The 109,570-nt window shown below is 56.0% G+C and overlaps 3 protein-coding genes and 3 long non-coding RNA genes across 6 annotated transcripts; 3 read left to right on the top strand and 3 right to left on the bottom strand.

Annotated features, from left to right (window-relative positions):
* Window positions 1-8,569: 8,569 nt before the first annotated feature.
* Window positions 8,570-13,369, bottom strand: LOC124516319 (uncharacterized). Its single transcript, XR_006963021.1, has 2 exons — window positions 13,250-13,369; window positions 8,570-10,728 (listed from the first exon to the last, which is right to left on the bottom strand). It is a non-coding gene; the product is annotated as an uncharacterized LOC124516319 (long non-coding RNA).
* LOC124516318 (uncharacterized) lies at window positions 9,496-12,527 on the top strand. The gene is made up of 3 exons (XR_006963020.1): window positions 9,496-9,579; window positions 10,712-11,135; window positions 12,241-12,527. It is a non-coding gene; the product is annotated as an uncharacterized LOC124516318 (long non-coding RNA).
* Window positions 13,370-13,593: 224 nt separating the features above from the next.
* PADI4 (peptidyl arginine deiminase 4) lies at window positions 13,594-46,544 on the top strand. The gene is made up of 16 exons (XM_047082772.1): window positions 13,594-13,704; window positions 24,475-24,655; window positions 27,271-27,337; window positions 28,899-28,966; window positions 30,456-30,573; window positions 31,738-31,863; window positions 33,322-33,500; window positions 33,651-33,754; window positions 34,700-34,811; window positions 36,167-36,274; window positions 41,424-41,578; window positions 42,318-42,456; window positions 42,677-42,779; window positions 43,575-43,642; window positions 44,243-44,383; window positions 46,220-46,544. Exons 1-16 carry the CDS (start codon window positions 13,613-13,615, stop codon window positions 46,451-46,453), a joined length of 1,995 nt encoding a protein of 664 aa, XP_046938728.1. The 5' UTR covers window positions 13,594-13,612; the 3' UTR covers window positions 46,454-46,544.
* LOC124514650 (uncharacterized) lies at window positions 33,378-36,172 on the bottom strand. The gene is made up of 2 exons (XR_006962646.1): window positions 34,230-36,172; window positions 33,378-34,072 (listed from the first exon to the last, which is right to left on the bottom strand). It is a non-coding gene; the product is annotated as an uncharacterized LOC124514650 (long non-coding RNA).
* Window positions 46,545-50,666: 4,122 nt separating the features above from the next.
* PADI6 (peptidyl arginine deiminase 6) lies at window positions 50,667-72,458 on the top strand. The gene is made up of 16 exons (XM_047084909.1): window positions 50,667-50,835; window positions 51,488-51,671; window positions 53,472-53,544; window positions 56,115-56,182; window positions 56,644-56,758; window positions 58,045-58,170; window positions 62,370-62,548; window positions 62,810-62,913; window positions 66,106-66,217; window positions 67,313-67,420; window positions 67,635-67,789; window positions 68,421-68,577; window positions 68,690-68,813; window positions 69,861-69,931; window positions 71,003-71,164; window positions 72,007-72,458. The coding sequence occupies exons 1-16, from the start codon at window positions 50,744-50,746 to the stop codon at window positions 72,250-72,252; spliced, it is 2,076 nt and encodes a 691-aa protein (XP_046940865.1). The 5' UTR covers window positions 50,667-50,743; the 3' UTR covers window positions 72,253-72,458.
* Window positions 72,459-73,551: 1,093 nt separating this feature from the next.
* On the bottom strand, window positions 73,552-98,713 carry RCC2 (regulator of chromosome condensation 2). The gene is made up of 13 exons (XM_047083045.1): window positions 98,609-98,713; window positions 97,272-97,563; window positions 91,643-91,736; window positions 88,235-88,378; window positions 85,406-85,537; window positions 84,945-85,033; window positions 83,595-83,709; window positions 81,271-81,437; window positions 79,638-79,818; window positions 79,275-79,380; window positions 78,303-78,375; window positions 76,614-76,691; window positions 73,552-75,955 (listed from the first exon to the last, which is right to left on the bottom strand). Exons 2-13 carry the CDS (start codon window positions 97,554-97,556, stop codon window positions 75,851-75,853), a joined length of 1,569 nt encoding a protein of 522 aa, XP_046939001.1. The 5' UTR covers window positions 97,557-97,563; window positions 98,609-98,713; the 3' UTR covers window positions 73,552-75,850.
* Window positions 98,714-109,570: the final 10,857 nt, after the last annotated feature.

Raw genomic sequence — 109,570 nt, 5'->3', positions numbered from 1 at the left:
AGGAGAAACGACATCAGGCCGGAGGGGACACACATCACCGTGGGAACTCAGTGCCCGCGTGTGGGTGCAAGGGACTCTGGGAACGTGGTCCTCGCCAGGGCAGGCGGCCTGCCGAGTCACATCCACATTACAGATGAGGGAAGAAGCTGCTCACTAGCCTTCCCGAGCGCAGAGGAGAAAGAGAGTGGTCCGGGAGAAAGATCCCTCACGGAAGGGACATCCCAGGTCCCAGTGCTGAGCTTTCAACCTGTTCCCTTCCTACACCTCCCTCCCTCCCCCCGCCTTGGGACACCGGGCCCTCCTGATAGCTTCCTGGACAGAGATGAAGGGGTCAAGGGTGCCTTCAGTGCAAGCAGGCCAAAGTCCCGCGTTGAGGACCCGGTGACCGATGGAGGCGTGCAGTGCCTCCGTGTTTCCTGCCTCCCTGTTTGTGGCGCTGGAGCGACTGGTGTGCCAACACGGGAGCGGACTGAGGCTCATCCGCCCACCTGTACCTGCCCGTTGCTCCTGGGCGAGAGCTCCGCCGACGGAGAGAGAGAGACACTTCCGTCTCGCCTGTTAGATGTTTCCTGAGCAGTGCTATGTGCCCAGGCAATACGCGGCAATGGCCGTAGCCCGGCGAGGAGCCCATCGGGAGCCAGGCCGCCAGGGTGGGCTTCCTGGCTTGGCCGTCGCCAGCTCTGTGACCTTGGGCAGGTCGCTTAACCTCTCTGCGCCTGACTTTCCTCATTGGTAAGGCGGGGATGGTAACAGTCCCCATCTCGGGCTGGTGCTGTGAGCAGAGTAAGAGATGGTCTAAGGTGCTTGGCATGGCGCCCGGTGCTCGGTAAACGGGAGCGGTAACTTGAGGTCATCGGAAAGACAGGTGTGGTTTGGCTCAGAAGCCCCGATTTGTCTGCACTGCCACCCAAGGAGTCCCTTACCCGCTTTCTCCTGATAATAAGCTTTTTTTTTTTTTTTTTTTTTTTTTTTAACGCTTAAGAAGTCTGGCTACGGCCAACGCTTTGATGAGCAGAGTGGATGCAAACACCCTCCGCCCACCGGGGGGCGGGCTGTGGAGGGTCTCCTGTCCCCTGACGATGTGCCCGCGGCCACTCCCCTCTGACTTGAAGCTGAAGTCAGTAAGTAGTGGGCAAGTTGTCACAAGGCCAGGGTCCCGAGGGGCTGGCGCCCCGTTCCTCCGTCGGGGCACCAAGACTGGGGCCTCCTGGTTCCGAGCGTTTTCTCGTTACGTCGGTGGCGAGGATTTGAGACGGCTTTTGGTGGGATGCCGGGGCGGGGGAGGGGGGGCAGGAGTCCCCCTCGGAGTTCCTAGAAAGGACCGCGTGCTCAAAAACACAGGGTGCGCGGTGCTGGTGTGAGCGCCCCGCAGACGTGTGGGTGTCCTCACCCAGCAGATGAAAAGAAGCGGCCGTTAAGCCGACTCCTGAAGCAATGCTGTCTTTGAAGAGTTCGAGGCCAGCATTAAAGTTCATTCCGCACTTGCTTCTTTGAACTCTCCCTGGGTCTTTAAGTGCCTTGGCATCCTGCGAAGCTGCATCTCAGCGGTAATTATCTTAATCGGAAACATCTCAATCACAGAAATGACAGCCGCCCCGGGTAATTCCCAGGGCTCCGGCAAGCAGGGGCCTGAGCAGGGCTGGGCAGGGCATGACTCAGAGATGAGTTTTTATGTGAGTAACACTACCCAGGAAGGTACGGGGCCACTCAGCCCTTATAGTTACATATTTTGTTTTTGTTTTTTTTTAATTCCCTTGACGGGAATGATTTTTCAAGGGATTTGAGACCATTTATCGTAAGGAAACAGTCAGCAAATCGATGATTAAAAAATAGAGGAAGGGAAGGACACCAAAGCAGGAAAATTTTAAGAAATAGAGGCCACAGGAAGAAAGGACAAACAAAGATATGAAAGTGTGGTTAAGCTCAGATTTGGGATCTGAGCTTCCCGGCAGACCGTGCAAAAACAGGAAGCAGAATCAGCCATCTTGTTCCCATTATCGGAAGGAAGGCAACGCGCCAGGTGATCCCCGCCACACGTGGGCCCTTATAAAAGGACGTGGAGAGGTCGCTGCCTTCAACCCTCTGTGGCGGCAAATGTGACGAGAGATCTCCTACGTCTGAGCCTCCGTTTCTCATCTGTAAAGTGTGGACGATGCTTGTCTTCCCGGATCGTTCGAGGAGGACTAGACCCAGGCCTGGCAGACTGGGAGCAGCCCGCAAACGTTCGTTTCTTGACTTTCCGTTCTCCAACCCTGCAGGACCAGTGCCTCATTCATCCTCTCCGTAGCAGCCGCTTGATCCTCACCCCTGTTTTATACGGGCGCAATCATCCCTGCGGCGTGTCCAGCCTCGTGGTAGATTCCGGGGAAGCGAATGCGCAGATGTGGACCCCGCCTTTACGAAGCTCACAGGTGAGGAGCGAAGCAAGGCCACTGGGCAACGGCGGCATGGCAGGATATATACAACGATCAGGGCGTAATGGGAACGTCCGTTTGTTAGCACTGAATCTGAGCTAGGTCCCGGCTTCGACGAGAGCAGCGTGGAAAAGGAAGCCTGTAGGCACAGCAGTGAATTCATAAATACAAAAATTGTAAGCAAAACTTCGGCAAACTAAATGCAAAGAGGATACAATATCGGATCAAATTAGGCCGATCCCAGATCGCCTTAGAAAATCAGTCCGATGGCCTCATAAATCAAAGACAATTTACACAGTGATCTCAATAAATCAGAAAAAGACAGTTGATAAAACTTCCATTAAAATGGAAAGTTTTATTTTAATATTTATTTTAGCTTAAAATAAAACTTAAGCTAAGCATAGAAAGGAGCTGCTTTTTTAAAAAAAATGTTTATTTTTTGAGAGAGAGGGAGGGAGAGAGAGACAGAGCATGAGTGGGGGAGGGGCAGAGAGAGAGGGAGACACAGAATCCGAAGCAGGCTCCGGGCTCCCAGCCAACAGCACAGAGCCCGACGTGGGGCTCGAACTCACGAACCGTGAGATCATGACCCGAGCCAAAGTCGGACGCTTATCTGACTGAGCCACCCAGGGTCCCCAGGAAGGAGCTGCTTTAACCTGATGAGGAATATCGACAGCAGATGTTCTCACGGCGTGGTCCCCAGACCAGCAGCAGCAGCACTGAGAGGGAACTCCTCCCAAACGAAGCCCTCGGGCCTCCCCGGACCTACTGAGTCAGAAACTCTGGGGTCAGGGTGTGGACAGGGGCAGTGGGCTGTGTCTGCATGGGCCCTTCGGGTAACTCTAGTGTGGCTGGACTTCAAGAACCACCGGTCTACAAGAAACCCACGTCAACAATTACACTTAATGAGGGAATGTTGAAACCACCCTCCTAGGATCAGAGGATCAGGGCGAGACCAGAGCACTATGGTCATCACGTCTATTCAGCATTGAGCAGAAAGTTCATGCAGTACAGGTGCAGGTTTTAAGGACCAGAAAGGAATGATTACAGACATAGAAAAATCCAAAAGAATCTGCACGCTATAAGAATAAGAAGGTTTAGGGGCACCTGGGTGGCTCCGTCGGTTGAGCGTACGACTTCGGCTCAGGTCACGATCTCACGGTTCGTGGGTTCAAGCCCCATGTCCGGCTCTGTGCTGACAGCTCGGAGCCTGGAGCCTGCTTCCGATCCTGTGTCTCCTTCTCTCTCTGCCCCTCCCTGACTCATGCTCTGTCTCTCTCTCTCTCTCTCTCTCTCTCTCTCTCAAAAATAAACATTAAAAAAAACTAAAATGTATCTAGAACTGCAAAGAGCCGAGAATAGCTAAGTGACTGTTAAGATGACAGGATGGGAGAATGGGCCCTACCAGGTATTAAGACTTATTATAAAGCTGTAATGATGAAGGCAACATGGAATTCATGCAGAGGTAGACAAACAGTCCGATTACCCAGATCGGAGGGTCAGACGTTTTATTATTACCTAGTAGGAGTTGCTGATCAACCCTACCTGTCACCCTTGGCATGTATCACAGACAGATTTTCTCCGGGTTTGTGGTTTATTTTTTATTCACTTAATCTTTTAATAAGTGGAAGTTCCTCCTTTTATTTAAAAAAAAAATTTTAATGTTTATTTATTTTTGAGAGAGAGACAGAGTGTGAGGGGGGAGGGGCAGAGAGAGAGGGAGACACAGGATGTGAAGCAGGCTCCAGGCTCTGAGCTGCCAGTACAGAGCCCGATGTGGGGCTCGATCCCACGAACTGCGGGATCATGACTTGAACCGAAGTCAGATGCTCAACTGACTGAGCCACCCAGGCTTCCGGAAGTTCCTCATTTTAATACAGTTAATCATTCCTTTATCATTGTGTTCTTTGTGGACCACTATCAATAAAAATAAGAAAAAGAGAAACAATCCCATGGGGGGGAGAAAGGATAAAACTATAAATAGGCCCGTCACAAAACAGAAAACACAGATCTCCAATAAAGGGATGGAAAGATACTCAGCCTCGTTTGTAACGAGGGAAACTCAGAGGCAAACCACAATGATACGTTATTTCCAGGCTTGGCGGAGAGGCGAAAATAAATGCATAAGGGAGAACTCTCAGCCAGGATGTGGAACAAAGGGAAGGCTCAGAAATCGCTGATGGGGATGAGACTGGTGCAACCACTATGAAAAATAGTTTGCTACGACCCAGTGAATTAAAAATGCCCCACCCTGTGCCAGGAATTCGACTCCTAGGTATATACCTGCGGGAACGCTTGCACGGTGCCCCGAGAGACGTGACTATTCATGACAGTGGTACTTCTATCATCCCCGGACTGGAAACGATGCCCATCGCCCGCGGGACGGATCGCTAAATTGTTGGATGTCCATGTGACGGGATATTGGGAGGCAACGGAGATGCACCGTATACGACTCCCCCGGCAACCGGGGCGCATTTCAAAAATACAACCTTGAGCGAAGGAGGCAAGTCACAAAGGACTGAAGTGTGCTTCCATTTACGTCGATTCCAAAACCGGACAAAACTAACCAATACGGTAAAAGCTGTAAAGAAAAGCAAAGGAATGATGACGGAAAAATTTGCCGAATTGTTGGTTCAGGGCTGGGACGGGGATGTAGTGAGAGAGGTGTCCCTAAATTGCTTCAAAGATACTGAAGACTTTCTAATTTTTTTTTTAATTTTATTTTAGAGAGAGAGAGAGAGAGCCTGAGTGAGGGAGAGGGGGAAAGGGAGAGAGAGAAAATATCTTAAGCAGTCTCCATGCTCAGCACGACCTAGGACTTGATCCCACGACCCTGGGATCAGGACCCGAGCTGAAATCAAGAGTTGCACGCTCACCCGACGGAGCCACCCAGGCGCCCCCTTTCTGTTTTTTAGCCTAAGTGGTGTTTGCGCGCTGTGTCCACTTTATTACTGTCCCTTAAAACGAGCGCGAGTTCTCGCGCTCCTCCGTATGCCTGAGGTGTTACACACGATTTGGGCTCACGCGTGCAGACAGAAAGGCGGCCGTGGAACGTGCGTGTGAGCAGATCTCGTTCATCAACGCGGCTCACGCTGGCTGGAACGAGATCCCCGCCTCCAGCAGGCAGACAGCAGGGGATCTGCCAGCCCCGGAGGGCGGCCCCTGGCCGTGGCTGCCAGTGCCCCGCCTGCCGTCCCCTCTGTCTTCAGGTCACGGACACCTGGCCTCCAAGTACCAGCACGAGCGCTCTTTGTCTACGAGAGCCTGCTCACCAGATGCCAGGGACGCGAGGCCCTCAGGAGCAGCCCTCGACCTACTACAGCTGAGGGGGATGGGCTGTAAATGGCCCGGCTCCCCTGCCTCTGGGGTGGGCTGGCCGTGGGGTAGGGGCTCCACACTTTCCAGCGCCCCCGGGGGGTGGCCCTGAAGCCCTCAAGTAGTCACCACGGTGACCAGCTGACTCACACACCTTCACCGGCCCCCTTCCCTGTCTCACTTTCCCACCTCGTCCTGGCCTCCTGCACCTCCCAGATAAACCGCTTGCACTCAAGTTCCTGTCCCAGAACGTACAGAGAGAGCGAGAGCGAGACAGAGACAGACAGAGACAGAGAGATATCTTCTTAGTCCTGTTTCTTGGACTTTTTTTTTTTAATGCTTATTTTTTTTTTATTTAAAAAAATTTTTTTAACGTTTATTTATTTTTGAGACAGAGAGAGACAGAGCATGAACAGGGGAAGGGGCCGAGAGAGAGGGAGACACAGAATCGGAAACAGGCTCCAGGCTCTGAGCCGTCAGCCCAGAGCCTGACGCGGGGCTCGAACTCACGGACCGCGAGATTGTGACCTGAGCTGAAGTCAAGATGCTTAACCTACTGAGCCACCCAGGCGCCCAGTGCTTTTTTTGAGAGAGAGACAGAGTGTGAGCAGGGGAGGGGCAGAGAGAGAGGGAGACACAGAATCTGAAGCAGGCTCCACAATCTGAGCTGTCAGCACAGAGCCTGACGTGGGGCTCGAACCCACGAACCGCGGGATCGTGACCTGAGCCGAAGTCGGATGCTTGACCAACCGAGCCACCCAGGCGCCCCTGTTTCTTGGACTTTTGTTTTGTGTTCCTTGAGGGCAGGGACCCTTCGAGCTTCTGTGTCACTAATACCTGGCACACGGCCCTAGTGCAGAGGGGGGCTCAGCAGATGTCTGTTGAATAAACATAAATCAGAGGGCGCCTGGGTGGCTCTGTTAAGCGTCCGACTTCGGCTCGGGTCACGATCTCGCGGTTCGTGGGTTCGAGCCCCGCGTCGGGCTCCGTGCGGACAGCTCAGAGCCTGGAGCCTGCTTTCGATTCTGTGTCTCTCTCTCTCTGTTCCTCCCCCGCTCTCACTCTGTCTCTCTCTCTCTCTCTCTCTGTCTCAAAAATAAATAAAGATTAAAAGAAACATTTTTTTAAGAAAAATAAACAGAAATCAGAAGACCCAAGAGTCTGGGGGCTTTTTTCTCCCCCCAAGTGGCCAGTGAAGCCTTGTGCTTACGGCTTTGCCATCCGCTCGACCTGGATTCAAATCCTAACTTCTTTTACCACCAGGTGCTCTTGTGCCGGTCGGTCAAGTTCTTTGAGCCTCAACTTCCTTGCCTGCAAAATGCCTTCCCGGTGGAGTCATCCTGGACTCCATTACGGCTCCGTTTATAGGACCGAGAGGCACGTTCAGGCTAAACCCACAAGGCCCCCGAGTGGCAGCTGAAGATGCCTGGACGGTCCTTAGTGAGGAGGGACGCATAAGGGGTCTAGAGCACCAGGAGGAAGAGGTCTTGGCTGGCCTGGCCAAGACCTCTGTGACAGAGTCACCCGGCCCCGCCTTTTGGCTGCCCCGTTGGGTGTGAGTCCACTGAGCAAACAAATTCCGCAGAAGATCATCACCCAAGCCTGGCTGAGAAGAATGTGAGGTGTCAGTGTTATTTTAAACCAGCGCTTGGGTTCAAGTTTTTACGGCCGTGTTATTTTGACGTAGCTCCAGGTGCAACCTCCAAGTCGCTGCTGGAGAGAAGCAATCGCGGTCTAACCAGAAAGCGCAAGGTGAGGGGTTTGTGAGGACACAAGGCGCCTGCGGGGCTCCAGCCCCTGGCTCCTAAGGTCTCTCCTGAACGGTATCGCTCATCGACAACGTCGGCACCTGGATGGCAGACATCTGGCACGTGTAGCCACCTCATTAGGCACGAAAGAAACACGAAATACCACCGTCAAAATAGCAGAAGTGCCCCCCACCCCGCCGCCCGGCCCGAAAGTGTGGGGCAGGCGAGCAAGGTCAGCCGTCTTGGGCAGAAGCGTTTGGACTTGTATTCGCGGAGACTGGCGTTGCGATGATCTTGCTGTCCTCCGTCTAGTGGGTGTCCTCCCCCGGCGTTGGTTATCGGTGCCTGGTGTTCTGGACAAAACCCAACGGAATCCACCATGTAACAGGCTAAAGAAGAAAACTCATACCGTCGTATTCAATGGGTGGCAAAAGAGCATTTGAAAAAAATCCAATAGACATTCATGATTCAAACTCTCCACAAATTAGAGAGAGGCACTGGGGTGCCTGGAGGGCTCAGTCGGTTGAGCCTCCGACTTCGGCTCAGGTCGTGATCTCATGGTTTGTGGGTTCGAGCCCCGCGTCGAGATCTGGGCTCACAGCTCGGAGCCCGGAGCCTGCTTCGGATTCTGGGTCTCCCTCTCTCTCTGCCCCGCCCCACTCTTACTCTGTCTCTCTCTCCCTCTCTCTCAAAAATAAATAAACATTAAAAAAAAAAAAGGAAGTAGAGAGGCACTTCCTCAACTAGAAAGAGCATGTACAAAAAAAACACAAAACCACATCTACAGTTATCAACATACTTCATGGTGAAAGACTGAACGCTTCCCCCCACAAGATTGAGAGAAAGATAAGGATGACCAGTCTCACCACTGTTATCCAACCTAGCACTGAAAGTTCTAGCCAGTGGGTGACAAAGCAAGAAAAGAAAGATGTACAAACAAGGAAGGAAAAAATAAAACTACCTCCTACCTCTGTTCGCAAATGCCATAATTATCTATGTAGAAAATGCCGGAATCTACCAAAAAAAAAAAAAAAAGCCCTCCTAGAACTAATAAGTGAGTTCAGTGAGGTCACAGAATACGAGAGCAACACATAAAACTCACTTGTGTTTTAATATACTAGCAATGAACACGTGGATACTGGAATTAAAAGTACAAGACCATCTATCTACGACCGCCCCACCAAAATGAAATCCCTAGATAGAAGTCTAACAAACGTGCGCAAGACTTGTATTCTAGAAGCTCCGAAAGGCTGGCGAAAGAAGCTCTAAATAAGTGGAGAAATGCTGTGTTCGTGGGTCGGAAAGCTTGGCATAGTGAAGTGTTAGTCCTCAGCAAACTGATGCCCGGGTTTTAATGTAGTGCAAGATTGTCTGTAGAGATAAGCAAGGTTCTTCTAAAATTACATGGAAAGACAAAGAAACTGGAATAACTAAAACATTTTTGGAAAAGAATCGAGCGGGAGCCTTTAGTCTACCCAATTTCAAGATACGGCTGTAGTAATCAAGACTGTGCTTGGGGGTTGGGGGATAGCCGCGTCGATCGACCGAACAGAACAGAGAACCCAGAAACAGCCCACACAAGGATGGCCAACTGATTTTGGGGCAACATTGCAAAGGTGATTCGACGGAGGAAGGATCGTCATTTCAACAAACGGTTGATGGAGCAAGGATGTATCTTAAACAGTTTTCAGTTCAACAAAATACAGAATTTCTTGTGCACCTGCTCGGTACCAGCACTAAGGGTACAGCAGTGATCACAAAGGCAAGCCCCTGCTTTGGGGGTGTTGACATTCTCGTGGTCACGGTCCCCAAGAGAAATTCTGGGTGTTGGAGAAGGGATGTGGGCACCTGGGGTCGAAGACAGGATAGAAGGCGGCTCCAGAAAAGACTTGCACCTGGCTGCATCCCCCTCTTTCTTCAAAGATGGAATAGTGGAAGGTCACAGGCTTTCGATGCAGGTGGACCTGTGTCCCATCTCCCAGCTCTGCCCAGACGTAATGCTCACCCATCAGTGACTAGTAGGGGTCTTCCCTTCGTCAGGCCAATCTGGAAGATCTGGACACACACCTGGGCTTCAGAGCAGAGTGGGACAAGGGGCGAAGGTAAGCCCAAGTGTCCCCACTTGCTGTCTGCATAACCTTGGGTGAGTTACCTAAGCCTTCCAAGACTCAGTTTCCTCATCTGGAAAGTGGGGAGAGCATAACTCAGACATTAAGGTTGATGTGGGGATCTAAGATGAGGTCATGTCAGTGGCCTGGCCCGGGCAGGGGCCGTACCAGGGAGCAGAGCATGTTGGGCAAAGTGGGGTTTGAAACCCATGCAGGGGCCCAGTGACCTTGAGCATGGGGCTTCACTCCTCTGTAGAAACGAGATCCTAAGTCCTGCCCGCTGGGTTAGGGTGAAAGTTGGAAATAATACAGCCAAGGACCTGGAGGCAAGTGTGGAACATAGTGCACGTGTAATAGACTGCGGTCTCTGTTATCACCCTGGGTCCTTGTAAATCTATTTTCAATAAAGCCTAACAGCCTCTAAGAGAGTGCCAGGCACTTAGGAAGCATCTGATAAGTATTTATTGAGTCAAGAGCCAAGTAAGTGAATCTGAACTCTATCTGTGAACGAACGACCCTGGAGAAATGGCTCGGCCGTCCACCCCGAACATAACGTTGCCCTACACCCGTCCCTGCGTCTCGGAGAGTCCCTGACGCCAGGGCCTCTTCCCCAAACAACATCGTCACAACTACCTGGAGAAAGGGCATATATCCAGGCCAGTTGCTGGGGCATCAGCTCAGGTGCCGGGGGGCGTCGGGCAACTCTGAACGTCGCCTTACTTCCTGTAAGCTGTGAGCAGCCCCGCTGGTGATTCTGCCTTTCAGTGGGGAGAGGGGCCCCTTCCTGTAGCGGTTCTGGTCTGGGCTTTGAGTCAGCTGCTCTCTTGTGCCAGACCGTTTGCTTCCCAAACTTCCCAAGGTCAATGCCATTTTGGAGATAACAGGCCGGGTTCTGAAGGATCCTCATAGGAAGCTGTCCTCAGCAGCCCCACCCCAGGGTCCAGTGCCGGGCTGGGTGCTGGAGAACACTGCAGTCTTCAGCCACAGGGTTTAGTGAGCACCTACGATGAATCGGAAGCTATTCTAGGTGCTGGTGGTGCAGCCAAGACCTATAGAGGCCTCGTGGCTGATTGGGGGATAGGCATTTGAACACACACACCTAATAATAAGCTGTAACAAATTTCAGGAAAAAACCAAAATGCCCTGTAGGAGAATGAAGAGAAGGAAAGATCAATCCACAAAATCCCTGCAAGTAGCCACAGACCTGGATGCAATTGTGTATCATAACATGGTTTTTATGCCAGAAATCCGCAAACAGCCTTCACGTCCTGCATGGCTGTCGACTAAATCGTGGCTCCCCCCAAATCCGTAAGTTGAAGGCCTCACCCCCAGTGTGGTATTTGCACAGGCGGCTTTTGGTAGGTAATCGGGGTTAGATGAATCATGAGGGTAGAGACATCAGAGAACTAACGGTCTGGGTCTCTCTCTGTCTCTCCCTCCTTCTCTCTCTCTGAGCCACATGCACAGCAAGAAGACGGCTGTGTGCGAGCCAGGAGGAGGGTCCACACCTGAACTGATGCCATGATCCAGGACTTACAGTCTCCAGAACTGTGAGAAAATAAATCTCTGTTGTTTAAGGCCCTCGGCCCAGGGTATTTTTGTTACGGCAGCCAAGCTAAGACAGGGAGCGGCCGGGCAATGGCGCAGCTGGGGCGGGTGGTGCCCCAATGACCCCCAGGTCTGTCTGCCCTCGGGCCACCTGCCCACCGCAGAGCCTTTCATCCCTACTCTGCCACACGAGGGCACGGGAGCCTGCAAAAGGGCATCACGCCCAAGTACGGCTGCTTTCCCCGTGTGAGCGTGTGGAAACGCGTGTGTGTGTGTCACAAGGCTGGTTGCTCACCGCAACCCTGTGAAATAGCAAAACACACCCTCTTTTGTTTCCCGTCCTGCTGGTAGCCCCTCTCAGTCTCTGGTGCAGGGTCCTGAGGCTTCTCCCTTCTCCGTCCACACTCATTCCCTAGGGACGCTCTAGACGTTGGCAGACTTGTCATTTCTAAGCCCGATCCTCTCAAACTCCGGGATCATGTGTCCCACGGCCCACGGGACGTCCCCACACAGACTCGGATAGACAGCTCCCGCTCGGCATGGCCGGGACCAAACTCCCAACGGCCACGCCGCCTGCAGCTGCCCCTCCCCAGCCCTCCCCCCGCAGTGGGTGCCAGGTCTATCCCTCCAGGGGCTCATCCCCACCCCCCCACCTCCCGGACCTTGGATTTCTAGACTCCTCACTTTTCTTGCTGCCCCCCTTCTGGCCCATCTGCAAATCCTATTGGCTGTACTCTCAGGCTATGTCCAGAATCTGACTGCTTCTCACCTCCTCCACTGCCAGCACCCATCATCCACCACCTCCCGGACAGCAGCAGCCTCCTCGCTGCTCTCCCTGTGGTTGACTCCCCCCAGAGATGAGACCATGGGCCTGCCCTGCTCAAAATGTCCCCCTGTCTCCCCAAGTCACTTGGGGTAGAAGCCAAAGTCCTCACAACGCCCGCAAGGCTCTCTTATCACTGCCCTCCAGCCCCCCTCCCATTTTGCTGCCTTCCAGCCGCATGCGTCTCCTTGCCCTTTCTTGAACCCTCCAGGCACGTCCCTGCCTCAGGGCCTTTGCACTAGTTGCACTGGCCGGTCCCTCAACCTGGAATGTTCTCCCCCCAGGTATTCTCATTGTCACCTTCCTCCAGTCGGCTGAGATGTCACCTCCTCCGATCACCCTTTTGGAAACTGCAATCTCCCCCTTGCCCTGCCCTATTGTTTCATTTCTCCATAACACTCACATGTTATATAATTCACTTATTATATTTATTGCCTACTGGCTCTCTCTTTCTATTACAAGAAAGTTCCATGAAACCAAGACTTTTGTCTGTTTTGTTCTCTTTGTATCCTCAGTGCCCAGACCAGGGCCTGGCAAACAGGAAGCAATCAATAAATGTTTGTTGAATTAACACAAGTGCTCTGGGCTTGTTCTCTCTGTAGCTTATTCATAGGAAATGTAAACCCTAAAATCCTGAAGCAAAAAAGGGGAGAAGGATAAAGAAGAAAACTACGCCAGGAGACCTAAGGCTCGGGGGTAGAGCCCAACCCTGCCACCGACTTGCTGTGTGAGAGTGGGCATGTCATAGCCCTCTCCGTGCCTAGTCTCCCGTCCACAGGATGACCGGGTCTGGTGACGAGGGTCTTCTCGAGTCTGACAGTTGACAGCCCCCTCCCTCGGCTTCCCTCCAAAACTCAAACTAGTCCTAACCCTATGACCAGCCAGGGAAATTGGGTTTATTAAGACCTGCTGTGTGCAAGTAGCAGTGTGGATGGGTCAGAGCATCAGGTCCGGCCGCATCGGCTTTTGGCTCAGGAAATGGGCTTTGAGCCCCAAGAAGTCTCCTCCTTATGGCTGGCGGAGCCCCGGGAGTATTATTTAGCTTCCCTGTGCCTCAGTTTCTTCTGTAAAATGGGAATAATAACGACACTGACCTCCGAGAGGTGCCTCACGATTGTGTTTCCCCCCACGGGCCTGCCTCAGCGGGTCATTCCATGCGAGGGGCAGAGACGGCTGCCAGACGCACGGAACATAGCAAGTGGGCCATCACGTGGGTGACCAGCCCGGGGAGACCCGTCCCGAGTCAGCCGTGACCTCCTGGCGACGATCTCCTGAGCCCCCTGCGTTTCTCACCTCTTCCTGATACAGGTGTTGGGCACGGCGAGGCAAGGTGGGAGGGCCCCAGGTGCGCACGGGGCTGTTATGTGAAGATTCAGACCTACGCTCCCCACCCCCGGGCTTCCTGAGCCCCTGGCCCTTCCCAGGAGACCGCGGGCGTCAGTGCCCTGATTCTGGCATCGTCACTCATACAGGCCCGAGGGGCAGCTCCTGGGCTGGGGAGGGTGGGGAGGACACGCCCCGGGGCCTGCGTGGGGAGGGCTAAGCCGCCGGCCGCAAACCACAGGTGCTGACTCATGGCTCGGCCCGGCCGGGCCTTATAAAGGAACCAGCCGAGGGGCTCCCTGCAGCTGGAGGGACGGGCTGGCGGGAGGGACTATGGCCCAGGGCACGGTGATCCATGTGGCCCCGGAGGAGCCCACCTATGCCGTGTGTGTCCTGGGCACCGAAAGTCAGCTGGATGTCTACAGGTGAGCGGGGACATTCGGGGCCGGGGGCGGGGATGGGCCCAGTGATGCTGGATGAGCAGGTTCTGCCGACACAGGATGTGTAGTTGGCTGGGGCTTCCGGCCGCAGCCTCCGTAGCTGCCGCCAAGGGAGAAGCCAGAGGGGAAAGGCTGCGTGGCCCCGGGATGTGCCTGGACTCGAGGCGAGGGTTCCCTAGGGCCTCACCGCAAATGAATGACCACAGGGCCAACAGGACCCTCTCCTTTCGCCGTTGAGGCAACGGAGCTCAGAGAGGGTCTGTGACTTGCCTCACGGCACACAGCAGGCCCACGGCCCCGGAAGGAAGGCTAGGCCCTGGACTTCATGACCCACACCTGGTTCAAGGGGCCGTTTGGCAGCCCCCACCTCTCAGCCGAGCCTCCCTCCAGGTGTGCGTAATAACGCATCCGCGATGGGACAGGCTGTGGCGTGGGAGAGGCTGAGGCCAAGGCCAACTGAGCCTCAGGTTCCTCATCTGTGAAATGGGGATGATATCCACTTCACATGGCGGGTAGAGGGATTAAAGATGAAAGTGTGTAAGAACTCAGCATAGAGCTGGACATACTGTTAGTGGTTTTCATCCATCCATCCATCCAACAAATACCAACTGAACACCTACTATGTGCCAAGCCGGCCCCAGGCTCTGGTTAAACAAGATACGGTCTAGGGACGCTCAGCGAGTGTGCGTGGTCGGTGTCGTTGTCGTCAGTAGAGGTAGCGGCCTCCCCCGGCTTCCTCCCTCCCGGGCCGGACATCTGTGGTCCTCGATGGTGCCCACACCACTGCCTCAACCTGGACCGCGGTAGAGCAGCACCAAAGGGGGAGCCTCCCAGAGACGTGGAGGGGAGGCGGGAGACCGAGAGGCCGAGGGATAAAGGGAAAAGAGAGGCTGGTGTCACCTGAGGCCACCTGCCCCCTCTGAGAGTGAGCTCCTTCTGAGACACAGAGCCCTGTCATTCACCAACCCCCCCCCCCACCGGACGTCTCACACAGTGATGCCCCAGATTTCCCTCCCACTGCCCACACACAACTCACTCAACGGCCTTAGGAAGGCAGGCGGTGCTGCTATTCCCATTTTACAGAAGAGGAAGCTGAGGCTCTGAGGGGTTAAGTAACCCCCCTGAAGCCACACAGCCCAGAGGTGAGGGAGTTGGGATTCAGACCCAGGCAGCCTGGCTTGGGGACTCCTCCCTCTCCCTTCTTACCTGCCCTTGACCGCAGCCCCCCCACCCCCGCCTAGCCCCGCCTCACGAGGACCTTCTTCTCATCTCCTGTGCAGCCGCCCCACCGACTGCAGTCTGAATTCTCTTCATAGGTGTATAAATAGATATATAATTTATTGTCAAATTGGTTTCCATACAACACCCAGGGCTCATTCCAACAGGTGCGCCCTCCTCGATGCCCACCCCCCGCCTCCCCCTGAGAACAAACTGGGGGTTGATGGGGGTTGGGGGGGAGGGGAAAGAGGAGGTGAATTCTCTTCTTGAGACACGCCCTCCTCCCCAGCCCAGCCCCCTGGTCCTCCCCCTGCCGCGTGCATGCCTCCACCCCTTAGCTCAAGCCGAGCCCTCTGCCACTGGGCTCAGAGCCCCCGGGGTGAGAAAAACAGGGCTGGGGGGGGGGCGCCTGGGTGGCTCAGCGGGCTAAGCATCCGACTCTTGGTTTCGGCTCAGGTCATGATCTCACGGCTCATGAGTTCGAGCCCCACGGTGGGCTCTGTGCCGACAGTGGGGAGCCTGCTTGGGGTTCTCTCCATCCCTCTCTCTCTCTCTGCCCCTCCCTGGCTTGTTCTGTCCATCTCTCTCAAAATAAATACTTACAAAAATTAAAAAAAAAAAGACAGGGTTGTAGAGGCAGGAGCAGACCCGGGGCCGTAGGCCCCATATTCCAGAGCGGCTCTTAACAAACGCTGTTTGCGATTTCCGCTCTGCATTTGGAAAAGCTCTTTTCCTGTCATGGGAAATACACTGATGGTATTCCAACAAAATTCCACTGTCCCCCCAGCGTCTCCTTCTCAACAGGTGACCACTCAGTGTGACAGCGGGGAACACGGGCGAGTCTCTGTCTGAGCCTCGGTGTACCCGTCTGTCAAATGGGAACGTTAACATCCACCCTGCCGGCGCGTGGCGAGGATTACAAATGACACAAGTAATTTGGTCCCCCTTCCCGCAAAGACTGCGTGATCTCCCGAATTCAAGACTTGCAGACACTGGGTGCTGTGCGGCCGGGGGTCGTTGGGAGGCAAATGCCGGATGTCTGCGCTGTCTCCACAGAGGCTGGTAGAAAGCGCACGGAGATCAGCTCTGGGTTGTCTTAAAGCAACACACACGGCGGCTCTCCCCCCCCCCCCCCCCCACTCACAGTGAAAACCCCTCTGTGCTTATGGAAGCCCCTTGGTCAGGGACCCGAGAGGGTCTGAAACACAGCCGAAGGAAAGGACGTACATCCCAGGTCCAATCCCAGTGGTGCCACTTCCCAGCTGGGCCTCACTGCCCTGAGCCTCCGTTTCCCCACCTGGCACAGAGCGTAGCTGTGAGGCCACAGACCTGCCTGTCTGCGCCCGTCTTCCTGCCCCTGGCGAGGAAGCCACGTGGGGCAGAGCGAGCCGAGGGGAACCCGCCGCGGGCCGGGGGCTGCGTGCGCCCCCCGCTTGGCCCCCCGGCTCGGCCTGCCCGTTGTCGTTTGAGTCCCTTGTTCGTGTTCCTGCTGTTCCGAACGCCCAGCGTGCCCCTCTCCTGTCCTGCGGCTGAGATGACCAGCTCGCCGTCCTTGGAGGCTAAGAACTTGAGGTTGACTTTGCGGGGGTGGCATAAGGGCCCGTGCAGGGTGAACAGCCCACAGAAGGAAACTGGGGAACAGAGACCAGGGGAACGTTGGGAGAAAGATGAGTTTCTTTTTCATCTGCTGCTTCTCGGTCCTGCAAAACTTACTTCAAAAATTGATCTCCTCCTGGGGCGCCTGGGTGGCTCAGTCAGTTAGGGGTCCGACTCTTGGTTTCGGCTCAGGTCGTGATCTCACTGTTTGTGGGATCCAGCCCTGTGTTGGGCTCTGTGCTGACAGCGTGGAGCCTGCTTGGGATTCTCTCTCCCTCCCTGTCTCGCGGCCCTTCCCCTGCTTGCGTGCACGTGCACTGTCTCTCAAACTACATGCACACATAAACAAACATTAAAAAAAAAAATCTCCTGAAAGAAAATATCAAAATGTCAATGATTGTCTCTAAGTTGGTAAGATTCCATTCTCTTCTAGGCAACTCCTCCCTCCCTCCCTTCCTCCCTCCCTTCCTTCCTTCCTTCTTTCCTTCCTTCCTCCCTTCCTTCCTTCTTTCCTTCCTTCCTCCTTCCCTCCCTTCCTTTCCTTCCTTCCTTCCTTCCTTCCTTCCTTCCTTCCTTCCTTCCTTCCTTTCTCCCTTCCTTCCTTCCTTCCTTCCTTCCTTCCTCCCTTCCTCCTTTCCTTCCTCTGTCTGTCTCTCCCCTACTTTCTTCCTTGTTAGCCTCATATTAATGATTTATCACTGTGGGACAAATTGCCCCAAACCCAGTGGCTTGAAACAATATCGGCTATTCTCTCGCCTTGTCTGTGGGGCAGGACTCCTGTGTGGCTTCCTGGGTCCTCCGCTTTGGGGCACCAGTGGGGGACACGGAGACACTGTCCAGGTGTCAGTGGAGCCATAGTCATGTTAGCAAGCCTGTTCACATAGATGTTGGCAGGACTCGGTTCCCCGTGGGCTGGATGCCTCCCTCGGTTGTTTGCCATCTGGGCCTCTCCATAGCTCACAACCTGGCAGCTGACTTCTCAAGGTGAGGAAGCCAAGGAGAGAGGGGTGAGGGAGAGAGGCAGAGAGAAAGTCTTTTGTAACCTCAACCACAGAAGTGACAACCCATTGCTTTTGCCATTTTCCATTGGTTAGAAGGCCGTCACTAGGCCCTTCCCACCCTCAGGAGGAGGGATTTACAGGAGGGCATGAGCACCAGAGGTGGAATTATTGGGGGCCATGTTCAAAGACTGCCTATCACGTACTTTTCCTAATTCTCTATAAGGAATACATGCAGCTTTTGATACAAAGAAGGAGAATTTTACGACAAAAATAAAAATGGAAAATGCAATCATAACACTCATATTCTTGTGACCTTGTGGAGTCAGCTTTCCATCCCCAGGCTCCCCAGGGAGCCTTCCATAGTTTGAATCTGCTGCCATTACTAGTCCTTCCACGGTCTGTGGGTCACTCACTGGTAGAGAAAGTACACTCTCAGACATATCTCCTGGGGTACATGCTCCAGGGATGCCCTGGGGTGTCTGTCTAGCGGTGGAATCGTTGGGTTTGAGGGGCCAATGTCTGACTTCATAGGAGAACACCCAGTTGTTTTACAGAGTGGTTAACTTCACACCCCCATAAGCAGTGTGTTAGAGTTGACGTTGAACCATATTGTCTATGGCATTATTTTTCGCCAGTCAGGTTGGTGTATACTCCTGTGTTACTATGGCCTGGATATTTTTGTTTCCTTACTTACTAGTGAGATGGAGTGAGTCTTCACATGTTTATCATCCTTTTCTGTTTCAACCTCTGTGAATGCCTGTTTATGTCTTTGGCCATTTTTTTCTATTGCGTTACCTGTCTTTTTCATATTGATTAGCCCGAGTTCTTTACATATTGTGGGTGCTAAGCCTTTTTGGTTTTATGTCATGAATATCTTCTCCTTAGATTATGCTAGTCTTTTCACTTCATGGTGTCTTTTGGTAAACAGAAGACAGTTATTCTCATTTAGTTGAACTTACAATCTTTAATATTTATTAGTTTTGTGTTTTGTTTGAGAAATGGTATAAAAATGCTGCAACATCTTTTTTTAAAAGATCAAACACCTGTTTATGACAAGACTCTCAGTAAACTTAGAGGGGAATTTCCTCAGCTTGATAAAGACTATTTACAAAAAACCTACAGCTAACATCACGCCTAATGGTGAGAAATTTGCAGCTTTCCCACTAAAATCAGGAGCAAGGCGAAGATGTCCCCTCTTACCACCACTTTTCAACATCATACTAAAATTCCTAATAAGTGCAATGAGACTAGAATGGGAAAGAAGAGAGATACAAATTGGAAAGAAAGAAATAAGCCTCTCTTCATTTGCAGGTCACATGATCGTCTTTGTAGAAAATCCAAACACATTAACAATAACAACAAAAAACAAACCTTCTAAAACTATGACAAGGCTGTAGGATACAGTGTTAATGTGGAAAAGTCCATCATGTTCCTACATACTGCCAACAAACAAGTGAAATTTGAAGTTTAAAAACATGATACCATCTATATTTGCACTCCCCCCCAAATTTAATACTTAGCTATAAATCTACTAAAACCTATATGAGGAAACTACAAAACTCTGATGAAAGAAATCAAAGAAGTAAATAAATGGAGAGATAGTCCATGTTCATGGATAGGAAGATTCAATATTGGCAAGATGTGAGTCCTTCCCAACTTGATCTATAGATTCAATGCAATCCCATTTTGTGGGTATCAACAAACTGATTCTAAAGTTGATATGAAGAGGTAAAAAAGATCAGAATAGCCAACAGAGTATTAAAGGAGAAGAATAAAGTTGGAGGACTGACACTATATTATAAAGACTTCTTATAAAGCTACAGTGATCAAGTCAGTGTGGTATTGGCAAAGGAACAGAGAAATAAATAAATGGAACAGAATAGAGAGCCCAGAAATGGACCCACATAAATACATCAACTGACCTTTGGCAAAAAAGCAAAGGCAACACAACAGGGGAAAAAAGGTAGTTTTTTCAACAAATGGTACAACGACTGGACATCCACCTCCAAAAAAGGAATCTAGACACAGACCTTATATCATTCACAAAAATTAACTCAGAACAGGCCATAGACCTAAATGTAAAACAGAGAACTATAAAATTCTCAGAAGGTAACATAAGAGAAAATCTAGATGAATTTGGGTTTGGCAATGGCTTTTTAGATACAACCCCAAGGGCGTAATCCAGGAAAGAAAGAATTGACACGTTGGACTTCATTAAAATGGAAAAGTTCTGCTCTAAAAAAGACTGTCAAGTGGATAGAAAGACAAACCACAGGCTGGGAGAAAATATTTACAAAAGATATATCTGGTAAAGGATTGTTATCCAAAACATACAAAGAACTCTTAATAACAAACAACCTGGTTGAAAATGGGCTGAAGCTCTTAACAGACACCTGGCCAAAAAAAAGATACACAGATGGCAGGTAAGTGTGTGAAAAGATGCTCCACGTGATATGTCATCGGGGAAATGAAAAATAAAGCAATCATGAGATGCCACTCCACTAATGCCATTCCATTAGAATGGCCAAAATCCAGAACACGGAGAACACCAAATGCTGGAGAGGATGTGGAAGGACAGGAACTCTCATTTCATTGCTGGTGATAATGCAAAATGGTACAGCCACTTTGGAAGACAGTTTGGTGGTTTCCTGCAAAACTAAACATACTCTTAACCATACAGACCAGTAACTGCGCTCCTTGGTATTTACCCAAAGGGGTTGAAAACTTACGTCCACACAAAATTTGCACACAGACGTTTATAGGAGATTTATTCATAATTGCCCGAACTCGGAAGCAACCAAGAAGTCTTTCAGTAGGTGAATGGATAAACCAATGGTACATCCAGACAATGGAATATTATCCAGTGCTAAAAAGAGGTGAGCTCTCAAATCATGAAAAGACATGGAGGAAACTTAAATTCATGTTACTAAGAAAGAAGCCAATCTAAAAGAAGCCTACCATACGATCCCGACTATGTAACATTCTGGAAAAGAGAAAACTATGGCAGCAGTAAAAACTCAGTGGTTGCCAGGGGTTGGGAGGAAGGAGGAATGGTCAGAGCACAGAGGATTTTTAGGGCAACGACACTACTCTGTATGATACCATCATGGTGGATACATGTCATTGTGCATACGTTTGTTTAATACCATGGAATGTACAACACCAAGAGTGAAATGTAATGTAAACTGTAGACTTTGGGTGGTTATGATATATCAATGGAGGTCTATCAATTTTAATGAATGTACCACTCCAGTGGATGATGTTGATAACGGGGGAGACTGTATGTAGGGGTAGGGAGCAGGAGCTATATGGGAAATCTCTGTACCTTCCTCTCAATTTTGCTGTGAACCTAAAACTTCTCTAAAAAACAAAATCTATTGAAAAAAAATTCAAATTTTTGCCTTTCATATGTAAGTCTTAAATCCCCCTGCAGCTTGTTTTTGTATATGCTGTGAGGATGGGATCGACTGAATTATTCATCCCATTTAACTATTTTCCATATGGGCATTCAGTTGTCCCAGCACCATTTGCACAACCTTACATAATCTTACAAAATCTTACCTTGCCCACTTGTCTGCAAGACCACTGTGTCACAGGTCAAGTAGAATCTCTCTTAAGTTACAACTGTCATTTGTCCCTGCCTGAGCCGTTATAGTGCCATCCTTGGCTTTCTGGTAAATTCATATCTGGTAGAGAAAGTTCCTCACATTTTGCTTCTTGTCTGTGAGGAATACTTTGATTACCTTAACCCCTGGTTTTCTGCATAAATCTTGGAATCAACTTGTCAAGTTCTATGAAAAGCCCTGCAATTCCATTGAATATATAAATTCATTTGGAGCAAATTCAAATCGTAATGATATTAGGCCTTCCTAACCATGTTTGTGGTACTTCTTTCTATTAATTTTGGTCTTCTCTAAAGCTTTCAATAGGCTTGTTTTTCTCCATAAAATTATTTAAAATTATTTTTTAAAATTATTTTTTTCTAACTATTTATTGCTGGTGTCCAGAAATGCAACTGAATTTTGCCTCTCTGCCTATCTTATTACATTCTTTGTATTTCTTTTGAATTTAAATTTTAAAATGTTTGGGGGAGGCTTCAGATAATCATGCCGTGAAGTTTTTGTTACCTTTTATTAACTATCTACAAAATAATCTGTTTTTCCTGTCGTGATGTTTCTTTCTTAGTTTTCAAAATTTTTTTTCTCCTTGATCAATCTTGCCAGAGGTTTATCAGTTGTTTTAGTCTATTTTGGCTTTGTTGATTTACTTGTTTCATATTTCAGATTTCCACCATCTTTATTTTCTTTATTTTGGGAAATTACATTCTACTTTATTTGTCTATTTTTTTTCTAAATACTTACTTATTAGCTTTTCTCTTCTTTTTGGAGATATAGGCCTGTAAGGCACAAAGCAACACCTTCAGTTCCCCCAAAAGTTTTCAAATATAGTATGTTAACTGTTGCTGTAAGTATTATTATTGAATTTCTGTTAATTGTCCTTTGACTTGTAAGTTATCTAGAAGTCTGGTTTTTAAGTTTTCATATGTATGGGACTTTTTTGGTAAGTTTTTAAATATTTTATTTATTTTTGAGAGCGAGAGAGACAGAGTATGAGCAGGGGCGGGGCAGAGAGAGAGGGAGACACAGAATCTGAAGCAGGCTGCAGGCTCTGAGCTGCCAGTACAGAGCCCGATGTGGGGCTCGATCCCACAAACTGTGAGATCATGACCTGAGTCGGAGTAGGAAGCTTAACTGAGTGAGCCACCCAGGCACCCCTCAAATGTGTGGGACTCTTAGCAATGGACTTTATGTTAGTGACTCCTAACCTAGTTACGTTCTGATCAAAGAATATGCTACCTACCCTGTATGTGACCTATCCTTTAACATTTGTTGCCCTTATTTTGATGGCCAATGATGTGATTAATGTTTTTTTGGTGTTCCATGTGTGCTTTGTTTGAGAAAATGTATATTCACTAGTTGTGGAGCAAAGAATTCTAGGTATGTCTACCAAATCAAGCTTGTTAATCATGTTACTAATTTTTTGTCTGCTTAATCTATTGTTAACTGAGAAAGACTTGAAGTTTTTAACTATGATGATGGGTTTGTCAGCTTCTCCCTGTATTTCTATCAAATTTTGCCTTATATGTATATTGGGGCTATGTTGTTAGGTGCATATAACTTTAGAATATGTTCTAAGTGAATTGAACCTTAAATTAATAGGCTGTGATCCTCTCTATTGCTAATAGTGTGTTTTTCATCTAGGGGTGCCTGGGTGGCTCACTGGGTTGAGCATTTGACTCTTGATTTCAGCTCAGGTACGATCCCAAGGTTGTGGGATCAAACCCTGCCTCAGGCTCTGTACTGAGCCTGGAGCCTGCTTGAGATTCTCTCCCCCCCCCCCGCCCCTCTCCCCTGCTCATGCTTTCTCTCTCTCTCTCTCTCAAATAAACAAATAGGGATGCTTGGGCGGCTCAGTCAGTTAACTTCGGCTCAGGTCACGATCTCAAGGTTCATGGGTTTGAGCCCCATATCAGGCTCTGTGCTGACAGCTCGGAGCCTGGAGCCTGCTTCGGATTCTGTGTCTCCCTCTCTCTCTGCCCCTTCTCCGCTCACACTCTGTCTCTCTCTCTCAAAAATAAATAAACATTAAAAAAGCAAGTAAATATATAAATAAAAATAAAAACCATAAAATAAACAAATAAATAAATAAAAATTAATTTAGCCTGATACTAATATACTCACCCCAGGTTCCCTTTTGGTCAGTATTGGCTTAATGTATGTTTTTTCCTTTTCTTTAAATTTCATCTTTTCCGGATCCTTATATTTTAGGTGTATCTCTTACAAATATAACATAACTGAGTTTTGTTTCTTTCACTCAACTCTCTTTTAACTAGTAGCATTGACACCTTGACATTTCTTTTGATTATTTATATATCTGGATTTATTTTTGCCTTTTTTTGCATTTTTATTTGTACGATTTTTTTCTGTTGCCTTTTTGCTCTTTCGTTTCCTTTTTGAATGGAATTTTTCTGTTCATTTTTTAGTAACGCTTTTTCTGCACGTGTAGAAATTTATGAACTCCATTTCTCTTACTTTGGTGAATACATTTACATTTTAATCACAAAGTTTTAACTCTATAAAATCTAGAATTGAACACTCTCTTAATTCCATCTTTAATCAAGTACCTCAGAATGCTTAAACTCCCATCAACCCTCCCAATTTACATCCTGCTTTTTTTTAATCCCACAACTTGTATGTTTTCATAACCTTTTTAATTTTTTTTTTAATTTTTTTTTTCAACGTTTATTTATTTTTGGGACAGAGAGAGACAGAGCATGAACGGGGGAGGGGCAGAGAGAGAGGGAGACACAGAGTCGGAAACAGGCTCCAGGCTCTGAGTGGTCAGCACAGAGCCCGATGTGGGGCTCGAACTCACGGACCGCGAGATCATGACCTGAGCCGAAGACGGGCGCTTAACCGACTGAGCCACCCAGGCGCCCCTCTACAAAGCATATCTCAATCGTGATCCAGTTGTTTCGTAAGAGGAAGGTCCTTCAGAGTACCGGTCGGCCGTATTCCAGAAGCAGGAGTCCGTGTGATCGTTTATCTACGCACAAGCGCACGTGTGCGCGCTTGCGTGGTGTAAACCCCTGTGCGCACACATCCGTGTGTGTGCCTTTGGTGGGCACGTCCCTCTGCGATTCTCCTAGTTCAAGCGTAAGCCCTTCGGCTCAGGGGCTTTTCTGTTTCTCACCACCTCCCGGCAAGCTCACGGTGCCCACCCCACGCCCCCCGCCACCGCCCTGCCCCGTGGTCAGGGCCGACTGGCTGCCACCTGGCGTTTACGCCTGTTGGGGGAAAGGGAGAACGCTGGGGCATCAGTGGTGACCCAGGCCCGCCTCACTGTACCCCCCTGTCCTCCCCAACGGTCTCTTCCACAGCTCTGCCCCCATGGGCTGCACGTCCTTCAGCATCAGTGCCTCCCCAGGAGTGATCGTGGACGTTGCCCATGGCCCTCCAGCCAAGAAGAAATCCAAGGGCTCCTCCAAGTGGTCCCTGGACCCGAGGCTGGAGGTGAGCCTGAGGGTGAGAGATGCCAGCAGCAGCACAGGAGACCAAAAGGTGAGTGTGGCAGGGGCGGGGGTGGGACGTGTGGGAGGAGGCCAGCCAGTGGCATCAGGTCTGCTACTCACAGGCTGTCCCGCATTGACCCCCAGCCCCCGCCCCGGCAGGGGTGTCTATCCTCCTCCTCCCCGGGTATCTATGACGACCGTCGCGGCCACGGCAGCCTCACAACGTATGGGTGCCAGGGGGTTGCGGAGGCCAGGGTTTTTATTCGATCCGTCCGTTCAGCAAATGTTTACTGTTCACCTACTACATGCCAGGCACTGCCGGGCACCGGAGACACAGAAGGGATTAAGATAGGCGAGGCTGCAGGCCGCATGGGGCTTACAAGCCAGATAAAACACAGGTAAGCAATTGGGAACGGTAGCGTGTGCTGGGAGGCCACGGCCAGGCAGCCCTAGGAAGCTCTGATCCGTTTCCTGTGGCTGCTGAACCAATGACCGCGCACTATATCAGCTCAAGTCAACGGAAATCTATTCCCTCTGGAGGACAGAAGTCCAAAATCAAGGTGTCCGTACAGCTGCCCTCCCGCTGGAGGCTCTAGGGGAGACCCCGTTCTTTGCTTCCTCCGGCTTCCTAGACCTGTGGCCCTGTCACTCCAGTGCCTGCCTCCGTGGTCTCGTCCCCCCCCTCCTCAGGCTGTCAAATCTCCCTCTTCCTCACTCTTAAGAAGGACGCTTGTCACTGGATTTAAGAGCTCCCCGGATAATCCACGTGGATCTCCTTTCAAGACCCTTCACTTAATTACCTCTGCAAAGACCTTTTCTCCAAATAAGGTCACGTTCGCAAGTTCCAAGACGTATCTTTGTGGGGACGGCTGTTCAACCCATTGCACGCCCCTTTAACCGTAGATGAGCTCAGAGGAGGAGCCTCCGGGGTTCCCCAAGAGATCTGGGCCAATGAGCACTTGTTTCCAGAAGGACAGGCCAAGCGGTCGTCCCCTTGGGATGGAGCGTTGTTGCCTGCCGTCGCAGTAGAGAGTCTGGGCCCTAAAGTAGGTCGGTGAGGGTGCAATCAGGGAAAACTTCCTGGAAGAAGTGGCAAGCTGACGGATGGTAGAAATGACCCGCCTAAGAGAGGGAAAGCGGAGTGGGAACTCTACACGGGATACGCGGCCTGTGTGCACCCTCTAGATGAGGAGATGGTCAGGCGTGTGTTGGGGAAACTGAGGAAGATATGCATGGCAAGAAAAGAGGGTGAGGAGGAGAGCGGGGGAGAGAGGGAGCCAGCGTCAGAGGGCTTGGCATCAGGCACCTCATTTTCTGAGGGCAACAGGAAGCCAGTGACAACCTGTCATCCAGGGAGTAACAAGTCTGCATTTGTCTTAGAAAGTCCCCACTGGCTGCCGCGTCCAGAGTAGATTGGATCCAGGCAGTAGACTGGAGGCTGATGCCCCGGTCTAGACGCGAGGTGATGGCGCTGTGACCCCTCCGTGGATCCCCACTATCTATAGGACAGACCCAAACACCTCAGTCCATCCCCTCAGAGCATCGCTTCTTTTTTTTTTTTTTTTTTTTTTAAATTTTTTTTTCAACGTTTATTTATTTTTGGGACAGAGAGAGACAGAGCATGAACGGGCGAGGGGCAGAGAGAGAGGGAGACACAGAATCGGAAAGAGGCTCCAGGCTCTGAGCCATCAGCCCAGAGCTCGACGCGGGGCTCGAACTCCCGGACCGCGAGATCGTGACCTGGCTGAAGTCGGACGCTTAACCGACTGCGCCACCCAGGCGCCCCAGAGCATCGCTTCTTGGGGTCACAGCTCTGCGCGTTTGCTTTGGGGAGCAAACCCTCTGCCATTTTGCTCAAAAGTGTCAATCTTGACGCTCCGCCCCGCCCCCCCCATGACCAGGGTGAGCCAATCAGATCCACTCTTCCTGGATTTTTGAACCCTGGGCACGTTGTGGGGTGGGGGGGCGGGGTGGATGGAAGAGACCGGCTCCCATCCAAAACTCCTCCCTCTCAGATCCTCCGAGGGTCGGGCTCCAGCCTTTCCGAGGTCTGGCTCTTTGTGTCCCTGAGTGGCTTACAGCCAGCGCTCTCTCTCCAATGCTGTCTCCACCACGTCTCCAGCTGCGGAGCCCCTACTCCTCTTCCAGGGTCCACCTTACAGGGTACCCCCCCCCATATGGCCTCCGCAGGCTCAGCCCTTCCATTTCTGGGATCCCATAGGTCCCACTTCTTTTAAAAACAATTTTTTTTTAAGGTTTATCCATTTTTCAGAGTGGAGAGCGAGAGCAGGGGAGGGGCAGAGAGAGAGGGAGACACCGAATCTGAAGCAGGCTCCGGCTCTGAGCCATTACCACAGAGCCCAACGCCCGGGCTGGAAGCCACCAACTGCAAAATCATGACCTGCGCTGAAGTCGGTCGCTTGACCGACTGAGCCCCCCAGGCGCCACCCCCCCCATAGGGCCCACTTCTAAGCATTGTGGTCATCTGAGTACTTTGCTGCCCCCTCTGCTCCCATCAGTTGGGGTGCTCCTTACAGGCTGGGATCCCTTCTTGTTCATCCTGGTCTCTGCAGCATCCCACCCTGAGCTGGCACAGAGCAGGGGTCTAGTTAGTGTTTGTTGAATGACTAAGAGAAGACATTCATGGTTTGCTCTGCCTTTTAGGTCCAGATTTCATACTATGGATCGAAGACCAGCCCGATCCAAGCCCTGCTCTATGTCACTGGTGTCGGTAAGTGAACACCAGGATCTTGGGGTCCCACTGCCCCCCTCCACACACACACACACACACACACACACACACACCACCCTTGCAAGGCATCTCTCCGGGAGAAACTACACACTGGATCTTACTTTAGGCTGAGCAGAAAAAAGGGACAATTTCTGGCTAGTCGTGCATCTGGTGGTTCATAAATATCCCCTCCCCCATCAGTGAACCATAAAGAAATTCACCGAGGGGTAGGGGAGGGAAGGCATTTACAGAGTGTGCAATGACACGTTAATATTTTCTCAACTTAGGAAGTGCTACATATACTTTCCATATATGAGCCTCTATACCTTTTGATACTTCAAATATTTATAAGAAAAGCAGATGATGACAGTCTTATACAATAATAGATAGACCAATGTTCCCCAAATGCCACGACTTAACCTCCCGTCTTTGCCATTCTGCCGTACCGATGATCTGCCTAGACTCATATTTATTTAACATTCTTCTTTAAATAAAGTATATTTTCTAACTTGACCTCATCATAGACGATAATTTTATAAGATTGTTGTTGCCATTTAAACGCGCATTAAATATATGAACGGCATGTGAAAACGTCACGTTTCATTTCATTCATGGGTTTCATTCATTAACAAATCAATTTCATGCATTGATATACGCTTATTTCATGAGTATGCATTTTAATAATATGAACGATATAGCACTGATTCTATACCGGGCGCTGTGCTGAGACTTTACATTTAAACCATATAACAACCCAGTGAAATTGGTACTGTTACAGCCCATTTGACAGATGAGGAAACTGAGGCACAAGAGGCCGACAGAGCTGCCTAAGTTCCTGCAGCCGGTTAGTGAAGGAGCCGGGAAATGCAGAGCATTCAACTCTATGCTGCTCTGACCCGACTACCACATGGCCGTGGATGTGTTTAAAAGCTCATCCAGGTCAACTTCACACTGTGAGCTCACAAGGTCATTACATATACCCTATGGAACACCTTGCAGATGTGACCACACGTGCTGATGAGAGGGTGGGAGGGATTTAGAAACAGGTGTATGCTTTCTCGGACTTGGCATTTGCATAGAGAGGGGTATGTCTGGGGCCATGATTTGTCCCCAGCACGGTCATAATGCACATAAAGAAGAGCCTGGTGAGGCTGGGTCCCCCACCCCAAGGTCACTGGGGACTGGAGTTGAGGCCAGAGGTCTCTGGGAGCCCGGCGAGGTGTCTTTGCACCAAGCATCCCATTGGGGGTGGCTGGGAATTCTTTCTGAACCCCTGAAGGTGGCTAGACGTGTAGGGTCTGGGTAGCATCGCAGCTGTGACAAGTTCCCCTGCAAAGGAAAGTGCCTGCGGTCAGAAGCTCCAGCTTTGCTGTCTGAATTGCAGTCACACGTCTTCCTGGGGGACATGGGGGCATCTTTGAACTTGTGTCTCCTCTGAAGCTGTGCAGTGCAGACAATCTCCCGGGGAAAGGATTATCCCCCCTCCCCCCCCCCCCCCGGGCCAGGCTGAGTGCCTTGACCTTGTCCCTTCACCAACCCTCTCCTCTTGGTGGGATTGCAGAAATCTCGTTGAGCGCGGACATCACCCGCACTGGCAAAGTGAAGCCTGCCGGAGCCCAGAAAGGCCAGGTAGGCTCAAGCCTCTGGACGCTCCAGCTGCGCCCTGACTCCGTTGGGTTCTCCTCTGGCGCCCCCTGCTGGTGATGGCACGAATGGCCGCCTGTCCCTTTAGCAAGAACCAGGGAGAGAAGAAAACGACAATCCCCATGTCCATTTTGATGCATATGTTCCCCGTCTCTTTTGCAAAGCTAGATGTTCACCCGTTGTGCGTTCAGAGCATGTGTTGTCCTACAAATTGGAAACGACAGAGTCATCCAGTTAATTCAGGCAGTTCTTAACTCTGGCAAAAACAAAACAAAACAAAACAAAACAAAACAAAAAAACCCTCCCACTGGGGGCTTTCTGGGCTGGTGGGAGAGATTCCCATGGTGCTGCTGGTGGGGAGTGATGAATAGAGAAAGGAAGGACTGGCAGGGGGGAGGAGAGGGAAGGAGCCAAGTGGGGGTGGGGAAAGTGTGATGCTGAAAGCCCGAGCGAGGCACACAGGCTGTCCTAACTGGGGTCTGCAGAGGATAAACCTCAGGGAGCAACTGAAATCCCAAAGCTGCCTGCCCGATTTAATGCTGGTGGGCCCTTTAGAAGGATAGGACCTGTCCAAAGGTGAAGATCCCTCTGTGGGGTCAGCCAAAGGCAGAGGGAAAAATTACCATCTGAGCAGTGGACTCGTGCTTCTGTCCCATCTCAACCCAGTCACTCCCTGGGGGTGGGACCTGCAAACAGAAGACGTCATCGCCAATAGATCCCTCCCGGGAGGGGCTGCTTAATTGGCTTTCATCTTCGGACAGGCAGCAACGAGCTGCTAAGAATAGTACCCACACTTTGGTGAAGGAGTTGACCATGGGAGTTCACGATGGGCATCGAGGAGGGCACCTGTTGGGGTGAGCACTGGGTGTTGTATGGAAAGCAATTGGACAACACATTTCATATTTAAAAAAAAAAGAGTTCACATAAGAGTAACCATTTACATTCGAATCTTGACACAAATATTTAGCTCAGTTTGGTTTGCCAATCAGACAGTTTCTTAGAGCCATTGAAATCAATTTTACTGTCTTGGGCTCCTTTTTTAAAGTTTATTTATTTTGAGAGAGAGAGAGAGAGCAGGGGAGGGGCAGAGAGAGAGAGGGAGAGAGAGAATCCCAAGCAGGCTTCCACGCTGTCAGCGCAGAGCCCCATGCAGGGCTTGAACCCACGAACCGTGAGATCATGACCTGAGCCAAAGTCAAGAGTCAGACGCTTAACCGACTGAGCCACCCAGGCGCCCCTCTTGGGCTCCTTTCCATAGGTGGATGCATTGCATTTGGGGGAAATTTGTTTAGGATTTTTGGAGCAGGAAAAATCCCCTCTTGGGACTAAAGAATTGACCTGATGTGGGAGCGAGATGTGGAAACTGCACAAGCCTATCGGGGTGCTGGGGAAAGGTGGCTCTGCTTCCCCCCAAGAGGTGGAGGGACACACACAGGTTTTCTAAACGTGCCCCGTCTCTGCTGGGCGTCCACAGAGGGCCTGGACCTGGGGCCCCCGCGGGCAAGGCGCCATCCTGCTGGTGAACTGCGACAAGGACAACCCCAAATCTTCCACCATAGACTGCAGGGATGATAGGGTGTTTGACAGCCAAGGTAAGGACCCCCACCCCCCAGCCTCCCCCCTGCCCAGAGAGCTAATGGAAATAGAGCTTTGTCTGTGTGTCAAGCCCTTCTGTCTACGCAGCCTAAGCTTTGGAACGGCCCTCAGAAATGGGTTATTGGAAGCACGTTCTTGTTAGCTTGTCCATTGTATAAAAGGAGCGGACAGGGGTCCTGAGAGGGCAGGCCACGCACCCACGGTCACACAGCAGCCAGATAACACCTGGGACCAGTGCTGCGTCTCCCCGTGCCTCCTCCGGGCCCCATGCTCGGGTCCGCTGCCCAACCCAAATTTCTGCTCTTGGGTCAAACCTGGGACCTGAAATTATTCGGAATGAAAGCCTACCGCCCCCAAACTCACGTCAGAGCAGCCCCGAGCCCCTGCCGCCCGCTGGACACCACTGTGACCACTTCAGAATCATTAACTCGTTTCATCCTTCAGTTTGAGGCTTGGAGGTATATGCAGTCCTCACCCCATTTTACAGATGGGGAAGTTAAGCAGTTTGCTTAAGGTCACACAGCCAGTGAGTCACAGGTTCAGGATCTGAACCCAGACATCCCAGCACCAGGGCACAAGCTTGGAGGTGGGCACGGGGTCTCTGCTGGCACCCCTCTGAGGTGGCTGGGGTGGGAGGAGGGCGCTAAGGGGGTGGCCTTCCGAGGGAGCGGCTAGGAGAGCACAGAAACAGACGCATCTTCACGTTTCTTTATTATTGAGAGACAGAGAGACACAGAGCATGAGCAGGGGAGGGGCAGAGACAGGAGGAGACCCAGAATCCGAAGCAGGCTCCAGGCTCCGAGCTGTCGGCACAGAGCCCGACACGGGGCTCGAACTCACAGACCGTGAGATCATGACCTGAGCCGAAGTCGGACGCTTAACCGACTGAGCCACCCAGGCGCCCCAACATTAAAAAAAATTTTTTAAACAAGATAGCTGTGGCCCCTGCTTCACAGAGCTTATACGCTAAGCTTACTGTCATGGGAGAAGACCAAAAACTTAATTAGCTTTCATTCCAAAATGAAATCATCTTTTAAATTCTGGAAAGAGTGTAAGGAAAAGGAAACCAGGCGACCAGGTAGAGGGGGGCCTGAGGGGAGCAGCGGGGGAGGAGAGGGTCTCAGGGGCCTGCGTCTCAGGCCCCTCCCTTCTCGGTCCAGACCTACAGGACATGTCCCTGGTGACCCTGAACACGAACACCCCCAGGGACTTCTTCGCCAGGCACCAGCTGCTGCTTCATGTGGCCAAGTCGGAGATGGACAAAGTCAGGGTGTTCCAAGCCAGCCGTGAGTCACCCTTGGCTGTCACCTTGGTGTCCCCTCCCCGCCCCGGGACAGCCCCTTCACACCCCCCTTTGACGACTAATTCCTGAGCCCCTATTAGGTAGCACGTTCTTAGGGCCAAGGATGCAGCAGTGAGCAAGGTGGACGTCCATGCCGCTACCTTCTAGAAAGGACACACAGATGATGTGCAGACAAACACTAACATGATGTCTGGTGCTGGCGAGCCCTGAGGAAATACCCCCCCCCCGCCCGAGGCCTGCTGTGTTTGTGTCTGTCTCCTCCCCTCCGCCGCGTGCACACACGCGTGCACACACGCACGCACACAGAGGACTCTGGTTTACGGGGACTGTCGAGCCCAAGCTGACGGCATCAAACTTTGTCCTCCAGCATCCTCCTGACCAAAGACAGCATTAGCTTCGCAGCAGCTCGCACCTGCTCCTGAGCGCCGGGCTTGTTTGAGGCACGGGGCCCGGAGCAAAGCACATAAAAACGCCTCTGCCCCCAGGTCGCTTTCCTCTTGGTGGGTTGAGAGACAACGTATAAAATAAGTAAGTGAAGCGGCTAGTGTCTGAGGGCTGTGCAGAAGAACGCCACCAGGAAGGGGGTGTAGATGAGGGGTAGGGTCTGGGGGTGTGAGGAGTGGAGGTTAGGGAACGCTTCCTCCGTAAGGTGTCACTCGAGCGGCAGGGGCGGGAACAGCCACACAGACACTCAGGGGAAGGGCACTCCAGGCAGAGGGAACCGCAGGAGCAAAGGCCCCGGGTGAGGCCGGATGGTGCCTGTGGGCTTGAGGAAGGCAGGGAGGCCGGTGAGGCTGGAGTGCAGGACTCGGGGTTAACGTGGCAGAGGAGGGTGGAGAAGGAAGGGGAAGGGCCGGCTCAGGCAGGCGGGGAATGACTCTGCCTTCTAGTCTGAGGGAGGCGGCCGAGGCCAGCCTGATCTGACTTGCTTCCATTCTAGATCAAGGTGATCAGACCGACGTTGACTTGGTGACAAACCAATTCTTTGCCTCTGCTGAGGCGTCACCTCCTCCAGGAAGCCTTCCCTGGCCCTCTGGGTTTCCCCCCCCGCCCCCCCCCCCCCGTCACAGCACTTACTACCATCTGTGATTTTGACCGTCTCTGCTCCTCCTCACTCACCCGGGAGACTGTGACCACCTCCCTGGTCTCCCCCAGTGTCAGCCGAGAGCTGGGGCTCAGGAATGAATGAACGAATGAATGAATGAATGAATGAACGAACCATAATGTATAGTGGACCTGTATGTATATGTTCGGGAATGGCTCAGGGACCCCCGCCCCGGTCACTGCATCCCTGGAGCCCCGGCCAGGGGGCGATGTCCCAGCTGACACTTTAGGTTGCTTTCTCTGAGTGGCTGTGACATGTCTTCATGGCAGCGGCGGCCCCGAGAAGGCATCGCAGCACCGGGGAGAAGCAGACCCGGGCCTCCCTTCTCTCTTCTAGGAGGCAATCAGATCTCCAGGTACAGGGAGGTCCTGGGGCCAAAGCAGCCCTGTCACCCCCTGGAACTCCCGGGGGGCCAGCACAGCACAGACTTCTATGTGGAGGGCCTCGCTTTCCCAGACGCCAACTTCCCGGGGCTCATTTCCCTCGCCGTCTCCCTACTGGACACATCCAACCCGGTAGGCCAAGATGGCAGCCCAAGGGGGAAGCTGAGTCACCAGGCGGGGGGTGGGGGTGCGGAGCCCAGCCGGGGAGGAGGCTCACACAGCCTCTGGGAGGAAGGAGGCACTAGCTGCTGCAACAGCCCTTCCCCCACCCACACCTCGCAGGAGCTCCCCAAGACCCTGGTTTTCCAAGACAGTGTGGTCTTCCGTGTGGCCCCCTGGATCATGACCCCCAACACTCAGCCCCCTGAGGAGGTGTACGTGTGCAGGTGAGGGCTCTGGGGTGCCAGCGGGCGGGGCACAGGTACGCCAGGAGGGGCCCTGGGTTCTGGCCGCAGGCCCCCCCGCCCCCCCGCATCTCTGCTGTGCCAATGGGGGGAAATGACCCTTATCGCAGCGTGCTGAGGGCTCCCGGCCGGTTGGGGATTACCGTGGCTACTGTTTTGTCCTCGCTGTCCTGCCCTGATGCACGCCGAGGGCGGCTTTCTCTCCTGAAGGACTGTAGAATTCGCTAGGCCCGGCAGATGAAAACCCTCAGTCGGTGAGCCAGGCTTCCCGGGCTGCTGAGAGTGCGGCCTGCGGACCTTCTGCCGAACCAGAAACCGTTTCAAATGCATGTTCCGGGCCAACCCCAGAACCGCGGGGTCTTGGGTCTGGGGATGGGGCCCATCTGCCTTTTAACAAGCTGCTCTGGGTGTCCCCCCCCCCCCCCGCCCCAGCATCCACCCTGCCATCTGAGCGCACCTGTTAAGCATCCTGGGGTCTCAGGGGACCCTCCCCTCTCCTCTTCCAGTCGTTTCCAGGCAGAAGGGGTGAGGGAGTAACCTCGTGGGCAGGACGCGGGCTGGAAGCCAGCGAGGCCTGGGTTCAGATTGGGTGCTCGCCCCCGGATGGCATGACCTTGGGCCTTGACCTCCTCATTCTGGCGTCTCCTCAAGGGAAGGGGGTACCTGTTGGCTCCTCTCAGGGATTGTTGCAAGAGTTCAGTGAGATGTTTGCTAGGAGCAGGGAGACCCGGCGAGCCGGGCATGTCCGTCCAGGCCCCAGGCATCTCCCCAGCAGCCACTGTGCCCGTCCCCAACTCCATCCGGGCCCGAGCTCCTGCTCCAGCCCTGGGGACCCTCCGGGGGCCCAGCTTGCCCCCTCAGAGCCTGGCCAAGGCCACCGGCTGCTGAATCCAGAGCCCTGAGGGGCTTCTTTTCTGCTCCTTCTAGGATGCTTGAAAATGAGGACTTCCTGAAGTCCGTGACGGCGCTGACCCAGGAAGCCAAGTGCCAGCTGACCGTGTGCACCAGGGAGCAGAGTGTGGGGGACCGGTGGATGCAGGTGTGCAGCCCTGTGGGCCAGGGGGGCTGGGACACGCGGGGTGGGTGCTCCTGAGGGTCAAGCGACACTGGGGGACCCAGGCTCCTGGGGCTGGGCCCGGCGGCTCACTGGCCACCGTCCCTCGGAGGGGCAGGAAGTGAGGAGCCCCTGAGGGTCCCCGCGTATGGGGGCCCAGGCCAGCGATTAAACTGCCGTGCTCACCAAGATGAAAACCACCTGCCTGCCCGAAAACTCAGATGGCGTCTGGAAATGACGCGAAGCTCAGGGGGCTGGAGCTCAGCGGGTCCCTCCAGTGGCCCTCCCTCCAAGCCAGGTTTCTGGACGCAGTCGCCAGCCTGGCCTCCCAGCCTGGCCGCCCCTTACCTGGTGCCAGCCTGCCGGCCGCACCGTATCTCCATTCCGCTTCTGTGCCAGGCTCCCCGCTCATGCCGTGAGCTCCCCGAGCTCAGGGACTGAGTCTCACTCAGCTCAGCACCCAGCGCGTGGCACGGGGCAGTGGCTGTGGGCAGCCGGCGGGCTGGACCGAACCTCCTTGCCCCTCCCTTGCTTTCTCAGGCTCCTTGCCCTGCCATGCCGGTCGGTCGCCCTGCTCTGGCCTCAGTGCCTTTGCTCTTGCCGCGGCCCCTCACCACTGTCCTCCCCGTCCCCATCGCCCGCGTCCGGGTCACGCTCACACCATCCCGGCTTGAAAGCTTCCCCTCCCCCAATTTCCCCATCCCTCTCCCAACCCCACGCATAAACCCTCCCTTCCTCTCGCGTCGTTCCGTGTCGAGTCGGATCGAACGGCACGAAATTGCTGACGGCACATTTTTGACCTACAGGAGTGGTAATTCCGGGGGGTTCAGCCTAAAAGTAGTCTCATCCGTCCGCCAGAACGCGGGCAGGACTTGGGTTCATTGCCAAGCCCTTTCTGCTTCTGCCCCACGGGCGGGGCTGGGTCCGACCTGCCCCCTTTTGGGGGGCGGGATCTCGTGCTCCCACCTCAGGCCTCAGCATCAGGAGCCCCTCCTGGGTGTCCCCACAGACCCTCACCGCCCCGCCCAGCACCTCACACTGGGTGCGAGGTGCCCGGCTTCCTGAGGGCAGGGTCTGAGGCTCGCTCACCGGGTCCCCGGCACCTGCAGCACTCGGTCCCAGCACTCACCAGGAGTGGGGGTGAGCTTGTTGGGGCAAACACAGGATAATAAACTCCGCTTCCTCAGAGCCCCTTCTCTGGGGTGGAATTTGCCCTTGACCACGGCGTGGGAGGGGGACGGATGGTTCTGCGCCCACCCCCCACCCCCCGATCCCTGCACTGGGTGTCACAACCCAGAGAGCAGGCGTTTCAGCCTTCCTTCCACTCGCTCCACACACAGGACGAGATAGAGATCGGCTACATCCAAGCCCCGCACAAGACACTGCCCGTGGTCTTTGACTCTCCAAGGAACAGAGGCTTGAAGGAGTTCCCCATCAAGTGCATGCTGGTACGTGCTGGGGGGCCGGCAGTGCTGAGACCCCCTTGCCCCAGGTCTCCCTCGTCACTGCCCGTCCCCCCTCCCCTCCCCCGCCAGCCCCCGTGGCTGAGCACACCCGCTCCGTAGATGCAGCTCCTGCTTGAGCCGCCATCACGCAGGTGGACCGTGTTATTTTTGTCATTGCCGAGACGAGATCTGGCCCTTCCTTTCCCAAAGCTCTTTCCAGCCGTGAGCTCAGCCTGTCCTCAGAATAACCCTGCCAAGGACGTAGGTCAGGCTTGGGCATCCTTGCTCCTCTGAAGATGCTCTTGTGGCAAGGTTGGGGGGGGGGGGTGGAGCCAGGACTGGAACCTTCCCCGGTGTCCGGCTGGAGGATCTGTCTTTTGGGTGGGGTCTGGCCTTGGGGGGTGTTCCATCTGGGGTGTGGGGTGGGTTTGGGGATCAGGGTGGTCATTTCCTAGATGTGACCGTGTGTGTGTTTGGGGGTGGGGGTGGGGGTGACATATTGGTGAATCATGCCGGACTAGCCTGGCAGGTTTGTGTAAACTCAGCAGAGACTTATAATGATAATAATAGTTACATTTATCAAGCCCATATTCTGTGTCGGTCAAGGTGCCAGATTCTTTACGTGCGCTGACTCATTTCATTTGTCCGACAACCTTTAATCTAGATGCTGTCACTAGGCCCATTATATAGATGGAGAAATTGAGGCTCAGGTGAAGCAGCTTTTCCAAGGTCACACAAGGAGAGAGGAGAGGCTGGTGGGTCCGGCTCCGGGAGCTCTGTGGCCACCAGGCCCGCATTCCAGGCTGATTCCAGGTGTCCAGGGATGGAGGAAGGAGTGTGGGGTGTAAGGTTCGCTCTGATGAATGGCTTTCCGGGGAGCACCCTGAGCCCCAGGGAAGGGGAAGCGGCTCTGCCCACACAGGAAGCTTTGAAAGGGAATCTGAGTTCAACTCAGCACCTTGTCTGAGTCCCTCTCGCTCTCCTGGGCTGAGTGGGGCTGATGCAGAGATTTTGTGGGTCCACGGTGTCTGTCTGTGTGGCATCAGGCTAATCCTGTTTCAGGAGCCTGGGGACAGACGAGCCAGGTGCCACTGGGACCTTCGTCCCTCCGTCTGTTTTCAGCCCTGCTCTGCTCTGCTCAGGGGCCTCTCACTTTGGTAATCTGAGTGTGACAAAGGTCAGATTCTCTGATGCCACAAGCGAAATCTCCAGAGTCCTGTTGGGCAGACAGACGCCTCAGCACGGGTGACCTCATCCTTTCCCACACCCGGCCTTGGACGAGGGGCTGCGATGTTTTCTTAGGCAAGCACATCTGCGGTATTCCGACTCCCATCACTCAGGAAAAGAATTGGGATAAAAGTCAAACTTGTCACCAGGCAACAACCCCATCTGCTTTTCCAGACGCATCACGAGCCACTCTCCCTGTCCCCCAGCCAGCTCCAACCTCACCGGCCTCCTTCCTGTTCTTCCAATGCACCCAACTTGTACTCACCTCGTTTGCATATGCTGTTCCCTCTGCCTATAATGCTCTTCCCGCTTCACAGGTCTGGCTGGGTCTGCTTCAGTGCCCTCCTCAGTGAGGCCATCCCTGACCCTGCAGGACTCCCGCCCCAGCCCCTCGCATTCTTGTTGGTTTCACCTTGTTGGTTTCTTCCGGAGTGTTTTGTTACAAATCACTGACTCGTTACTTCCGTTTTATTGTCTGTTACTTCCGTTTTATTGTCTGTTTCCCTGCTAGACCGGCAGCAGCAGGGGGGCGGAGCCTGAGGCCGGGGTGCCCATCACTGTGCACAGGCCAGTTAGCACACATCTCCACATGTGGTGGGTGTTCCTCCCAAAAGACAACGCCAGTAAATTTTGGACACCCATCCGTGGGAAACCAGCAGCACTTACTGTAAATAGAAAGGCAACCGTGAAAGTAAATAGGATTAAAGCAAATAATGTTACTAAAGCCAGCTCGGTATGAACCAGTGCAAGCGGGAAGCCCAGATGGGCTCTCTGGCTGTTGAAGGGGGAGATCGGCTGGTTTTGAGGATAGATTTGCACAGTCCGGGTCTTTGATGAACCAGAAAGACTAGAGGAGAGTTAAGCGGGCGACATGTTTCTAAGTCTGTGCTAGAAGCTGGATCAGCTGGGGTCACACGTGTGAGCTTCCCCTGCCCATCCCACTCCCTGGGGGTGGGGGTGGGGGGGTACTTCTGCAGACCTTGGGCACGCCTTCACTGGCCTTCAGAAATCCAAGCCTTGACCCACGGGGCACCGGGGCGGCTCAGTCTGTTAAGCGTCAGACTCTGATTTCAGCTCGGGTCATGATCTTGTGATTCATGAGTTCGAGTCCCACGTCAATCAGGCTGCGTGCTGGCAGTGGGAGCCTGCTTGGGATTCTCTCTCGCGCCCTCTCTCTCTGCCTCTCCCCCGCTTACCCTTGCTCTCTCTCTAAAATCAATAAAGAAGAAAGGAATCCAAACCTGCAGCCTGTGACACTGAGCCCCTCTCATGGCAACGGCCAAGGCAATGACTTGTATGAATTTATCATTCGTTCATCAGACATTCTTTGAGCCCATTCTCCATGCCCAGCCTTGTTCTGGGCTCTTGGAGTATATCAGTGAGCGCTGCAGAGGCCCCCACCCTCATGGAGGTGACATTCTAGCCCGGAAAGACAGACGATAAGCTAAGCACAACAATAAATAAATTATGTTGTATGTTGGGAGGTGGGACCTAGTGCTATAGGTGAAAAAAAAAAACAAAAAAACAAAAAAACAGAATCGAGAGGCTCCCAGGCACCAGAGTAGTGGGAAGATTACACTGCAATTTTAAACAGGATGGTCAGGTAGGGCCTCTGAGAAGCAGACACACGCACAAAAACTCAAAAGAGGTAAAAGAATCGGCTATGTGGGTGTCTGGGTGAAGAGTGTTCTAGGCAGAAGAAACAGCCAGTGCAAAGGTCCTGAGGCACGAGCATGCCTGGCATGTTCAGGGAAGAGTGAAGAGGCCAGAAGGGGTGAAGCAGAGTGGGCAAGAGGAAGGGTGGGAGCTCTTGGCCCCATCTGGCGGGAGAACGAAGGCCTTTCTCAGCAATGAGACCGTCCACATTCCGGAAGATGTCGCCATCACTCTGAAGAGAGGCACTGTTATTTGCGAAGGGCCCCAGAGGAACCCTGCGGAGGGACTTCAACCACATCAGTGTAGAGCTCAGTCTCCCTGGAAGGAAAACGAAGAGCCCTGAGTTGACGCATGGTGGAAAACCGGAGAGCTGGCTACCGTTCGCACCATCTGTAGTTGTGTGCAGAACATGGTCAAGGGCGTCACGCTGGGCTTCCGTTACAAGATGAGGCCCGTGCCCGCTCGCTCCTCCACCGACGTCATCGTTCGGGAGAATGGCGCTCTCGTCGAGATCCAAAATCTCTCGGGTGAAAAAACACACACCCCGCAGGGTTCGGATGAGGCCAGGCGTTTGCTTGTTCGGTATCTCAGGCCCAGAAAGATGAGTTCATTCTTGAAGGAAATGACATTGAACTTGTATCGAAACTCAGCTGCTTTTGATTCAGCAGGCCACAAGCGTTAAAAATAAGGACGTCAGGAAATCTGGGGATGGTGGCGAGGTTTCTGAAAAAAGGAACGGTTCGGCAGGCTGATGAATAAGGACTAAGTTGTCCAGCTACAGAAACTGCAAGATGCCAGATAATTTTTCAGACCTACTTGGCATATTTTAAAGATGCAATAAAAGGCGTATTGATTTGGGCGGGTGGGGGCGTGGGGAAGAAGTGAGCGAGGAAGGAGAGGCTGGCTGTCAGGGAGGTGATGGGGATGACTCGGGGGCTGTTTGTTTAAACTCTGGGAAACTGGGGAGTTGTTGCGGGCTCCTTTTTTTATGTTTGTTTATTTTTGGGAGAGAGGGGGAGAGAGAGGGAGAGGGTGCATGTGCGCGGGGGAGGAGCAGAAAGAGAGGGAAAGAGAGAATGTCAAGCAGGCTCCGTGCTGTCAGTGCAGAGCCTGACATGGGGCTCGAGCTCCCGAACCAGGAGATTGTGACCTGAGCTAGAAATTAAGAGTCAGGCACTTAACCAACTGAGCCACCCAGACGCCCCAGGAATGACGGCTTTTAAACTGGGAGCGTCATAGACCTCCTTGAGAGGACTCCTCTTCCCAGAGAAATGCACGGAAGCTCACAATTTGGAATCTACCTGCAGGGAGTCGGTGGCCCCCGTGAATGTGTAAAAAGCTAGGGCTAGTGCAGTAGACAGAATGGCAGCCCTCGAACACGGCCCCGTGTGAATCCCCAGGACCTGATGCTATCTTGTGGCAAAAGGCACTTTGCAGATGTGATGAAGTTAGGGACTCTGGGATGGGGGAGGTGCCCCTGAGTTATCTGGCGGGCTCTGTGCCATCGTGGTGCTCCTTGGAACAGGGAGGACGGAGTGGGAGAAGGCCCTTGATGATGGAGCGGAGGATGTAGCAATGCGCCTTGAAGCTGGGGGGAGAGCCCACCAGCCACGGCGGCTACTGGAGGCCGAAAGGGGCAAGGAGACAGGTTCTCCCCTCAGAGCCTCTGGAAGGAACTGGCCCTGCCACACCTTGATATTAGCCTGGTGAGACCGGTTTCAGACCTCTGACCCCCAGAGCCGACAGAGGATAAACGCGTGTTGTTTTAAGCCACTAGATATGTTACAGCAGCCACAGCGAACTCGCACAGGGCAGGAGATTGTTCCCGCAGAGACCCACGTGGGGACGTCGCGGCCATTCGGCGAGGCCCGCTCCAGCCCGAGGTCAGGATGCAGTGTGGCAAGAGGGCTTGCTGTAGAGACAGCTCGAATCTGCGTCCCTCCACCGACGGGCCGTGGCACCTGATGAAGCCACACGTTGCGTTTCTTCTCTGCAGAATGAGGGCAAAAATGATACTTTGCAGATCCGTTGTTACGGCCGAGTTAAGGTTTGCAAAAGCAGCGGGCGCGTATGAGGCACTCGACAAACGCCGGTCCCTTTTCTTAACCAGCTGGTTTGAACCCCTTCCGCATCTCCTACAAGCGACAGCGGTGCCTGGGCTGTACCGGCCGCTGACCGTCCCCGAATCCTTCCCGTGACTCGGCTCCCGCCCTCTCCTCACGCGGGGACCGTGTTCTCTAACGCTTGGTACATGCTTCTCCCATCCCAGGGTCCGGATTTTGGCTACGTGACTCGAGGGCCCCAAACAGGAGAGGTTTCTGACCTCGACTCCTTTGGAAATCTGGAAGTGAGCCCCCCAGTCAAGGTTGGGAGGAAGAAATACCCTCTGGGCAGGATCCTCATTGGGAGCAGCTGCTACCCCAGGTGAGGAGAGGAGGGGCGGCGAGGGGTGGCCCCAGGGCCACAGTGGAAGCCCTCCCTACTTGCTTCCGACCCCAGGACCTCGACAGACTCCAGGGACTTGGGAACTGTGGGGGTGGTCGGGGAAGGCCTCGCTGAGAAGGCAGCTCTTGAGCGAAGGCCTGACGACAGTAAGGACATGGCTGCGGGGAGATCTGGGACAGAGGGCTCCTGGCAGCCGAAAGAGCATGTGCCAAGGCCCTGAGGCAGGACTGAACTGGGTGTGTTCAAGAAGGCCAGAGGGGCTAGAGCAGATTGAGAGAGAGCAAAGGGCTACATCAGGAAGGACCATGGAGGCCAGAGCGAGGAGGAAACTGAAGCCCAGAGAGGTGAAGGAATGTCCCCAAGGCCACACCGCTAATCCGAGATCATCCGCTCAGACGGGACCGGCTCTCCACGGAGCTGTGAGCCATGTTTACCCACAACGCCAGCATCTGGGCTGAGCCAGTGGGTTTTGCTTCCCGAGGCTAAGCTCTAGTCTTACTGCCGTACTGACTCGGTGCCTCAGTTTCCCCCAACACAACCGGGATAGCGATTTGTAAAGTCCCCCAGTGTTTGAGGAGACAATTAAAGGCGTCCAGGCTTCTGAATCCCTTCCCTAGCTGAAGAAGACCCCTGACCCCTTTGCCCAGCCTCCAGGCCCTCGGAGATCTCTCTGTTGCCCCCCGCCCCCCATAACGCCCCCTTCATCCTGTGTCGGCAGCAACGAGAGCCAGGAGATGCACCAGGCCTTGCAGGACTTCCTCAGTGCCCAGCAGGTGCAGGCGCCCGTGAAGCTCTACTCCGACTGGCTGTTTGTGGGCCACGTGGACGAGTTCCTGAGCTTCGTCCCGGTGCACAAGGTGCAATGTGGGGGGCTGCCTGGAGGAAGGCGCACACCTCCGCCCTGGGCTCCCAGGTTTTGCTCCGCGCTCTGCCTGGGATGGGGCGGGGGGGCCTGGCCTCACGTGCCGGACTAGCTTTCCCTCAACCCCAGGAGGGGGCCAGCCTGGGTCCAAGCCCGCCCTTCTGGGAGCCCCAGGGGCAAAGCTGACCTCTGACCCCAGCGTTTCATGCCTCCAGGGCTTCCGGCTACTCCTCGCCAGCCCCAGGTCCTGCTACCGGCTGTTCCAGGAGCAGCTGAAGGAGGGCCACGGCGACGCTCTGCTATTTGAAGGGGTCAAGAGTAAGTTGGCTGGGCCTTGCGTTTCCACCCGGGGTCCTTCCTCTGCCTTCGCGTGGCCTCCTGTTGCCAGGTGGGGGCACCTAGAACACCTGTCCTCTGAGCACCCGCTGTGCGCCAGACATTGTGCTCCGGGCCAGGGGTGCTGTGTGAACAGGGCAGACGAGCTCCCTGCTGCTGCTGCAACGGCCCGCAGTCCTGAGGAAGCGAGTCAGGAAAACAGCCGCAGCACGGGGGCTGGAGGGTATCTGGGAGGAGTCCGAGGGAGGCTTCCTGGAGGAGGCAAAGAGCAGGCAGGAGCACGACGAATGAGCAGGAGTTCGCCCAGTGGGGCGGCGGGATGAGAGGAAGAGAGGTAGCTCAGACAGAGGGAACCGTCAATGCGAAGGCTCAGAGGCAGGAGAAAGTGAAGTGTGTTTGAGGACCCGCATGAAAGTCCACAGTTAGGGGCTGGTGTCAGAGGTCAGTAAGTCACGGCTGAGAGTTTTTACGTCGTGGCCGTAGTATGTCGTGTTGCATCAGGCAACGGTTAGACCTCTGTTTGCCGTTCGCTGGATGGGAATTTTTTGGAGATAATTTAAGGGGGTGAGAGCCACACCTTTAAGGAGAACTCGCGCTGAGAAAATAGGTTCGTTAAGGCGCGTGCCTTCCGGCTGGGCACAACAAACCTACCTGTTAGGAATTCTAGCCGCCCCCATTTTCTAGATGGGAAAACCGAGTCCCCACCGTGCCCACCAGGAGGACGGAAATTGACCTCCGAGTTCACCTGCTTTTGTTTTTTCTTTTTCTCCATGCCAGAAAAAAAACAGAAAATAAAGGACGTTCTGTGCAACGAGAAATTGAGAGAAGATAATTCGTACGTGCAGGTACCAGCCTGGGTGCCGGAGACGCCACAGTCCGGGCAGACCTAACCACCCGCCCCCACCACCTTCCCTACCCTCAGAGGCACAAGGGCGGAGCCTTCCACCAGCTGCCCGTAGGCTTGGTGGCAGGTGGCTCCGGGATTCGGGTAAATGTGTGGGGGACAGAGAGAGAGACTTCAGTCACCACTGCAGGAACACACACGAGTGATGCATGGAAAAGAGGGGAAGCGAAATCGGGAAAGCTGGAACCAGAGAAAGACGGGGGGTGGGGGGGAGCTCTCAGAAACAGGGACAGAGGCAGGAGAGAGGCCAAGTGCTAGAGTGACCGGAAAGACAGGGACGCACCAGCAGAAGCAGGAGGCAGAGGGACTGAGCAGAGCAGAGCAGGAACGGAGGGAAGAAAAGGAGGGGCCCGTCACTGCCTCCCCGACCTCGTCCCTAGTCCTTCCCTTGGCCGGGCCTCAGCCCCAGACTGTCCTCCTCCGCGGCGGTCCCCACCCCTCCTTCGCTCCCCACCCCACCGTGCCCACCGCCCCCTCACCACCCCCCACCCCCTCGTTGCCCGCCCCACCCCTGCCTGAGTCGGCCCCCCCGCCCCCCTAGAAATGCATCGACTGGAACCGGGAGGTGTTAAAGCGGGAGCTGGGCCTGACCGAGCGGGACATCGTGGACATCCCCCAGCTCTTCAAGCTCCAGGATGACCTCCAAGGGAGACTCAAGGCCGAAGCCTATTTCCCAAACATGGTGAGGAGGCGGGCTTTGGTTGGGCTCGCCTTTGCCAGTGGCCTCAAGTCAGGACCCCCGGGTGTGGGTCCAGGGGGCTTGGCTGTCTGCTCGGGGCTGGCGTGGCCGTGTGCCGCTCCCAGGGCGGCTCTGGGCGTCTCGCAGCCATGACGGTGTGGGGCTCCCGCCTCACAGATGAGGCACAGAGAGGTCGGGCCTCCGGCACAAGGACACACAGCTGGAATTCGCACCAGGGGTCTGGCTGCAGAGCCCACACCCTGACCCCCGAGGCACTGCCCGCTACGGATTTCCCGGCGGGGGCAGGGGGGCGGGGGGGGCGGTGTAGGTGTGCCCTTGAGCAGGCAACTTACAAGCTGCTCTCCGTTTCAAGTCCCATTGGGAAGGGGAAAAGTCGGGGGCACCATTTCAGACTGGGTGGTCCGGGCAGGCCGTGAGGCTAGCACTGGCTGGGCTGGGCGGATTCACTCCTCTGACGGGTGAACTCGGGGTGGGGGGATCCCACCCTGGTCAAGAACTTTTAACTGTGACCCCCTCCTCGCCCACCCCGAGACCGTCTTAAAGCCATCCACGGTATTTCTACAATCCCCGTGCCCTTCCTCTGTCTCTCCAAAGGATACCCGAGGGCCGGGCAGAAATCCCAGCTGGGGCCCTCAGCTACCCTGTCCTGCTGGGGCTGGGCCAGTCCCGGCACAGTGGACGTCAGACTGGTTTCCCCAGGTCCCTGGGGTTCCAAGGCAGCGGTTGGGATTTTTTTCCGTCTTAGGCATTGAGGTACTACAGAAGATTCTATTTAGAAGAAGAGGTTCTGTGGCTAAACCAACAAGGCAGGAAGGGGCACCTTGAATAAAAGCCCTTGGCCCCGAGCATTTGTTTCTGCCTGTCCGTCCAGCCAGGTTCCCCAGGCAGGAAAGAGGGTGGATGCCACCAGCCGGGGGATGAGGCATCGCAAATGAAGTGAGACCGGCGACCGTGGGTGCCTTCGCTGTTCGAGGCCCCGAGCGAGAGTCGTGATTCCCCCCGCCCCCCCCGGGAGCCCACGGTGGGAACGGGGAGGGCGTGGGTGTGGAACAGGCAGAGAAACTCAGAGTGCGAGACCCCCAGCACGGGCTGTGTCTGAGTGCTGCCAGGGAGTGAGATGCCTTTCCACGACTCCTGAGCCCTGGAGACCGACTCTGCACCTGCTCCGTGCCAGCACGGTGCCCCGTGAGCCTGACGTCTGATTGTCACGGCAGCGGCAGCGTGTTTGGGCTCCTTTTGCCGCTGCGTCTCAGAGAGGGAGAGTGACTTGCCTAAGGTCACACAGCTATTGAGTAACAGGGCTGGGAGTCGAACCTCTGTTGGCCTGGAGTCAACACCTTTGTCCTTTCTCACCTCCCAAGATAGTGGAGGAAATAGTCATTTCCATAAACTGCAATATACAGAGAGCGCTACCAAAAAGGTGGTCATTTATGCGTCCGTTCAACAGGTATTTCCCAAGTGCCTTCGTTATGCCAGGCGCCATGCCGGCCGCTGTGGGAGCACAGAGGGGGGAGCACCGAGTGCCGCAGTTCAGGGACTCGCGGGCGGCTTCCCAAAGCAGGTGGCCTTTGAGCTGACCCTTGAGTCGCAGAGAGTTTTCCAGAAGGTGGCAGATGGGCGAGAGCATGGGTCCTGGAGTCTGCCAGACTTGGGTATGAGGCCTGGACCAGGCAGCCCGCTTGACCTGCCTGGGCCTCAGTTTCCCCCTCTGCGAAGTGGGGCTGCTGTTGCTGAAGGTCAGAAGAAAAGGGGGCCCCTCGGAGGGTGATGCGGGCTGCACGCCGGCCCCCCTGACCCGGGGACCCCGCGTCTTTGCAGGTGAACATGCTGGTGCTGGGGAAGCACCTGGGCATCCCCAAGCCCTTCGGGCCCATCATCGACGACCGCTGCTGCCTGGAGGAGAAGGTGCGGTCCCTGCTGGAGCCGCTGGGCCTCCACTGCACCTTCATCGACGACTTCTACGCGTACCACCTGCGGCACGGGGAGGTGCACTGCGGCACCAACGTGCGCCGGCGGCCTTTCTCCTTCAAGTGGTGGCACATGGTGCCCTGAGCCCATCCCCCCACCCCATCCTTTCCTTCCGAAGCTCCCGGCCAGACACTCTGATCCCCTGCAGTGTGGCATCTCGAGAGCTCTTAGGGACGTTTTGGCCCCCTGGGCGTGGCCGCCTTCCAAGGCAGCGGCTTGCTTCCTTCCGCTGTGCCCTGCGGGGCCGTCGTCTCGCGGTTCAGGAGTTCGAGCCTCGCATCGGGCTCTGAGCTGACAGCACAGGGTCTGTTTGGGATTCTCTCTCCCTTTCGCTCTGCCCTTCCCCAACTCTCTGTCTCTCAAAAATAAATGAATGAGCTTAAAAATAATAATAAAACAAATAAAAATTAAGGCCAGATCTTGGCTCCTTAGCGTCCGAGATACTAAGAAAACGCCAGAGTTTTCATGTGCTCGTGGCGGACGTGTGACGGTGGAAGAGGAGGGCGTCCAAAGCCTCTTCCCTCAGACTATGCGGAAAGGGACCCCAAAAACACCCGGGTCAAAATGTGCTCCTCTGACAAGAGTCAGCTGCTTCCCCTCCAGAATGGCTGGGGCAAAAATGCACGTGTTTTCTGTGGACCAGAAAGAGGACCGTGCACAAGGGGGAGTCCCGTATGAGGTTGTCCCCAAACCTTAGAGCAGCCTGGAACTGCCACCCACCTCAGCAGACGGGAGGGAAATGTTTGGCTGCATTGCTGGGGCTGCAGAAGGACCGAGGGAGAAGCAGGTGGCTGAAGCAGGCCTTGGCACCAAGACAGGTGCAGGGGAGCGTCCCCCGGCCACCCTTGGGGGGGTGAGAACCTCTGCGAAGGACCAGGGAAGCCCACGTGAGAGAAGGCACCGGCTGGGAGTCCTGCCGGCCCCACAGAGCACGGAGCCGTCCTAGGACAGTACCCGGGAAGCCAGAACTTTCGGGCCGTCTCCCCTCCCTCCCCCAGCTACTTTCCTGCGGCTGCTGTAACCGATTACCACAAACTGGGCGTCTTAAGACCACAGAAATTTATCCTCACGGTTCTGGAGGCCCCGGGGTCGAAAATCGGTTTCACCGGGCTGAAATCAAGGGGTGGGCAGGGCCGTGTCCCCTCCGGGGGCTCTGGGAGGAGTCAGTTCCTTGTCTGGCTCCCGCTGGCCTCTGGCATGCGGTCCCTGCCCGTGGTCAGCCTGCCTTCTTTTCTGCGCGCGTCGAATCTCCCCCTGCCTCTCTCTTACATACACACTTGTCATTGCATTTGGGGTCCTCCCAGAAGAGCCAGGAACAATCTCCCCATCCCAAAGTCTCGTGGTCACAGACTCCGGGGATTAGGACCCGACGTCTTTTGGGGGCCGTGTTAACCTCCCGCAGGTTAGGAACCGCTGTTTCCGGATGCGGAGGTGGAAGAGGCGGAGAGAAGCGGGGCATCCCTTTCCCACGGCTTGCAGCTCTGCGCCTGCGTTAAACCCTGACGGGAAAGGGACAAGACTTAGCTTTGGAAAAATTGAGAGCTAACCGACACGTAACTTTGTGTAAGTCTAAGGTGTGCAACGTGTTGATTTGATATATACAGCAGAACGATCACCACCGTGGTGTCAGCCAGGGCCTCCATCACGGCACGTGATTATCATTTCTTCTTTGTGGGGGCAGATTTCATCTCGTAAAGCCACGGCGGAGGGCTTCCTTTTGTGTGGGGTTCGGCTTTTGAACTTCTGCGTTGAAATTGTCCGGGGCCCGTTTTACGTCTGGTTTCCGGAAACGGATTCGGAGAGGGAGATGTGCCCGCAGGTGGCGGATGGGGAGCGGGAGGGGGTGCCCTCAGGAACCACAGGGGACAGGGGAGGGAGGGGGCGGGGGCAGCAGGAGCCAATGCACAGGGATGTGGTGGCCACAAAGATTGGGGGTAAAACACGAGATGCTCTGGGGCTGGGATAGGCCCTCGGGGTTGGCCTGAATTAAGACAGGCAGCCTGCCCTTTGTCCCCCCTCCCATTGGAGGAAGCTCCCCCCAGAGAGGGGACACGGCCTTGGGACCTGGTGTGGACGATTTCGGGGGTGGGGGCTGCTGTGAGCAGCTGGCAGCCGACACCTAGAGCAGCCGGGGGAATGAGCGCCTGCGTCCTGAAGGGGTCACGTGGTATCATGGCATCCGTCACAGTGACCTAAAGTGACCACGGGACCCGGATACCTGAGTGATGAGGCAGCCTCACTGAGAAGCCGAGGGGGACCGTCTACACTGAGCAAGCGTGTAGGGAGCCATGGGAGTCCAGGTAAACTAGGCTCGGTTTGGTCAGAAGCCCACTCGGTTACCTTCTCGAGGGCCGCAGGGGTCATGCAGTCATGCACATCGCAAGAATTTATTGAGCACCTACTATGTCCAGGACGCTTCTGCGGGTGCTGGAGATTCAGTGGTGAACAGGGAGCCCCTGGAGAGGAAGCAGGGTCCACTCTAGATCTCTCCGAGTCCCTTCCATGCCCAGAGGGGTCTCCATCCTCCAGGCCGGGAGCACTCGTCCTCACGGTGCTCAGAACCCCCGCACAAGGCTGGGCTACCCCAGGGCAGCGAGGAGGGCAGAGCTCCCAGGCTGTCTGGCTCCAGAACCCAGAGCCCAGCCCTCAGCGACCCCTCCCTCGTCCGACCATCCCCTCCCTCCAGCCCCCCTCCCGGCCAGCGTGTGTGTGAGCAGACGGGCGGGGAGGTGGGTGGGTGTGGGTGAGTGCATACATGGGCTGTATTTTGCCGCTTTCAGCCCAACCAGAAGGGCCTTGGGGGGGTCTTCCTGGCCAACCCGCTGCCTCCGAGAGCCTCCTAAACAAAGCCACCCCTGAGAGCTACGCTGCAAGCTTCCGGCTTCCAAAGAGGGAGGTTTCTCCTTCTCAGTCCTGAATCTAACAAGCCTGGCTGACCGAGCAGTCTCCACTCAGGACCCAGCCTGCGACCCCTGGGCTGTGACACACGGGTCACGCGTCACAGCGTTGTGCGTCAGGGCAAAAGCCCGAACCCAAATACGTCTGCAGAGAACGGTGTGGCCCTGCTCGGAGTGCTACGGAGCCACGAGCAAGGGTAAGGATGCTTTTCACGTGCTGCTAGGAAGTGCTTCCCTCCGAGTTACAACATCCAGTGCAAACAGCGGGATACGGACCCTGCGGAGCACCCACTGCCGTTTACATAAAAATAAGAGTGGGGGGAGGATACGGACACGTGTGTGCTTGGTCCTGTGCAGGAGGCACCCTCTGTTGCAAGCCTCTTTGAACTCGGGCCCATGTGAACGAGGTAGCTGTTTAAGAATAACCCGTAACAGGGGCACCTGGGTGGCTCAGTCGGTTAAGCAGCCGACTTCGGCTCAGGTCACGATCTCGCAGTCCGTGAGTTCGAGCCCCGCGTCGGGCTCTGTGCCGACAGCTCAGAGCCCGGAGCCTGTTTCAGATTCTGTGTCTCCCTCTCTCTGACCCTCCCCCGTTCATGCTCTGTCTCTCTCTGTCTCAAAAATAAATGTTAAAAAAAAAAAAAAAATAACCCGTAACATGAAACGTCAAATGTGGAACGAACACACAGCTTTCAAGTCAGCTGGTGAGTCCCTTGGGCCGGGGGAGGAGCTCTTTGCCCAGTGAGCTCAGGGAAGACGAAGAGCGGCTGGCGACCTGGGCTCCGCAGGGGCCCCTCCACTCGCGCGTGCCATCCGGGCCCTCGCTGTGTTCCCTCCGGGAGCGGCTGACACCGCTGTGGACAAGGAGCGCCGCCCCCCACCCTGCCGCCGCCGCCCCCTCACCACCTGGGGATGGGCCGCACCCCAGACCTGCCGAGCCCAGGCATCTAGAACATTAACGAGCCTCCCGATCATTTTTGCAACCAGCGTGTGGCCTGGGAAACGCTGGTCCAGCGCTTGGCCGGGCTCTGCTCCTCGTTTGCCAGGACACACGCACGCCCGAGAGGCCCCAGAGCCGGGTGATGTTGCCACGCGCTGCCAGCCTGCCCACCCCCCCCCCACACCCCACGCCAGCCTCCCAACGCCCCCCTTGCTCCCAGCTGAAGGCCAGAGACCTGAGCAGCCAGCCGCAGATGTCCTGGATCTGTGGGAACTGGCTGCCTGATGGATTAGTGACGACGGGGCTCAGACCCCACCCCACCTCCACCCCCCATCGGCAAGTCCCAGTGGAGCAAATCAGTCACACCTGGGCAGCTGCTGAAGCCTTAACAAGGCAGGGGTGGGGGGTGGGTGGGCCGGAGAGGCCCTGAGCCCTTAAGAGGGGAGGGCAGGGGGTGGGGGGAGACCCCGGGGTTATCTGAGGCCGCTGTGCTGAGGGAGGGTTGTCGAACGGGCGGCCACCTTGGAGGCCTTTGGCATGTCCTTCCAGAGCCTCGTCCACCTGTCCCTGGACGGCCCCGTCCATGCCCTCTGCGTGCTGGGTGTGGACATCTGCTTGGATCTCAGTGGGTGGGTCTGAGCAGGGAGGCTGGTGCCTGCCCCCACCCCACCTCCCTGCCCCGCACTGGGGTTGGCCCTAGGCTGCGTGGGGGTCGGGGGTCACCTCCTTTCCCTGCGTCTTCGGGTCCTGCCTCATCTCAGGGAGCCAGGTGTGGGTGTCGAAGGGCCCCCCGGTCCTGACGCTGCGGGGTTCTGACCCCATTCCTGCGTCTGCCCCGTGTGGGCTGTGGGACCTTAGCGAAACAAGCACCTTGCCTCTTCTGTCCTCTTGCCCGTGAAATAGGGGTGGGGCTGGCTCTCCAGGAGGCCATAAGGATTGAGTGAGGGGGGCTCCTGTAAACTGGAGCCTTAGTTGGGGGGGGTGACTTAGGGGTGGCCTCCCCCCCCCACCACCCCCAGGACTAGGTCATGTTTCTTCCCCTGTAGGGATCCCTTCCAGCTTAAGCCGCTCCTCCCTCCATGGGTTTATAAATAAGATGCAGCTTTGGTAACTTCTGGAGCCTCCGTGGGAGGGAGAACAGGGGTCCTTGCAGTGGGGGGCAGTGGGAGTGGGGCTGAAGTTGTGTGAGGACCACAAAAGTGCCCTAAGGAGAGAGAGGGTGAGGGGCCGTCCCCTGAGGTTCTTATGCCCTAGAGTCTGTCTCCTGGTCGGGCCCAGCAGGTGTGCCCCGGAGAAATGCAAGTCATTTACCATCAGTGGCTCTCCGGGGGTCTTGGTTGACATCCACAACACGTCCCCGTTACTGACCAAGGAGGAGATAGCCACGACCCGGTGGCCTCTGTCTGATCCCATGGACGTCCTGGTGAATATGATCTCCCCCAGCTCTGCCCCCGATGGTGACAAGGTAAGTCTGGGGGTGGGAGGTGGGGGAGGGGAATCTCATCTCCCAGGGGAGGGAGCTGACACAGCACCCCCCCCCCCTCCCGGGGGTCTCCCTCCTGAAAGCTGGTGTTTCCTGGGTCCGGAGTCGTGCAGGTGTTCGGCATGACATTCGATGCCTGTGCCAAACCTGCGAGGTGGGCCCTCGGTGACCCCATTATACAGACAGGCAAACAGACTCACTGGGTGTGAGGAAGCACCCTGCCCAAGCCAGTGACCCGCAGAACCGGGATTCAAGCTCAAGCACGTCTGTCTCCACCCTGTGTGCTCCTGACCAGACACCCGGCTAGCTTCCCAGCTAGCTGCTTTTAAAGTCCGGCTCAAAGGTTCTAGCAGCAAAACTCAGATGGGCTTTCTAAGGCTGCTCTTCTGGGTGTGCAGATCTTAGTGGAACGCAAGAGCTAATGTGTGTTAAGTGCATAATGTGTAATGGGTATCTTGAATCACGTTTCGAGAGGTCGGCCTGCCCCCCCTCTTCCACACGAGGAAACTGAGGCACAGAAGCACTGCTCTCGACCTACATGACAGAACCCGAGTGGGGCAGATCTAGAATGTGAGCCCAAGACCGTGCTCTTTCTCCTGGGCGTGCTGTCTCCCTAATGCCCCGGTGGTGTTGGGGGGGGGCGGGGATCAGTTCCTTGTAGGGCAGGCTCCTCACGGATTTGGCACTGGCCGTGGGTCTGGGACATCAGTTGATGGCACTGCAGGGTGATTGGAAACCCCACCCAGACCACACCCCCTGCCAATTAAGTCAGCCTCTGGGGGCGAGCCCCTGGCCTCTGTGGGTCACAGTTCCCTCCAGGTGACTCCAATGTGAGGTGAGGGTGAGAACACAGGTGAGGCCCGCTCAGGACTAGGGCGCTCGGCCAGCAGAACCTGCTGGAGTGGTCCGCTGGTAATTGACAGATGACAGAAGGGTGGTACACACCGGCTTCCGTGCTCTGTGCCCAGGGCTGGCGACTCCCTAGGAAGCAGGTGGCAGGCTCGAGCGCAGCGTGGCTCACAGGTGACCTTCAGGGCCGCGATCTATCCTGGCTGAGCCCGGAGGACCTGAGCAGCGTTCTCTGCCCGGGGCTCGGCCTCCAGAACCATCAGGAGTGGCCCGCTGGGGAGACGCTAGACCTTGGAGGACCTAAATTTCCATTTGGGAACAGGTGATGGGTCACAGGCACGAAAGCAGGGCCCCAGCTACTGGTTCGTTCTCTGGTTTGTCACGAAGCTCTGTGGCCCAGGCCGCCGGTGGCCAAAGGGCAGGTCTTTGTCTAAAGTAGAAAGGCCCCCCCGGAAACAGTCTGGTGCAGGACGTGGGAAAGACCGAGTTCCGATTCCAGTCCCCACCCTGGGTGTCCTGCTTCCTTTTGAGTGAGTAGTTTGACGGTTGGGGGATGCTGGCCCACTGCTACTAGGCATGTGGGTGGAAAGTGGGGAGGACGGGGAGTATCCTCTAAATCTTGACCTCTGGGGCCAGGCGGCCTGGAACTTCAACCTTGTGCTGCCCCTTCCTAGTGGAGCGATGTAGGGCCGAGTGCCTTGGTCTCTCTGACCTTGGGGTAGAGCCCACCTGCATGGGGTGTGGTGGGGCCGCCGTGTGGAAGTGCCTGGTGGGGTCGTGGCAGGTTTTAGACGGGACTGTGACCCTGCCCCAGCTCCCAGATGTCAGAAGCTGTAAGAGGAGACCAAAGTCGAGTGGCTGGACTTGGGTACTTAGCCGAAGTCCTGTTCCTGTCCCCTCCCCTCCCGTGGGTTCTGGCTGCTGTCTCCACAGGTTCTGGTCTCCTACTATCTGCCTGATGAGGAAGTCCCAGTGGCCACGGCTGTGCTCTGCCTCACTGGCATTGGTGAGTATGTTCCCACCCCAGACAGGGAGCAGAGGGGCTCTCCCGGCAACAAGGTGTCTCCCGTGGGTCCTGGAGGGGTTCACTCGACATGCCTGTTCGCACGGTCCCTCAGAGCTCAGTCACTGCTGACCTCGTTCTCGGAGAGCAGACCTGGGAGTTTCCCTGGGCTTCCTCGTTTTGCATACCTACTCGTGGCCGGCGCCTGCCTCCCACCTCCCGCCTCCCCGAGTACCACTGGTGGTAGGTCTGGTGATTGGTTAATGCTCACATTCAATCCTTCCCCCTCTCATTCAGAACCCTCCTTCAGCAACTTGCTGCCATAGGAAGCCACTCCCCTTTCTCCACTCTTCTGGATCATTCCAGAACAAGCTATGCTACCCCCCCCCCCTTTTTTTTTAAATATCTATTTTTGAGAGAGAGGGAGAGACTGAGCACCAGCAGGGGAGGGGCAAAGAAAGAGGGAGACCCAGAATCCAAAGCAGGCTCCAGGCTCTGAGCTGTCGGCACAGAGCCTGACGTGGGACTCGAACTCCTGAACGTCAAGGTCATGACCTGAGCTGAAGTCGGATGCTTAACCGACTGAGCCACCCAGGAGCCCCGCCCATCCCATCCATTCATTTAATGGGAGCAGGCTGTGATGCCTATTCTCCTTAAGGAACAAGATGTAACTGACCTGTGCTCTCTGAGATCTGATTCTGTGTCCTCTTCGAGCTCCACTCCCCTAACTCTGCACCCCCTGTCTGTCTTTGTCGAGTCCGACCCCCCACTGCCCTTAGGAAGGACCTGAACGACCTCTGCTTCACTAAGCCCAATAGTCTGCTCTGTCTTCCCCTGCCTTGACCTGACAGCAGCCTTAATACAACCGGTTACCCTTTGACACTTTCTACTTGAAACCTTTTCGGGGACCCTGCCCTCTGTTTCCTTCCTACCCAGCCGGCTGTTCCTTCTCGGGTCCCGTTTGCTGGATCCTTTATCACCCAGCCGCCCACCCCAGCCTGGTGGGAGTGCCTCAGGCTCAGGCAGCGGGTCACGTGGTTCTGCAGTCAGGACCCGTCCCCCCCCAAACTCTTCCGGCCAGGCATCTCCCACCAACTTGACCCCTGTATCTGCTGACCCAGTGTTCCTTCCTGAGTGTCTAACCAAGGTCTCCAACTTAATCTATCCCAAATGGAACTGGTTCTACTTCCGGGGAAGATGGCAGAGTAGGAGGACCCCAACTGAACTCGTTCTCTCTCCCTCCAGTGCCTACCTTGCTGACGGTCTTCCCATCACTGTGGACCATGGTCCGTGCTTCTAGCTGGTCAGGCCCCAACCCTGGATGTCCCCCTTCCTTCTCCCCTCTGCCCACGTCAATCCCCGTACCTTGCTGCCGTTTCCTCAAAGCTGGCTGGAATGCGGCCACAGGCCACTTGGATGTTGTTGGCTGGTCCAAGCCACCCTCTTCTTGCTTGGGTCCCTGCGTGGGTTCCCTGCCTCATCCTTGCCATTCTACAGGTCCACTCCTGACCTGGCCCCCAGAGCGGTGCGTCTCCAGAAGGCTATCTGATAAGGTCTCCGTGGATCAAAGCCTTCTGTTGCTTCTGCGTACCTGGGTCAGAGCTGGCCTCCCTGCCACCCAGGTCTTGTGGGTGCCCAGAGCACCCTGGCCGCTTGACTTTTGACCTTGCCGCTTGGCACTTCCTCTTCTAATTGCTTTCCCCTAAATATGGACACTGATCACTTTTATGCCTCCTTCAGGCCTCTGTTCACGTTTCAATTTGGGAGACTCCTCGGATGACCTAAAACTAAAACCTATCCCTCCACCTGCTCCCCTGTTTCCTATGGCATTTCTACCATGGGGTAGGATGTGCATTTTACTTCCGTCTTCACCCCTTGCCGGGGGGGAGGGGGGGGAGTTGTGTATGCACACGCTCACACGCTCTTCTCTAAGACTGAAGATGACAAGGTTCATAGTGTCTGGTCCCTGAGCATCGCTAAATGTATGCGGCCATCGTGGTCTGTTTTCGTGGCCCTGACGTTCCGGTCGGGACCTAGCACATCAGATGGGAGCTATGAATAAAAACAGCCAGGGTAAAGGCACACGGTGGCCAGTGTGTGGTGGGAGGCGTAGAAGGTGGAGAACGTAGAAACTGTCCGAGGAGCCTCGGTGGTGATCTTTGGGCAGAGCCTGGATCTTGAAGTTCTGAGAGGCTTGGAATCGCCACCTATGGAGCCTTTCCTAAGTCTGAGAGTGCCAAGAGCTTTCCAGAAGGCTGGAGAGCGGGCCCTCTAGGTAGGCGTCACCTGGGTAGAGGCCAAGTGGTGCGAGATCGCATCAGGACCACGGTGGAATCGTTCTGGGGGTTGCCGGGAGGTTGGGGGAGACGCCCAGATACCGGTCCTCTCCAGGCTTGCTCACGGGAGGCGGCCGGCCTCTGAGGAGCTTTCTTCTTCGAAGCTGGCGGCATGCCCGGGAGGTGGGGCATCCCTGACCCCTAGCCCCAGCTTCGGGCAGCGCTGGGATCACCTACTGCCTCGAGGCTCCATCCGGCAGGTCTAGGGGGTGGTGGTGAATTTCCCTCTCGTTTCAGTGGTCTCCCTAGACGTGGACATCTACCGCAGCGGGCAAGTCGAGGTGGCCAGTGACAAGCAGGCTAAGGTGAGGCTGCCCGGGGAAGGGCGTGGGCCCACAGACTCTCTCTGGATTTCCTAACGCCTCTGAAGCCCCGTTCCTGCAATACAGTCAGAGCTGGTCCCGTCCATTTCTAGCTCTGCCCCCAAAACGAAAACGTCTGGGGACGCTGGCCCCCCACCCTAGCCTGGTTGTGCGGTTACCTGGGACCGGCCCCTCTGCACGGGACGGGTCTCCTCTCGTTTGCCTGTATCCCTGCTCCCCCGGCACTGAGACCAGGCAGGGAGCTGTGACCCACATCCAGCTTCCTCCCTCCCTCTCGACTCGCTCCCCTGACCTCACCCTCTCCTATTAGGCACTTGCATTGGCAAAGAGGTCCCTGTCCCCCTGGAGAAAGTCTTGGCTCTGCTTCTGATGTGTGGGGGCATGTCTGGGAAGCAGGATTTACCCGGCTTCCTCCTGAATCAGCATTCCTGTCACATTTGCAGAAAAACTGGGTCTGGGGACCCAGTGGCTGGGGCGCCATCCTGCTTGTGAACTGCAGCCCTACCGACAAGGGCCAGAGCATGGACAAGAAGACCACGAAGGTGTTCTTTCCCGAGGGTAAGAACGGGCCTCTCGCTGTCCTGGGACCCCTGCCACCTTTGCTTCGTGGCACCCAGCTTTCCCTGGGGTTTCATTGCCACAGCCCTCAGCAAACGCAGATTCTAGGTTGAGGTCCCCCTCTGAGCCTAAACCGTGTCTGTCTGTCTCTTTTAATGTTTATTCTTTTTTTTTTTTTAAATTTTTTTTTTTCAACGTTTTATTTATTTTTGGGACAGAGAGAGACAGAGCATGAACGGGGGAGGGGCAGAGAGAGAGGCAGACACAGAATCGGAAACAGGCTCCAGGCTCTGAGCCATCAGCCCAGAGCCCGACGCGGGGCTCGAACTCACGGACCGCGAGATCGTGACCTGGCTGAAGTCGGACGCTTAACCGACTGCGCCACCCAGGCGCCCCTTAATGTTTATTCTTGAGAGCGAGGGCACAAGCAGGGAAGGGGCGGAGAGAGAGACTGAGAGACACAGAATCTGTAACAGGCTCCAGGCCCTGAGATATCCACGTAGAGCCCGACACGGGGCTTGAACTCATGAACCAGGAGATCGTGACCTGAGCCCATCAGGATGCTTAACTGAGCCACCCAGACGCCCTGCGCCTAAAGTCTCTTATCAGAGGCTTGAGGTTTGTAGCGAGGAAGAAAGAGGCCACCTGGCCCCGTGGGTCCTGATACTGGATAACAAACTGCTATTTCCTGGCCACAGACTTGAGTGTGTTAGCTTCCCTGGTCTCATTCTCCCTATCTGTAAAATGGGGATGATACAGCTGGCTTCACGAAGTAGTTGAGTCTAAGTGAACACACACGAGGGGTATGCGAGCATCTCCCTAAAAACCCTCTCGTGACCTGGGGCAGGATCCCTTCTGCCTTAGGCGAAAGCAGTCTTGGATCTGGTCCTCCCCTGAGGTCGGGGCCAACGTTCTAGGTCTTGGTGGTATAAAGGGGTGCCCTGGTTCTCACCAAGGCTGGAGGGGCACCCACACGGAACTGGCCGTGCCAGGCCAGGCCCTATTCTTGGTGTTTGCGGGGGCCGTGCACTCCCCCCAACCGCGTGGGGCGAGTGCTGTCCTATCTCAAAGCGGACCCCAAGGCTGGCCGGTTGCCTGTGGCCACGCGGGGAGCAAGTAGCCGAGACCTACGGCAGGGCCGGGCCGGGCCGGGCCGGAGCGGGAGCCCCGAGGTCCCCAGCGCTCCGATCCACAAGCCCCAACCGTGGGCCTTACCGCGCCTCCCTCCACCTCTGGAGCGCTGGCCTGCAGAGGCCCCTCCACCTTTTACCTTGTCTTTTGCCCAGAGATCAAGAGTCTGTCCCAGATGACCCTGAATGTTCAAGGGCCCAGCTGCACTTTAAAGAAATACCGGCTGGTTCTCCACACCTCCAAGGAAGAGGCAGAGAAGGCAAGAGTCTACCGGCCCCAAAGTGAGTGTTCTGGTACCAGCTCTGGCTTCGCCCATGTTTCCATCGTGCCAGGGGCAGCCGCGGCCACGTCGCTCCCAGCAGGCCTGCTGGGACCTAGGGCTGCTGGGACCTAGGGCTGCTGGTCGGGGCCTGGTGTGGCCACACGTGTGTCCCGGGGACTCTCTGGCTGCCACTTCCGAAGACTAAGTCTGTACACGTGGGTGAGTCACCCACGTGGCCCCCAAGCCACCTTCCCCCAGTAGGGGTGACGATAGTGCCCACCCATGGGGTTTCCACAGCTGGAGGGGAGCAATGCGTACTGGCCCCACGTCCTCAGATCAGATTAGCTCTTCTGCCAGCTGCCTCTTCCAGAAGAGTCTGTCTTCCCTCCTCTTCCAAGAGCCCACCGTATGAAGTTTCCAGAACTCAGAGCCCAAGGAGCAGAGTAGCATGTGCTAGCATGTTCGCCCCAGGCACCACGCCCCACCCCGCCCAGCGGGAGCCCTTGCAGCCTGGAAGGCGGGTGGCACATCCCTGTCCTATAGGTAAAGGCACACAGGCTGTCGCTTAGAAAGGGGACGCGTCCACCTCCAGCAGGACCTCCTAGAACAAACCAGTCTTCTGGTCTACCTACACCGGTTTGGCATTCCATGCCTCCAGCTTCCTCAAGCTGAGGCTTAACGCTGCTTCTGGAGGCCTGTACCGGTGTGTTTCCTTCTCTTAAAGCCAAGTTTCGCTCGGCTGGGCGACCGGGCAGGGCTCTGCTCTCTGTACCACGTCCATCCCTCGGCGTCCGGCTCTGGAGAGCAGGTCTCGGCTGCTTCCTCCCCTGCGCGCAGGGGCCCTGGCTCGGTCTTCTGCTCCGTCTCTTCTGTAGACCGCAGCTGAACTTGGAAGTGGCGTGGGACTGGCCAGGAAAGGCCGCCCCCGTCGGTTGTACGCGGTCCTTCCCCACGTGGGCTGGGAGTGAGCCGTAGACCCGTGGGTGTAAGCCTGGTTTGGGCCGTGAGGACTGCTCTGCCCGGGGCTGCCCGCCGCGTGTGGATGACGGAGGCAGTGATCTGTCTAGCCCGAGGAGATGGACTCCATCCCCTGTGTCAGGCCGTCAGGGTCTTACTGAAGTTTCTGTTTGGTTGTCGAAGGACGCCTGGCTGGCCAGGTTGGTAGAGCATAGGACCCTCGATCTTGTGGTCAGGCGTTGGAGCCCCAGGTCGGGGGGAGAGATGAAGGCGTTTTGTTTTGTTTTTAAAGCATTCACGAATCCAGGGGAACCGGGCGCGAGGCTGGCTCAGTCAGTGGAGCGTGTGACTCGTGACTGCGGGGTTGCGAGTCTGAGCCCCACCCTGGGAGCGGAGCTCAGTTTTTTAAAAATGCGTTTAAAACCTACCGGGCAGGGGTACCCAGCATGCGGCGTTTTCACAAACCCTTAGGGGATTCTGCAGCAGGCTCCAATGGGAGAACCACGGCTCTCTCTCTATACGCTAGAGCAAAGGAGTCGGAGGAGGAACTTCTGGAGTAAATCAACAGCCAGAGCTGAAGTTCTAGAAACCAAGGAAGGAAGCCTCGCGTGGGGGCCATGATCCATCATGGCTGATGGTGTCGCTGATCAAATCAATGGTACAAAAAAATCTGTATTTAAAACGGCCGTCATTCGCGATCTGCTAAGAGCCGTGGGGCCAGGAGCCACGGCAAAGTGGGCAGGCCGTGGGTCTATGGCCGAGGACTCTGCCATAAAGGGGACCTCGTGGAGGTAGTGACTGGGAGGCTGGGGTTGGGGGATGTCTGAAGACAGTAGAACGCGGCACAGCCGTGCGGGTAGCACTGACCCAGCGGAGGGGAGGGAGCGCGTCTAAGGATGAGACTATGAGAATCGGGAGCCCTCCTGGACGGGAGGGTGACACCAGTGTCTAGTGGGTAGTGTCCAGGGTGACTCGGAGGTTTGGTCCTCTCCCAGTGGGGGGGTCTTTTCAGCATGGTGGCTCCTCTGGCTACGTGGATGCAAGAGAGCTTTATTTTTCTCTTTATTTTTGAGCACGAGAAGAGTGCAAGCAGAGGGAGGGGCAGAGAGAGGGGGAGACACAGGACTCAAGAGTCAGATGCTTAACCGACAGAGTCACCCAGGCGCCCCCAAGAGAGCTTGATGGATCTGGCTTAACCAGAGTTGAGGTCTTGGTGTGGGAGTGGATGGCGTGTGCAAGGGAGTGGGTTTAGCCATGGTTCCCGGAATGTGTGTGTGGGGGGATGAAAAGAGGAATCGGCAGTAGGCAGGGTGGGGGCTGGGTTGAAGGATTGCAGAGGTCGGGGTCTAGGTGAGCTAAAAAAGACAGGAAGGTGCCAACGAGCTGTGTGGAGGTGATGTCCGGGCCGTGAGCGTGGAGATTGGCATCTGGGGCGGCACAGAGCCTTGGCTCCTTGCGAGTGAGGTCAAAGGAGAGAGCAGACTGGCTGGATGGGCTGGTCTAGGGTGTGACCGGCAATGGCCACTATAGTGGTGGCGACGAGTCTGTGCTTAAAATAGTCCACGGAGGAGGCTGAGGGGGGCAGTCGGGCGTGGAAAGGAAGGAGCCGGTGGCCTCGTCTGCGAGCGTGTCCTTCCACGGGATGAGGATTCTTGCGGGATGAAGAAATGGGCTGGAAGGTTCGAAGAACAGACCCCGTGGTACATGGAAGACGGAGCAAGCACAGCTCAGATCAGCGTTGACTCTGCGTGCTGGGGCTCTCGCTCTGGAAGGACGCGTTCGCTCCCTGCTCTCGAAGCCTGCTGGGGGTAGACAGCCAGAGGCCAAGCAGGGGCTGGGGGGGGGGGTGGCTTGAGGTCAAGGGTAATGGAGCGGAGAACGGAGTGGGAACAGGGCAGGAAGGCACCTGTCTGGGTCGTGAGGCACCTTTTTCTCCCTCCTCACCCGGCTCACGAGGGTGGCAGTCACAGCACCTGCCTCAAAGGGTAGGAGGGTGCGTGGGCGTCCACGGGCACCTAGGGTGGACCCTCTCGCTCCAGCACTCCGTGGGGAGTCCCCTTTGGGTGCAGCGGCCATGGGGAGCCCAGGGCCCTGGTGCAGCGGGAGGTGCCGGGCCCGCAGAGGCGGTTGTCGGGTGCCACGTGGTGGCCGGAACAATCCGGTGTGTGCGGTTGGGAACCCCGTGGGGCTCGAGCGCACCAGCTGTGAACCTCTGCATGCAGTCAAAAGGGCTGTGCTGGGCAGCTTCGGGGCTCCCTCCCACCCTGTCTAGGCTGGCCGCCTCCAGGCCTGGCTCCGGGCCAGCGAAGGAGCCTTCGGGCGGACCAGAGAGGCAGGGGTCCCCGGGAGCGTTCCCAGCCGAGCTGTCTGGCCGGCACAGCCCGTAAGTGGCCGGCGGCAGGAGAAGCCGGAGCACCCGGGGCCGGCGGCTGCGGTCAGTGCCCGTAAGGTTTTCTTGCAGACCTACCAGTAGCTGGGCCGCGTCTGGAGGAGCACGGCCCCTACACAGGCCACGGCAGTGCCGTGACCCAGAGCGAGAGGCCAGTGAGCCGGAGCCGTGCCTGTGCCCCGGGGGATGGCAGTGGCCACAGCGGCCCTCTGCTGGCACGTTGGAACCGGAGGCCAAGGCAGCCGGCACCTGCCGTACAGATCGGGGATCGAATTAACCAGAGACAACCACAGGGTGCGGTCAACTTCTCTCTCTCTCTCTTCCGTGCGTGGCTTTTTGTTTCACAACCTGAGAAGCCGGGAGGAGGTGGGCTCCACACAGCTGATGGGAACTTTCCTTGGCTTCTCAGGAAACCCTCAGAGGCCAGCCAACAGGCCGTTCTCACGGACACCTTCCTAGCGCTCACTTAAGCAGCGTCCGACTTTGCAGACGAGGCTGCCAGGCTCACCTTTGCCCCTTTAAGGCTTTTTTAGGATATCTTCCCCGAAGGGGGTCAAAGGGGAGAACCACCTCCCGTGAGCCTTTACCCTGGACCGAGCGCCTTGAAGACAGCCGTCCTCCTCTGAGCCCCAGCCCTCGAGGTGTGACAGGGCTTTGAGAGCAGCGTCTGGGGGGCCCTTGTTCGCGAACAAATGCTCGTTTGCGACCTCCTGAACTGCAGGCACAGAAAAGCCGGCTCGCCTCCCGTTCTCCTGGGGCTGGGAGCACCTTGTCCCTCCGACCAGAGGAACGAGCCGGTACCCTGACCGTCGGATGTGGAGACCGGCACTAGGCTAAGTCAGCAGCTGGCCTGTCCCTTCTCTCCTCCTCAGAAGACAGCTCGAGCACCTTTGAGGTACTGCTGGGGCCTGGCCAGCACACCTACACCTTTGCCCCCCTCGAGAACCACCTGAAGGAAACCTTCTACGTCGAAGCTGCGGAATTCCCGTCTGCCGACTTCTCGGGCCTGATTTCCTACTCCGTCTCCCTGGTGCAAGAATCTCCAGACCCGGTACGTCCCCCCGGTGTAGACCAGCAGCCCCCGCACCGGGGACTATGGGGGAAGGTAGACCTCCCTCAAGGTGGGCAGGGACAGGGGAAGGCCAGGCTCGGCAAGGGAGAGCACGGGTTTCCTGCCGCCTTCGGGAGAAAGCAGCGGGGGACGGGCGAGGGCCGGAGGCGGGTTGAGCTGGGCGGCGGGCGGCCTGCAGCGGTGCTGGGGGAGAGTGGATTCCGAACAAGGTCACTGACGGGACCGTGTCTGATGTTTCAGTCCATTCCAGAGACCCTGGTATACAAAGACACCGTGGTATTCCGGGTGGCCCCTTGCGTCTTCATTCCCAGCACGCAGATGCCTCTAGAGGTCTACCTGTGCAGGTAAGAGGCCCTTGGGTGCCTGTGTCCTGTCCTTTCCGTAATCTGTGTCTGCGTGGTGACGGGGGTAAAACGGACTAGAGACTTCTCCCCGGCCAAGTGAGATCCTTCTGCCTGAACTGTCCAGTCCTCTCCCCAGGACGGTCCTACCAAAAGTCCCGTTTAAATGCGCATGATGCTAGAGCATTGGATGTGACAGTCCCTCCCCCGTCCTGGGGAGACAGCGGCACGACTTCAGGTGGTGTCCTGGGTTGGCAAGCAGGGTGAAGGACGTAGAGAGGTAAGGACAGGCGTGTGCTCCGGGGACAGCCAGGGGACCTGGAGGGCCGGGAGAGAGCAGGTAGGAGAGGACCCGGCCACGGCAGCAGGAACTCATGGGCTGTGACAGACCCCAAATGCGGTGGTTTAAAGTCCACTTTCTCCCACCTGGATGCCCACGGGTAGGAGGGCAACATCGTTCTCGCGGTTTCTCAGGGGCGCCAGCTCCATTCAGTCTTGCGGTGACACCTTCCCCTGCCTGCCGGGCACTTCCGAGCTCCATCCTCTAGGAAAGCAGAAGAGACAAAGCCCAGGCAAAGCTGTCACTTGTCGCTGCTGAGGCCTGGAAGTCTCCTGACCCGCTTCTCGTGTGCTCATTGGCCTGCAGAAGGCCGCGCCTGACCACGGGGAAGCCGGGACAGGGAGAAGGGGGCCAAGGACCCCGGCTGGTAAAACGGATGGGAAACCATCAACGGTCCTGTGTGTACAATCGCTCCGGCCATATGGAAAACCAGGGGTCCCAGCAGAAGGCAGGGACGAGTACAGCCACTGCAATGGCACAGGCCGGACATAGGACACAGCAGTGGCTCAGGCCAGCGGGTGGGATCACAGCAGTTGACTCAGGGGTGTACTGAAGGTAGACCACCCCACCCCACCGCATCCCTGCCCCGACCAGGTTAGCTGATGCACAGGCTACAGAGAAAGGAGACTGTGCCCTGAGTTTGGGGTCTGCAGTAAGGTGAATGGTGGCGTCCTTGCTGTGACATGGGGTGGAATGGGTGCTTTGGTTCTGGTGACTTGAACCTGGAGGCATCTGTTGGGTTTCTAAGCTTCTGGAGCTCAAGGGACCGTCTTGGAAGCTCGAGACCAGTCCGGGCGGGCCTGGCAGGTGGAGGATGTTCAAGGCCACGGGCCTGGCCACGCCCAGCTGAGGAGCAAGTGCGCACAGGAGAGCTGGCTGAGCAGTGAGCTCTGGAGGGATCGAACACTTCGCTCTGGACAAGAATCTAGCAAAGGCAACCGCGAAGGAAGAGAAGCTCGATTAAAAGCCAGGAGGGTGGAGACCCAGGCGTTAAGGGAGGCGGGGATACCGGGTGAAACCCCAAGAGGAAGAGAGGAGACGCCATCGGGTTTGGCAAGAGGCAGGGCACCTGCTGTGCAGCAAGAAACCCTGAACGATGGGTGCGGAAGGACTGAAGGACACCGGGGAGGGAGGACTTAGCAAAACTCGAAGGAAATGGTCTGAACGGGGAAAGCAAGAAGGGGGGTGGGGGGTGGGGGGAGGGGCAAGGGAAGGCCATTTCTTTTAAGGTGGGAAAGCAAGAACAATACGGATGGAACGATCCAACAGAGAAGAATCTACCAGGAGCAGCTCCAGGAACCAAGCCGGCAGGACGTGTCCACAGGTCTGGTACAAGGACCGCTCGCCCGCAGCTCCAGGAGGGAGAACAGAGCAAAGGGACTGGGGATGTCCTAGGACGGCCGTCCGGTGCTAAGGACCAGGTTAGGTTGTCGCCAGGGGCTTTGCTCCAGCTGTCTTCAGTGACTGGAGTTCCAGGGAAGAAGAAATACGGAACTGGGCTACCTGGGGGGGGGGGGGGTGGGGGTGGGGGGTGGGGTTCGGCTGCGTGAGTCAGCCCCAAGCACAGGGGCGAGGGTTTAATGACGACGATCCTAGACTCCAAGCCAACCGAGGAGAAAGGTCAAGAACCTCAGACAGCAGCTGAGGACCAGAGGTCCCGGCGAGGGTGAGCCGGAAATGGAGGCGGCAAAACCTGGCGGATGCCGGAGTGAGATCTTGGAGGTGGTACATGTGCCCCAGTGCGATACCTCATGGCGAGGGGGATCTCTACCTCCTCTGCGCCCAGGGGGGGATAGCAGATAGCCCTTCTGTGGGGGTGGGGGTGCTTCCACGGAGTAGGGCTCTCCAGAGGAATGCCCTTCAGAATAAAAAAGGAAGAGCTTAAGGGATTTTGCTGACGACAGATCCCCAGACTCCAGACCCCAGATCCTTCTACTTTGTCTTTGGAGATTGACGTTCACTACATAAGAGGCATCTGCTGAAAGCCTGGTCTCCTAGGACTCTCCCACAGAGGAGGTATGCAGGCACAGCTTGATCCAGCTTAGCCGCCGGCCTGCGATTACCCCTCCTTCCCCCAGCACGCATCCGCAGACTGTTCCGGGCCTTGCCAGGGGCGCCCGTCGGGTTTCTGAGCTCCCTGCAGCCTTGTCTGTGTTGACCTAAGAAATCGGTTCTTGGGGAGCATGGAAGAACAAAGCAAGTCTTGGGCTTGGGAAGTGTCAGAATTGAGACTCTGGTCCAGTTCCAACAGTATGACCTTGCTGGCGTTCAACTCCTGAGGATCTGTCTGTAAAATGCACGGTCTTAATGTGTGCCTCAGACGTCACTGGGCATCTCCAACGAGGAACATCATGGTCCCGTAAGCCTGCTGCTGTGCACGACAGCGCTAAGACCCCAGGGTCAACCCCCACCCCCACCCCCACCCGCCATACAAATGTGACCACCTCGTTGGCCCTCCCAAGGGGGCGCTGAGCTGCTTGGCTTCTCGGGAGAAAAATCCAGCCTCCTCTGGGTAGACTGAGGTGAGAGAGCCTGGGGCAGGGGTCGAAGGCACGCGCGGGGTGTGACTGCAGGGCAGGGACAAAGCAGGGTCCTAGGGAACCAGAGCAGGGACCAACACTGGCAGTTCCTGACCCGACTCCGCCATGCGCCGAGTGCTGCTAAGCGAGACGCGCTGTAAGCACCGGCTGGTGCTCCAGGAGGCAGGAGAGGGCCGCTCTGCTCACCTTGTGGCCGGAGGCGTCCTCTCTCCTGACCAGAAAGAGGTGCCCCACCCCCGGCCCTGGGGCAGCGAGGCCGTGACGTGACCGGAGTCTTGAAGGCTTCCCCCAGGGTTGGCTTCTCTCCCGTGGCAGAGAGCTGCAGGTCCAAGGTTTTGTGAACACAGTGATGGAGCTGAGCGAGAAGAGTAACAGCCAAGTGGCATCTGTCTACGAGGACCCCAATCGCCTGGGCAGGTGGCTCCAGGTAAACCCCGCCCCCCCGGGACAACCCACTCTCTTCCCGTTCGAGACCACAGAACACCCAGGTGCTAACGGGTCTGGCACGTTCACATGTTGGCGGTTAGAGCAGGGCTCCCCGTTTCAGCGTCCAGCTCGACCTGGCAGGACCCCGAGGTCCGGCGCTCTGCTCCCCACGAGCAGCTGAGTGATGACCCTAGGCTGGGCATCGATCCGAGTGCTGGAGATAAAGCAGAATGGGCCAGATCGTGCCCGGCTCTAGCAAGGACACAGGACTCTCTGAGTCTTGTGAAGATGATGCCATAGGGAGTCTCTAGACAGTCGGGAAAATCTTCAAATTCAGGAAACTGAGCTGGCCAGACAAAGATTGGGGGTAGGTGCTAGATTAGACATCAGGGCTCTTTGGGCAGAGGCACAGCTGATGTGAAGGTCCGAACATGGACACGTACTTGGAGGGTTTGGAGAACAGAAGGGCTGGGGTGGCGGGGGTGGGGGCTGGATCAAAGCGACAAGGTCCGAGGTAGGGAAGAGCCAGATCCCATATTAGGGACCTTTTTTTAAAGCCAAGGTTAAGGGGTAGAAACAAGTTCACAATGAGATGGGAGGGCATCGAGAGTGAAGTGTTCTGATTTAGGTTTTGAAAAGTCCCTTCTGGCTGAGAAATACAGAACTGGTCTTAGGAAGGGGCAAGAATCAAAGAGAACTGGCTGTAGGGCAACTGCAGTAACTTGGGGATGAGAACGTGGCGGTTTCCCCTGACCGGTGCCAGATAGGAGCTCCCCCCCCCCGCCCCGCCCCGTCCCCACGACGTGAAACGAGGCTTGTTCGTGGACGGGGTGCGGAAGGTGGGAGGAGGGATCTGAGGTGACTCTGGCTTTAAACGTGACGAGTAGGAGAACGGGTCTGGGCCAGCCCCAGAGAAGGGGATGCCTGAGCTGGGTGTCGAGGGCCAAGCGGGAGTGGGTGGAAGGGATTCCCGTTGTGCCCCTTCTTAGAGGTGGCCTGGGTGCGGGAAGCATTGTGACTGGCGGGCCAATAACACAGGCAGGAAAACTGGCCGAGGGAGCAGGGAGAACTCAACTCCTTTTCCCGTCTCCTCCAGGACGAGATGGCCTTCTGTTACACCCAGGCTCCCCACAAGACGCTCTCCTTTGTCCTCGACACCCCTCGGGCCCTCACGCTGGAAGATTTCCCCATGAAATACTCACTGGTGTGGGGCTCGGTTTGGCTGATCTGAACTCGGTCCAACATGTCGGACCTGGCGGCTGCCGGGAAGTGATGGGGTGCCGAGGGGGAGGTCCCAAGTGGCCTCCTGGGGAAGGGGCGGGGAGGTGGGAATCTACCCGAAAGTCTGGATTAGGGGTAAGACTGGGGCCTAAAGCCCGTCCTTCCTAACACCCCTGCCCCACTGGGTCTCCTTCCAGAGCCCAGGGGTCGGTTACGTGATCCAGTGCACCCAGGACCACAGGGTGGCCAGCATGGATTCCATTGGGAACCTGATGGTGTCCCCACCGGTCAAGGTGGGAGGGAAAGAATACCCCCTAGGCAGGATCCTCATTGGCGGCTGCTTTTACCCCAGGTGAGGCACGAGGCCAGGTGGTGGCCTCTTGGAAGGGAACTTCCACACGACTCGGCAGATCATCTGCTCGGGGACATTCTTAACACTGCCCAGAAAGGATTTTTGAGCCTTTGGTTGTCCTAGGAGACCCCGGGTAGAAAAAGCAGACAAACTTCATCCTTTTGATTTCAGGGTTTAAATTAGCAGGATGCTGAATTTGGTTGGCCTAGTGACCTCTAGGAGCTTCCTCCCACAAGATGTATGGACTTCTTGGTGGCCGTTAATCGACATCCAGGAGATGCTTGTGTCCCAGGGGTCAGAATTTCTCGAGCTTGAATCCTCTGGTGTCGGTCCTGAGTTGGGCCGGAGTAAGAGATTCTTAGCCCATTGTTTATGGACCGGTCACTTGAGCCCAATGGTTAGAGCAGCCGGTTAGCAGAAGGGGAGCCTGATGGCTGATGAGAACCTGAGAAAGCAGAATGACCACGTAGAGGCATGGGCCAAGGGTGTGAAGGCCCCTCTCCCAAAAGTGGGGTGGGGGGGGATGTAGACCAGGTCCTAACTGAGCAACTACCATAGCCCAAGGGGAGTAGGTGGTGGCCTAAACCACACCAGGTTGGCTCAGGGGCCGTTCCTTCCGTCTTCCCCTCAGCAAGGAGGGCCGAGACATGAGTAAGGCCCTCCGGGACTTCCTCTACGCCCAACGAGTCCAGGCCCCGGTGGAGCTCTTCTCGGATTGGCTGATGGTCGGCCACATAGACGAGTTCATGTGCTTTATCCCCACACAGGACAAGAGTGAGGGTGAAAAGGTCTGGTGGGGGTGGGGGTAGGGGTGGACAGGGGGGCCTCCCACCTTTTAAAGCCCCTTGGAAGCTTCTGGAGAGGAAGCTAGCTCGCATCTGACCCTAGTTCTCTTCCCAGGGCTTCCGGCTGCTCCTGGCCAGCCCCAGCTCCTGCTATAGGCTGTTTGAGGAGAAACAGAGAGAGGGCTATGGAGACGTGACTCTGTTTGAGGAGGTCAGAGAGGATCAGCTCCTCTCCAACGGTAAGGAGAGCCCCTTGGCCCTGGGGCAGAGGCCAGCTCCTTCTCTCCCAGGGGTCCTTCCCAGAGGGCCGGTTTTCCTCTGTTCCTCCTGCTTGAAAGAGCCTCAGGAAAGCGTCAAAGCCTAACCTGTACCACGGGACATCTGGTTCTGTCTCGGGGCATACAGACCAGGCAGGCAGAAGTCCTAAGGTGGCCGAGGGGTGGCTGGAGTATATGCAAAGAGGGCTCTGGGGGACGGGGGGGGAGGCAAAACCAGGCGCTACCAACGCTCCTGTCAGGATCCATTCAGGGAATGTGGAGTTAGGTGCCTGGGCGTTGGGAGTTCGGGGTCCCCTGGTCACCCCCGTGGAAAACCTCAGTGGACAGAGATAGCGTCACTGGTGCACAGCATTTCTGTTCTAAATGCTGAGGGAACCCAGAGAGGGGGTTGCTGGGAGGTTCTCTAGACCTTTGCTACCCTAAGTGCAGCTTCACTGTCACGGGGGGAACTCGTTCTAGAAATGCAGAATTTCAGCTCCGCCCTCCCCTGCCCAGATCTGGTGAATCAACCTTTGGGGTGGGGCCCAGGAATCACACGGTCCTAGAAGCACTTCTAGAAGGTGACATCCAGGAAGTGTGAACCACGAATCACACACCAATGTGATTGTGTTCCCTCAGCTGGGGACTGGAACTGGGCATCCCTTTCCTAAAGACAAAGCCGTGGGGGAGCAGAGTCAAGGTCATGGGTTGTTCAGGCCAAGTGATGCATGGAGCTGCCCGGGTAAGGGGTGAGTGGGGGCTCAAGTCACCTGCTCACCTGCTCCGGCTGCCTCCCCAGGGCCCGAGGGGCTGGTGGCAGTGAAAGCCCTCCCTGGGCTTCCGTGGACCTGATGTCAGTCCCCAGATGGGACATGTGGCCTTAGATTGGTCTTCGGAGACTGGCCAGGCCATCTGTCATGGTCCCCGGGGCAACGATATACCCAGTTAGCTGGGCCTGGGGGGTCGGCCTGTCCCTGAAGGCATCGTTCCCTGGCCTGCAGCCTGCCCACCCGCTCCTTTTTCCTACAGGGAGGGAGGCCAATACCATCCATCAACTTCTAGCTGATGAAAACATGAGAAAGCAGAACGAATATGTGGAGGTACGGGCCAAGGGTGTGAAGGCCCCTCTCCAAAAAGCGGGGGGAGGTAGACCAGGTCCTAACTGAGCAGCTACTATAGCCCAAGCATCAAGAAAGACACTATGATCCTGGAGATCACCGAGCAACTGAGGAGAGCGAGGCGTAAGAGGCCCGGTGCAAACCTAAGCCATGAGTTGGGGGACTGGATTTGATCCCACGGCCTGTCCTCTCTGCCACTCAAGTTGCCCCGTGTCTGACCAGAAAATGAAGGAGACCCCATCCCCGAATCCCCTAAGAACTTAGCTCCAAATTCAAGAGATTTGGACTGAGGGCCATCTCCATGCTTCAAGTGGCCCGTGAGCGCTGTTCTGGGTCACTCAGCACCTCGGGTCTCAAGGTGTGAACCCTTGGCTGTGGGGAGAAGAGTTTCCCAGAAGAGATCATCCAACTGTCTGGGGGGGAAGCAGAGGCCTGGGGGAGGCCGCGGGCTTGCCCAAGGTCACAGGCTCCTCACGGCTCCTAGTGGGGGGGGGGGTATTCTGAGCCTCCATGCGACGGGGGCCGACCTTTGCTAAACAGGGAAGGCCTCTTGGTACGGCAGGGTGGGAACCGCATCTCAGCCCTGGGGACTCCTATCCTGGGGGTGGAGGTCACGAACCCTATGCCTAGACCTGGGAAACAGGTGGTCAGAGAGAGGAAGTGCCCCCAAGGACAGGGGCAGCGCAACTGCTCACATCCCTTAAGGAAGAAGCAGGGTTCCTGCCAAGGCAGGACTTCCTCTTCGCCTGACCTTGCCTGGAGCCTCCGCTCTGGCCAGGACCGTGGGCCCTTTGGCCTTCATGGTACAGAATTAGGACCAGTGGCTGTCCCGCCCAGCCCAGCCCAGCCCAGCCCAGCCCAGCTGTGGGATCCTGGCCTTTCCTCTGAGCCCCACCGCCCCTCAGAAAGGGAACCGTGTGCACGGTTATCAGAGGGCGGCCAGGCCACGAAAGGCTCCCAGCACAGGGTGAGCGATGAAGACAAGATGGCGGCAGTCAGGCCAATACCCCGGGCTCCTCAATTCCCCACGAACTGCCCTCTGCCGACCCGCAGAAGTGCATTAACCTGAACCGTGACATCGTGAAGAAGGAGCTGGGCCTGGCCGAGAGGGACATCATCGACATCCCACAGCTCTTCTGCCTGGAGCAGCTGACGAACGTCCCCTCCGACCAGCAGACGGGGAAGTTCTTCGCGAGGCCCTACTTCCCTGACCTGGTGAGGAGCGTCAGGGGTGGGCTGGGGAGGGGGGACCGTTCCGCTCGCTCTGGCTGGTCTCCTGACGTATGTGGTGCTGGACCAGAGGCACGGGCACGGCAGACAGTGGCGCCTGAGAGGGAGGGAGGTGGGAGCTCCTCTCTCTCCCTCCTCAGGTAGGGAACGCCCCTGACGTGCGCAGGTCCCAGACCGGGCGACTGGCTAAGCAGGGACTATAGGCCAGGCCCTGGGCTCATCCCCAAACTTGGAAGAAGGGAGTTGTGTCCCCCCCCCCCCCCTCAAGTCTCAGGGACACGGGCCCTGCATTCATCAGCCACACACGGGTAGCTTTTAATTTCACACCAGTGTGGCCCTCTGGGCATGACACAGGCTCCTGGGAGCAGGCAGGGGTGAAGGTGGGGGGAGTGCCTTTGGGGAAAAGAGGCTGCGATTGAGGAAATGAGAAGTGGACAGAAGTCAACCGCCAGAGCTGGTCGGGGAGGGCATTCCAGGAGAGGCACCAAGACTACGGTGTGAAGGAGACCTCACGCCCGGTGTAAGAGAAATACAGCAGAGGAGGGAACCGGGGAGGTCTGCAGAGGCAGGCCTTGGCTAGCCAGGATTTCGGTTTCGCCGAAACATGGCTGGGCCGTAGGAGGGTTAGGCAAAGGGGAGTTGGATTTTGCGGAGGGTGATTGGTGATGTCTGCAGGGGGCAGCGCCTACAGCAAGGTGCCCTGTGTGGGCTGCTGGAGGTCTAGCCCTGACCACAGAGGCAGCTGCGTGTCCCCCTGCATGGGGGGGGGGGGGGCGGCTTTCTTCCATGGCTCTGACACCCTACCCAGGCCTTGTCCATCCTGACAGCTGCAGATGATGGTGATGGGCAAAAATCTGGGCATCCCCAAGCCTTTTGGGCCCCAGATCAAGGGTACCTGCTGCCTGGAAAAAAAGATCTGCCGGTTGCTAGAGCCCCTGGGCTTCAAGTGCACCTTCATTGAGGACTTTGACTGCTACCTGACTGAAGTCGGGGACTTCTGTGCCTGTGCCAACATCCGCCGGGTGCCCTTTGCCTTCAAATGGTGGAGAATGGTACCGGAGCCCCAGGCCTAGCATGCCAGCCCTGCCCCAGCAGGAACAGGCCATTACCGTTCACCAGCGTTAGGATCCCCTGCCTCTTTGGGAGGTACTGCACCCCTTCCTTACCTGTTCACCCTGTCCCTCAGTATCCAGAGCGATGGCCAACACTGCTAGCCTGAAGCCCTCAGAAAACGGTCTTTAGCTGAGAACCCATTAAAGTTCGAGCTGTTCTGAATGCATTCTGGCAGCAGCTGCCTTGTTTTGAGGAAGGGGTAACAGCGAAGGGACTCCTGGGGCAGGCTCTCCCACCTGGGGGGCGGGGGGGGGGGGCAGGGACAAGGCTGCCCTCTCCCTCCTCCCCGCCTCTTCTCCCCCATCCCTGTCTTTGCAGTGGGCCAGGGCCGGACGCAAACTATTGGGAGTTTTCTCAGACCAGCTCATCTACCTGCTTGAGCCGTGAGCGTCTCTTGGCTCGGGGAGGTCTGGCAGGGGGAGCTGTGGGGTGTGGGGAGGGATTGGGCCTTGTGGGCAGCTGGCTTCAGCGGGGATCGCTGGGGCCTGAGGGACAGGCTACAGCAGGAGCAGGCCTGGGGGACCTCTCATGACGCCTGAAGTGTCCGGGAGGCAGAAAATGCCTACGCTGGCCTCCAAAGCCCCCTGGGTTGATGGCACAAAGAGGCTATTAAGCCTCAGAGGAGCGTTTACTTTACCAACCACTGCTGCTCCCACTCTGCCCCTCCTCGTGCTGAGGGGAAGCTCCACTGGAAAGGGGGCAATGCCTGTATGTGTGTGCGTGTGTGTGTGTGCGTGTGTGTGTGTGTGTTGGGGGGTGCTGCTCTCAGGACACAGGGGATCAGCCTGGGCACACCAGGAGGTGCCTGGGGCTTCTGCAGACCTGCCTGGCTCCTCAGTGCCCCCTGGTGGACACTTGGCTGCCAGCCAGGGGCCCACGTGGGGCCCGGAGGGGCACGTTTTCAACCAGGGCTTGTGGGACACTAGGGCTCAGGCTCCCACGGGTGGTGGGAAAGGAGAACACGTGTTTCTTGGTCTATGAAACCTACCACTGTTCCGGTGCTTTCCATGCCCGGTCTCTCCTCCCCAACGCGTGAGCGGGGCCGATACAAATGCCATTGTTGAGTCGGGCAAGTGCAGGGCGGACCCCTCCCTGAAGGGCACGGGTTTCCAGGGAGAGTGGGGAGCTCTGCTCCCCTTCGACCCCGACCTCCCCTGAAGCCCATCTTTCTCGTGCACGCCTCAGCCTTGGGGCTGCGCCTGCAGGGAGCAGAGAAAAACGGAGCTGCTGTGTCCGAAAAAGAAGCACGAAAGCCAAAACAGAGTAAACAATGATGTCGTTTATTTAAAATGTTTACTCCAAGAAATATATATAAAAAAAAAATAAGACAATTACAGCACTAAACCAGGCACCTTCGACCAAATCACAACCTCTTCTCAGGTTCTCCCCCTTCGCCCTAAACCCCTTCTCCCAAAGGCTCCTTCCTGAGCTGGAAGACAGGTCAGATGCCCGAGGGGTTGGTGCAGAGTCCGTGCCCAGACCGGGCCCCTCTTTCTCTTGGGGTGCAGGACCACCCCCTTGCACTTGTCATGATTTTTTCCGCCAGTAGGAAGTTCATTTTAAAATTCTAAGCCCAAAGGAGTGATTGTGGCAGAGAATGGGGCCGACTCCACTTGAAGGTATGTGTAGGCTGCTCTGTCCCTGGCCGGGGGCCCTAAACAGGCTGGTGGCAGGTTTCAGACTAGTCCCCTGGAAGATCGGAGCCCTGCCTTGCCAAGGGCAGCTCCTGCAAAGGGACCACACGACCCGACCCGGGGGGGGGCGGGGGGGCAGGTATGCGGGTACCAGGGGCGAGGCGCCTAAGCCCCACTCCAGGAAGGAGACTGGTGTTTAGGAAAACGGACGGGTTCTACGCATGGAAGCGAGATGGTACTTTTGGGGTGATTTGGACAAATCAGGTCAGTGTGGCAAAAGCTCTAAGGGTGCAGAAGCTTCTCCCCCGGACTACGGACACGGGACGTCAGAGATGAGCGTGAAGTCAGACTAAGGAGGATGCAGGCCGGTCTCTTCGCGCGAGGCGGTGGGACCGGCCGGGACAGAGCCTGTCACACGCCCTGGAAAAGGCAGAGGCCGCCGTAAGGCGTGACGGGGGACGGGCAGGGGAAAAAAGCAACGACGACTAGATCATTTTTGGCATTTTAACATCGAGACACCGACAAGTGGTAACAACGGCAAAGCAAAGAATAAAAAAAAGACCAATATGTAACTTTCCCCATCCACCCAAGTCTCACACTGAAGTTCTACCCCCATCTCCCCCCAGAAGCACCACGGAACTAAAAAATCTATTTTAAAGCACCCAAACCAGTCCAGACCCTCTCGAAAACAAGAGCCCCAGGTCCAAGTGAGAGGAGGGGTTCCGGGAAAGGCACCTCGTAACTCACGCAGAGCAGCGCAACACCGGTGACGAGCTCGGGCAGAGGGCACTTGGCGGGAACGGGGGTGGCAGTCACAGATCTGCGCAGACACGCGGGGAAGGGGGACTTCTTCAGGAATCCCAACTATTTGGTACCACGGCCAAGCAATGCGACCAGAGAGCTGGGTTAGTGGAACAGGAGCCCGAGTCTCAGAAACGGGGCCCGTTCCGGCAGGATCCGGCAGGGGAGAAAGACAGAAGCACGAAGGTGGTAAAGGCTGGTACATGAAGGGCTGAGCCTTCCTTGCAAGGACTCCAGAATGCACTTTTCACTGCCGGCTGATCAATCTCTAATGGCGAGTGCTGGCGAGGCGGCCCCGGCTCGTCTAAGGAGCCTGGAAGCCGCCCTTGAACCAGATACGTTGTCCCCGCGTCTGCCCACCCACACCCCCCCTCCCAGCCCCAAGTCCCCACTGGGTCCACAATCACCTGATTTTCATTTGGACTTCTTTTACAGCTAAAGTAGATAAAAATGGCTAAACACAGACCCCAAAGCCCCCTCCAGGGGGGAAACGGCAGATTCTACTAATGTCGCAGCCAAAAGGCGGTGGGGCTTACAAGCAGCCAAGGACAGAAACAGAACGCCAGCCTCAGCCGGTCGGTCTACAAGAAGCAGGAATAGTGACCCGATGCTCCCGAAGCGGGCGGCCGTGATTCTGGATGGAGCTCCGCCACCAGGACTGTCTATGCCCAGCTGCGGCCGCCGGTTCCCAGAAGGGACGTTTCTTTGAGTCCACGGGGACTCCTCTCAGGGAACACCCGCCCGGATCGCAACGCTAGTTACAGCTGGAGAGGGGTGTTCTGAGAAGTGGATTCAGGGGAGGAAGAAAAACAAAAACAAAAACAAAACCCCTAGATTGCTCAAAGTTTCTGCCTCTTTTGTAGGAATGGTAAGTCAACTATGAGCAGATATTTTAATTCAACGTGAAAAGAAAAGGAAAAAAAAAAAAAACCACTTTGGGAAGCATACAGAAAAGGTAGTTGACGTTGAATCGCTTATAAAACGGAACCGCAGGGAGTCTAACAAAAATGCACCTTCGGTCAACTTTTGCTTTCTGAAAATTCCTTGTTCGACGTCCGTCCCAGTGCACGTGGAACCGACAGCTGCCGCGAGAGGTGTGGGGCTGCAGAAGGCTCCGGGACGATCAGAGGGTCCGGGGGTTGTACTCTGGCAGCTTCTTGATCTTCTCTTTCTCGGCCTCGCTTTCGTCTCGTGCTATCACCAGGGAGTGGGCGTAGCCCATGGCCACCTGGGGGAAGAGATCGGGGCTGGGGTGTAAGCGGAGCCCGCCGGCTCGTGGAGGGGGGAGCGGACGACAGGCCGTCCGTAAGCTGGGCCGGCCACCCTGGGCCACACAAAAGCCCTTTGCTGAAGAGCCCTGGCCAAAACCAAAGCCTTCCAGCCTGCCACCAGGCAGGGATTCAACGCGGTCAGCAGAGACTGGCGGGGACACGGGGATCCTGCTCCCGGGCCTCTCTGGACCACAATCCCGCCTTGTGTGAGGGCACCCGCCCCATCTGTGTATCGGCGGACAAGGGCGGGCAGGCCGGTGGACGGAACAGCAGGGGTCTTGCCCCGCCATCTGCCCTAAGGCCCGATGGGGCGCAGGCTCCGCCGAAGGTACAAAGCAGACGTGAGCGATGCCCTCGTCCCCAGAACAAGTCTGCCGGGGCTGGCCTGTGGCCAGAGTCATTCAGGGCGAGAACAGCCACTGAGCCTGGCTGGCACGCCCCCCCGCCTCCTACTGCTGGCCTCTAGCACAAAGCAGCAGCAAAGCCGCTCGAGGAGCCATCAGACAAGCCTCGGCCAGGCTAACGAGACCGGGAGCAGGAAAGTCGGGTGCCAGCTGGCGGCACTTTCTCCACGGGCGCCTTTCGCGTCCCCCTGGCCCGGGAGTGCGTGCTCACCTGCTCTGTGAAAATGCCGTCCAGCGTCTTCACCTCCTGAGCCGCGGTGGAGGACTTAGGCTTGTGGTCCCCGTAGCCCTGGCAAAGCGGACAGAGACACAGGACTGGGCTCGCTGCGGCACGGTCCACAAAGGGGACGACGGCGACCTTGCTGGGGACCCCGCACCAGAGCCCCGCCACGCGTGACACGAGGGGAGGACAGCTACCCGCAAGAGTGCTGCGCACAGGGGGCTGATTCCCCACTTGAGGACCCTGACAACCTCTGGGGGTTTATGCTATCGTGAGCACCTTCTGGGGGTTGTCGCTGAGGAGACAGCACCGTCACGAGCACAGCAAGAGTCGGCTGCTGTGGCCCTCAGGCTATGAGGTCACAACAACACTGGCCGTCCCCACCCTCGCCCCGCAGACTGGAGACTGAATCACCCCCACTCGCCGCCAGACTCCAGGACACCAGAGACAGAAGGCTCTGCCTGAGGACCACGCAGAGGGCGTCACGCAGAGAGCGTGGACACGGGGGCCTTTAAGGGCCAAGCAGACCCCTCAGGTCAAACCGAGAGGCTGACCGGGCTGGGGAGGAAGAGCCTCCCTTCCCGGCGGCATCTCTGCCACCAGACTCCCTCTCACACCTTCCCGTACAGTGAAGGCTTGCCTCCGAGATGCCAGGCCACCTCCTCAACCCCGAGAAGCTGCCCCAAAGTCCCCCTCAGTCCCCTCTGGTGGCTGAATCGGTATACGGGTTCCATCTCTGACAGGCCCTGGAGACATCTGTCCTGTTCTAAGAATGAGCTGTGAAACCTGGGCCAGGTTCAGTGTCCTGATTTCGAGGCTCCGCCCGGGGCTGACTCTGAGGGGCAGCTGCACATGGGCCCCCAGGGAGCCCCAGACCCAAAGTAGGTGCAGAACACCGAGGACCAGGCCACCGAGCCCCGGAGACGGCTTTAGGGACCAAGGAGCCCTGCCTTCCCTCCTCTCCCTCCCACCAGCGAGGCGGGAAGAGAAACAGACCGCCTTCCCCGCAGGAAATAACAAAGAGTCAGGCTGAGGATCAAATCGCAGCTAGAACGGGCAGACCGCCAGCCGAGCTCCACAGCCAAGCTGTTCCTGATGAAGAAATTAAAAGTTAAAGACTCATCAGGCACCAGAACCTAAGAATCAGACGGTTGGTTGGGGAAGGCCAAGTACGTGTGAGAAACCGAGGGCTATCAGTTCTCATCAGGCAGGCAACGGAGATTAAAAGCAGGCAACACAGACTTTGACTTTTTTAGGAAAAACGAGAGAAGAACGTCCCCAAATGACCTGCGAGGCTGGCCCCGTGGCTGCAGGAGAAAACCAGGAAGACAGGACGCCTGCTCACCACCGCCCGCGTGGGGCCCAACGACCCGCTGAGCCTGCTGACTTAAACCCTCTTGGAGGGAACGAGAGAAACCACCCCTCTCCCCCATCACCGGCATATGCAACCACGGCTTGCAAAACCGAGGGGGAAATGGGACCCGAAACTTCCCTATTTCCAGATTTACGACGGGGATGTGAAAGACTTTCACAATTATTTGAGAGGCACCGAAGGGTCTCTGAAAGCCGATGTGACCAAAGACTAGGGAGCGTCTCGGCCTTTCACGCAGATGCCCGTTTTCCTCTTGCGTGTTTGCGGGAGGCAGCCCCAGAGAGCCCAGACCGGATCCCCCCACTTACCAGCTCCCCGAAGGTCGGCGATGGGCCCCAGCTGATGGTGCTCTCGTCGGCGGCCACGATGATGCTGCTCTTCCTGCGAAAAGGCAGAGGATGTCGCCAGCGCGGCCGGCAGCCCCAGCCGCCACGGACCCTCCCTGCAGGCTGCCCGCTCAACGGCAGGGTGTGGCTCGTGAGCGTCAGAGTCCAGTCCCCCCATTAAACACCGAGAGGTACTCATTTCCCGGCAACACGCGCCGGGCCAACGGGCTTCTAGGCCCTCCACCGCGTCCCGTGCGGGCCCCAGAGCAGAGCCCCGAGAGGGTGCCAGGAACCGGGGCCCCAGGCCTTCCCCCCACCTCACCTCGGCCTGGTTCGAGGGCTGGGGCGGGGAAAACACACCGGGAAAAGAGGTCATCAGATCAGGGCAGAGAGCTGACTCTAAAGCGGGTAGAACGCCACAAAAACTGACGTGGGCGGGGCTAGACATCCGGGCAGATTAAAGCCATAGCCCCTGCCCCGAGAGACACGGCTCCCCTCCAACGACACGGCAGCTGATTAACATAATCGGACTCCTCACCGAGAAGCGCTGCCTCACTCAACGGCGTCTGAGGTGTCCTCAAAATAAACCGAAAAGCACGGGCTTAAAAGACGGTTTCTTCTCCGTGCGTCGGGGTAACCAAAATCCTACCACTATGTCCGGCTAAAATCCCATTAACCTGCACAGACGAGCGAAGCACACCAAGCCTCTGAGGAGTAAAACCCTACAAGGGAACTTTCTGTGGGTGCAGCAAGACAAAGCCTCTGTTCTAGGACCTACCAACCCCCGGAGCCTGAAACAGCCCCTCCCGCCCCGAACCCTGGTGCGTCTGATGCCCTGATTGGGGGGCGGGGGGGCTCAAAGGAAGAGGCGCCCTCCCCACTGTGTCCTCCGGGCCCAGGAAGGGGACAGGAAGGGGACACACGTCCCGCTCACCAGGAGACACTGCCACGTACCCACAAGCCAGGCTCCGGATTCTCCAGCCGCACAGGTCCTGCACGGCCTTCGGGTACATGGTAGATTCACGGGACGTGTTGGTGGCCCCCCAGAAGAACAGACCGCCTGGGGAGAGGCACACATACCAAGAACTGAACTCCCCTCTCCAGCAACATCAGCAAGGCAAGAACATTGCACGCCGCTGGCAACAGAGGGGCGTTCTGGCCGGAAGAACGCGGGGGTTTCGGCCCGGGAACGTGCCAAGGACTACGGGGCTGCCCACCCGCCACGCCACGGAAAGCCGTGACTTGGTTCCACACTCTCCTCCCGAGGCCCCGATGGGGGAACAGGGTGGGGGGGTGGGGGGGGGGGGAGTCACTCACCCACTTCGCTGACGGCAAAGGAGCAGGTGTAGCCGGCGTAGATCTGGGCCGCCCCGCGCCCGGGGAAGTCGAACAGCTTCACCAGGCGCGGCACCATCTCGTCCTTCTGTTCCGCGTGGCCCAGCCGGCCGTAGCCACCGAAGCCCCAGGAGAAGACGCGCTTCTGAGAGTCCAGGACCAGCTGCGGGCAGAGAGAAAACGCAGGCTTGGAGCGGGCCTCCTAACCACCCAAGGGGACGAGGGGGCCATCACTCCGTTCCAGAGAGCCTGTTGCCGCGGCTGGTGGTATAAAAGGCAGGATAATCTGAAGCTGCCCCCACGGTGGGGGCGGAGAGGGGCGGAGGCAACAGGGCATTTGCTTTTTTTCTCGTCCGTAATTATTACTACTTTAAGTCTCAAGTCCCCTTCACGCCTCATCAAAAGCAAAAGGGTGGGTGGGTCTCCAGAGAGCAGGCTTGTTTCCTTCCACGGTGGAGACAGAACCGCACAAAACTGAGAGGCAAGGCCTGCCTGCCTGCAGGGACTCTGGTTTGGACGCCCCGTTCGCAGGTGGTCTCCATCTGGTCACTGGTGCCGGGACCACATGGACTTAATTTCATTGAAACGACTTAAGGCTGAACTTCTTTCCTTCGCGGCACCTTCAACGTTCAAAACGGACAGCCCATCAAAACCATTTGACGGAAGAGGCCAACACGGGATCCACCTTTGCTTCCCCAGATGACACTGGGCAGAAGAGAACCACGGATTTCCGACTCCAGGGGACCGAAATCTCCCGGTCCACATCACTGAGCAGCAGACAAAGCATCCCAGAGGCCGTGCCCGAGGGTCACTCGCCAGTCAGCCGCACACAGCAGGAGACCAGCTTGGTCTCTGGACTCCCAGCCCAGTGCTCTCTCAACAGAGGAGAGAGCCAACTTTTGACTCGCAGGCATCCTTGGGCAAAACCACCGCGAGAAGGCAATACAGACAGAAAGACGCGTATCCAAAAACTGTATCGCCGTCTATCCCAAGTGATCTGCAAGGACACAACCCTCACAGTTAAAAACCATTCAACACCCTCCATACGGGGGATCAGAAAAAGAAGTCTGTGAAGCTGTCGGACAAAGGCCAAAACCAGAAAGACACCATGAGCCCAACCAAAAAGTCTGTCCTTTACGTCTACAGAAGTTACCGAGAGACTATGAACAGAAGAGCTACACCCCATGGCGTGGGGGGGGGGGGGGGGGGAGTGCCTGGGTGGCTCAGTGGGCTGGGCGTCTGAATCAATTTCGGCTCAGGTCGTGATCTCAGGGTTCGTTGACTTCGAGCCCCACTGTGCTGACAGTGCGGAGTCTGCTTGGGATTTTCTCTCTCTCTCTCTCTCTCTCTCTCTCTCTCCCCCCGTCTCAGACCCTTCCCCGCTCATGCTCTCTCAAAACAAATTTAAAAAAGAGAAAAGAGAAAAAAGGAAAATCCGCCCCGGAGCCACCTGAGTGGTACAAAGCCCGGGGAGAAGGGCGGGAGGTCTCGGACTCCCAGGGTGAAGGAAGTCCCAGCCGAAGCCAAGCGCTGGGACACCGCAGCACACACACAGCCTCCCCACGGAGGTGAGGCTCGGGAAGCAGAGGAAAAGCCAGAAACCCCCAAGTCTTACCGTGTGGTTAGCGCCACAGGCCACATCTCGTACAACCACGTTTGGGACTGGCAGAATCTGCCCATCTTTCGTCTTCTCGATGAAGATGGCCACCCGCCGGGGCACCAGCTCGCAGTCATACTCTATCCGCTGCGCCCTGGCGATGAACTTCCCGTCCGAGTTGTGTCCTGGGGCGACCAGAGCCAGGGGTCAAGCAGCAGTTGACGGCACCCTGCGCCAACCCGGCACTGGGGCCTCACGGGACAAGTCTGCCCACCAAGGTAATGCTTTTCCATCTGGGGCACAACCCACTCAGTATCATGAAATCGATTCTAAGGGGTTGAAACCAATTATTTTTTAAAAATGAATAGGACAGAGGGGCGCCTGGGTGGCTCAGTCGGTTAAGCGTCCGATTTCAGCCCAGGTCCTGATCTCCCAGTCCGTGGGTTCGAGCCACACATCAGGCTCTGTGCTGACAGCTCAGAGCCTGGAGCCTGTTTCGGATTCTGTGTCTCCCTCTCTCTCTGGCCCTCCCCCGTTCATGCTCTGTCTCTGTGTCAAAAATAAATGTTAAAAAAAAAAGAGTAGGACAGAATAGGGAACACCCAAGGACACTGTCCACACAAGGACGTTGTTTTGTAAAAGTTCTTTGTTCGTGCTCTAACGTGAAGGGGCTGTAACACAGACCTTAATGTCAGCTGTGGTCAAAGTCAGAAGCTCCCGATTCGAAGGAATGGTCTACTGAGTATGGTCTGTGCCCCACTTGGCCCCGGGGTGGGTGGGGGGGGGGGGGGACGGGGGGGACGGACAGAAAAAGTTCAACACACAACCTGAGACTTGAGGTTCTATGACTTACTAGTAACCTAGATCCAGCACTACGATGTTACAACGTAGTTAATGGCACGTTCTCGTCTTCGCCTTGCCTGACCCAGTAAACGCGTCATGAGGGGGGGTGGGGGGGGGTGAGCGGATGTGCCGGGATGCACTTCTCCAAGGTTACATTCGTATGTTCTAATTCTAAAAGGGATCTCTCTGGATTTGGACAAGGAGATTCAAAGCGGGCTTCAAAGAAAGCTGAGAGGTATAGCGGATTCCACAGATACACATAAAGCCAGTATCTCAAACTACTTTTGAAGAAGGATGTCCCAGGGAAAGGGGAGTCCGTACAAAGTGCTCCAAGAGCGGCCTGCCCACAGCAAGTGCTCAGCGATCAGCCACTATCATGGTCACCGAGATCGTGTGGCTCTCCCTGAAGGAAAATCCACCTGCTTGCTTGCAGATCTGGGGCAGCCAGAGGCAGCAGGGGAGCAGACACATTTCCGGAAGCCGAACGGAACCACACTTCCGGTGTTTTGCCCGGGGTTGGGGATGGCACCGGGGCCCGTGGCCATGGAAACGGTTTCTCCAACAGCCTCTGGCAACTCCCTGGCAACCAACACTGAATGTGCGTAAGGGGCTGTTCTTTCTTATTCACTTCTGACTTGAGGTATATTTAGTTTCACAAAGTCACTGTTCCCTAAAGTCTAAGGCCAGCGAGATGCTCCTTGTTCTATTTATACCTTCTTCCATCTGCCTGCTTTTAATGACGTGGGGACCCAGCAACCCAGATCCGGGGGCCGCGGCGGATCCGGGGTGGCATGCAGCTAGGGAGCCAGCAGAGGGCGCCCACTCCTCACCTCCTACTCGCAAAGGGCTGGGGTGTGGGAAGGCGCCAGAAGGAAAAAAACACTTTGGTGTCAGATGGGAAAAGAAAATGGAGACCTTGTAAAATCAGGATCGAGAGACATTTTCCACTTACTGAGAACCGCTTTCTGAGTTCTCCCTTTCTACTCAATGAGATAGAAGTGAATGTGTTTCTGGAGGAGTACGTTCTGTTTAGGGACGAAAACAGGAGGGATCCCAGGCACTTTACACGGAATGGGGCTCATGTGTGTACCTGAAAGAATCGCCCAGACCAGGGTTTGCAGAGCAGACTTAATCTTGTGTAATTTTCTCACTTTCAATAAAGGCAAGTCTTTAAAATATGAAACCGAATGAAGGCGCTTTTTTTTTTTTTTTACAACTCTGAAATCCTTTTACATATAAATGAATTCCCATTATCAGAAAAAAGAATCCTTTGTCAGACTGAGCCTGACTTACTCATTAAGGCCAAGCCACTGTGATGCTCCACAACCCTGTGAGTTAGGACATGCTGTCCCAGTAAAATGGGAGATCCACTTAATGGATCAAGGCTATTATCTGCGATCAATTACCCACATTTCCAACATGTGTGTGCAGGCCCACACCGACTTCTGGCTCCAGACACGCAGTTAGATTACAGAGCTTTTAAAAAAATGTCTCCATACCCAGTTGGCCATATTCAGGGCACCCAAAGGAATAGAGGTTCCCTTTGCAGTCCATTATCATACTGAATTCAGCCCCACAGGCCATTTTGGTAATTGGCTGGCCGTTGTACATTATCTGAAAAGACAAGACAGGAGACTCTCAGACATTTTTTAAAAGACTGATAAAAAGCCTCCACCTCTCGTAGGTCAGTGTGAAACAATTACTAGATTACAAAGGAAATTTAATGGACTCAGCAATCCTGAAGGCGAAAGCTTAGGATGCAGGTTAAGAAACACCCTTGTGACCCCCACCTTCCCAGCAGAGTTGAATCCCAAGACAGGGTTGATGGTGCCCCGATCCCTGTATCCCTCCAGATGCCCAACACTGTGCCCAGTCAACGCACTCACTCCTCAGCCGGCCAGCACGGGCAGGAGGGTGAAAGCGACAGAAACTTACCCACACGTGACCCCCAGACCTCACCTACTCACTAGCAGCTCAGCCTCAACTTTCGAGAGGAACTTTCTCACACTCCCTCACCCTCGGCAGAGATAATGGCCTGACTGGTCTCCACCGTGTGGAGGAGACATAAAATGGCTCAAAGACAGCCAATACGAAGACAGCCAAGGCCCGAGGAACTTAGCGTGGGCTCGGGAAACACATCTAAGACAGTCCTTGGAAACTGTGTTACTGCACTCATCAGTCAGGGAGAGCCCTCGCCAAGAAGCGTGAGCCCTGGGCCCTGCCCGTCGGTCCTGGCTTCCTTTAGAAACTGTTCCTCCTCGGAGCGGGTGGCAGATGAAACGGAGACGTTCCACAAATCGTTCAAACCACAGGTTAAGTTTGCCCACGGTCTCTTTTTAAGAGACGAGCGATCTGAGTCCCTGCCTTCATCATTAAACCAGACACTCACTAGCACTTGGCTGTTTTATGTTCATAGTCACGTTTTAGGTGCGATTCCTCCCTCCCCAACTTAACCCTCCGTTCCTGAGGAAGAAAAGACGGACTCCGGTCTGTGTTCTAGGCACCTGGCAGGGGACTTCACACAAGGTCAAAACTCAACAAGTCTTTGCAGATACTGACAAATCCCATCCCTAGAACATCTCTCACCTTCTTTGGAATAGTACGGGCTGAAGAACAAGGCCTCTGTAACAAATTCTCTCCGTGAGAGAGAAAAATCGTTCTCGGTGTGTGTTTCAACCGTGAGCATATATTAAATCTGCTTTAAAGCCTGTAACGTGTGCATTCCACTCAAAGACTCTAGGCTCGGTTTCTACGAGACATCAGTTACACTGCAGGGAGAGGTATTTGGTCTCACCCCAGAAATTTCTGCACAACAGCAAAGAGAAAGGCTGCAAGACCGGAGCGGGTACCTGTGCCGGGCTTGGAACAGCATCTGTCTGGTTGCCGAGGCCTAGCTGCCCCATCTTATTCTCTCCAAATGCAAACACGGAGCCTGTTTCTGGAAGGAGAGAACAGTATCACAAAAGGGACAAAGAACACTGAAGGTTTTGAACTGGATTTGGAATCAAGGGCTCCAAAACAATAAAAAGAGCTCCTTTGCCAGGAAGAGCGCACAACTGAGACGGTGTCCTGAGCGGGTGGAGCGGACGAGCTCGGAGCAAAACCCCTGCACGGCCGGGGATGAGAGTGCAGAGGCACACAGGGCGCGGCCCCGGCCTCCGCCTCCCGGACGGGCTTCCTACACCGGCAGGCAGGCAGGCAGCTGAGGCTGCCAGCGGCTTCAAGAGGCCCACCCCTGAGGCACTCTGGGCGCTTTTCTGATCCCGACCGAGAGCCACAGAGGCAGCTCTGTCCCCGCGCCGTTCCTTACCCGTCAACGCCAGGGTGTGGTTCCGCCCACATGCCGCAGACACAATCACTTCGTGGCTGAGACCCTCAATGAGTTTGGGGGCCTCAACCCTCTTGGTGTCACCGTGGCCCAGCTGCCCCTTCTCGTTTCGACCTGCAGATCAAGAGCGAGACGCAGAGGGAAGAGGGGGTGGCCAGAGCAGCGTCACGGAAGGGGCAGGCACGTGTGGGTCCCCTAGAAGGTGCCCTCCACTCAGTGGCGGAGATCGAGGCGGAGGAAAGGTCCGGGTCCGGCTCCTCCGTCAACGGCCAGCCTTTCGAGACCCGCTCGGATGGGGTCGGGTGACCAGGGGAAGAGCCACGGTGCCTTCCCCAGGGACCTCTCCTCGGGCCGCTGCCATCTACTTCACCTTCTCTGACCCCCTTTTCTGTGACGGCAGCTGCCCCCCCCCCCCCCAAGCGCTTTCTGAGGCTCTGCTGCTCGGTTCGCCCTGGGCGTCCAACACAAGCAGATGAGCTCACGGAAACTCAGTCCTCGCTCCACCTGCCAGACAACAATTCCCTCGTCCCCTTCTCTCCGAGATGGATTTTAAGAGGAACCGTTTTCGACACCTGCCTCACAAGAGTTTAATTACCTCAGTGCCCTGGGCATCTTCCATGGGCCATTTGGAGCATTTCTGCCCGTCGTTTCTTTCCTTTTATCTGCCCTGGAAATGAGGGCCACCGAACAGCGCCAAGCCCACCTCCTACGGACCGCCCTCCACAGGGCCCTTAGCCGTGGAGCCGCGGGAACTCGGTTTCGGACAAAGGACAGGACTGTGCGGACCACGAGCCCCTCCTGCCAACGGGGCTGCCTCTGCCTCTGGAGCCCCGCAGGCTGTGAACCAGCGGGGAGGCAGGGCCGAGGGGGCCGGACCCTGCCAGAACCTTCCACGAGACACTAGCCCCTGGCAAGGCTCTTCGGCTCCAAAGCTCTTCGGCTCCGGCCCCTACACCTGCCCTCGTTTCCAACAGGGGCTACGACAGCTTCCAAATCAAACAACTCTGCGGGCCCCTCACGGGTCGTCCCCCTGGCCAAGAGAGCCATACGGTGGGAGCCACATATCGGGGAGATTTTACGGGGCCAGAGTCAGGGCACTGGGAGGGAGGAGCAGTTCACACCCTCCCTGACGATGACCGTGACCTCTGTCACAGGAAACACGGAGACCAGAGCCACGAAGGTGAGGCCCAAGCCTCCTAAGGGCCTGAGAAGGAAGTTAATGGCCGGCTATGAGAAACTCCACCCTCAAACCCGCACAGATCCCAGCACCCACCCCCCCCCAGCAGGAGCGGCAGAACCCCGCTTCTACCGGGAGCGGTCCAAGTTCACCGGGAAGGGCACTCTACCTAGCACGGGTGCTGGGTGCGGCTTCTCGGCCACCCGAGACGCTTGGGGGGCTGACAGGCGTGGACCCCTCGAGCGCGACGGGCTGAGCCCTGATGCTTACAGACACCGGACAACGCCCCGTGCCTTTGGCTGTGGCTGACTGCGGAACCGGGTGCCCCCCCCCCCCCGGCCCCTCACCCTCGGCGGCAACCAAGTCCGCTCACCGGGACACGGGTCTTTGCTCGGGGGCCAAGTTAAGTGGCCAGCCTCCAGCATCATGCCCTGCCCGCAGGGTCAGCACAGGGGACAGTTTTAGAAGCACCACGTAAGTGAAATTCGGTGAAGAGATCAGAAATTTGCTATTTCAAGTTCGGAACTCTGACAGACTGCTGTGTTTCGGTGTCAGAACACCAGGCAGGAAGGGTCCTCGGGGGGTGGGGAGGACACGCCGCTGTGCCAGTCGGAGAAAATGAAAACCTCGGCCGTGTCAGCACGGCATCCAGAGACTAAAGTTTAAATTTGGGCCAGACACCCTTGTTAGCTGGTTTTTTTTTTTTTCCCCCAACAGAATCACAAAATTAGCAGAGTGCAGCGAAGACAACAGATGTTAATATATTTGGACTTTGGTACAGCAGCTCATGAAATTGCAAAAAATCGTTCAAACAGACCGAAATAAAAAAGGAGTCATATGGACTAAAAGCTAGCCAAAGGACCAGAAACAAAGGGTGGGGACCACTGCCAACACACCCAGCTGGAAGAAGACTCCAGGAACTACCACAGGGCGTGGGGCTAAACTGAGCCTTAGTCAGTACCTGGATCAACAATCTGGAAGAGGAAAGGGGCGGCAGCGCGTGGAAGCCTTCCCGAGGGGACACCGGAGGACGGCAAGGACACCACCGCCGAGGGGCGCACACGAGGGGGTCCAGCAGCCAGAAATCGGCCCAGCTGAGAGAAAGCGCTCTCAGCTGTCGGGAAATCCAGTAAGAAACAGGCACCGAGCAACCCAGCCTGTGGGCCTGTGATCCCCGGAATCGGAGGCACAGGACTGCAGGGACACAGTGGCCGATGCCGTGACGCGGCCCATGGCATTTCAAGTGGCAAGAACACAGGTCTTACGTCAACACTGAGCCACAAAGCAAGGGGGGGGGAGGGGGGGCTGTCTGCCCAGGGGACGACGTGCCTAAAATAGGAATTCAATTCTAGGTGCCTCAACATCAGAAAGATCCAGATTCAGCCAGAACGTTCAGGAAAAGGTTGCTTAGAAAAGAGGATTCAGAGAATTAGGTGGCCGTGTACAAGCGCATGACAGGGCAGTGGAGGAAGGGGCTGCACTGGCGGGAAACAGGAGGGACCGGCTGGAAATCAGGAGCAAATGCGGCTGCAAGAAGGCCACCCTTCCAGGCAGACCAGACGGAGGGGGAGGAAGTCAGCCCCGTGGGGGGCCGCCTCCATGAGCCACCCCGACCCGCCCCCGCCCGGACTTACCCCAGCTCCACAGCGTCCCTTCCGTGGTGATGAGGAGACTATGGGCAGCACACGAACCCGACACCACAGTCCGCACCCGGACCCCCGACAGGCAGCCGTATCTATGGGGCCCCCACAAATTCTGACCGAGATTGCGGTAGGCAGCTGCAAAGGGAGGAAGGCAAATCAGACGCCCGCGGGGACTGGCTGGCGGAAAGCACCCCGAGACACGTCGCCAGCCACCGAGGGCTCGGTCTCCTGGGACACAGAACCCTGGGGGCGCGGCATCCCCCCCCGGCGCCGGGAGGCCGCTCAAGGAGAAAGTTTGCAACTCCAACCGGCGCCAGAACTGGTCCTGCTCCACCTGCGTCTGGGCCCCCAAACCACAGGGACCTCAGACCCTCGCGCACCGGCTACCGAGCACGTCCACGTGCAGCTGGCCAGAAAGGCACGGTGCTCTCCCTCCTGCTGGGAGCCCAACCCAGGAAAGCTGGCGGTGGACCCCCGGTCTCCTCCCCACCATGCCCAACGTCACCCTCCCTCATCTGCTCTCCACCTCGGCCTCCCCCCCTGCAGCCAGAGGCTCCTTTTGGGGTCTGAGTGTCCGCATCCTCCCCAGAACAACCTGCCCTCCTCGCACACCTACCAGGCTCTGTGCAGGGGGAACGGCTGACACCCCTCCCCCTACGTGGCTTCCTGCCTCAGGGGTCCCACCGCAGTGGCCAGGTCATGGCCCCCTGCCTTTGCCGTGTACTCCCTCCCACAGAATGCCCTTCCCTGTCCCCTGCTTGTTCTTTATTATTTTTTTAATTTAAAATAAAAAAAAATTTTAATGCTTATTTATTTTTGAGAGAGACAGAGACAGAGTGTGAGTGGGGGAGGGGCAGAGAGAGGGAGACACAGAATCTGAAGCGGGCTCCAAGCTGCCAGCACAGAGCCCGATGCGGGGCTCGAACTCACAAATCACGAGATTGTGACTTGAGCCAAAGTCGGACGTTCACCAACTGAGCCACCCAGGCGCCCTCCCCGCCCCACTTGTTCTTTAAAACCTCATATCAAGCACCCTCTCCTCTGGGAAGCCCTCCCTGACCACATCCCCCTACAGTTTGTGGCTCCCCGAGAACCGTGAGGCTGATCGCAGCACTCAGCCTACTAAACTCACGTGCCTTCCACGGTCCTAGCAACCTGAGGGCCTCACCAGTGCCTGGCACCCAGGGAGCACCCAGGAACACTGGAGGGTGTGTGGGCAGGAGAAAACAGCTGCCTCCTTCAAAACCCTCTCTTTTCCCTTTTGACAGACAGGGTGTGGCCAATTTTGTGCTTAGTATTTTTAATTTGGGGTTCTCAAGGACAGAGACATGAACACGTTTCTAGGCCCGTGGGGGCCATTATGAAACGCTAGCCGCTGCCACGTCAACCGTCACACTCATCTCGATGTCCGAGCTGATTAGGAGGCTGATCCGTTATCAGGCACCAGAGGAAAAGCATCTGCGAACCTTATGCTGCCCGTGCCCCACCAGCAGAGGGCGCCAAGCATATCCTCATGAGTTGCAGAGGCCGCCCAGGCAAAGGGACTCTGAAGTCCCTCCCCCACCAGGCAGCGGGCCCTGGGGTCATAAAGGCACACAGCAAAGTCCCTGAGCTCCTCCGCCCTGAGACACTCCTGCTACTCAAGGGGGAAGAAAACCCAACAATTCCCTGCGACAGAGCAGACCGAAAATGACAGCCTTCGCGGGTTATGTTCAAGTCTGTCTATCGTGAAGGCAAAATGAATTGGGGGCACGACTGACGTGTGTCACCTCTGGGAACAAGACACAGCGCGCGGGGACACCGCGGAGGTGAGCGGTGCAGCAGCTGCCCCGGTGTCGCTGAGTGGACCTGCCTCACAGGCGGCCAGATGGCTCGGGTTCGCCAAAGCATCTTCCCTACGGCAGCTGTGGGGCAACCCGTGCCCAAGACGCCGGGGGCCCAGCCTCCGGGGAAGCCTGGGAGGGCGATCCAAGCCACAGTCAGTGCCCCGCCGCAGTCCCGGCTCTTCGGCCAGGCTGGCGGTCAGGAGAGGGAGCACAAGTCGCTGTGTCAATCTGTAAATGAAGTGGGCGTCGTGCCGATCCAACGGGATCTGGGGCAGCCTGCACACGGGGGTTGGCGAGCTCGCTTTCCGAGGAGGCCAGGAGACACAGAAGGCAGGCCCTCCTTCCTCCGGCTTTTGCACCAGTGGTAAAACAAACCCCCTGCCCTTGCATTTAGTGCCCCGGCAAGGTCACGGAGGGCCAAGAGGTATTTTAAGATACTTACAAAGGTCTGACACTGGTCAACCTAATTACATAAAACTCCATTTAAAGGGAGACCGATCAGGGAAGCAAAAGCCGGAAAGGGAAAAGACACAAAGGCACGCCTAAAAACAGGCCCAGAGTGCCTTGAACCAGGCCGTGAAAGCGGATCTCCAACCACAGGCTGGTTTCCCTACCTTCTCTGCCTCACAGGGGTGCGGGGAGTCGAGCCGGGCCCGGCAATCCCGCCCCACACGACAGCCCAAGCTCTGCTCTCCTCCGGCGGCTACTTCCCCTCCCTGGGCCTGATGTGGAACCGTGAGCGGGCCACCGGCCGGAAGAGCACTGCGAAGGGACGTGGCCCACTGGCAGGGCTGCAGAGGCATCAGCTACCCCTCAGGAGGGGCTTCCTGGCCCCCCAGCCGCGGGGTGGAAGCGGGCCCTGCCCGTCGGGAACCCCTGCCGTTTTCACGGAATAAGACGACCTTCTCTGCCCGTCCTGAGGCACCAGGGAGTGTCAGTGTGCAAATATTTGTTCACTGGGCGATGCTGGGAAGCACTTTGGGAATCTTTCCAAATGAAATCAAGAAGCCATAAAATGTGGCGATGTGCCAGCTTCACGACGGGCCAGTAGCTGCCTGAGGAAAGATACCAACTCACTAAAAGCCACTGGGGACCAAAAGCTGCTTTCTTGGGACTCCTCTGCTCCCTCCACTCCACACACTGTCACTTGCTCTGTCCGACCAGTTCCTGCAATAATTTGACGGCTAACAAAGAACTGAACTCAGTTCTGTAACATCTAAGGAGTCTGACATGCGGTACGTGACAAATGTCTTGGATGTCTGACCAGCCTCTCTGTTTTCATGAAAATAACTGACGCGAGAAGGAGAATGGAAAGAAGGGGTCAATGTTATTGGTGGCTATTTATAATCTTCCCGTTTAATCCTAAATGCAATCGGGTTTGTTAGCACAGAATTGCGAAGCGGGAGACCAGGGTTCTCTGGGAGCCCCCAGGGGGGTTCTGTGGCCTCGGGCAGGTTGCCTGGCCTCTCTGATCGCTTCTGTACATGAAGAGGAGACCCACCTGGCGGACGCCCGCCAGAATCACCCAGAATCACAGAATCACGCGCGAGAACTCGGAAACCACGCCTCCTACCTTGTTGCTTAGGCACTTCTTTTCGACCAATCAAGTCCCAGTTGGTTGCCCCAAAAATCAAAAGCTGCCCTTTGCACTTAGACCCTTCGAGTTTCTACGGAGACAGGGAGAGAGAAAAAGTATTAGCTTGCAACGTGGCTTCTAGCTTTCTAAGTCTGTCCAACGACAGCCAGAAACAAAAGAAAAAAATAGGAATTCGTTATTCGCATGCCCCCCCCCGCCGCCCCCCACCCCCGCAGCTCGCACAGCAAACGGAGGCTTGAGGTGGTCACTGCCTCATCAGTGTGCATAACCCCAAACCTGCCCACGGCAGCTCGTTCCTTATGCCCAGGCTCACTGTTACCCTTTGATTTCTCTTGAGAACGATCTTTCGCAAAAAACATAAAAAAAACATTAAAAAAAAAAAAAAACAACCAAATGGCATTCCCCTCCACCCTGCCAACTGCCTATACGGGTATTCGCGGGAGGCCTACGGTGGCACACAGGGAGAATTACAACGGATGACCTTGGGGCTAGGTCTGCTTTGCCCACGGCCAACACGGTGTTGTTGCACGTGACTCCAAGCCTTGGGGGCCCCGAGTCACCGGTGATGTCGGACCCTCCCTCCGGGTGCTGCCCCGCGGTGCCAGGCGCCTTTCTGTGGGGAAATCATCAGAGCACCGTGTGACATGGGAGAACCTGGCTTCGATGGGGCTGGGTCTGTCCCCACTGCTGGCCTGGGAGCCTGGGGAGCGGCAGCGAGTGGGACAGGGAGGGTTCCAGACCCTGGTACTCCGGTCCAGACCCTCAGCTGCCCAACACAGAGCGTGTGCGGCCCTTGGGCCGTCGATGGGAATACGCACTGCTTTAAAAGGCCACTATCCAGTTTGGGGTGGCCCTCGTTAGAATATCCTCAGCAGTCTGCTGCACGTTTTCAAACAGCAGTCAGGTAAAGACTCACTTCTGAACCACGCGCCGGTCGGTTCCTTACGGGCCGGGGAAGGGGACGTCCCTCTCATCCCCTACCGCACCAAGCCCAGAACACTGAAGAGAACAGTTTCTTCCTATTTACAGAGCTGTTCTTGGAAGGCCTGATGAAAAAAAGCCACCCGGTTCCAGTCATCATAACGTCTAGGCGGTGGTGGCCCTGGCGGGACATTTGGCCACACGATGCATGCGTTTTTAAGAGGAACGCACCTTTGCGGGGACTCAGCGTGACCCAAACCCGAGTGTTCTCGGACACGCCACAGAACAGACCCCGCCATGCTCACCCACGTTTATGGGGCTGGAGAAAGCCAGTCCGCCTACAGGACATGTCCTGCGGGCAGAGAGAGCGGCACGCGCAGGGGAGCCAAACAGCCACGAATGGAGAAGGGCTTCACCAGGCTTAAATTATTTAGAGAACGACCTTAATCGCAGGGCAGTCCCACCCCACGGCACCCACAGACTCGGATTACTTGAACGGGAGCCTAGTTTCCCTTGGTTATCTCCCCTTCTTTGTTTAGCTGGCGGGCCTGGCTGGAACATTCTACAGAGGATGAGCAGCAGCCAGGCTCCCCAAGGAAGGGGAGGCCCTGGGTCTCTGCCCAGGTCACCGGCCAGCTCCCCACCACTTCTCAGGTGTGCGTGGAGAGGGGAACAGAGACCAAGGAGGGCACTAAAGCTCGGTGGGACGAGCTGCTGGGCCAGGCGGGCAGAGGAGCCCCGGGGGGGGGGGGGGGGCGGGGAGGCAATGTGACCATCAACCCGTGGCATCGAGAGGCATTTGCTAGAGCAATAGCTCGCAGGTGGCCCCTGCGGACCTCTGCCACTCCATCAGATGGCCGGACCTTCTGCCCTGGCCCGGGGAAGGGCCGGGTTTCCTCTGTGACCCGCACCTGCCAGCAACTGCACGGATGAGCAGGTGCCCATGGATTCTGGCTCACCGAGCCAGCTACGTGCTCACACAAAACTCCCACCTTCCCGATATGAGGTGTGTGCAAAGCCTCGGTCAGTGGAGTCTACTCCAGTCTCTGTGGTCTGATTCCTACAGAGAGACTGTCATCTTACTCAGGTTTTTACATCACGGGCCTTACGTCCTCACACATGAGGTCAAAGTAACAGACTTGATTTCACTGCTATTATCCACACAGTTGTTTGCCATCCGTCGCCGACTTTGTCCATAATTTAATTCTCCCCTTTACCTTCTATGAAATAAAAAATTAAAATGACAACTCCTGATGCCCTTTAGATCACAGCCCATGTCCCTCCTGGTCACAGACCTGAGCCAGGCCATCAGGTAGGAAAGACCCCAAAGCCTGCTGGCTCCCAGCCAGAGGACCCCCCCATGGCTGTCAGGGCTGCGAGCCGGAGGCTAGGTGACCCTGCAAGGTATGATCCAACCTTCCCTGATGGGCCAAGAGATTGCTTTTGCGTCTAAAGGCCAGGTGGCTATGAAGCCGGTCAAACAGTCTCCCCAACAGGATGAGTGAATTTCACTTCACCTTGCTGCCTCCCGTAAGCTGGGCCGAGATGAATGGCCATGGCAGCAAAACGCACAGAGTTTCTCCGATCAACAAAATGGGGTTTCCGGTTCAAAGCGAGTTTTGAATTACTGCCCAAGTGCAAGGAGCATGTTCATGAGGCTGAGAGTCAACCTTTTCACATACATCCTTCTAAAAAAGCGCTACCCTTGGCAGAGAGAAGATGGTTCAGAGAAATGGCAGCAATGACAAATTTCCTAACGGGCTATCAACTGAAACAGACTTCAAGCTCGCTTTTCAGTCGTATTTATCAGGCCCTTTCAGATGGAGCAGACCTGTCTCAGGGTCTACAAAACCTTAGCAAACCAACACTGAAGGAACTACAAAGACCCGGACGGCTTGGGACACTCACTTGTTTTCCAGGATTCTGCCAAGGCTGTTTGAGTCACCTACGGGCTTATGGAGCTCACAAGCCATCGACCCTAGACCGTCATAAAACGCTCACCTCACAGCACTGCACATAAACCCCGAAGAGAGCATTTCCTGACACTGAAATCCTATGAGATGTTTTACAAAAACACAACACCTTTACTTACTCACGGCAATCTTGCCCCTCGACCACACAAGCATCTGGGTTCACCTTTCAGGAGTCCAACTTATGCAGCTTACGGTTCCAGACCACTCCTGGCAGCCGCTCTCACACACACCTCCTTCAGGAAGCCCTCATCAGCGGTTGAAAACCTTCTCTGAAACAAGCTAGGGGCTGCTGGCAGCCTGGGGCGGGACAGCTTAGCAGAAGGCGACCTTATGCTTCCCCTGGAACCCAGGAACCTGGGGCCAAGCAGGAGACCCACCGGGGCCTGGCCTGGACTCCGGACCCAACCCAAAAGATGCTAACAAGAACTTAAACCTCGGCGTACTCACTTTCCACGAGGCATCTGAACCCTCAGTATCCTAGATGCGCTGAGCCTAGGAGGGTGCGGACTGGCCCAAAGGAAACTGCTCTAATGCTTAACAGGCCCCTTGTTTTTTAAGGGGATGGGGGAAGGTACGCGTAGATCTGTACAGAAGAACCAAGAATTTGAAAGATCCTAGAGATGTAAATACAAAGCAAATGCAAGCTGCGGGGGACTGCCCGGTCTGTCTACCCCCAAGGATCAAAGGAGTCGCTCAGTGAGACTGAGAAAGTGCCGTTCCCACCAGACAAGCCAGCCACGCACAGTGCTGGTGGAGAGTCATGTGTGCCTTGCACACACTCTGCCTGGAACTACACTCTTTTTCTGTTTGTTTAATGTTTATTGATTTTTGAGAAAAAGAGAGACAGAGAGGGAGACACAGAATACGAAGCAGGCTCCAGGCTCCGAGCTGTCAGCCCAGCCGGAGCCCCACACGGGGCTCAAACTCATGAACGGAGAGATCACAACCTGAGGGGAAGTCAGACCCTTGACCGACTGAGCCAGGTCCTCTGAGGACTGAGCCTCTGGGACCACACTCTTGGGTGAACCTTGGTGTTGGGGTCAGAATCTCTTCCTTCAGGACCAGAAAGCTCACGCTCAGTCAGGCGGAGTGGAGCCCTGCAGCTGAAGGAACTCACGCACAGAGAACGCAGCAGAGGCAGAGCTCAGCTGGCCTTTTTGTTCAGTCTCCTCCTAATACACCAGGACTGGAGCGGCCAATGGCTACAGTCCCACACAGAGAATGAGATCTGTCAAGGGAAAGCCGTTCCTGCGCCCCAGTTTCTCAATGCTGTGGCTAGTTCCTGGCACCGTCCCGGTCCCGGTCCCAGACGCCAGGTGAGACATTCCACTGACATGGGCTCTCCCCTACCATCTGATGGGCTGACCCTTTCAACGAGAGGGCAGTCATAAAACATTTTCACGGGACCCCTTTGCACAGGGGTTAAGGATGCCATCAGAAAACACCTGAGCCCATGTGGAAATCCACCTCCGTGTGATGCTGGGAGAGGCTCTTTGAAACTCTGCGCCCCAGTTTCCTCATCAGTTAAGTGGATGAAGAAATGCATCATTTTTAGCCGTTTAAACACTGAGCGCCTTTGGGGGAAAGCACTCCGGTACTGTTAACCCTTACACGCCCTTTGGGGACATCGAAAGGCCTCTCCAGAGCGTCTACACCCTAAGCGGAAGTTCTGACTCTTTGGAGGTTATCTGAAATCCGGTGTCAGCTCTGATACTCTCCCAAACACACGTCCCACAAGAAGCCTGTGGGTTTCGAGGATCGCAGGCCCCGGGCTGAGATCTCTGGCTCCGCAGGGTCTTGCAGGCGCAGGAGTTGAGTTGGTCACGACCTCAACTAAGATCTTACAGGCCCCACGCTAACCAGCGAATTCAGCCCCGCTCAGGGCACTGGAGATGCTTCTTCCCGGGGTAAGGGGGAGCGCCACCCGGAGCCCCCGCGCCCTCGGACCGCAAGCGGCGAACAAAGCCCAAACACCTCTCAGCCCCGGGGGCTTCCCGACCCCAACGGCGGGGGTTGGGGGGGCTCTCCCGAGCATGCGCCCTCGCACCCCGCCCCGGCGCCGACCGCCCCCGCCTCCCCGGCGGCGCGAGACGGCGCAGGGCCGCACGAGGCATGCGCGGCGGCCGCCAGGCCCCGCCCCCCCGGAGCGCCGGAGCCGAGGCGGCGGGAACCTCAAAGCCCCGGCGCAAACCGCCGCTCCCCGCAGCGCCCCGGCGGCCCCCTCCCGCGGCGGCGCCCCGGCCGAGCGGCAGCCGCGGTGGGGGGAGAGGGGGCTGGGAGCGGCGAGGGCCCGCGGCGTCGCGGGCCGCACCCGGCGCGCGCGCGCGTCCCCTCCTCCGGCCCGAGACAACTTGCAAAAGTCTCCCTTCCCGGGGCGGGAGGGGGAGGGGAGGCGGAGGGAGTCGGCTCGCGCGGCGCCGGGGGCGGGGCCATGACCCCCTCGCGCGGGCGGGCGGGCGGGCGCGGGCTCCGGCCGCCCCTCCCCCGGCGGGGGCCCGGGGGCGCGCGCCCCAACGGCCAACTGCCGCGCGGGCGGGGGCGGCGGGGTCGGCTAGGCCGCGGCCCGCGCCCGCCCCCGGCCCGCGCCCTTTTGTTGTGCGGCGGCGGCGGCGGCGATGATTCAGCCCGCGGCCTGCGCCGGCCCCGCCGCCCCCGGCCAGGACGCGCAGTGACGCGCCGCGGCCCCCCGGACCCCCCGGACCCGCACTCACGACGCGCTCCTTGGTGTGCTCGGGCTCGGTGATGATCACGGCCGCGCCGCCCGCCTTGGCCGCCGCCGGCCGCGCCGCGCGCTTGCCCCCGCCGGGGGCCCCGTCGAGCTCCAGGCCGTCCTCGTCGCCGCTGCTGCCGCCGCCGCTGCTGCTGCTGCAGCGCTCGGGCCGCTCGCGCTTCCTGCCGGCCGGGCCGCCGCGCTTCCTGGGCCCGGCGCGGGCCGTGCCGTTGCCCGAGCTCGGCTCCTCCCAGGCCGCCGCCGCCGCCGCCTTCTTCCTGGGCATGGTCGCGCTGGAGGAGACACGGGGCAGCGGCGCACAATGGACGGGTTATAAACTGCGCGGGGGGAGGGGAGCGCAGCCGAGCCACCGGCCTCCACTTCCTCCCCTGCCCTCCCCAAAGTGGCGGCCGCGGGGTGGGCGGAGAGGGGGCGAGCCGGGAGGAAATCGCGCCCCTCCCGGGCCCCGGCGCGCCTCCTCCGGGGAATCCCGCACGGGAGCCCAGGTCTCCGACTGCAATCCGCGTAGGGAAAGGAAAAAAATGGAGACCCCCCCCCCGCCCCGGCCCATCCTCAAGTTAGGTTTGCCTACAACGCATCACAATTGCAGCCTGGTCCCCGAAAAAGTAAAGGGAAAGAAAAAGCAGCCTCCGATCCTCTACGTTCTAATTAGAGAAGGCTCCGGGATACTTCAAAGATCCTCCTTTGAAAGCGCTCCCCCCCCTCCCTGGCCGCCCCACCTGCTGCTTTTGTCTCCGCGCCCCCCTCCCCAAGCCCACTCAATTAAATGCAATTCTCTCTGCCGTCCCCCTCCCCCGCCCGAGCCCCCAATTCCGCGCCAGCCCGGGGGTTCCGACCTCTGGCTCTAATTAGCCTAATCCCTCGGGGTGGGCTGCCCCCGGCGAGAGGGGGGCGAATAAAGCCGGCCCCCTGCCCCAAACACCTGCTCGCACAGACACGAAAAATAAAAACTTTAATGGTGCTCAACTCTCCCGGCCCCTCCCCGACCGTGCGGCCCAGCCGGTCCCTCCGATCCCGGCTGCAAAGTGCCCCGCTCCGCCGCTACTTTCCCCCAGCGTCCCTGCGCTTTCGCCCTGTCTGCTTTTTTTTTTTTTTTTTATTGATTTTGAACAATGGGATCTCTGTCTGTCTCCGATTAAACCACGTGGATCCGCCTTCCTTCCCCTTTTTATTCATTCAATCCCCCAACCCCCCTTCTCAGGTTTTTTTTTTTTTACCTTTTCTCCTTTAAAAAAAAAAGGGGGGGGGAAGGGAGGGGGGAAAACTTTCCCAGATCCCGCAAACTGAACGTTGTCGATTTTGATTTTCAGTCCCTACCTGGTTGGAGTGATGAGAAACCGGAGAGAAAACGGAAGAGGAGCAACTAAAAGACGTACCGGAGGGCTTTTTTTCCCCCCCCGGCCCAGATCAGGGCTCCAGCCCACTCACCAGATACACTTAAAATGTAAATACGAGCTTCCAGAACAAATGCTACAACACAAAACAGAAACACATGTGCTGCCGGGCGGCAAGCGAGCGCGCGACCGAGCGGGCGGCGCGGGGCCCGGGGCGCGCGCGCCCCCTGCCGGCCGGCGGACCCCGCGGCGGCCCGGTTCCGCCCCCGCCCGCGCCCGCGCCCGGGGGACTGCCGGCCCACCCGAGCCTGCGCCGGGCGCCACGCGGCCACCCTTCACCCGCTCGGGTCCTGCGCCTTCCGCAGGCCGCGCCGCGGGCCCCGGGCCCTCTCCGCGGCGCGTCCTCTGCGCGCCAGAGGTTTCCTTGGGGTTTAGGAACATGTTGGATTGTTTTTCCCCGAGCACGTCTAGACGGGTCACCTGAGGACACTCGCTGGAAAATAGTTACTTTGCTCACGCATCAGCCAACAAGGGACGTGCCCTAATTGAGTGATTGGAATGAAGGATGAATACAATTTGAATACTCTCTTGTGCAGAGAGAAGCTGCGCTTTGGTTGCCTACGGATGCGTCCCCAGTATGTAGCAAGCTGCCGTTACCTGGTAGAGTTACGTGAAGACTTGCCCTATGAGTGAATTAGCCAGTGATTGGTATGCAGGCCAAGGACGCTAGTGTTGATGGAAATTTTTCATAAATATTTGCTAAGTCCCCGGGACACGTAAGGCACACGGTGCTAGGTGCTGGGGATATAAAGCTAGAAGACAAGAGTCCTGTCCTAGCGAAACACGGTGTCTAACGGGACACATAGACCATTAAACAAGTAATCACATGTGTGATAAGTGATGGCGTTCAGGACACGCTACCCCGAAACATGGTACCTCGGCGTGTTGAATATTGTCAGCTAAAGGAGTTTTAAGAAAACCTGCAGAAGCCAGAAAGTCACTGAGAACCCCCCTACCCCCCACCAACCCCCTCCCTCCCAAACCCCTCTTGCCTAAAACAGGTCAGAAAGCCCTCAGGTGAGAAGTGCCCTCCACATCCCAGAAGGAAAGGAACAGCCTCTCTGAAGACAAAAGAACGCCAGGGAGAGTCCCAATAAGTGACCTTTGCTTAGTGTCCCCAGTCACCTACACGTGTGTCATACTCTTTGACCTCCGCTGGTCCTCCAACGCTGTCCACTCGCCATCAAACATGACGGGAAATGCACGGGTCTGTTTCTCTCGGTCTTCATATCCTCATGAAGGCTCTCATGTCACCTAAAACTTAAACTCACGGGGCACCCGACTGGCTCAGTCGGTAGAGCGTGCGACTCTTCATCTTGGCATGGTGGGTTCGAGCCCCACATTAGGTGTAGAGATGACTTCAGTAAACTCAAAGCAAAAATAAACTCGTATGCTTTTCTCCCGTGAAGCTGCCTTTGTCGGCATGATTTTCGGACCCAGCCTAGAACCCTAAAGAAGGTCGAGGAAAGCTCTCTCCTCTCCAACGTAAGCATTGCAGAGTAGCACCCGTGTGGGAACTTTATGCCAAGGAAATTCATCCTCTTCTGAGTTCAGGGAAAGCCTCCTTTAGGAGGTTAAGCCGAGTGACTTTGAGGGTGGGTAAGATTCGCCAGACGAACAGTGATGCGAAGACCAGGGCACGAGGAGGAACAGTGTAGACAAAAGTCCGGGGACCTTGAGAGACCATGTGGAGGGAGAGTGGGGCTGGACGAGAAAAGCAGTGTGGCCAGAGCGGAGGAAGTAGGCAAGAGCTAGATCCTGTAGCACCTGGTGAGCCATACTAAGGGTTGATTTTTCTTAGAAGCTCTGTTTGCTCATCCTGGGAGGGGGATGATGTCCTAGTCTCCCCTCCTATGATATGATCTGAATAGCACAGGGTCTCCTACCGAGGATTTTCAACTGTGCTTCCTTTTGTCTTAGGCAGAGACTGTTACCGGGAAGTTTCATCTTTAGACAACTTCCCAAAGATGGATAAGAGTTCTAGGATTTTTGCAGTTAATTCCTTCTTTAATCCTCAGAGCAAGAAGCAGGAGTCAGGAGGCAACAAATGTCTAAAGCAAAGCAGAGAAACCAAGGGGCCCAAATCTGAGGGGTTTGATCCGTCAAAAGTCTCCGTGTCCGGGGAGCCAGGAGCGACTTTAGGAATGAGAAACCAACTGGTACTTTCCAGAGATTTTTCAGATAGGTCAAGACAGGGAACACAAACACCCTTTGAAAGCCTCTTCTTAATAGACCCGCATTAAGAAAAGATTTCGGAGATTCCACCTTGATGCTTTCATATAAAACAGGAGTAGAACGAACCAGAAAAGCATTTTGCCTAAATATGCCATCAAGTCCCCTTCAGGAAATGGCGTGCTGATGCTTGCCAGGCCTCCGTGGTCGGTTGGGTGTTTATTCTCCAAGCACCCTGTGTGGCCAATTAGGAGAAATACTCATAGTACTTTTAGATTTCAGCCCGCGAGCCTTTTTCTTTTTTCTTTTTTTCTTTTTTTTCTCCTTCCCCATTATAAAGCTTTCTGCCAGCGCAGAAGACAGAGGCGTCAGAAAACACTGATGCAACCAGACGCTGAGATCGGGTTGCATCATGTGATCCTAGGTGTGGTGTGGGTGAAACTGGTTTTTCTTGAGGTCGCGCTGCGCTAGAAAAGCACTTTGGGGATAACACCCGAGAACTGGCCCGACTCGTCGGATGGCAAAAGCCATTTCTGCACGCGCATGCCTCGGTTCCACACCACTCTCCTGGGGAAAGCCGGCGTGGCTTTCGGGGCTGGACCCACCGCTTATGTAATGATTGTGACCCGGGGAGGTTGCACCCGCCAGGCGAGCTGGAAGTGACACTTCCTCCTCCCAGACGTGCTCTGCATCGTATCTCACTTTAATGGAGCCGGTGCTCTGGGGACAGGCCGGTTTGGTGCAAAACTCGAAGAGGAGGAACGAAGAAGGTTCTCCGGGCGCCTCCTAGGTGGCCGGCACCGGGTTACGAGCAGGACACGCAAGGAGCTGTGGAGGCGTGGGTTCCGACTGCCAGCCTGCCATCGCGGGGCCCCACAGCAGGCTGTTTGACCCCTTCTGGTGTTCGATAAAGGCATATGTCAAGTTAGATTGGGCTGTGCTGGGGGCGCCTGGGTGGCTCAGTCGGTTAAGTGTCCGACTTCGGCTCAGGTCATGATCTCACGGTTCGTGAGTTCGAGCCCCGTATCGGTCTCTGTGCTGACAGATTCCGTGTCTCCCTCTCTCTCCGCCCCACCCCGCCGCTAGAGCTCTCTCAGTCTCTCAAAAATAAACATTAAAAAAAAAAAAAAAAAAGATTAGGCTGCGCTGAAGGTCCCTCCCAGAAATGGAATGCTATTCGACTTGACCCCGGAAAGCTACAATGCCAGTGTCTACAAAAAATGACCACTGATCATGAGAAAGATGCTAGTGACCAATGGAAAATTGGTCCCGATGGGCTGTGTTTGTACAGTTGGGTTAGGGGAGGGTGCCATCATTTGGATATTCACCGTCCAACATGGTAGCCATTGGCTACACACGGGCTACTGAGCCCTGGAAATGTGGCTAATGCAAATTAAGCCGTGCTGTAGGCGAACCGACACTGAATTTCAGTCTTCGTCCAATAAAAACAAAGAATGTAAAATACCCCATTACTAATTTTATTCTCTTGATCACACGCTGAAATGATCATCTTTTTGGCATTAGGTTAATGGAGTATTAAAATTAACATCACCTGTTCCGTTTTTACTCTTTCCGATGTGGCGACCACAAAATTTAAAATTGCTTAGTTAAAATGCTGTGTGGTTCACGCTTTGTTTCTATTGGACGACGCTACCTTTGAAAGCACAGCTGGAAAGCCAGTAACTTGCTCCGGACCCAACACTCTCCCGAGTTTTCCCATCTGTTAAATGGCAAGCTGGAGCTTGCACTAAATGTCTTTTAGGGTTACTTGTGGAGGAATATTCCCTGGTCCTGAGAACAGTAGGTGATGGGGATCCTTGTCCTAATGTTTGGAAAGGTGTTTTCTGGGAGAGGAAACCCCTCCAGCTCTATTTCTGCCAGGGAGCCATGACATTTTAGAATCCAAAGGATCTTTAAATATTATCATTGGACTTTTAAGCCGCCCTGTCTGCAAGGCCCTCCCAGGCCTGTGGTTTTATTCACCTTTGTTTTTCCAGCAAGCACCCAGGGCAGCCTGACAGGAGCATGCTTTCCGTGTAGCTTTGTTGACCTGTGTGCTTCCCAGAGGAAGAAGGGAAGCCCAGAGAAGCTCTGAAACCACCTGAGGCCACAGAATCGGCCACACGGTGGCCGGTAAGCAAGCCACTTCAGGAAACCCTTGGCGTGGTCCCCGAAACACGGAATTTCAGGGGCGCCTGGGTGGCTCAGTCGGTTAAGTGTCCGACTTTGGTTTAGGTCATGATCTCCGGGTTCGTGGGTTCGAGCCCCGCGTCGGGCTCTGTGCTGACAGCTCGGAGCCTGGTGCCTGCTTGAGATTCTGTGCCCCCCTCGCTCTCTGCCCCTCCCCCGCTGATGCTCAGTCTCTCTCTCTCTCTCTCTCAAAAATAAATAAACATTAAAAAAAAAAAAAGAAGCAGAATCTCAGGCTCGGCCCCAGATCTGTTGAATCTGAATCTGCATTTTTATCAAGATCCCACAGATGATTTCTATGTAACTCAAAGTGTGGAAAGTCATACCCCATTTCTCAAGGGAAGCCTTACTCTCTATGCCCTGTGGGACTTAGTCTCTGCCTAAGTCCAGTGAGAGAAGCTATGAGATGCTGGACACCCAGCCTCACGTGCTGGACAGTGAAGACCAAGATTTAAGGAAATTCAACAAACACTTACTCAACCTCTGCTTTGCCACGTCCCTGGAGCCGATGCCCCTGCTTCTCTTCCTGAGGGTTTGAGGGGCTTACGTTTGTAGCCCCATCACCTGCACCTCAAGAACAAGCAGCCCCTCGCATGCACCCCCGTGTTTAGAGCAGCACTATCGACAATAGCCAAAGTATGGAAAGAGCCCAAATATCCATCGATGGATGAATGGATAAAGAAGATGTGGGATATACATACAATGGAGTATTACTCGGCAGTCAAAAAGAATGAAATCTTGCCATTTGCAACTACGTGGATGGAACTGGAGGGTATTATGCTAAGTGAAATGAGTCAGAGAAAGACAAACATCCTATGACTTCACTCATTTGAGGACTTTAAGACACAGAACAGATGAACATAAGGGAAGGGAAGCAAAAATAACATAAAAACAGGGAGAGGGACAAAACAGAAGAGACTCTCAAATATAGAGAACAAACAGAGGGTTGCTGGAGGGGTTGTGGGAGGGGGGATGGGCTAAACGGGCAGGGGGCATTAAGGAAGACACTTGTTGGGATGGGCACTGGGTGTTATACAGAGGGGATGAATCACTGTAATCTAGTCCTGAAATCGTTGTTGCACTATATGCTAACTGACTTGGATGTAAATTAAAAAATAAATCAATAAAACAAAACAAAACAAGCAGCCCCTTCACAATTTCCCTCCTACTGGTCCCACGGTTCCTACTTTAAAAAAATTTTTTTTTTCAACGTTTATTTATTTTTGCGACAGAGAGAGACAGAGCATGAACGGGCGAGGGGCAGAGAGAGAGGGAGACACAGAATCGGAAACAGGCTCCAGGCTCTGAGCCATCAGCCCAGAGCCCGACGCGGGGCTCGAACTCACGGACCGCGAGATCGTGACCTGGCTGAAGTCGGACGCTTAACCGACTGCGCCACCCAGGCGCCCCCGGTTCCTACTTTTTAAATAAAAAAAACCTTTTTTAAAAAATGTTTATTTATTTTAGAGAAAGAGAGAGACAGAGCATGAGCATGGGAGGGGCAGAGAGAGGAGGAGACACAGAATCGGAAGCAGGCCCATCAGCACAGAGCCCGACGCGGGGCTCGAACCCACGAACCGTGAGATCATGACCTGAGCCGAAGTCAGTCGCTTCACCGGCTGAGCCCCCCAGGCGCCCCTCAGGCCCCACAAAGGTAAAATGGAGGCAGGGACAGCCACCCTGCAGAAGGGGACAGGCTGTGGCCCACCAGGCAGCACGCTCCCTGGCATTTGGAACGTGTGCAGGGGGGTCCATGCTGTCCCCCTCTGCGCTGCCCTCTCCAGGGCGTGGGCTCCTCACCTCTCGGGGGGCCAGCACCTCCTGCCCTGCCTGCTCCCAGGGCTGGCACCTTAAAGCGCTCCCTAAACTGGAAAGCGCTGTTCCGGAGAGAGAGCCTTGGAGACAGGGGACAGCGTGGCCTCAGGTCAACGTAGCACTGTCTGAGTCGCCTCCTCCACCCCCTCTGGGGAAACTCGGCCAGAAAGACGTCCACGCAACAGGGGCCACTGAGCCCGGCAGAGCCCTCCTGGTCGCGCCTCAGTTTCCCCGTCGTGCGATCGCGAGAACACCGCAACTCAGTGCCTGTTAGCGAGTGGACGACGGCTTTAGTGTTTCCTGCTCACGAGGGTTGAACATGGGACATAACAACGGGATGATAAAATATAAGGAATAATGATACGCTCTTTGCCTAACTCTTGCCTAGTGGCAGAGACTAAAATGTATAGTTCCTGATTTCAACCAGCCGTTCCGATACTTTCTCCACTGTCACCCGTCAGCCCTCTCCTTGCTACGCCCCCCACCCGTGCCCCCCTTCCCCTTCTGAAATCCCCCCTCTTCCTAGGGCCCCTTCTTTTCATTCCTTACCTCGCTATGCCTATCGGAGTCCCGGCTCCGCTCTGAAGCTGGAAGCAGCGGGTGGATTACAGCATTCGTGCAAATGGTTCTTCTGGCTGTGTCCCCAGAAGAGGCACCATCTTCAAATACGATGTCCGCTGTGGGCGACAGGAACGCTGGGCTGGGAGCCGGATAGTGCCAGGGCCCAGCTTCTGCTCCAGGTCTGTGCTCTTCTGGGAGCGGACCACGTGGGCTAGCAAGTCCCCTGCCGGGGGCAGAACCCTCCCAAAGCCAGGCATGTCACAGCGGCCACATCACGGCCTTAGGTTGGGCTCCTAGACCACAGTCGGCACAGAGCCCTGCGGTTCACAAGCTGCCTCTCTTCGTTCAGGCGTTCAGGCAGTAGGAACAGCATGTGCAAAGGCCCCGAGGTGAGAATGCGTTCTGTTGTTTTGGGCGAAGTGGAGAAGGAGGAAGGCGATGACTACAGGCCGAGTGCTAGTAAGGTGCCAGCCCTGTGAGGTGGGTTCTGTGTGGGTACAGCGGTGCATTTTCTAATGGGGAAACTGAGGCTCAGAGAGGTTGTTCAACTGGTGCGTTCCAAGGTGGTGATTCGGGCTCTGTGATTGGGAAACTCACAGTCTTTTTGCCACCCCTCCCTGCTGCTCAACCCTGAGACCTGGGCCCCTTCTCAGAATATGCCTCGGCAATATTAGGTGTAGGCTGTGGGCAACCCCGCCTGGGCCCCAGGCATCCTCACTGCAACATGAAAGGGATAGGTCAGTGCTCCGCGGATGTGCCCCTGGGGCATGCCCCATGGACATGCTCCAGGGATGTGCTCTGTGGATGTGCTCCAGGGACGCGCACCCTAGACAGGGACCACGGATGGGCACTGTGGACACGCACCAATGGCACGCTTCGTGGGTGTGCTCGGTGGAAATACGTTATAGACACGCTTCGTGGGCACGCGCCATGGAAATGCAGCACAGCTATGCCCCTGGAGGTTGAGGCTGGCACACGGATGAATATTTAGAAGATTCTAATTGAGGGGCGCCTGGGGGGGCTCAGTCGGTGAAGCGTCCGACTTCGGCTCAGGTCATGATCTCACGATTCGCGGGTTCGAGCCCCACGGCGGGCTCTGTGCTGACAGCTCGGAGCCTGGAGCCTGCTTCGGATTCTGTGTCTCCCTCTCTCTCTGCCCCTCCCTGGCTCGCACTCTGTTTCTCTCTCTCTCTCTCTCTCAAAAATGAATAAACATTAAAAAAATTGTTTTTAATTCCAATTGCTGCAAATTCATTTCAGAGCATATTAGAAATACGTGTGTGTGTGTGTGTGTGTGTGTGTGTGTCATTAGCAACCAAATCCGTGTTTTCAATAATGTACGATATAGAGTGTCTTTTTAAAAATTGTTCATTTCAGGGGTGCCCGGGTGGCTCAGTCGGTTAAGCAACTGACTCTCGATTTCGGGCCAGGTCATGATCTCGAGGTTTGTAGAGTTCGAGCCCCAGATCTGGCTATACACTGACAGAGCTGAGCCTGCTTGGGGTTCTCTGTCTCTCTTTGTCTCTGCCTCTTCCTCACTTGCACACACACACTCTCTCTCTCTCTCTCTCAAAATAAATAAGCTTTTTTTTTTTTTAATTTTTTTTCAACGTTTATTTATTTTTGGGACAGAGAGAGACAGAGCATGAACGGCGGAGGGGCAGAGAGAGAGGGAGACACAGAATCGGAAACAGGCTCCAGGCTCCGAGCCATCAGCCCAGAGCCCGACGCGGGGCTCGAACTCCCGGACCTCGAGATCGTGACCTGGCTGAAGTCGGACGCTCAACCGACTGCGCCACCCAGGCGCCCCAATAAATAAGCTTTAAAAAAGGAAAAAATAAAAATTATTCACTTCAACTTAAAGTAGGTGTTTATTTAATTTTTTTTTTAACGTTTCTTTATTTTTGAGACAGAGAGAGACAGAGCATGAACGGGGGAGGGTCAGAGAGAGAGGGAGACACAGAATCGGAAGCAGCCTCCAAGCTCTGAGCCATCAGCCCAGAGCCCGATGCAGGGCTCGAACTCACAGACTGCGAGATCGTGACCTGAGCCGAAGTCGGACGCTTCACCGACTGAGCCACCCAGGCTCCCCAAAGTAGGTGTTTATTTAAAGCAAGATACTCATCAGGTGTTACATAGATCTTACAAAAATAAAGAAAGTGGTTCAGAAACGACTTCGTTTTGAGAGATCAGGATTCACGGCTCTCGGACAGCTCTCCCAGCCCTGACGTTCTTTGGTCTGTGATGAGCCACGGACTCTGATGATCTAGAAAAATCCACCATGGGGCGCCTGGGTGGCGCTGTCGATCGAGTGTCTGACTCTGGATTGGGGCTCAGGTCATGATCTCGTGGTTCGTGGGTTCGAGCCCTGCATCGGGCTCTCTGTCTCTCTTTCCCTCTCTCTCTGCCACCCCCCTCAAAAATAAAGAAATAAAAACTTAAAAAAAAAAAAATCCACCGCGAACGGAAGTCGGGCAGTGAACGAGAAAGCAAGCCTGTTGAAAGGTACACGTTGAATCACGCAGGCCTGGACCTGATCCACGGAAGACTTCTTGGCTTTGCCTGTGTGACCAGGTGTGTGCAACCCGTCATCAAACACCGGCCTGATTATGGGGCTCAGGCAGCCGGAAGCTGGCAGCCGAGAACCTGAGCCTTGCAGGTGGGAACCTGACCTTGGCCCGAAGTATCTAGCGTGTATGTGTGAAATATAGTCATTTCTGGGTCTATTAGGTTGCTCCGGAAAGGATTATTTTCTAGCCGGAACCCAGTCCCCTCCTTTGAGGGATGCGAAAACTAAAGGCCAGAGAAGGGCAGCTGTCTCCCGCTCTGAGCCCAAAGGAGGAGGGCCACGTGTTGACTCCCTTCCACTGGGCCAGAAGCCACCTTGACAAGTAAACTACTCATTACTTTTTATCTTCTGGATGGTTTAAATAACTATCATTATACACACCTCCCCCCCCCTCCCGCCCAAAGAGTTTGTTTATTACCAAACCTCATTAAATCGCTTGTGTCTTGGGCTGGTTCCCCTTCCCTGCCTTGGAGGGAAGGAAGGAATCTGGCTGGACTGTGAAGCCTTCTCCGCCCACACCACGACCTAATGCTCTGTGTCCAATACAGGGTGCCGGGGATCTCTGGGCAACCAGTCTGACAAGGAGGGGGGTCTCCAGATGACTCACGGGGCCGCGGAGAGTACAGGTGGCCCCAGGAATGCAGGCAGGGCCCTTCTGGAAAGGCAGGAAAGGGTGGACCCGTGTGAGAGACAGTGAGGGAGGGAGATGGAGACTCCCTCCGGCTCTGTCGCTTGCTGTGTGATCTTGGACAAGTTCAAGAGCCTCTCTGTGCCTCGCTTCCCTCCTCTGCAAGTGGAAATTTTAACAATAAAATCTACTTCAGAGCCTCATTCTGTGGCCCAAGTGAGCTAGTCTCGGAATGGTACTCAGCGTGTTGAGTTGGGGTATGAGTTGGGTGCCCTTCTCCTAGACCTTGGGAGGGGAGCCCCTGGACCCACAGACCCAGGTCAGACCACAGCCACTGCTGGACTCACGCCAGAGCCTTGGGTCGCTTCCTGCGTTCCTCTGGACTTCGTCACCTGATGTGTAAAGTCAGGGTGGGGATGGACCTTACCTGCTGGGATTGTTAAAAAAGAGTCAAGGGCACGAACCCCGAGCCTGGGCCGGAAGGAGCCCTCGAGAAAGAGGAACTTGCGTTAGCTAAGAGCCCTGTCCACGTATCACTGGGATCTTGTGGGGCTCGTACAAGGAGCGCCCAGGATCGACCCACGGGAATGAATGCCCGTGACCACGTGGGTGGGGAGGGGGCAGCTGAGGTGCAAGAGACCCAGGAGCACAGGGTCTCAGTCTCCCCGTGCGACAGGTGCTGCACAACCTCATCAGCGGCCTTCCGGCGAAGCTTCCTCGGAGGTACCCGTGCCCAAGGTCCCCCAGCCCGGTTCTATCAGATTTTCAAAATGATAACACACATCTGTTGGGCCCTTACCACCCACCAGATACTTTATAGGCACGTGTGCACTCTGTCAGTCAACCCTTACAAACTCCCGAGGTGGTCACGGGTAACAGAAGGGGACAGGAAGCACAGAGAGGTGATGCAATCTGCCTAAAGTCACACGGCAAGCCAACCGTGGGGACCT

Source organism: Lynx rufus, unplaced genomic scaffold, assembly GCF_022079265.1.
Source record: "Lynx rufus isolate CCGP_SWC_20201006 ecotype Redwood Valley unplaced genomic scaffold, mLynRuf1.p SCAF_2, whole genome shotgun sequence".
NCBI lineage: Eukaryota > Metazoa > Chordata > Mammalia > Carnivora > Felidae > Lynx > Lynx rufus.
The sequence above is the reverse complement of the archived record's forward strand: the minus strand, read 5'-3'. Positions and strand labels throughout refer to the sequence as shown.

Bases quoted from the DNA above. Each gene is read 5' to 3' on its own strand.
- PADI4 (XM_047082772.1), top strand. From the start codon at position 13,613: ATGGCCCAGGGCACGGTGATCCATGTGGCCCCGGAGGAGCCCACCTAT. The intron at 24,656-27,270 runs GTGAGTGTGGCA...TCTGCCTTTTAG, and splicing joins GCAGCACAGGAGACCAAAAG to GTCCAGATTTCATACTATGG. The intron at 30,574-31,737 runs GTAAGGACCCCC...TTCTCGGTCCAG, and splicing joins TAGGGTGTTTGACAGCCAAG to ACCTACAGGACATGTCCCTG.
- PADI6 (XM_047084909.1), top strand. From the start codon at position 50,744: ATGTCCTTCCAGAGCCTCGTCCACCTGTCCCTGGACGGCCCCGTCCAT. The intron at 56,183-56,643 runs GTGAGGCTGCCC...TCACATTTGCAG, and splicing joins CCAGTGACAAGCAGGCTAAG to AAAAACTGGGTCTGGGGACC. The intron at 67,790-68,420 runs GTGAGGCACGAG...TCTTCCCCTCAG, and splicing joins GGCGGCTGCTTTTACCCCAG to CAAGGAGGGCCGAGACATGA.
- RCC2 (XM_047083045.1), bottom strand. From the start codon at position 97,556: ATGCCCAGGAAGAAGGCGGCGGCGGCGGCGGCCTGGGAGGAGCCGAGC. The intron at 79,819-81,270 runs GTAAGACTTGGG...CTCTGCCCGCAG, and splicing joins CCTGTGGCGCTAACCACACG to CTGGTCCTGGACTCTCAGAA. The intron at 76,692-78,302 runs GTAAGTGGGGGG...CCGCTTTGCCAG, and splicing joins CGCCGACCTTCGGGGAGCTG to GGCTACGGGGACCACAAGCC.